The 127773-nt window shown below is 43.2% G+C and overlaps 5 protein-coding genes and 2 non-coding genes across 16 annotated transcripts; 6 read left to right on the top strand and 1 right to left on the bottom strand.

The window, feature by feature from the left end:
- Positions 1–11694: 11694 nt before the first annotated feature.
- On the top strand, positions 11695–35050 carry LOC120049854 (regulator of nonsense transcripts 2-like). Of its 8 annotated transcripts, none has more exons than XM_038996317.1 (23): positions 11695–11781; positions 14036–14404; positions 14542–15321; positions 15502–15662; positions 15863–16051; positions 16144–16299; positions 16786–16889; positions 17049–17134; positions 17429–17537; positions 17694–17807; positions 18588–18704; positions 19253–19438; positions 20865–21068; positions 21614–21889; positions 22087–22270; positions 23933–24093; positions 24480–24584; positions 24654–24752; positions 24999–25172; positions 26111–26252; positions 32872–32992; positions 33953–34000; positions 34177–35050. In XM_038996317.1, the coding sequence occupies exons 2-22, from the start codon at positions 14037–14039 to the stop codon at positions 33957–33959; spliced, it is 3843 nt and encodes a 1280-aa protein (XP_038852245.1). In that variant the 5' UTR covers positions 11695–11781; position 14036; the 3' UTR covers positions 33960–34000; positions 34177–35050. The 8 variants fall into 8 exon arrangements, with proteins under 8 accessions (XP_038852245.1, XP_038852243.1, XP_038852248.1 ...); XM_038996315.1 differs by having other exon boundaries at positions 34174–35050; XM_038996320.1 differs by lacking the exon at positions 33953–34000 and having other exon boundaries at positions 16144–16287; positions 25002–25172; positions 34174–35050.
- Positions 35051–42100: 7050 nt separating this feature from the next.
- LOC120049324 (protein transport protein SEC31-like) lies at positions 42101–49289 on the bottom strand. The gene is made up of 4 exons (XM_038995573.1): positions 49101–49289; positions 47830–48058; positions 45800–46073; positions 42101–45492 (listed from the first exon to the last, which is right to left on the bottom strand). Exons 2-4 carry the CDS (start codon positions 47920–47922, stop codon positions 43796–43798), a joined length of 2064 nt encoding a protein of 687 aa, XP_038851501.1. The 5' UTR covers positions 47923–48058; positions 49101–49289; the 3' UTR covers positions 42101–43795.
- Positions 49290–70297: 21008 nt separating this feature from the next.
- Positions 70298–79465, top strand: LOC120049323 (serine-threonine kinase receptor-associated protein-like). The gene is made up of 9 exons (XM_038995572.1): positions 70298–70807; positions 71079–71214; positions 73050–73131; positions 73334–73406; positions 73492–73591; positions 73932–74069; positions 74534–74670; positions 76447–76596; positions 78740–79465. Exons 1-9 carry the CDS (start codon positions 70696–70698, stop codon positions 78805–78807), a joined length of 996 nt encoding a protein of 331 aa, XP_038851500.1. The 5' UTR covers positions 70298–70695; the 3' UTR covers positions 78808–79465.
- Positions 79466–79760: 295 nt separating this feature from the next.
- On the top strand, positions 79761–104225 carry LOC120049322 (lamina-associated polypeptide 2-like). The gene is made up of 6 exons (XM_038995571.1): positions 79761–80295; positions 95881–95998; positions 96210–96359; positions 96599–96708; positions 102766–102869; positions 103078–104225. Exons 1-6 carry the CDS (start codon positions 80065–80067, stop codon positions 103436–103438), a joined length of 1074 nt encoding a protein of 357 aa, XP_038851499.1. The 5' UTR covers positions 79761–80064; the 3' UTR covers positions 103439–104225.
- A 7166-nt stretch (positions 104226–111391) lies between these two features.
- Positions 111392–119035, top strand: LOC120049852 (phosphate carrier protein, mitochondrial-like). 3 transcript variants are annotated; one of them, XM_038996309.1, is made up of 8 exons: positions 111392–111473; positions 111886–112043; positions 113994–114124; positions 114595–114774; positions 115035–115216; positions 115894–116066; positions 118183–118293; positions 118842–119035. In XM_038996309.1, exons 2-8 carry the CDS (start codon positions 111902–111904, stop codon positions 119000–119002), a joined length of 1080 nt encoding a protein of 359 aa, XP_038852237.1. In that variant the 5' UTR covers positions 111392–111473; positions 111886–111901; the 3' UTR covers positions 119003–119035. The 3 variants fall into 3 exon arrangements, with proteins under 3 accessions (XP_038852237.1, XP_038852238.1, XP_038852239.1); XM_038996310.1 differs by lacking the exon at positions 113994–114124 and adding an exon at positions 113025–113149; XM_038996311.1 differs by lacking the exons at positions 111392–111473; positions 113994–114124 and having other exon boundaries at positions 111895–112043.
- On the top strand, positions 115464–115696 carry LOC120050182. Its single transcript, XR_005477183.1, has one exon. It is a non-coding gene; the product is annotated as a small nucleolar RNA SNORA53 (small nucleolar RNA).
- LOC120050183 lies at positions 118460–118642 on the top strand. Its single transcript, XR_005477184.1, has one exon. It is a non-coding gene; the product is annotated as a small nucleolar RNA SNORA53 (small nucleolar RNA).
- Positions 119036–127773: the final 8738 nt, after the last annotated feature.

The raw sequence follows: 127773 nt of genomic DNA, 5'->3' as shown, positions 1-127773 counted from the left end.
AAAGATATATGAATGAGTGATGGTACAGAACGGCATAGGCAAGATGCAGTAGATGGTATAGTGTACAGTCTATACATATGAGATGAGTAATGTAGGGTATGTAAACATAAAGTGGCATAGTTTAAAGTGGCTAGTGATACATGTATTACATAAAGATGGCAAGATGCAGTAGATGATATAGAGTACTGTATATACATATGAGATGAGTAATGTAGGGTATGTAAACATTATATTAAGTGGCATTGTTTAAAGTGGCTAGTGATACAATTTTTACATCAATTCCCATTATTAAAGTGGCTGGAGTTGAGTCAGTATGTTGGCAGCGGCCACTAAATGTTAGTGGTGGCTGTTTAACAGACTGATGGCCTTGAGATTGAAAAACAGCTTCTGTCTCTCGGTCCCTGCTTTGATGCACCTGTACTGACCTCGCCTTCTGGATAATAGCGGGGTGAACAGGCAGAGGCTCGGGTGGTTGTTGTCCTTGATGATCTTTATGGCCTTCCTGTGACATCGGGTGGTGTAGGTGTCCTGGAGGGCAGGTAGTTTGCCCCCGGTGATGCGTTGTGCAGACCTCACTACCCTCTGGAGAGCCTTCCGGTTGTGGGCGGAGCAGTTGCCGTACCAGGTGGTGATACAGCCCGACAGGATGCTCTCGATTGTGCATCTGTAGAAGTTTGTGAGTGCTTTTGGTGACAAGCCAAATTTCTTCAGCCTCCTGAGGTGCTGCTGCGCCTTCTTCACAACGCTGTCTGTGTGGGTGGACCAATTCAGTTTGTCCGTGATGTGTACACCGAGGAACTTAAAACTTTCCACCTTCTCCACTACTGTCCCGTCGATGTGGATAGGGGGGTGCTCCCTCTGCTGTTTCCTGAAGTCCACAATCATCTTTGTTTTGTTGACGTTGAGTGTGAGGTTATTTTCCTGACACCACACTCCGAGGGCCCTCACCTCCTCCCTGTAGGCCGTCTCGTCGTTGTTGGTAATCAAGCCTACCACTGTAGTGTCATCCGCAAACTTGATGATTGAGTTGGAGGCGTGCATGGCCACGCAGTCGTGGGTGAACAGGGAGTACAGGAGAGGGCTCAGAACGCACCCTTGTGGGGCCCCAGTGTTGAGGATCAGCGGGGTGGAGATGTTGTTACCTACCCTCACCACCTGGGGGCGGCCCGTCAGGAAGTCCAGGACCCAGTTGCACAGGGCGGGGTCGAGACCCAGGGTCTCGAGCTTGATGACGAGTTTGGAGGGTACTATGGTGTTAAATGCTGAGCTGTAGTCGATGAACAGCATTCTCACATAGGTATTCCTCTTGTCCAGATGGGTTAGGGCAGTGTGCAGTGTGGTTGCGATTGCGTTGTCTGTGGACCTATTGGGTCGGTAAGCAAATTGGAGTGGGTCTAGGGTGTCAGGTAGGGTGGAGGTGATATGGTCCTTGACTAGTCTCTCAAAGCACTTCATGATGACGGAAGTGAGTGCTACGGGGCGGTAGTCGTTTAGCTCAGTTACCTTAGCTTTCTTGGGAACAGGAACAATGGTGGCCCTCTTGAAGCATGTGGGAACAGCAGACTGGGATAAGGATTGATTGAATATGTCCATAAACACACCAGCCAGCTGGTCTGCGCATGCTCTGAGGACGCGGCTGGGAATGCCGTCTGGGCCTGCAGCCTTGCGAGGGTTAACACGTTTAAATGTTTTACTCACCTCGGCTGCAGTGAAGGAGAGCCCACAGGTTTTGGTAGCGGGCCGTGTCAGTGGCACTGTATTGTCCTCAAAGCGAGCAAGAAAGTTATTTAGTCTGTCTGGGAGCAAGACATCCTGGTCCGCGACGGGGCTGGTTTTCTTTTTGTAATCCGTGATTGACTGTAGACCCTGCCACATACCTCTTGTGTCTGAGCTGTTGAATTGCGACTCTACTTTGTCTCTATACTGACGCTTAGCTTGTTTGATTGCCTTGCGGAGGGAATAGCTACACTGTTTGTATTCGGTCATGTTTCCGGTCACCTTGCCCTGGTTAAAAGCAGTGGTTCGCGCTTTCAGTTTCACGCAAATGCTGCCATCAATCCACGGTTTCTGGTTTGGGAATGTTTTAATCGTTGCTGTGGGTACGACATCGTCAATGCACTTCCTAATGAACTCGCTCACCGAATCAGCGTATTCGTTAATGTTGTTGTTGGACGCAATGCGGAACATACCCCAATCCACGTGATCGAAGCAGTCTTGAAGCGTGGAATCAGATTGGTCGGACCAGCGTTGAACAGACCTGGGAGCTTGCTGTTTTAGTTTCTGTTTGTAGGCTGGAAGCAACAAAATGGAGTCGTGGTCAGCTTTTCCGAAAGGAGGGCGGGGGAGGGCCTTATATGCGTCGCGGAAGTAAGTATAACAATGATCCAAGGTTTTACCAGCCCTGGTAGCACAATCGATATGCTGATAGAATTTAGGGAGTTTTGTTTTCAGATTAGCCTTGTTAAAATCCCCAGCTACGATGAATGCAGCCTCAGGGTGTGTGGTTTCCAGTTTACATAAAGTCAGATAAAGTTCGTTCAGGGCCATCGATGTGTCTGCTTGGGGGGGAATATATACGGCTGTGATTATAATCGAAGAGAATTTCCTTGGTAGATAATGCGGTCGACATTTGATTGTGAGGAATTCTAAATCAGGTGAACAGAATGACTTGAGTTCCTGTATGTTGTTATGATCACACCACGTCTCGTTAATCATAAGGCATACACCCCCGCCCCTCTTCTTACCAGAAAGATATTTGTTTCTGTCGGCGCGATGCGTGAAGAAACCAGCTGGCTGCACCGACTCCGTTAGCGTCTCTCGATCATCCTCGACACGGATGAAATGAGTGTACAAGTGAAATGTATGCATTGTGTAGGACCAAACAGATTTTTCTGGCCTTCTCGAGACGACATCCACTGGTATCAGTTTGATGAAGTCCTTGAGATGATTCCACCCCCACAGCGTGTGACATCCCGCCACGTAGAGGTTGAGAGAGATGTGTGGGCCACTCTCAGGAAGAAAACCATGAATGAATGAATATGGTGCTCCTGAGAAGAAGGATGCTGACACTAGTGCTGTAGTTACAGCTGTTCTAGCATTCTAAATGCCCTTGGAAAATGTTCCTACAGTTTGATGACACGTTGAACTTTTCTGATGAAACCTGTTGAATGTTATTAATTACACTAATGCCTGATGTGTTTTATAGGTTTGATATTTACTGCAGTTTGGTTAATAAAACCCAGATTATTCTAAATATATCTAATGTCCTTATTACATGGTTGCATACAATGAAATGCAATGTTTTGGGGTAAATCTTGGAGGGATAGTAAACTAGTTTATATGGAAACCAATGTGTCTCTTCAACCCCGTTACAATATTAAACCCTGTCACCCTAGTCTCAACCCTGTCACATGACAATATTTGTTAAATAAAATGGAAAAGATGAAAAAATATGAATTTAATGTTTTCTGAGCTCAGTCTGAAATGTTAAAGACAATCCGAAGATTAGATTTATGTTAAAATTCTGAAATGATGAGACCACTGACACGTCAATTTCAGGGTTTAATACAGCAAAATTCTGAGATTTTACATAAATGTTATATTTATAATAATTGAATTGGTTTGGGGGACACATGAGCATTAGGTAAATGTTGATTTTATAACAAATATATTTTATAATCATATTCAGACAACTTCCATATTGTCTGTGATGGGGTTGAAGATAAATGGTGTCCATATCAGACAAAAATTGACAATATGCCTGAGGTGGGAAAATACACTGCTCAAAAAAATAAAGGGAACACTAAAATAACACATCCTAGATCTGAATGAATGAAATATTCTTATTAAATTCTTTTTTCTTTACATAGTTGAATGTGCTGACAACAAAATCACACAAAAATTATCAATGGAAATCAAATTTATCAACCCATGGAGGTCTGGATTTTGAGTCACACTCAAAATTAAAGTGGAAAACCACACTACAGGCTGATCCAACTTTGATGTAATGTCCTTAGAACAAGTCAAAATGAGGCTCAGTAGTGTGTGTGGCCTCCACGTGCCTGTATGACCTCCCTACAACGCCTGGGCATGCTCCTGATGAGGTGGCGGATGGTCTCCTGAGGGATCCCCTCCCAAACCTGGACTAAAGCATCCGCCAACTCCTGGACAGTCTGTGGTGGAACGTGGCGTTGGTGGATGGAGCGAGACATGATGTCCCAGATGTGCTCAATTGGATTCAGGTCTGGGGAACGGGCGGGCCAGTCCATAGCATCAATGCCTTCCTCTTGCAGGAACTGCTGACACACTCCAGCCACATGAGGTCTAGATTGTCTTGCATTAAGAGGAACCCAGGGCCAACCGCACCAGCATATGGTCTCACAAGGGGTCTGAGGATCTCATCTCGGTACCTAATGGCAGTCAGGCTACCTCTGGCGAGCACATGGAGGGCTGTGCGGCCCCCCAAAGAAATGCCACCCCACACCATGACTGACCCACCGCCAAACCGGTCATGCTGGAGGATGTTGCAGGCAGCAGAACGTTCTCCACGGCGTCTCCAGACTCTGTCACGTCTGTCACATGTGCGTGTGAACCTGCTTTCATCTGTGAAGAGCACAGGGCGCCAGTGGCGAATTTGCCAATCTTGGTGTTCTCTGGCAAATGCCAAACGTCCTGCACGGTGTTGGGCTGTAAGCACAACCCCCACCTGTGGACGTCGGGCCCTCATACCACCCTCATGGAGTCTGTTTCTGACCGTTTGAGCAGACACATGCACATTTGTGGCCTGCTGGAGGTCATTTTGCAGGGCTCTGGCAGTGCTCCTCCTTGCACAAAGGCGGAGGTAGCGGTCCTGCTGCTGGGTTGTTGCCCTCCTACGGCCTCCTCCACGTCTCCTGATGTACTGGCCTGTCTCCTGGTAGCGCCTCCATGCTCTGGACACTACGCTGACAGACACAGCAAACCTTCTTGCCACAGCTCGCATTGATGTGCCATCCTGGATGAGCTGCACTACCTGAGCCACTTGTGTGGGTTGTAGACTCTGTCTCATGCTACCACTAGAGTGAAAGCACCGCCAGCATTCAAAAGTGACCAAAACATCAGCCAGGAAGCATAGGAACTGAGAAGTGGTCTGTGGTCACCACCTGCAGAACCACTCCTTTATTGGGGGTGTCTTGCTAATTGCCTATAATTTCCACCTTTTGTCTATTCCATTTGCACAACAGCATGTGAAATTTATTGTCAATCAGTGTTGCTTCCTAAGTGGACAGTTTGATTTCACAGAAGTGTGATTGACTTGGAGTTACATTGTGTTGTTTAAGTGTTCCCTTTATTTTTTTGAGCAGTGTATGTTTTCTTGAAGGTTTAATATGTACTTAATGTTGTGGGGTGTTCAGAAAATGCATTTATTCTAGTAAAAAAATAATTTATATATTTTTAAATATTACCACAGCCCAAGAATGAGCCATATATCCAGAGAATTACAGATTTTTATGATAAAGTTTGATGACATAATTTTCCCACAAGGACCACCTCGCCACTTTCCCGTTCAAATGAGCACAGCACAACAAGGTGAGTCCAAAAATATATTGTATGTTGCTGCATAAATTATGTAATATGCCAGGGAGATAGTATTACCTTCTTAGCTACAGTATACATAAGTGTATATTGTGTAGTAAGCTGTTAGTTTCCATGTGGTCCCTTTCGTCCTCATAACTTGGCCTACTGTTCTGACTTGGTGGTGAACATGTAGCCTAAAGCCTGTTTTAGAGAAATGTAATAATTTAATATTGTAAGAGCTTTCATTGTCTGCTTATACAGTGGCAAGAAAAAGTATGTGAACCCTTTGGAATTACCTGAATTTCTGCAGAAATTTGTCATAAAATTCGATCTATTCTTCATCTTAGTAACAATAGACAAACACCGTGTGCTTAAACTAATAACACACAAATTATTGTATTTTTCTTGTCTATATTGAATACATCATTTAAACATTCACAGTGTAGGTTGGAAAAAGTATGTGAACCACTAGGCTAATGACTTTCCAAAAGCTAATTGGAGTCAGGAGTCAGCTAACCTGGAGTCCAATCAATGAGACGAGATTGGAGATGTTGGTTTGAGCTGCCCTGCCCTATAAAAAACACTCACAAAATTTGAGTTTGCTATTCACAAGAAGCATTGCCTGATGTGAACCATGCGTCGAACAGTCCATGGTAAGACAAATTGTCTATAAATGGAGAAAGTTCACCACTGTTGCTACTCTCCATAGGAGTGGCAGTCCTGAAAAGATGACTGCAAGAGCACAGTGCAGAATGCTCAATGAGGTTAAGAAGAATCCTAGTGTCAGCTAAAGACTTCCAAAAATCACTGGAACATGCTAACATCTCTGTTGACGAGTCTATGGTACATAAAACACGAAACAAGAATGGTGTTCATGGGAGGACACCACGGAAGAAGCCACTGCTGTCCAAAAAAACATTGCTGCACGTCTGAAGTTCGCAAAAGAGTACCTGGATGTTCCACAGCGCTTCTGGCAAAATATTCTGTGGACAGATTAAACTAAAGTTGAGTTGTTTGGAAGGAACACACAACACGATGTGTGGCGAGAAAAAAGGCACAGCACACCAACATCAGAACCTCATCCCAACTGTAAAGTATGGTGGAGGGAGCCTCATGGTTTGGGGCTGCTTTGCTGACTCAGGGCCTGGACAGCTTGCTATCATCGACAGAAAAATTAAAGTTTATCAAGACATTTTGCAGGAGAATGTAAGGCTATCTGTCCGCCAATTGAACCTCAACAGAAGTTGGGTGATGCAACAGGACAACGACCCAAAACACAGAAGTAAATCAACAACAGAATGGATTCAACAGAAGAAAATACACCTTCTGGAGTGGCCCAGTCAGAGTCCTGACCTCAACCTGATTTGAGATGCTGTGGCATGACCTCGAGAGCGGATCAAATCAAAGTTTATTTGTCACGTGCGCCGAATACAACCTTACAGTGAAATTCTTACTTACTGTAAGAACTAACCAATAGTGCAAAAAAGGTATTAGGTGAATAATAGGTAAGTAAAGAAATAAAACCACAGTAAAAAGACAGTGAAAAATAACAGTAGCAAGGCTATATACAGTCGTGGCCGAAAGTTTTGACAATGACACAAATATTAATTTCCACAAAGTCTGCTGCCTCAGTTTGTATGATGGCAATTTGCATATACTCCAGAATGTTATGAAAAGTGATCAGATGAATTGCAATTAATTGCAAAGTCCCTCTTTGCCATGCAAATGAACTGAACCCCCCAAAAACATTTCCACCGCATTTCAGCCCTGCCACAAAAGGACCAGCTGACATCATGTCAGTGATTCTCTCGTTAACACAGGTGTGAGTGTTGATGAGGACAAGGCTGGAGATCACTCTGTCAAGCTGATTGAGTTTGAATAACAGACTGGAAGCTTCAAAAGGAGGGTGATGCTTGGAATCATTGTTCTTCCTCTGTCAACATGGTTACCTGCAAGGAAACACGTGCCTTTATCATTGCTTTGCACAAAAAGGGCTTCACAGGCAAGGATATTGCTGCCAGTAAGATTGCACCTAAATCAACCATTTATCGGATCGTCAAGAACTTCAAGGAGAGCGGTTCAATTGTTGTGAAGAAGGCTTCAGGGCGCCCAAGAAAGTCCAGAAAGCGCCAGGACCGTCTCCTAAAGTTGATTCAGCTGCGGGATCGGGGCACCACCAGTACAGAGCTTGCTCAAGAATGACAGCAGGCAGGTGTGAGTGCATCTGCACGCACAGTGAGGCAAAGACTTTTGGAGGATGGCCTGGTGTCAAGAAGGGCAGCAAAGAAGCCACTTCTCTCCAGGAAAAACATCAAGTTTGGTGACGAACAATGCCTTTTCCAGCATGATGGAGCACCTTGCCATAAGGCAAAAGTGATAACTAAGTGGCTCAAGAGCCGGGTGGACAAACAAAAACCCACAAATTCTGATAAACTCCAAGCATTGATTATGCAAGAATGGGCTGCCATCAGTCAGGATGTGGCCCAGAAGTTAATTGACAGCATGCCAGGGCGGATTTCAGAGGTCTTGAAAAAGAAGGGTCAACACGGCAAATATTGACTCTTTGCATCAACTTCATGTAATTGTCAATAAAAGCATTTGACACTTATGAAATGCTTGTAATTATACTTCAGTGTTCCATAGTAACATCTGACAAAAATATCTAGACACTGAAGCACCAAACTTTGTGGAAATTAATATTTGTGTCACTCAAAACTTTTGGCCACGACTGTACAGTAGCGAGGCTATAAAAGTTGCGAGGCTACATGCCGACACCGGTTCGTCAGGCTGATTGAGGTAGTATGTACATGTAGATATGGTTAAAGCGACTATGCATATATGATGATCAGAGAGTAGCAGTAGCAGTAAAAGAGGGGTTGGCGGGTGGTGGGTGGCGGGACACAATGCAGATAGCCCGGTTAGCCAATGTGCGGGAGCACTGGTTGGTCGGCCCAATTGAGGTAGTATGTACATGAATGTATAGTTAAAGTGACTATGCATATATGATAAACAGAGAGTAGCAACAGCGTAAAAGAGCGGTTGGGGGGGGCACACAATACAAATAGTCCAGGTAACCATTTGATTACCTGTTCAGGAGTCTTATGGCTTGGGGGTAAAAACTGTTGAGAAACCTTTTTGTCCTAGACTTGGCACTCCGGTACCGCTTGCCATGCGATAAAAGAGAGAACAGTCTATGACTGGGGTGGCTGGGGTCTTTGACAATTTTTAGGGCCCTCCTCTGACACCACCTGGTGTAGGGGTCCTGGATGGCAGGCAGCTTAGCCCCAGTGATGTACTGGGCCATACGCACTACCCTCTGTAGTGCCTTTCGGTCGGAGGTCAAGCAATTGCCGTACGAGGCAGTGATGCAACCAGTCAGGATGCTCTCGATGTTGCAGCTGTAGAACCTTTTGAGGATCTCAGGACCCATGCCAAATCTTTTTAGTTTCCTGAGGGGGAATAGGCTTTGTCGTGCCCTCTTCACGACTGTCTTGGTGTGTTTGGACCATTCTAGTTTGTTGTTGATGTGGACACCAAGGAACTTGAAGCTCTCAACCTGCTCCACTACAGCCCCGTCGATGAGAATGGGGGCGTGCTCGGTACTCCTTTTCCTGTAATCCACAATCATCTCCTTAGTCTTGGTTACGTTGAGGGATAGGTTGTTATTCTGGCCCCACCCGGCCAGGTCTCTGACCTCCTCCCTATAGGCTGTCTCGTCGTTGATCAGGCCTACCAGTGTTGTGTCGTCTGCAAACTTAATGGTGTTGGAGTCGTGCCTTGCCATGCAGTCGTGGGTGAACAGGGAGTACAGGAAGGGACTGAGCACGCACCCCTGGGGAGCTCCAGTGTTGAGGATCAGCGTGGCAGATGTGTTGCTACCTACCCTCACCACCTGGGCGCGGCCCATCAGGAAGTCCAGGATCCAGTTGCAGAGGGAGGTGTTTAGTCCCAGGATCCTTAGCTTAGTGATGAGCATTGAGGGTACTATGGTGTTGAACGCTGAGCTGTAGTCAATGAATAGCATTCTCACGTGTTCCTTTTGTCCAGGTTGGAAAGTGTGGAGTGTGCAGTGCAATAGAGATTGCATCATCTGTGGATTTGTTTGGGCGGTATGCAAATTGGAGTGGGTCTAGGGTTTCTGGGATAATGGTGTTGATGTGAGCCATTACCAGCCTTTCAAAGCACTTCATGTCAGTGCTACAGGTCTGTAGTCATTTAGGCAGGTTGCATTTGTGTTCTTGGGCACAGGGACTATGGTGGTCTGCTTGAAACATGTTGGTATTACAGACTCAATCAGTGACATGTTAAAAATGTCAGTGAAGACACCTGCCAGTTGGTCAGCACATGCCCGGAGCACACGTCCTGGAAATCCGTCTAGCCCCGCAGCCTTGTGTATGTAGACCTGTTTAAAGGTCTTACGTCGGCTACGGATAGCGGAACAGCTGATGCTCTCATGCGAGCATAGAAGTGATTTAGCTAGTCTGGTAGGCTCATGTCACTGGACAGCTCGCGGCTGTGCTTCACTTGTAGTCTGTAATAGTTTGCAAGCCCTGCCACATAAAATGAACGTCGGAGCCTATGTAGTATGATTCAATCTTAGCCCTGTATTGACGCTTAGCCTGTTTGATGGTTCGTCGCAGGGCATATCGCATTATTTCTTGTAAGCTTCCGGGTTAGAGTCCCGCACCTTGAAAGTGGCAGCTCTACCCTTTAGCTCAGTGCGAATGGTGCCTGTAATCCATGGCTTCTGGTTGGGGTATGTACATACAGTCAGTTGGGGGGACGTCCTCGATCACGGTGTGTCAATAAAGACATGAAAACGTATAATTGTTTGTGTTATTAGTTTAAGCAGACTGTTTGTCTATTGTTGTGACAGATGAAGATCAGATCAAATTTTATGACCAAATTATGCAGAAATCCAGGTAATTCCAAAAGGTTCACTTACTTTGTCCTTGCCACTGTATGCCCTATTTATTTATCTTATGGTTCTGATTTGGTGTACAGGGAGAATACTGTAAGAACAGGCCATGTTCGCTGTACATTTAAAAATTGTCTGCACGTCATATTGACTATGTTCATTCTAGCTCGCTCATTAATGTCTTAATCAAAATTACTGATGCCCTCTTATCCACTCGTCATCCCCTTATGCCATAGTTTGTACATCTCAATTGTCAGTAGAAACAACATTCATTTAAGCAAGTGGCAGGTAGCCTAGTGGTTAGTGCATTGGGCCAGTAACCAAAAGGTTGGTGAATTGAATCCCTGAGCTGACAAGGTACAAATCTGTCATTCTGCCCCTGAACAAGGTATTTAACCCACTGTTCCTAGGCCGTCATTGTAAATACGTTTTTTTTTAACTGACTTGCCTAGTTAAAATAAAAATCTGGCGTCTCAACTATGTTTTTGTTAAAGGCAGTAAATTATGCTTTGTCCCACCAAGATTTACATGCTAAAATCCCCACTGTGGACCGGTAAAACAAATCCCCTGAAAGTTCTCTCCATAGAATTTGTTCTCTTATCAGTAATAGATGAGGGAAAACTAACAAAATAGAATGGAAACTTTTAGACTATTGAAACCATAATACATTTCTATAAATGTATATAATGGATAATAGGATAATGATTTAATATTTCGTACGATTAGTTATGTTTTCTATTATGCATGCAGACATCTGACAGTAAACGAAATATAAAACGTGATAACCGAATATTTATCAGTGAAGACTGTTAATTCTTTACCCACAGCGGTTAAGAGTGTTAGGACAATAACCGAAAGATCGCTGGTTTGAATCCCCGAGCTGACCAGGTGAAAAATCTGTAGATGTGCCCTTGAGCAAGGCACTTAACCATAATTGCTCCTGTACATCTGCTAAATGATTAATGTATTAATAATTGACTGGAACTCACTGCTACAACTGTTTCTCCAGCAGACACAACAGAGACCCACTCCCTAATGTAATCTGCAACATTGCCTGTCTGAATTAATGTACCATGAATACATAACTAAATTATATAATTGGTGTAGATCAATTTATCTACTGATAAAATACTACTATAATAAAGATTTTCGATCTGCTTATCGATTCAATAAACAAAGTAGATTAGACCCTACATTTCCTTTGAGGCAGATTGTTTGGTGCCTAATCCAAGGGGTCCTGTGCCGCACAAGGAAATCATTTTTACTTATTAACACAAGTCAGATGTTTATTTTGAGAGAAATCGAAGGTAATAATTTGGTTTTAGACTATATTCTATAATGAATGATATGTAATTATTACTAATATATGTTGACACTTATTTTTGGTTTATGCAGACGATTGACATCGACGATCTTAATGCTCGCGGGCTACCAAGGCGTTTGTTTACCTCTCGAGTCGAGACTCAAGCCGAAGCGGCCTAACAACAGTTAGCTAGCTAACGCGTTAGCAACGTAACTTTGGCTTAATGTGTGCCGTTTTGTCAACACTAGTGGTAACATTTTCACTTTATTTCATTGTTATAAAATAATTGCACATAGTAGTCGTACAAATGCTAAATTACGACGAACGGTTCTTACCTAACCGTTGTGTGTTAAGCAAGTTAGCATAGCATGAACTAGGCTATCTATACGTGCGTCGTAGGGAAGACAATGTCAACATAGCTAACGTTACCTAAACGGCACGATCACAACTGCAATTTAAGAGTAAAATAGACTCATAACGCACGTTGATAAACATGTAATTGGCGTGTAGTCAACTTGGAGGTTTTATGCATTTTATGACGTTACCTAGATATGGTAGATGGCGGAGATTATAAAAAATAACTAGCTAGCTAACGTTAACTGTTGAAATATTCGATCACTGACATTTCATCTTGTGACGCTTTCACCAACGGCTGGCTAAAACTTTTAGCAACTCGGCCAGTCACAAATCAAATCAAAGTTTGTCACGTGCGCCGAATACAACAGGTGTAGACTTTACAGTTTAATGCTTACTTACAGGCTCTAACCAACAGTGCTAGTACGGGTAATATTATGACTACTTGAACCGGGTTATGTAGACAAACAGTGCAATTAGTGTAACCAATGACAATAGTAAGGGGTGTGTCATAATGATTAAGTTAATTAAAATTAATTAGTGAAACTGTTAAGAAATAGTATATGGCATATTAAATATATTACGCTTTTATCATATAGAAACATAATGGAATATTGTACATCATATTAGCATGAACATACAATATTGTTTCATTCAATTTCACATAATTTTGTATTTCATTTTTATTACATGTAATCATTTGGTTCAACCTTAATATACACTGCTCAAAAAAATAAAGGGAACACTTAAACAACACAATGTAACTCCAAGTCAATCACACTTCTGTGAAATCAAACTGTCCACTTAGGAAGCAACACTGATTGACAATAAATTTCACATGCTGTTGTGCAAATGGAATAGACAAAAGGTGGCAATTATAGGCAATTAGCAAGACACCCCCAATAAAGGAGTGGTTCTGCAGGTGGTGACCACAGACCACTTCTCAGTTCCTATGCTTCCTGGCTGATGTTTTGGTCACTTTTGAATGCTGGCGGTGCTTTCACTCTAGTGGTAGCATGAGACGGAGTCTACAACCCACACAAGTGGCTCAGGTAGTGCAGCTCATCCAGGATGGCACATCAATGCGAGCTGTGGCAAGAAGGTTTGCTGTGTCTGTCAGCGTAGTGTCCAGAGCATGGAGGCGCTACCAGGAGACAGGCCAGTACATCAGGAGACGTGGAGGAGGCCGTAGGAGCGCAACAACCCAGAAGCAGGACCGCTACCACCGCCAGCATTCAAAAGTGACCAAAACATCAGCCAGGAAGCATAGGAACTGAGAAGTGGTCTGTGGTCACCACCTGCAGAACCACTCCTTTATTGGGGGTGTCTTGCTAATTGCCTATAATTTCCACCTTTTGTCTATTCCATTTGCACAACAGCATGTGAAATTTATTGTCAATCAGTGTTGCTTCCTAAGTGGACAGTTTGATTTCACAGAAGTGTGATTGACTTGGAGTTACATTGTGTTGTTTAAGTGTTCCCTTTATTTTTTTGAGCAGTGTATAATGAGCATCATCAACAGGGGGAACATATTAGGTGAACGCTAATAAACTGTAAAAATATTTTTTCAATTTATAAGACTTGTTCATAAAGGAAAACTTAGTTCATAAGAAGGTCCTGAGATCAAAGTAAATATTCAGACCACTAGGGTTCAATGCAAGTCAGTTAAGAACAAATTCTTATTTACAATGACGGCCTAGGAACAGTGGGTTAACTTCCTTGTTCAGGGGCAGAACAGCATATTTTTACCTTGTCAGCTCGGGGATTCGATCTAGCAACCTTTCGGTTACTGGCCCAACGCTCTAACCACTAGGCTACCAGGCGCCCAACGTTAATAACTAGGCTTGCCTAGCACTGATATATGTAACACTGATAATGTGAATGATTCAACTTTGTTTTTCTAGAATGCTTGCTGAGGGCAAGAGATCATTAAACATGGATGAGAAAGAGGTGAGCTCCTTTAGTAACAAGGAGAAAGACAGAGAGGGTGATAGACGGCCCGCCTCCTCCCGGGATAAAGTGAAGGATGAGGCAAAGATGAGTGGCAAGAAAGATATCGGTAAGGCCGCAGAGGAAAAGAGGAGGAGACTTGAGGAGGACAAAAGAAAGAAGGAAGAAAAGGAGCGGAAACGGAAAGAGGAGGAGAAACAGAAGGCAGAGGAGGAGCAGAGGAAGAAGGAGGAAGAGGAGAAGAAGCAGCAGGAGGAGGAGGAGAGGAAAGTTCAGGAGGAGGAGGCCAAGAGACAGCGTGAAGAGGAGGCAGCTCAACTCAAGTAAGAGCTCAGGGGAGGAACCACCATAATAATGTATCTACTGTAGGTGCTCTCAACATCATAAACTTTGTGTACGCTTAGTATTTGTGAATTCAGATAATTGCTAACTTGATTCTCCATCTTTCTTCCCACTCCAGGGAGAAGGAGGAGGGTCACCAGCTCCACCAGGAGGCCTGGGAGCGCCACCAGTGCCGGAAGGAGCTGCGCATCCGCAACCAGAATGCCCACGAGGGCCGTCCCGAGGAGACCTTCTTTAGCCGCCTTGACTCCAGCTTGAAGAAGAACACGGCCTTTGTCAAGAAGCTGCGCACGCTCACTGAGCAGCAGCGCGAAGCCCTTTCCAATGACTTCGGCTCGCTCAACCTCAGCAAGTACATCGGCGAGGCGGTGGGCTCGGTGGTGGAGGCCAAGCTGAAGATCTCTGATGTGGGCTGCGCCGTGCACCTGTGCTCCCTCTTTCACCAGCGCTACGCTGAATTCGCCCCACTGCTCCTCCAGGCCTGGAAGAGGCACTTTGAGGCGCGCAAGGAGGAGAAGGCGCCCAACGTGAGCAAGCTGCGCACCGACCTGCGCTTCATCGCGGAGCTTACCATCGTGGGCCTGTTTACGGACAAGGAGGGCCTTTCGCTCATCTACGAGCAGCTGAAGAGCATCATCGGGACAGACCGCGAGACACACACGCATGTGTCGGTGGTCATCAGCTTCTGTAAGCACTGCGGGGACGACATCGCGGGCCTGGTGCCTCGCAAAGTGAAGGCTGCCCGGGAGAAATTTGACCTGGCCTTCCCTCCCAGTGAGATCATCAATACGGAGAAGCAGCAGCCCTTCCAGAACCTTCTGAGGGAGTACTTCACCTCGCTCACCAAGCACCTGAAGAAGGACCACCGCGAGTTGCAGAACATCGAGAGGCAGAACAGGTGATGGGGCCTAGGCTTCCTGGAGAATTTTTTTAAACATGACCCATCTCACAACTTCTCCTGTACTATTGATTTCAGTGTATACTCCTGCCATAGTACATGACGCATAGCCATTTTGAGTAACATGCTAAATGTCTTTTAGTGTACATACTGACACCTCCATGTTTTTTCTTCCTCCAGGCGTATCCTCCACTCCAAAGGGGAGCTGAGTGAGGACAGACACAAGCAGTATGAGGAGTTTGCTACGTCCTACCAGAAGTTGCTGGCTAACACCCAGTCTCTGGCTGACTTTCTGGATGAGAACATGCCAGAACTTCCACTGGACAAGACTGTGCAGGAAGGTAAAGAGTAACAACCCTTGTATACTGTTTATTACCTTGTTATAGGAACAATATAAAGACTGTGCATTTTGTTGTAATTTTGGGTGATTTTTGTTATAAAGCCATATTGTTATCATGTTTTATTGCTGTTGGTTATATGTAGCCTACAGTCTTTGGTGTCTGTGTGTATCTAACCGTTTCCTCTCCTCTCTGTGTGATAGAGCACGGCCCTGGCATTGACATCTTCACCCCTGGGAAGCCCGGGGAGTATGACCTGGAGGGGGGCATCTGGGAGGACGAGGATGCCAGGAACTTCTACGAGAACATGGTGGACCTGAAGGCCTTCGTCCCTGCCATCCTGTTCAAAGATAACGAGAAGGGCAAGGACAAAGAGGAGGCTGCTGGTAAAGGTACAGCCGCATACACACTTGCACGCATGCACACACACACAGACTCACACTGTCTGAATGACCCTTCTCTTGTTGCTGTATCCTTTCCTCAGAGGCTAAAGATGCTGCGGCCACCACAGAGGAGTTGGAGCTGGAGCTCGAGGCTCTAGACATCGCTGATGACCCTCTGGAGCTGGATGGACCTGATGAGGCAGAGAACGAGGCAGAGCTTGCCAAAAAACTGTTGGACGAGCAAGGTAAAGATGAAGGTATTCTCTACCCACCAGCCTGCCAGCCACCAAGCAGCACACACCACCCAGCGCTTTGCACTGCCAGCTTTCCATTTTGACAATTACAACAAGAGGGCGGCAATAATCGAATATCTACAACCTCTGGATAGAGGAGGCATGTTGGTTATTGACATGGACAGTGTCTTGGTGTTTGTGTGTCTTTTCCAGGGCTCAAGTTAGGGTATGAGAGAGGTCAGGGAAACAGAGCTAGGGCCCACTCATGGGTGCTCAGGGCCAATCAAGTAAACAGAGGTGTGTTGCTGAGCATGTGGAAACCAGACAGTCATTCACAAGGTTTCTAATATTCCACATGTATCAACCCAATTCTTAGGTCTATACCTATGCTATGGCTTTGCTATTTCTGTTTATGTCGCTGAGTGACTCTTTAAGTTCGCTATGGAGATATTTGGTGCATGACTTTGTTGTATTCATGTTTGACTGTGTCCTCCCTGTTTCTGTGTGAAGAACAAGAGGATGAGGAGGCAAGCACCGGGTCCCACCTGAAGCTCATCGTGGACGCCTTCATCCAGCAGCTTCCCAACTGTGTCAACAGAGACCTCATAGACAAGGCAAGGAGAGAACACAACACACCTTTAGCATACCAGAAGGATGTATTCCATGCTTTACAATTTGAGTTTAGCCACAAAGGCAATGATTCATAGGGAATGTGGTACTAAGTACAGAGTTGTGCAGTGAATTAGTCTGACTGTGTGTGTGTTTGTTCACAGGCTGCCATGGATTTCTGCATGAACATGAACACCAAGTCAAACAGGAGGAAGCTGGTCCGGGCTCTCTTCACCGTTCCCAGACAAAGGTACCAGACTCACTATAAAGCAGATAGTTCATTTGAAAGGATTTGATCAGGAAGCTGGTGCAGACTCTCTTCACCGTTCCCTGACAAAGCACACGCGCACACACACACACACACACACGCAGATAGTTCATTTGGAAGGATTTGATCATGGATTGATTTGTGTGGGAAAGTTTTTTGTTGTTGTCCCTTTTACCCACTAGGTGGTGCGGTTGCTCATTTAATTTGAAATGGCATAAAGGAAGTCAATGGTACTTATACCATTGTAAAGCTCATGGTTGAGTTGTGTTCTTCCAGGTTGGATCTGCTGCCCTTTTACTCCCGTCTGGTGGCCACCCTTCACCCCTGCATGTCAGATGTGGCCGATGACCTGTGCTCCATACTCAAAGGAGACTTCAGGTTCCATGTAGGTCCCAAGACTTTACAACAACTATTAACACCTTCGTCTTTGTTGTGTCTTTCATACAGAACCACTGCCTCATTAAAATAGAACCTATACTGAAGGAAACAAACAGTTTTGAAGGAGATTTCAATACAGAATGCTTGCTGTGTTTCCTTGTAGATCCGGAAGAAGGACCAGATCAACATCGAAACAAAAAATAAAACTGTAAGGTTTATCGGGGAGCTGGCAAAGTTCAAGCTGTTCTCTAAAACGGACACTCTGCATTGTCTGAAGGTAGGGGATGCTTCTCTTTCACCAGGAAGCTGTGCAATCATTAGCTAGGTTTCCATCCAATTGGCGACAGATTTTCATACAACTATTCTAAAATCTGCACAAAAAAATACTATTTTCAAATATTCCCACAAGAGGTGTGTTTCCATCAAACTGATAAAATGCTGTGCGTGATTTTTAAAAATTAAGATTTTTTTTGGCCTTCATTTTTCATGTACTAAATAAAAAGCAGAAGTTCAATGTTTCCATTTCATTTTTGTCACCAAAACTGTTGCGATAAATAGGTAACTTGCCAAATCTGGTTTTGGCACATGCTCTCTAGACAACAGTTCGCTGATAAAGTGGACAGGGTAGGTTATAACTTATATGCTGAGATATGGATAAGAGCAATATCATTTGTATTTGATAATTGGCAGCCTTGCATCAATCATCATGTCACTAGCATTCAAATGACACCTTCAAAGCTCATCACCGTCCATCACTTAACCACCATGAAGTTCATCAGAACTTATTTCATCTGCCTATAAACTCTTAATACTTTTCCATGCCGTAGTGGTAGTACAACTTCATATCAAGCATTCCTCGTGACTCCAAGTTTACATCAACATGATGGTTTTATTATATCAATATTTGCGCATAAAGGAGTTTTCACATAATTCATTTTACCGACACAAAAGGATCCCACCATGTCGAACGAACAAATTGTTTGTCGACATTTATGAAATTGTACTGACACTTCCTGTTTCCAACACTTGACACTTTCCTGTGTGTGTTGCTCTACAGATGCTGCTGTCAGACTTCTCCCACCACCACATAGAGATGGCCTGCACCCTGCTGGAGACCAGTGGACGCTTCCTCTTCAGATCCCCCGACTCCCACCTCCGGACCAGCGTCCTTCTGGTACAAACACACACACGCACACACGGCAATGCACGCACGTACGTATACAGCACAGGAGGTTGGCGAACCTTAATTTGGGAGAACGGGCTCATGGTAATGACTGGAGCGGAATCAGTGGAATTTGTTTCAAAAAGATTGAACACATGGTTTCCAGGTGTTTTATGCCGTTCCATTTGCTCCGTTCCGGCTATTATTAGGAGCCGTTCTCCCCTCAGCGGCCTTACCACTAATGTACAAGCACACACACCTATCAAACACTGTACTGGAATTCCCCAAAGGTTTTGGAGTGCATCCAAAGTCCCGGAGAGAGACCTGTCTTGGCCTTCCTAACTGGTGCCAAAATCCAGGGTTCAATCTGATTCATAAAGCGCTATTAATCCAGCTTTATTGTGCCTAAATTGCATTTGGATGAGGTTATTCATGTCGCGTGCTGCCATATTTTCTAGGTTACGTTTAGCAAGATAATAAGAAAACACACCTTCTTGAGAGCTTTTAGTTGGGTTCTATATTGAATGGCTCACTTGTTTTTGTATACTTGCGTGTCTCAGGAGCAAATGATGCGTAAGAAGCAGGCGCAGCACCTGGATGCTCGCTACGTGACCATGGTGGAGAATGCCTACTACTACTGCAACCCCCCGCCCATGGAGAAGACTGTCAGGAAGAAGAGGCCCCCGCTGCAGGAGTACATCCGCAAACTGCTCTACAAGGACCTCTCCAAGGTCACCACGGAGAAGGTATGAAGATTTTACATTTGAGTCATTTAGCAGACGCTCGTATCCAGAGCAACTTACTGTTAGTGCATTCATCTTAAGATACAGTGAGCTCCAAAAGTATTGGGACAGTGACACGTTTGTTTGTTGTTTTGCCTTGGTACTCCAGCACTTTGCAGTTTAAATTATACTATGAGGTTAAAGTGCAGATTGTCAGCTTTAATTTGAAGGTATTGTGATCCATATCGGGTGAACCGTTTATGAAATTACATACATTTTTTTACATACATTTTTGTCCTTAGTCCCGGCATTTTAAGGGACCAAAGGTATTGGGTCAAATTCACTTATGTGTATTAAAATAGTAAAACGTATTTGGTCACATATTCCGAGCACGCAAAGACTTTACAAACTTGTTGGATGCATCTGCTGTGTTTCAGATAATTTTGTGCCCAATAGAAATGAATGGTACATAATGTATTGTGTCATTTTGGAGTCGCTTTTATTGTAAATATGAATAGAATGTGTTTCTAAACACTTCTACATTAATGTGGATGCTACATTGATGCTACGGATAATCCTGAATGAATCGTTATGAGTGAGAAAGTTGGAAGCACAAATGTCATAACCCCCATGACATGCTAACCTCTCACGATTACAGTAACAGTGGAGGTTAGTATTTTTGGGGGGGGTGGTATCATATTTAGGCCTCTGTAACTTTCACTGGAATGGTTTCGACACCTTGTAGAGTCCATGCCTTGACAAATTGAGGCTGTTTTGAAGGCTAAAGGGGAGCAACTCAATATTAGGAAGGTTTTACTAATATTTTGTACACTCATGCTACACACACATCACAACTGCTGCGACCAGACTCTTATTATACTGCTCTATTTATACCCTTCCCTCCTCCCCTTCCCCAGTACAAATGTAAATATTGAACTATAAATTGTGCCTTCCTGTATTATACTTATGCTAAAATGTCTTATTCTATTCTACTGCCATTTACTTTATGTTCGTATTCTTATCTTTTATTATTTCTTATTGTTGTTGCATTGTCGAGAAGGAACCTGCAAGTAAGCATTTAGTTGGACGGTGTATACCATGTGTATCCGGTACATATACGACTAATTCAACTTGAAGTCAGTAAGGGGGGAAAAGTCACGTGCAAGTGTTAGTTCACGAAAGGCTTTACATTTTATTTTTATGGTGCCTCATTTATACAGTCACTGGCTTATGCATATTCATCAAAACACTATAGAGAGATTTGAGGGGGGAAAAGGGTCATGACCCCCCCCCCCCAGATTATTCTGTAATTTCTTTAACATACCAAAAAACTAAACCACAACAGAAGTATCAAACACCTGCCGATTATCATCTTTTCTCTCCCTTCTCGTTCTCCGCTTCCTTGTCTCCCTCCTCTTCATCCCCTTCTCTCCTCCCTCCCCTACCCTAGGTGTTGAGGCAGATGCGTAAACTCCCCTGGCAGGACCCAGAGTCTAAAGGCTACCTGATCTGTTGCATGGTCAACATCTGGAACATCAAGTACAACAGCATCCACTGTGTGGCCAACCTGCTGGCCGGCCTTGTGGCCTACCAGGAGGACGTGGGCATCCACGTGGTGGATGGGGTCCTGGAGGACATCCGCCTGGGAATGGAGGTGAGCACCATGGGAGGGGGTGGGGAGGGCAAGGCAAGCCCAGGGTGGTGAGCTGTTTCTGGGATTGGAGGTGAGGATGAGGGAGGAGGAGCTGGTTGGAGTCAGGCCCAGATTCAAGAGTTCATTCCTGGATGTAAGGGCCATGTGAAGAGCCCTAGCAGGAGAGATTGATGGTACGTTTTTTATGACTTGAATGAGGGATTGTTGAGGCTACGTGTTGTATACCATGTGAACAGGCTGTCGAACTGCATGTTTCTGGTTCAGATATGTGGTTTGCGTGACACACAGTAACAAATTGAGTGATACATCTGAGGTTCATGTGGGTAAAATCTTCCTTGGGACTTCATATTTATGGTGTTTCTGAGCACAGATGCACTCAACTTCAACACCTCTCTGCCATTCCATCTCACCTGCTTTCTCTCTCCCTTTCTCCCCCATCTCTCCCTTTCCTCTCCATGTCTATCCATCTCACCCCCTTTTCTCCTCTATCTCCCTTTCTCCCCCCCCCCCCCCCATCGTCGCTCCTTCTCCCCTCTCCTTTGCAGGTGAACCAGCCCAAGTTCAACCAGCGTCGGATCAGCAGTGCCAAGTTTCTGGGGGAGCTCTACAACTACCGCATGGTGGAGTCAGCGGTCATCTTCCGCACCCTCTTCTCCTTCATCTCATTCGGGGTGAACCCGGACGGCAGCCCCAGCCCCCTGGACCCCCCCGAGCACCTGTTCCGCATCCGCATGGTCTGCACCCTGCTTGACACCTGCGGACAGTACTTTGACCGCGGCTCCAGCAAGAGGAAGCTGGACTGCTTCCTCATCTACTTCCAGGTCAGTCGGTATGAACGTTTAACCTCCCCTTCTTTCACTCCTCTCAGCCTCTCTCTCTCTCTCTCTCTCTCTCTCTCTCTCTCTCTCTCTCTCTCTCGCCTGAATGGTTTTGATACTGTTGTGACATAATGTCAATTACATTAATTCCTTACAAGACTGTCCCTAAATTCGGATGTGTTGTTGTCTGTCCTCTCCAGAGGTATATCTGGTGGAAGAAGAGTGTGGAGGTGTGGAGTGCGGAGCACCAGTTCCCCATCGACATTGACTACATGATCAGTGACACCCTGGAGCTCCTCCGGCCCAAGATGAAGCTCTGCATCTCCCTGGAAGACTCCACACGACAGGTCACCGAGTTGGAGAGGGAGTTCCTCGTTAAACTGGGTAAGAGACAGAGCGAAAGAGATTGACACACACACACACACACAGGAATGTATGCATAAGGGCACACGCACACGCACACTACAACAAGGTTGTTAAAGATCCTTGTCATACCTGAGTCCCCCACATGTTTATTGTGTGTGTGTGTGTGTGTGTGTGTGTGTGTGTGTGTGTGTGTGTGTGTGTGTGTGTGTGTGTGTGTGTGTGTGTGTGTGTGTGTGTGTGTGTGTGTGTGTGTGTGTGTGTGTGTGTGTGTGTGTGTGTGTGTGCCTGCAGGCCTCGGAAATGTGTTGCTGTAGCAGCTAGTTCCTCAGGTTGGCCCACTCCTGCTCTCTGTCCTCCCTGCTGAGCAACATTCCCCCCTGTGTAGGAGGTTGCTTCAGCTCCTGCCACTCTCTATCTTGTCAGACAGGTCAAATTCCCTCATAGTAACACACATACCTGGCCCTTTCACACACATACCACAAACACACAGCAGTCAGACCTGCCTGCACTGTAGACTGCCACTTAAAGCGCACACTCTTAAGTCTGCACAAACAAAAACATATTTACTCAAGTAAGTGTTCACTTCAGGGTTAAAGGGGAATATTAATAAATACCTGAGTCACATCCCAATGACACGATATGTCAATATATTGTCAAATATAACGTTGCCCTATTGCACCTGCTGTTCTAAAGTGGCACAATACCGAAAGTGTTTCTTTAGGTGAAACGCATTTGGTCACTATCTGATGGGGAGGAAAGTAAAGAGATGCACAGATATAGAGAAACAATCAAGAGACAGACAGGATGTAGATAATGAAATACCCTGTGGGACACAGAGGAGGAAGAGGGAAGCATTCATTTAGCAGGTGTGATGCATTCTGAGTCACAGAACAAGTAGTCCGCCGTATTAACCCAGGCACAGAACATTGTTTCAAGGTTTTCAAGGTGTTGACGTGGAATGCGAGAGAGCGCTTTTGGAAAAACCCTGTGCGTGTCTGTCCGTCTGTACTGTGAGTGTTCTGAGTGATTGATGAGGGTGATGTAAGCCACAGGCTGTACAGTGGCCTCATTGTTTCGCCATTCATCCTTTAACCAAGATAAGGCAACGGAGGCCTTCCTCTGCCTCTGCTGAACCCTCCCTTAACGAAGTTCTACTGCTTAGTAGCGTCTCTTAACTATGCGTCTATCTGCTCCTCTACTGCTCTCTGCTCATCAGGCTTCTGAAGTTATATTCATGGTCTCTCCAAGCTATGTGTTGAAGCACCTGTTTAGTTTCACAATGAATGTCGCTATGACTTGTATTTCTTGCAATGACTTGACTCTCCTGCAGTTCCAGCCCAACAAAGTGGTATGTTTCTAAATGGGCTTGTTGTTTGCGTTCGTCTGTCCTCACTCCTGGACATAGTTCAAGGAGTTTAGGATATAATCTGCGGTAAATGTCTATGCTTTGTGTCTGATTTGATTTCTTATGTAAAGAGCCAGGGAAAAGCCTGTTCAGAGCACGGAGCGATGGCTCACGAGAAGAGCTTTTTTACGAATGATTGTAATCAATGACTATGATGCAAATGGTTTAGCGTTTTCTCTCTCGAAGTCTCTTGCTTCAAGACTTCGCCTTGCAACCTGACGCTGCGCCATTCGAATGAAGGTGTGTGTGTGTGCGCGTATGTTTGTGTCCTGCAGGACTGGCCATGGATGGACAGAAGGACGGCCGGCCCTCCAGTGCCATGGGGAGTGAAGGCGAGGCTCTAGACGAGGATGATGACGATGACGACGAAGAGGGAGGGGCGGACACAGAGGAACAGTCTGGCAATGAGAGCGAGATGAACGAGCCAGAGGAAGAAGTGATTCTGTCAATCTTTAATTCATCCATTCACTCATTGCATGTCTAAGACACAAGTCTCTCATAATAGGTGGATACTAGATCTCTCACTCGTTCACTCATCTATCATCCATTCATTCATTCATTTGGCCCTCACCCCTAGTTTTGTAGGGGGGGGGGGGGGGGGGGGGGGGGTCGCAAACTGAGGACAGAAGCCCAGTCCTAAGCAAGATACTGTATAAGGAAGCGGGTCATCTTGTTGTGCTGCTAGATTGATGTGTTGACTCATCTCTTACCATGCCAGACCGACAACATAGCTCTCCAGGTTTAGTGCTTTGTTTTTCTACCTTACAGAAGCTAGCACACAATCACACCCCCCCCCATCTAAGAACCTGCTGTGTGTTCCAGGAAGGGTCTGAGAATGAGGAAGAGGAGCGGGAGGAAGAGGAGGAGGAGAACACTGACTATCTGACCGACTCCAACAAGGAGAACGAGACGGACGAGGAGAACAATGTAAGAAGATGGCAAGGAGAGGGAGAGAGGGAGAGAGGTTATTGTGTTGCTGACGGTCTTGTCCTGTAGGAGGTGACCATCCGTGGTGGCGGTCTGAAGCATGTGGCATGTGCTGAGGATGAGGACTTCATCCAGGCTCTGGACAAGATGATGCTGGAGAACCTGCAGGTACAGTATCTCTCCTATTCTCTCTAATCTGTGTGCCACAGTCACTATGTCCGTAGTACTGTACTACTTTTGTTAATAAACGGGTATTAACAGGAGTTGTGTGTGTGTGTGTGTGTGTGTGTGTGTGTGTGTGTGTGTGTGTGTGTGTGTGTGTGTGTGTGTGTGTGTGTGTGTGTGTGTGTGTGTGTGTGTGTGTGTGTGTGTGTGTGTGTGTGTGTGTGTGTGTGTGTGTGTGTGTGTGTGTAGCAGCGGAGCGGGGAGGCGGTGAAGGTGCACCAGTTGGACGTGGCCATCCCCCTGCAGCTGAAGAGCCAGCTGAAGAAAGGCCCTGGAGGACCCGTCTGCTCTGGAGAGGGAGACGCAGGCATCTCAGACACCATGCAGTTTGTCATGCTCACGCGCAAGGGCAACAAGCAGCAGGTACACACACACACACACACACACACACACACACACACACACACACACACACACACACACACACACACAGAGTATGGACACACACACATACAAACTTGTTGAAGTCTCCTTCGCTGTTAGTTCAGTCAGATCCCTCCACAGAATCAGCACTGTCAGACAGACCCAGCGATAATATTTACTCTGAGCTGTGTGTGTGTGTATTTAGGCCCAGTCCGCGGGTGGAATGAATGGTGGTGGGGTAGAGACGACAAGCTCTTTTACTGTTGTAGGTTCAGAGTGTGTACACATTCTCTGTCCAGAAAAATCAAGACGTTAAAGTAAAGCTCACTAAACTCAGTCCACTACACTTCCAGCAACTGCTTTTAAAGGACATTTACCAGATTATAAACACTATGTAAACATTGTGTTTTGACCAATTAACAGTACCGGCTATAGACGGTTTTTGTTGATGTAAAATGAAGCTATATAAATTGCTTAATGCATTATAGATGACGTGTCTCTAAACACACTAACCTCTCCTGTAGTGCGTTTCCTGAGGCGAGGATAAAGCGGTTCAGTGTGTGTCAGTAAGCGTCACAGCTTCTCTCTGTGACGTATCTGGACCTCTCCCTGTCAGACACATTCACTGCATTCCTCTGTCAGCTCCACACCATGGGAGTGGCCCTCCCTCACTTTCTCTGCTGCCTGGGCCTGGAAACACATTCGGGTTTTAGCACAGCCAGAGAGAAAAAACATCACGGGGCATGTTGTAAAAGGTTGAATAGTGAGCCAGGAGAGCATGTTTCTGCAGTGTGAATACTGAGCACTTGTCCCATTGTCTGCCTACAGCATGAGATGTAACTCTTGCTCCTTCTCAATGCTTCATGTGCCTGTTTGAGCTCTCCTAGCTGTAGTTAAAGTTCTTGAATGTGTCTCTGTTTTGTCTCTTTTGTTTCTAGTTTAAGATCCTGAACGTGCCTTTATCCTCCCACCTGGCTGCTAACCACTTCAACCAGCAGCAGGCAGAGCAGGAGGAGAGGATGAGGATGAAGAAGCTCACTCTGGACATCAACGAGAGACAGGAGCAAGAAGACTACCAAGGTATTAAATAGGGTGTTCCACTCACTCTGCCTAGAGTGGGTGAAAACGCGCTTCGGTGATAAAATGTAACTTCCTTATGTTATAAAATACATTTTACCAAGACAAATATGATTATTCATGTTCTGAATCATTCAGTGTGGTCTTTCGCTAACATATCATTAACTTTATATCCAAAATGTTGGATTTCATAACCTAATGCAGCCGATAAAAAACAAACAGTCACCACCAGACGGCCTCCGCCCAATACCCTGCCCTGAACCTTAGTCACTGTTACTAGCCGGCTACCACCGGTACTCTACCCTGCACCTTAGAGACTGCTGCCATATGTACATAGTCATTGAACACTGGTCACTTTTAATAATGTTTGCATACTGTTTTACCAACTTTATATGTACAGTGCATTCGAAAAGTGTTCAGACCCCTTTACTTTTTCGAAATTTTGTTACGTTACTGCCTTATTCTAAAATTGATGAGGGAAAAAACAATTTAATCCATCTACACACAGTACCCCAAAATGACAAAGCAAAAAAATATATACCACATTTACATAAGTATTCAGACCCTTTACTCAGTACTTTGTTGAAGCACCTTTGGCAGCGATTACAGCCTCAAGTTTTCTTGGGTATGACGCTACAAGCTTGGCACACCTGTATTTGGGGAGTTTCTCCCATTCTTCTCTGCAGATGCTCTCAAGCTCTGTCAGTCGCTGCACAGAGCTATTTTCAGGTCTCTCCAGAGATGTTCGATCAGGTTCAAGTCCGGGCTTTGGCTGGGCCCCTCAAGGACATTCAGAGACTTGTCCCGAAGCCACTCCTGCGTTGTCTTGGCTGTGTGCTTAGGGTCGTTTGTCCTGTTGGAAGGTGAACCTTCGCCCCAGTCTGAGGTGCTGAGCACTCTGGAGCAGGTTTTCACCAAGGATCTCTCTGTACTTTGCTATTTTCTACTTTCCCTCGATCCTGACTAGTCTCCCTGTCCCTGCCGCTGAAAAATATCCCCACATGCTGCCACCATCATGCTTCACCGTAGGGATGGTGCCAGGTTTCCTCCAGATGTAACGCTTGGCATTCAGGCCAAAGAGTTCAATCTTAGTTTCATCAGACCATAGAGTCTTATTTCTCATGGTCAGAGAGTTTTTAAGTGCCTTTTGGGAAACTCCAAGTGGGCTGTCATGTGTCTTTTATTGAGGAGTGGCTTCCGTCTGGCCACTCTACCATAAAGTCCAGATTGGTGGAGTGCTGCAAAAATGGTTGTTCTTCTGGAAGGTTCTCCCATCTCCACAAAGGAACTCTTGGTCACCTCCCTGACCAAGGCCCTTCTCTCCAGATTGCTCAGTTTGGCCGGGCGGCAAGCTCTAGGAAGAGTCTTGGTGGTCCCAAACTTCTTCCATTTAAGAATGATGGAGGCCACTGTGTTCTTGGGGACCTTCAAGGCTGTACCTATCCCCAGATCTGTGCGTTGACACAATCCTGTCTCGGAGCTCTACGGACAATTCCTTTGACCTCATGGCTTGGTTTTTGCTTTGCCATGCACTGTCAACTGTGGGACCTTATATAGACAGGTGTGTCCAAACTTTTGAATGGCACTGTATGTGTGTATATATATATATATTCTGACATTGCTTGTTCTGATATTTCTTCATCTCTTTACTTTTTACTTTATGCATTATGTGTGTGTTACTGCACTGTTGGAGCTAGAAATACAAGCATTTCGCTGCACCTGCAATAACATCTACAAATCTTGATTTGATTTGATTTGAATAAGCACCGTGCTCTGTTGACATAGCGACGCAGGTTTCTTGTAGCATCTTTTGAAGATTTGACATTTTGTGGCTGTCGTCTTTAAAGTTGTTTCTGCAGGTCGCAAAAAAAGCTAAATTAGCATGACACGAGCTGAATTAAATGTAAAAGGCTTTGAAAATAATAAACTTGGTATACGCTCAGTGCTCCGTTGACATTTCACAGAGATATGCTTGTTTTTGTGTGAGATCTTCTAACTGAAAAAGTGTTTAATATGACATGCGTATACTAAAATATGAAAATACTGTGTGTCATGTCTCAAAACCGATATCCATCTTACCTCTATTGTTTTATGTACTGCCGATTTCAAAGAAAGATGACGAGTTCAATCGGAAAGTGAGCCTGTCAGGTAGCAGTAGCCTTAATTCTTGCACAGAATCCTCCTAGCTGTCGCAATGCAATTATCCTGACTTTTACCTACTTTTCTTCTCGCGCTTCCATTGATTTAGTTCTGGCCATCCTACAAGAGTTAAAACTCCAATAAGTTTGTAACGGATTATGATAGACATGAGGTTTGGAAGAGACATGAGGTTTTCTTAGAGGAGTATCTACATATTTTATTTTATTTGGATCTCTTTTAGTCCCCATTTGGACTAATCTTCCAAGAGTCCTTTAACATTAAAATACAATTTATAATACGAACACATTTTCACATATAACACACTATTACAAACATACATAATATACTAACATAATGACCCAATAAATACTCAATCTAAAAAATATTGATTCTTCATCTACTATAGTCCCACAACATTTATATGTATTATATTTAAATCGTTTTAAAATAATGTTTACATTTATATATTGAACGTTTTCTAGTTTGCTCAGTTAATTTATTCAATTTCTTTATTGCTCTAAATCGAAATGTTCTTTTCTGTCTGGATAACGCATAGATGGTGGACAATCTATTCCTAGTATTTACGGAATGTCTGTCTCTTACCAACTGAATACCGTTGTGAATAGAACTTGGCCGTTTTAAATTATGTATATTATGAAATAAAATAAGCATGTTTTTTTTCAATTATCTTGTTGATTGATGACCAACCAAGAACACTGCGCATGACTGCAACAGAAGAACCATATCTCCACCTTAAAACAATCCTTGCTGCTTTGTTCTGTGCATTCTGCAGCCTCCTAACTTCACTTGATAATGCATTTCCCCAGACCACAGAACAGTAGTTCACCTGACTCTCAATTAATGCTTGTGTTATTTGCTGAATAATTTTTCCTGGTAAATATTTAGCTATCCTTCTGATTTATGCATGCTGTTTTAATATTTTTTTTTACATAGATTAGTTATTTGAGACGACCATGATAAGCAGTTGTCTAGCTGCACTCCCAATAGTTTGGTTTCTGCCACTTCTTCAATTTGTACTCCTCCCATACTTAATTGTATCCCATGCTGTTTTGGCCTTTTCCTAGTTGAACAGACCAACATAACTTTGGTTTTCTTGGTGTTTAAAACAAGTTTGTTTTGGCAAACCCACTCCCTGATATTCTCCAAATCTCCTTGTAAAGCCTGCTGTACCTGTTGAACCGATTGTCTTGCTACATAAATTGTAGTGTCATCTGAAAATATAGTAGCTTGAGTTTCAACTAAGGCATAGGGAAGGTCGTTGGTATATATTAAATAAAGAAGTGGCCCAAGGCAGCTTCCTTGCGGTATTCCACAGTTTAACACATGAGGGGAAGAAAATGAACCATTGATATAGGTGGACTGTTTCCTGTCAGTTAGATATGACTGTACCCAATTCAATGCTACCTCCTTAAAACCATAATGCATTAATTTTGTCAATTATTTCATGATCCACTAAATCAAATGTTGCACTGAAATCTAAAAATAGTACACCCACAAACTTGCCATTATCCATAGCATTGAGCCACTGGTCAGTAATGTAAACCAATGCAGTGGTAGTGGAATGGTTTTTGCGATAAGCATGCTGATTGGCTGTAATCAGATCATTCTTTTCCATGTACTCCCACATTTGTCTACTCACAATACCCTCCAATATCTTACTGAGTGTAGGGAGTAGGCTAATTGGTCGACTATTGGCGGGAGTAAGAGGTTCTTTGCAGTCTTTCGGAATAGGACAGTTTTGCATGCTTCCATACATTTGCAAACATCCCCTTTTCCAGTGACCAATTAAATATGTATCTCAGTGGAACTGCAATCTGGGGAGCAGCACAGCGAAGCAAATTTTTTTCCATAAGACCATAACCTGTAGATTTACCATCAGGTAATGACTTCAATAGGTTTAACACCTCCTCCACTGACACCGTTTGCAGACTAAAAGAGCAGATCTTGCTGCTCATAATATGATCATCAATCCATTGGACAATAGCTTGTTTGGAAGAATGTATGTTTACATTGTTGCTCAGTAATTTAATTTTCTTCGTAAAAAAAATCTGCAAAATGATTGGCAATATCAACTGGTTTTGTTATTATTCTCCCGTCAACCTCCACACTAGATGGGCATGATGAGATAGATGTACCAAGTAAGCCCTTAACTGTGTTCCATACCTTTTTAGAATCATTTTTACAATCAATAAAAGCATTGTTGTAAAATATATATATATATTTTTTTTGATTCAATTTAACTGCATAATTACGTAATGTTCTATAATTCTGTTCATCAATTTCTAATTTTGACTTGGCTGCTAAGACTTTTGCCATATTTCTTTGAGAAAAAGCCTCACCCAGTTCATCATCAATCCATGGAGATGGACGGGCACCAACTGTACTCTTTCTTATAGGGGCATGATGGTCCATTACCTCAGTGAGCAAATCAATAAAACATTCTGTAGCGTGATTTAAATCATCCTCTAGATAAATCAGCTCCCAGGGTACAGCAGCCAAATCATTTAGAAATAGCTCATGATTAAATGTTTTAAAATGTATTTTGACCACAATCAATTGGAACCTTGGTGTTCATGGTTATGGTCACAATATTATGGTCTGTCCAGCCCACTGGCATTGATCTGGCTTTTAAGCATTGCAATGGTATATTACAGAAAATCAGATCAATGCATGTGTCTGAACGATGACCCAACTTAATTGAAGATCTAGTAGTATCATTAACCATTTGTTTCAAACCACAGTTCTTGGCATATCTCATCAATTTTGTTCTATTCGAATTATAGTGATCCTTCCAATTTATATTAAAATCACCCAAGATAAATACATCTCTGTTGCTATCTGTGGCCTGGTCAAACTCAGTACATAAGTCATCCAGATAGGACACCTTAGAGCTAGGAGGTCTCTACACACATCCTACCAATATGGGTGCCTGGTGAGGCAGATGTACTTGAGCCCATACTGCCTCTATTTGACATACATTAAGGTCATCCCTCCTCTTAAAAGGTATATGATTCTGAATGTACAGTGCTACACCCCCACCATTCCTATTCCTGTCCCTTCTAAGTAGACTATATCCTTGAATGCTTATTTGCCCATCATTTACAGATGCATCTAAATGCGTTTCGGTCTAAGCCAAAATATGAATATTATTTATGTTGACCAAGGTAAAAACCTCATGTATTTTATTAGGAAGGCTACATACATTAACCTGAGCTATATGCAGCCCTTTCATTATCAAGTGGAGATCAATAGAGCATGTATTCGTTATAGTTGAAGTTGTCATGATACACTACAACACACAAACTCAGATTTGAACATTCAATTAAAATAGCCAGGGAGTTACTCTAGAGTCCTGATACAATTGCCCGTTGATATAAAGTTTATCCATCACCACGGAGACTCGTTGATTCAGGCAACGCTTTTCCTTCATGATGGGATATAGTTTTTTTCTCCTTTCATTGATCTCGGTGGGGAAGTGATCATTCATTCCAAAATCAGTATTTCGCCTTCTCTCCCCATGTTCTTCGTCATTTTCTTTTGCTTAAATTTGTCAAAACGTGCAATAATAGCCCGTGGCCTATTTCCAGAGGCCTTACCTATTCTATGGACTCTGGAGAAAGTGGCATTACGCACAACATCAGTGGGCAGTTTTAGTTGAGTTGACATAAAGTCTCGGACTGTGTCCTCACAGCCTCTGCTGTTATCATTCTCCAGGTATCCCTGAGAATATTAGATTGTTCCACATTGATCGACACTGTACGTCAAGCAAGGTTTCTTTAAGTTGTTTGTTCTCTGCACCACCTCCACCTTGCTATGAATAGAGTCTACAGTACCTTTCAACGCCGTGTTCTCTTTCCTTAGATCATCAATCTGACGTTGGCTGAATTCTAGACTAGCACATAATGCATTGATGTCCTCTCGTAATATATCCAAGATATCAAGTTTGGCAAGCCTTTCATTGATGGATTTTAACAAGTCAACATCCATATCAGTAAACCTCTCCCCACTCGCCACACGCGCCCTCTTACTAGGGGATGGTTTGGTTCCATCGTTGATACCTATTGGCCAACCTGGTTTTGGTTTGTTTTGTTGATTGGGTTGGTTGTCCTTACCAATGCTTGAATCCTCCGAAACCAGCGACATGTTTCTTTTACACATTACTTTACTCGTTTGTCAAAAGATGCATCTTTGATTGGACACCCTTTATTATACAGTACTGATAAGAAGAGGGACAGATGGAGAATGAGGCATGCATTAGGAAAAGAAATGGGGAGGGTTTTTTGAGAGATGACGAGAGAAAGCAGCAGGAGTACTACCACAATTCAACATGCCTACATTTTGTTGGTTTGTGTAGCGTTGTTTTAACATTGTTGGTTTGTGTTGCATTTGTTTCTGTAGCGTTGTCTTAAAATCGCTTGGTTTGTGTAGCATTGTGTTAACCTTCTTGGTTTTTGCTATGTAGAAATGATGGCGTCTCTGGCCCAGCGGCCCGCTCCGGCCAACACAAACCGGGAGCGGCGCCCGCGCTACCAACACCCCAAAGGGGCACCCAACGCCGACCTCATCTTCAAGACCGGAGGAAGGTGAGACTCGCTCCTCAACTTACCTACCCACTACACACACACACCACCAGGGCCTGGAATCAACAGCAGACCACCAGCCAAATGCTGGTAGAAAGTCTGAGTGACTGGTGAACTTTCTTTAATGCAGCAGTCACAGTGGCTGGGACAGTGGTGGAATGAAAAGTTTGTTTTGTGTCCTAATCACCACCACACCTAAATACAAGCACACATAGCCTGTATTCACTGCGGGGGGAATAGGGTTGGCATGAGAATGGGATCCTGTCAAAGGACGTGGTGTTAGTCAACTCACTGACTCTCCCTCCTTGTTCTCTGCACCTGAACAGAAAGCAGGAAACAAAGCAGGAGAGAAATGAAAGGCACGAAAAGCGTGACAGACAAGAAAGGCAAGAGAAACACGAGAGAAACAACAGATATGAGGGCCAGGAGGCTAGGGCCCGCCAGCTCAGTCGGACACGCTACTGACAGACTGCATTCTGCACTCAGGCCCTGCTTATGTTAAAACCGGAAAGGGTTCATGTCTCCCAACTGTCAAACAATATTTTGTTTTGACTATTCTGATCAGATACAGACTTGTCCCCCTTTATTTTTGCACTGTTAAAGAAAATATATCTGTTCTGCTTTGCAGGCACTAAAGTGCATTTTCATATTATTCTTCCTTAAAAGCTGTGAAGATTCCTTTCTATTTTTGGAAATAAAGATTGCCCTAACTTTCTATTTTCATCAGAACAGAAATAGCTTGTGGTTCTTTGTCCTTTCCTCATATTTGTCTTGGAAAAGTGACAAAATAATTCAGAAAGGAGATATTTAGATCCACGTCAACATAACGCATCATATTCATGCCTAACATACATTTGACAGATGCTTACATGATACTGATGGCAAAGTACACAATTATGTTTTTGATGAATAACACAACTTTATTTTGGATTGTCACTCACAATTACATTTTCTCACGAACAGACGCTAGACCATTGCAACCTATGGCTGGAAGGAGATGCAGTAATGATGGTACTGAAGGAGTGAATGGGGACGGATATTGGGGCAGGAGGTTGAGGGAAGGATGGGTGGGGAAAAGGTGGTGGATCTTGGATGGATGTTTTGGGGATTTGAGGATGGGATAAATACTCCAGTGAGTGTTCTGGAAGACAGCTACTACAGTAAAGCCCTGCTCTGTCCCCTAGGAGATGCTGATTGGAGTCTGGCCGAGGGAGCAAGCAAATGAGAGAGCAAGACAGGGCGAGCGGACCATCGGTCTCGCCTGAGCAGGGAGTGAGTCCGCCAGCCGCCCACTGACGCAAGCGCAGACCCCCACACCTAACCCCGCCGCCGGAGGAAGAGAAGGAGAAAGGGCATCAACGAGGGGTGGGGAAGAGGGGGGCACCCCCTTCACCCGGCTAAGGCGTTCCAGAGAACACCCCTTCCTTTCTGTGCGTCGCCCGGGACGACACCAGCACAGCAGCACAAACACCCACCCCGCCTGCACAAAAGAACGAATCAAAGATGAATGAAAGAACGATCGACCAGCTGACGGACGTATGTACGGACAGACATGGACGCAGACAAACAGACGCACGTACAGCTGGGCTGCAGGAGAAGGGACTACAGTCGTCTTCTCTTCACTCCCGTGCAGGATGAGGATATGGTGTACAAGGGCTCACAAGAGGAGGAGAATACAAGAGGAGGACAATGGACAGAATGTGTCAAAGAAAAGGGGACGGGTGAGGGTGTAACATCTTTGGAGATGGACTGTGCTTCTCTTACTGGGAACAGATCTGTTGTTCAGTCTTTTTTTCTCTTTATCTAGCTAAATCACACACTGTTCAAAGGCAGCTAGATGGAGGAGGAGGAGGAGAGGGAGCACAGATGGGGTCACGACTACTAAATGACTCGATAAACAAGGGAACAAGGAGGACAGGATGATGTACAGAAAGGCGTGGTTGCTTGTGTGAGCAAGGGTTACAGATGTAGGATCTTCATTTGAGTCAGTTTGCTACAGCAGGACAATAATTCTGCAGCAACAGGAAATGTGAATTATTATAATTAACGGATAATTTTTGGTTGATACATTTTTGTAAAGTTGAAATAAAAAACTTCAGAAGCCTTTTTTAACCTCATACACTACAAGTTTTAAAATGTCCTGCATTGCAGGAAAGTTGTCCTGCATTGCAGGAAAGTAAATTATCATGGAGCAGGGTGATCAAATTAAGATCCTACATCTGTACCATAGAGATGGTTTGCTCCTCCTAACCCTGTTGGAAGTGGAACACCTTGTCACGGTGACGACCCTGACCCCGAGGCGGGTACGAGACCAGTGTTAACTGACCAGCGTTTCATCATCAGAAATAAAAAATAAAATATAAGTGATGAATATAATACATATTCTTTATTTTTTCAGCATTTTTGCTTTCTAGATGTTTCCTTTATTTTCATGAAAAATCTATACTTTTTTGGGGTGAAATACAGTTTGTTGTTTTGGAAATTGTGTGATGTATTGTAGTCTTTGACAAATGGATAAGATACTTATCTGTGCCCCTAGCCTCCTGAGTCATACTCAGTGATGATCATTTCTGTTTGATTATTTCTGTCTGTTGAATATATAGATAGATAATCTGTACTGTACTGCATGGGCTTTTCTGCACCAGCTCTGTAAGCCAATTTCTGCCTGTGTTTCAGTAAAAGTATCAGTTTGTGACTCACTCCTCTGGCTTGACTTCTTTACTGTGTCCATGATCTGTGTCCCACCCAGGGTTGGGTAGGTTACTTTCTAAATACAGTTACTAGTCACCTGTCAAATTGTTATCAGTAATGTAACTTTTGGATTACCCAAACTCAGTAACGTAATCTGATTACATTTAGTTACTTTTAGATGTATTTCCCCTTAAGAGGCATTAGAAGAATACAAAATGTATGTTAACAATTGAACCACATTTATTGCAGGATAAATAAATGTTAACGTTTACATAGGTGGCGATATATGGATGTTACATTTTACTTTATGAGTTGGTTATGTAGGCTTCTTCTAACCCATCGCTTTCTACTACATATAATAAAATGATTAAATGATATATTTACATTAAAAAACACAGTCTATCAGAATTCCAGTCATTCCAATAAATGTTATACCCATTAATCTTCAAGAATAGGACTTGGAAATATATAAGTATAGATTAGCCAAATTGTTTTACCTGAGCATAACCCCAAAACTAAGGACTTATTAGTCAGCCCTACCCTGTTGTTTAGTTTGTTGTCATGGAGGACTGATTGGTCTCTTTGATTCGAGCTAAAAAATAAATAATGTGCTCATGGAATGGCATGCTTTGAGCACTACAGAAAAGTGCTTTACATGTGAAAAATGAATGCCATATGCTGCATTTGCTATAGACCTATTGTTACACTTTTTGTTGGCGACACTTTGATATCTTGATAATATGCAGCTGTTTAAAGGGCAAATCCACAGATGAAACTGCCTTCTAAGCAGAGTTACAAAGAAAAAGTCATATCTCAGACTGGCCTAGAACTCTGCCTAGAATGCCAGCATCCCGAAGTCGCCTCTTCACTGTTGATGTTGAGACTGGTGTTTTGTGGGTACTATTTAATGAAGCTGCCAGTTGAGGACTTGTGAGGCGTCTGTTTCTCAAACTAGACACTCTAAAGTACTTGTCCTCTTGCTCAGTTGTGCATCGCAACCTCCCACTCTTTCTATTCTGGTTAGAGCCAGTTTGCGCTGTTCTGTGAAGGGAATAGTACACAGCGTCGTATGAGATCTTCAGTTTCTTGGCAATTTCTCGCATGGAACCGCATTCATTTCTCAGAACAAGAATAGACTGACGAGTTTCAGAAGAAAGGTCTTTGTTTCTGGCCATTTTGAGCCTGTAATCGAACCCACAAATTCTGATGCTCCAGATACTCAACTAGTCGAAAGAAGGCCAGTTTAAATGCTTATTTAATCAGAACAACAGTTTTCAGCTGTGCTAACATAATTGCAAAATAGTTTTCTAATGATCAATTAGCCTTTTTAAAATGATAAACTTGGATTAGCTAACACAACGTGCCACAGGAGTGATGGTTGCTGATAATGGGCCTCTGTACGTCTATGTAGATATTCCACAAAAAAATCAGCCGTTTCCAGCTACAATAGTGATTTACAACATTAACAATGCCTACACTCTATTTCTGATCAATGTGATGTTATTTTAAATGGACAAAAAATGTGCTTTTCTTTCAAAAACAAGGACATTTCGAAGTGACCCCAAACTTTTGAACGGTAGTGTATAAATACAGTTGAAGTCGGAAGTTTACATACACTTAGGTTGGAGTCATTAAAACTAGTTTTGGCAAGTCGGTTAGGACATCTACTTTATGCATGACACAAGTAATTTTTCTAAATATTGTTTACAGACAGATTATTTCACTTATAATTCACTGTATCACAATTCCAGTCGGTCAGAAGTTTACATACACTAAGTTGACTGTGCCTTTAAACAGCTTGAAAATTATGTCATGGCTTTTGAAGCTTCTGATAGGCTAATTGACATCATTTGAGTCAATTGGAGGTGTACCTGTGGATGTATTTCAAGGCCTACCTTCAAACGCAGTGCCTCTTTGCTTGACATCATGGGAAAATCAAAAGAAATCAGCCAAGACCTCAGAAAAAAGATTGTAGACCTCCACAAGTCTGGTTCATCCTTGGGAGCAATTTCCAAACACCTGAAGGTACCACTTTCATCTGTACAAACAATAGTACGCAAGTATAAACACCATGGGACCACGCAGCCGTCATACCGCTCAGGAAGGAGATGCGTTCTGTCTCCTAGAGATGAACGTACTTTGGTGTGAAAAGTGCAAATCAATCCCAGAACAACAGCAAAGGACCTTGTGAAGATGCTGGAGGAAACAGGTACAAAAGTATCTACACTGCTCAAAAAAATAAAGGGAACACTAAAATAACACATCCTAGATCTGAATGAATGAAATATTCTTATTAAATTCTTTTTTCTTTACATAGTTGAATGTGCTGACAACAAAATCACACAAAAATTATCAATGGAAATCAAATTTATCAACCCATGGAGGTCTGGATTTGGAGTCACACTCAAAATTAAAGTGGAAAACCACACTACAGGCTGATCCAACTTTGATGTAATGTCCTTAAAACAAGTCAAAATGAGGCTCAGTAGTGTGTGTGGCCTCCACGTGCATGTATGACCTCCCTACAACGCCTGGGCATGCTCCTGATGAGGTGGCGGATGGTCTCCTGAGGGATCCCCTCCCAAACCTGGACTAAAGCATCCGCCAACTCCTGGACAGTCTGTGGTGCAACGTGGCATTGGTGGATGGAGCGAGACATGATGTCCCAGATGTGCTCAATTGGATTCAGGTCTGGGGAACGGGCGGGCCAGTCCATAGCATCAATGCCTTCCTCTTGCAGGAACTGCTGACACACTCCAGCCACATGAGGTCTAGCATTGTCTTGCATTAGGAGGAACCCAGGGCCAACCGCACCAGCATATGGTCTCACAAGGGGTCTGAGGATCTCATCTCGGTACCTAATGGCAGTCAGGCTACCTCTGGCGAGCACATGGAGGGCTGTGCGGCCCCCCAAAGAAATGCCACCCCACACCATGACTGACCCACCGCCAAACCGGTCATGCTGGAGGATGTTGCAGGCAGCAGAACGTTCTCCACGGCGTCTCCAGACTCTGTCACGTCTGTCACATGTGCTCAGTGTGAACCTGCTTTCATCTGTGAAGAGCACAGGGCGCCAGTGGCGAATTTGCCAATCTTGGTGTTCTCTGGCAAATGCCAAACGTCCTGCACGGTGTTGGGCTGTAAGCACAACCCCCACCTGTGGACGTCGGGCCCTCATACCACTCTCATGGAGTCTGTTTCTGACCGTTTGAGCAGACACATGCACATTTGTGGCCTGCTGGAGGTCATTTTGCAGGGCTCAGGCAGTGCTCTTCCTGCTCCTCCTTGCACAAAGGCGGAGGTAGCGGTCCTGCTGCTGGGTTGTTGCCCTCCTACGGCCTCCTCCACGTCTCCTGATGTACTGGCCTGTCTCCTGGTAGCGCCTCCATGCTCTGGACACTACGCTGACAGACACAGCAAACCTTCTTGCCACAGCTCGCATTGATGTGTCATCCTGGATGAGCTGCACTACCTGAGCCACTTGTGTGGGTTGTAGACTCCGTCTCATGCTACCACTAGAGTGAAAGCACCGCCAGCATTCAAAAGTGACCAAAACATCAGCCAGGAAGCATAGGAACTGAGAGGTGGTCTGTGGTCACCACCTGCAGAACCACTCCTTTATTGGGGGTGTCTTGCTAATTGCCTATAATTTCCACCTGTTGTCTATTCCATTTGCACAACAGCATGTGAAATTTATTGTCAATCAGTGTTGCTTCCTAAGTGGACAGTTTGATTTCACAGAAGTGTGATTGACTTGGAGTTACATTGTGTTGTTTAAGTGTTCCCTTTATTTTGAGCAGTGTATATCCATAGTAAAACGAGTCCGATATCGACATAACCTGAAAGGCCGCTCAGCAAGGAAGAAGCCACTGCTCTAAAACCGGCATAAAAAAGCCAGACTACGGTTTGCAACTGCACATGGGTCAAATATCGTACTTTTTGGAGAAATGTCCTCTGATCTGATCAAACAAAAATAGAACTGTTTGGCCCTAATAACCATCGTTATGTTTGGAGGAAAAAGGGGGATGCTTGCAAGCCGAAGAACACCATCCCAACCGTGAAGCACGGGGGTGGCAGTATCATGTTGTGGGGGTGCTTTGCTGCAGGAGGGACTGGTGCACTTCACAAAATAGATGGCACCATGAGGATGGAAAATGATGTGGATATATTGAAGCAACATCTCAAGACATAATTCAGAAAGGTAAAGCTTGGTCGCAAATGGATGTTCCAAATGGACAATGACCCCAAACATACTTCCAAAGTTGTGGCAAAATGGCTTAAGGACAACAAAGTCAAGGTATTGGAGTGGCCATCACAAAGCCTTGACCTCAATCCTATAGAAAATATGTGGGCAGAACTGAAAAAGTGTGTACGAGCAAGGAGGCCTACAAACCTGACTCAGTTACGCCAGCTCTGTCAGGAGGAATGGGACACAATTCACCCAACTTATTGTGGGAAGCTTGTGGAAGGCTACCCGAAACGTTTGACCCAAGTTAAACAATTTAAAGGCAATGTTACCAAATACTAATTGAGTGTATGTAAACTTCTGACCCACTGGGAATGTGATGAAAGAAATTAAAGCTGAAATAAATCGTTCTCTCTACTATTATTCTGAGATTTCACATTCTTGCAATAAAGTTGTGATCCTAACTGACCTAAAGACAGGGATTTTTTACAAGGATTAAATGTCAGAAATTGTGTAAACTTCCGACTTCAACTGTATATGTGCCTTTTTTCAATGCTGATTGGAATGTCATTGAGAAAACGTAGAAGTGTCAAAGATTTTTTTTTGCAAACCTCTCTGAATTTAAAAGTAATCCTCGAAGTAAGCATTCGTTTTTCAAAAAGTATCTGAAATCTCATTACAATATTTTTGCTGGTAACGTAATGGATTACAGTTACCGTTTTTTGTAGTCCCTTACATGGTCCCACTTATATGGCTTGGAGCCTTTGCTCCTCCATTGATGTACCTTTGTGTGTATTGGAGGGAGTGCAAGACTATATTAGTGCATCAGTGAGAAAGAGGTTGTATGACAGAGGGAGTGTGTGTGTTTGTTAGAGGGCACTCTTAGAGGGTTTTCTGCTGGCTCTAATTACAGACCCAAAACATGTGTATTTCCTCACTTTCTGCCTGAGTACCTCCCCTCAACACACACACACACACACACACACACACACACACACACACACACACACACACACACACACACACACATTACCAAACCACAGCTTTAGTTGCCCTCGCTCACACTCCCAAAGAAGCCAATGCCCCAGATCTTCTTGGTCACACACACTCAGATACACACTTAGACCAATGCCCCACAAAGGGAAAGAAAGGCTCTCTGTTGGGGCTGGGAAAAGTGGTCCGACTCTGCAGTGTAGACAGCATACCATGTGAAACTGGGAGCTGCCGTCCACCTAGCAGAGAGAGTACACAGTGGGCTACAGCTCTCCAGGAAATATTCTGTATGTAAGAGAAAGCATCTCAATAGCCTTCCAATTTTCCTCTGTCGTCAGATCTGAAAAAGGGAAAGCTTAAAACAATATTGAGGAAGATTTATGGGAATTTGACTCTCCAATTATTTCATCGTAGCGGCAGAAAGGAGACAAGGAACTTTGGAATCATGACCTTCATGGATGGACAGTCAAAAAGGTAATAGAATGGGGTTTTAGAATGTAGGCTGAGGTGAGTTGATGCATGCATGGAAAGCGTGTCTGTTTACTGTTCCATTAAAACCATGGTGAATTATTTCCCAGGGAAGGTCAATCATTATAAACCAAATCCTGAGATTCTACTCATCCATAACATTCCATAGTAAATGCCCTGCGAAGAATAACAAACTATGGATAGGATAAGTCATGTATATTAGTCTCTTTATTAAGTGACACAGATGTACATTAAACATTGTGTACAATATGACAATGGGCAAAACATATAAAAGGCGCTGTTGTACCATACCAGCAACTTTAGTTGACAATTTGTAAATGTTAATTGAATGTCAAATAAAGATGTTGTCCGTGAGGCTTTTTTGTTTCTCGCTCTGGGTCTGCAAACTACAGGCATATTTCCCCACTGTGTGTTTGTGTGTATTAGATACTTCAAGAGTTACTGTAGATTTACTACAAAACCGGAGTCAAGATATTAATAGTTAAATATGTTTCACTCACACAACCACAATAATGTGTGCATGGTGTAACACAGGATCCTTCATGAGTTACTGTAGATGAACTACAAAACCGGAGTCTGACTTTTTTCATTAAATAAAACTTTAAAATGGACAAACATGTTTCACGCAGACACACCCGCGCACACACACCCGCGCACACACACACACACCCACGCACACACACACACACACACACACACACACACACACACACACACACACACACACACACACACACACACACACACACACACACACACACAGGGTTATGTACCAATATAGCTGCAGTCCAGAGAGAAACAAGAGGCATCAGTTATGATGACAGTTAAATTACATATTGCAAATGCAAGTGCAGCATACATGAACAAAAGAAATGGTCCTTGTGAGTATTTCTGGATTCTGTGGCTTCAGTGTTTGTGTTTTGGGCATTACAAGCCCTTGCCAGTCCTCACTAAGTACATTTCTTCCCCCTCAAAGTAGTAAAAGTCTACATTTCAAACCACATTTAGTGGTTTTGTGTGGGAGGCATGTCCATGGAGTAAAAATACCCTTTAGCCAGCGGTGTAGTGACATATCACTCCTTTCCTAAAAACTCAAGCCTGTGCTCTTTTCTGTAACTTACATTCACAAAAATTTCATATGAGGAGATAAACACATGGGGTCACTTCAGAACTTCCAATAATGTTATATCCTTAGAGCTGAGCATATGAGGTACATGAATGTAAACTATGTTTAATTGCTGCTTAGTTTGCTTGGTATGTCAATCAATCGTTACATTTATAAGCTTTGCTCTTGCCTGAAGGAATGTAGCCCCTTCCAAGTGACCTGTCTTTAACATACCATAAGGCAGCAGTGGAAATCAATGGGTGCATAAATACCTATATAGTAAAATAGAATCAATATGCATGAGTAGGATGGTTACCGTCCTCAAAAGGGAATATAGGTACATTCTAATAGATCAGTGAGTGAAGTTAATTCAACCTTTATTCTACCAGCAAAGTGCTTCAAACTCTGTCCTCGTTCATGCTCATAAGAGCTGTACTCTCATAATCATTCCCTGGACAACAACAACGCTCAAATCGGTTAACAAAATAACATGTTGTGAGGCTCTTCAGTTCTCAGGTTACTTCAATGTCAGTTTATAATGATTCAAGTTCACTTTATCAGTACCAGCAGTACCAGCCTCAAACTGAGCAGTAATCAATATAGTGTCATATAAAGTAAATGTAATTTTTGGAGGGTATATAAATCCATCTTTGGAGAGTGAGAGCATGTAAGGATTCTCACTGGTAGCCGAGTATGTGACATCAGAAGGAGGCAAAGGGAGTAAAACGTCTGTCTCTGCCAAATGTGCCAATGCCAAAAGACATTCGGCTGTCTGCGTTCCCCTTTGCACAGGTCTGTTTTTTGTCTGTTTTGGCCCAGAGACAAAATAGAGGTACATGTATACTGTGAAGTAGCGGAAAAACTATGTCTTGGTTCAGAGGCAATGTAAAACATTGAGTAGGATTACAGTTAAATAGAGCACAATAAAGAGACGGACCTTTGATGCATATAACAGCTCCGTGGGAGTGTGGGAGTTGTTGGGTGAATGTATTTGTGGGTATGAGTGCATGTGAACGTATGTGTTCGACGAATGCTTGTGTATACATGTGCGCGTGTGTGTATCTGGAAAAAAAAACGTACGCGTGCTCATTCGTCAACTAGGCCATGTGGCGCGTCGGACTCGTTTGTCAGCATTCATTGGCTCAGAACCTGGTGTGCCGGGTTTCAACCAGGATCCTGTTTCATTCCACAGTAATGTAGGTATCTTCTCCTGCCACACCTCACATCCTTTCAGAGAAAAAAAACGTCGGAGTCATTAGTTACGTCTGTCCACCTGGCATCGGAATGGAGGTTATGCAGAGGAGACAATGAAAGAAGGAAGACAGAGGTGGCGATCCCAGAGTTAGAAAGTGTCTTTCAGCAGTCCCAGTTTCCGGAGCGCATCTCTGCGCGACTCATCCGTCGCTCCCCGTCCAGAGAACTGCACAGTGATCCCTTGGGAGCGGAAGGACGGCTTGGAGACGGCGGACTTCGGCCGGGGCTCCGGGGGAGACGCCACCATCCTGTTGGAGCTAGGGGGAGTGCTGTAGCGGAAAGGTCTGGGGGCTTGAGAAGGCACTGGGGATGAAGCTTTGCTGGGGGACCTCACTAGAGTGTGTGCGAGGATGTCAGGGGTGGTAATGGGGGAGGGTGTGGTGTGGGATGGGGTGACCATTCTGGTCTTCCCCCCGTAGCTGTTGACCTCGTAGGGCATGGTTTCTACTTTGGTTGGGATGGAGGTGGAGGTTGGTGGAGGCATCACTCTGGCTGGGGTGGAGTTGAAAACTGGGGGAGGCATCACTCTGGCTGGGGTGAAGTTGGAGGTTGGGGGAGGCATCACTCTGGCTGGGGTGGGGGTGGAGACAGGGGGAGGCATCACTCTGGCTGGGGTGAAGTTGGAGGCTGGGGGAGGCATCACTCTGGCTGAGGTGAAGTTGGAGGCTGGGGGAGGCATCACTCTGGCTGAGGTGGATGCTGGGGGAGGTATGGCCCTGTTCTGGATGTCTGGTTGTGGTGGATCAGCCCTGGTTGTGGTAACAGGAGCAGGTTTCATTACCTTAGTCTTACCCCCGTAAGGGTTGAAGTCACTGTGAGAGGTCACTGGGTGGGCCTTACTACCATGGCTACTGGTGGAGGGAGCAGCAGCAGCAGCCTTCGAGGGGTTCACCACGATGGTCTTCCCGCCGTAGCTGTTAAAGTCCTTGGACGAGACTTCGGGCGGGGGAGAAGCAAGCTTGTTGTCATGGATACTGGCGTGAGAGCTGTTGGTGTTGACCGTTACTGGTGGCAAGGGGCTTGCCTGTCTGGCCACGCCTGGTTTACTCACGGGTGTCAGTGTAGGGGTAGGTGTAGGAACGGGTGTAGGGGTGGCAACCGGAATTGGGGCAGCAGCGGGTTTGGTGTTTGTGCTGCTATTGGGGGTGATTATAAGAGAGAAATCCCCTGACGGGGAGCGGTTTCGGCTCAAGCCCAGTTTGGACAGTGCCTCCATCCGGGACTTATTTGGAGTGGGATCCCTGAAAGACACACTGCGGGTGGGAAGGTTTACCTGGACCTTCTGCAGCCCATGGAGTTCCTCTGCCTCCACAGGGTGGGACGTCCCTGATAGGTTAGCCAGCATCTGAGACTTCCTGTCCTGGAGGTTCACACTGGCCAGCGAATCGCTGTGGTGCTGGTTGCTGCCCATTATCATGCTGATGTTGACGGGGTAATGGTTGGGCTTGGCTGAGGTGGTCGGGCCCTGTTTGATTGGATAATCTGGGGAGGTGGGTGGTCTCTCTATGTTCTCTAAATCAAGGTTCCTATGGTGGTTGGACAGGAGGGAGGAGGAGAGGATGTTGGTGTTCCCCCCGCTCCCCTGGTGCTCGGCAATCTTCTGGCCGATGACGACGGGGGTGGGGACGGAGCCTACAGGCTGGTACAGGGCGTGGCCATAGGGGGCATGGTCTTTTCCAGGAAGGGGCAGGTTGCACTCTGTAGGGAAGTTTTCCATCACCTCGCGCCTCGGTTTGTTATCAAAATGCCTCTCAGGGTTGTTCATTACCATATTCTGGGTGAAATCTGCAAAAAGAAAGTTTGAGATGTAAACTCATCAGTTCTCTATACGTTCTGTATCTTCAAAAGACAAGGTCAATGGCAAGTCTATATCTTCAAAAAACCATTGGGTCAATGGCAAGTCTGAATCATATTTCTTGTAGAATGACTACACAGTGCAAATGTCAATGCTGAGTAATCCGTCATTCTGATGACAGTGATAAAGTCTGATCTCATTTGACTGTAGTAATTCTAATGATCAAAGGGACTGGTAATCGTAATCAAATGTAAACAGTACTGTTCAGGGTGGAGCAAGTAGTGTACTGTGCTGTACCTGGCATGGAAGACTTGAACGGTGCCTGTATGGGGTTGACTAGATCAGGCTGTGCTGGGCGAACCAGGTCTATGATGTCCTGGTCCTTGGTGCTGGTGGGTCTGTCCAAGGCTGAGCGGGGTGGTACGGGGCTGGGGGCGGATGCTAGGATGGGGGGTCCTGGTCCATCAAGCTCATCTACTGCTGGGGCAGTCAGAAGGGAGTCGATGGTCTCCTCAAAGAACAGGATACAATCCTGCTCCTCCTGGCTTAAGAACTGAAGCGTCTTATCCTCCTGTAGGGGGCGACACAGAGCACAGGGCAACACAACACACATGAGTTACTTGGATGGGAAGAACCGGCTACAGGGACACACTAGTAGATCATCAAAAACGTAGGTTAAAGGTGCTCTTTGGTTAAGGGGTAATTGGTCATACATGAGTTACTGTTATACAATAATGCATCTTCTATACCATCTCAGGTCCAGTGTATGGAATATACTTCCTGTTGCCCAAAAAAGGTATGTAAAGGATGTAAACAAACACAGATCCTGTTGGTTTAGCCTTTCCCCTCATACTCGAAAGGACTACACCCACTACACCGAATGTTGATCTGCCGTTCGTCTGGCGTTGGTGGACATCTGACTGCCAACATTTTTGCACAATTCTTAACTGAGAGACCCTGTGTCCCAATCCATCCAGCTGCCTGCCATCTCTCGTATGTTTTTGTATGCGTATGAGCGACGGTGAGAACACAGGGCTGCTTGTTCGTGCTCTCCCACCTCCCAACGTTCTAAATCCCCCCCACAACCTAGCTCAGAAACCTGGAGGGAGGAGCCTACACCCTCTAGCCCCTCCTACAGGGAGACCTCACTGCCTACATGTTACATCACTACCTGTCCCTCTGTACAGAGCACATGCAGCCACAGAACACAACGGGCATAGGGTATCCAATGATAGGGCTGCTTTGACGGCTGCAGGATGACACTGACTACAGCTTTTCCACTGCTCTCTAGGTTCTGTTTCACTCAAGATAATGCGCTGAATCAAAGGGCAACATGGTTAGATTGTTTAAAATGAACAATTTTTCCTGGGTTTCTGAAAAAGGCATTAGGTCAACAGAATGCACAATCCAGCTAGAGACTAGCTATATATACTGTAGATCCCCCATAAAACAACGTGTCATCTAAATACACACATGTAGGGAGTAGACACACAAACCCAGGAAAGCGCACACAGACACAAATACCTGGCTGACCATGGCCCATTTTTATTGCAACAAGAAAGTAAAAAACAGATGCACCCATACACCTTTCATTGACAATTACCACCACTGTCAATCAGTGACAAACAAAATATTTTTGTTTGCTGCTTCTGGTTACGACCCTGTGCCTGTGATTACTAGGGTAACAGGTTACCATAGCAGCAGGATGCCATCTCGTTGCTAGGCATCACTGTAGGGATGGAGAGATTTTTTACCAGAGGTAAATATTTACCACAACACAGACCTGTTCTATTCAGCCACACATACACACACCAACCATACACACACATGTACGCACACACCCATGTGCACACTCACACACACGCACCAACACACACGCACGCACACACATACCTGCAGACAAACTCAGTTGAAACCAAACACAAAGACCACTGACTTTTGTTGTGTGATGCAGGACCTACAAAACTGCACCTTAACCGGTTTCCCGTAGTCTCCGTGGTGTGTGTGTGTGTGTGTGTGTGTGTGTCATCCCTGAGGCATGCAACAGGATGTAGTGGTTAATCCTGTGTAATTTCTCAGTGACAGTATGACAGAGGGGGGCATGGAGACAGACTTTGCTGTATAAACAGCACAGTCAGGTTTTTTTTAAAGTCACACAATGAAAAGCACCTGCTCTCAAACAGGAACAGGTGAATTCTTCAATGCCATGCCCCCCTAACATGGGTGCATAAATTGTGAACAAAGGGAGAAATATTTCGATTTTTTATATTTGAGATACTAAGAGAATAAACCATTAACTGAAAGGGTTTCATACAAGTTATACTCACAAATGGTCTACTGCGGGAGTTTCTATTAGCGACATCATGGCCCCCGTTGACCCCGAAATGGAGGTTCGGATTGGCCTGCACTCGGACGTCCATGGTTATCGGGTCAAATGCCAGGCGACTCGTGGGTATCTCATGAAGGGTCAGTGGTTTCCGAACAGTCCTTGGAGAGAAAGTCCGCGAACGTGTCTGCTCTCACTCTGAATAATCTTTGAATCTCCTCAAACACAGTCTAGAAACAAATAGAGAGAGGAGGAACGGCTTAAAGGAAAGGAGGCCAGCTCAAACAATAACACAGTAGTAATTGTACAGTATAAGACTACTTCCCTGATAGCCTGAACTAAGACTGTACAGTAATAGAATGAATGTAATAATACAGTGGTGTTTTGGTTTACTTTAAAATCAATATCATGTTGACTGTCTCAATACTCTCAGGGGAGACAGCTGGTGAGAACAGAACACTCCCCCACAGCTCCCCTGGGAAAATGTCTCCCTCATTCCTTCCCACCCCAAACACTTATTCAGTGTCAATCTATATCATGTAAATACCAAACTCTCAACACAACGTTTGAACTCCAAGCTGACACTGACTCAACCATCTCAGCTGAAGTGAAGTATCAAAGTCATTTTGCAACAGGTTGTCATGTTTGCCACTGCTGGTCGCCTCAGGTCGGGGGGAAACACATCCCCAAGTCATAGTCAAGAACAAGGTGCACCTTGTTCAGTAGGTCCCTAGACTAGTGCGTCCTTGTCGTCTGTGATAGTTATTACGCTCTCTATAGCAGGTAGTTATTCCAATATACCTATTACATATAGTCACGTTTTTTTCCACCAGTCACTCCGTGGGTAGTCATGGCACAGAATCACTGGTACAGAGCTCATAAACTGATAGACGAGTTATTCTGGATCAGGTATGTTAGCGACGAGCAAACAGGCTCCACCAGACAAGCCCTCCTTGTTTAGGACCTTCAAATACACCTACATTGGACGCTCAAAGCTGTTGAGTGATTTGTCAAGGTGACTGCTTTGACACATTCCATTCTCGCCACTGGTTTCGATGTAGCCTATGAATTTGGTCATGATCAAATAAAACCTAAAATGAAGATATTTTGCAGTGGGACTCTGGAACTTCATATTCCCAGTCCCAGTATTTTCTATGCAAATATTCTACCCAGTGAGTCCAAAATAGGTTTCCATAGACACAGGGTATGGGAGACACATTTACATTGAACGTACTTTACTTAACTTTCTTAAAAATTGAGAGATGCACTTACCTTTATAATAATCTTAAAATAACCATAGGCTACAGAGAAAACTATCAAAATGTCCCAAAACTCCACTCTGTATACAGGGATGGATTAACAAACTCTTCCCTTTCGTAGAACAAAAACATAAAATCGTCAGCTTTGTTCTCAAAGTTCTCTTCCCTCCCGTCTCCTCGCGGAACAGGCGTGCTTGGCGAACTCCCCGTGCATAATGTGGCAGGTCTCCTGTTCCAGTGGAGCGTCAAGCGCACAGGACTCCACCCAATACAGCAGCTGAGCAGTAAACTGGAGCTTTCATTCAAGTGCTGGAGACTGCCCACTGACTCATAGAAATGATTAAGAGCGCCTTTCTTCTTAAGCAACCTTGAACTTAACGCATGCACTAACGTGTCACATCTGTAAGGTTCTGCAAACCTTTTGCTACAGACCCTATTGCCTTAATAATTATGAGCTAATATCATGCACGAAATGTAATTAATAATACTGTTTAGCCTACAAATTCCGTGTAGCAGCTTTTGCGCTGCCCTGATTGGGACCAACATTTAACAAACCAGACTCTCTAGACTAGAGTTTCATTAGTTTCAGCTTTGGCACAAATGAGGTTGGCACCCAATGCACGACATACCCTGGCCTTGTTAATAACATTTCATTCATAGGCAGGCATGTCTGTTATTTTCATGAATCATTGAGCATCTCTTGTTTTCCCAGCCTAATGAATGACATAATTATTGGAATTCCAAAATCACCATAGCCACACCAAAATTAAAATCCAAGACAATTGGAGGATTGTTATGTAATTTGGTTTACCTGCCAACATTGTGTTTAATTTGAGGACATGTATTTTTTTTGTCATGACTCGGAAGTCTTTGGCCGCAGTTTTTGCTGCTGGCGTTACACTATTCGCCACCCATAATCGAAAGAGGGTTCGTCTTTGTAGCTGTGCCATAATGGCTTCCGTGACCGCATAGCAGCACCATTCAGCGCTATCGCCATTTTAAAGTAACATTTATTCTTATTTTGTGTTTGAAAAAGCGTAAAGCTAATATCGGTGATTTAACGCCACCTGCAGTGCTGGAGCACCCAGTGGCGATCCTCAGAACCTCAGAAAAAACCTCAGAAAATAAATTGTAGACCTCCACAAGTCTGGTTCATCCTTGGGAGCAATTTCCAAATGCCTGAAGGTACCACATTCATCTGTACAAACAATAGTACGCAAGTATAAACACCATGGGACCACGCAGCCGTCCTACCGCTCAGGAAGGAGATGCGTTCTGTCTCCTAGAGATGAACGTGCTTTGGTGCGAAAAGTGCAAATCAATCCCAGAACAACAGCAAAGGACCTTGTGAAGATGCTGGAGGAAACAGGTACAAAAGTATCTATATCCACAGTAAAAATGAGTCCTATATCGACATAACCTGAAAGGCCGCTCAGCAAGGAAGAAGCCACTGCTCCAAAACCGACATAAAAAAGCCAGACTACGGTTTGCAACTGCACATGGGGACAAAGATTGTACTTTTTGGAGAAATGTCCTCTGGTCTGATCAAACAAATATAGAACAGTTTGGCCCTAATGACCATCGTTATGTTTGGAGGAAAAAGGGGGAGGCTTGCAAGCCGAAGAACACCGTCCCAACTGTGAAGCACGGGGGTGGCAGCATCATTTTGTGGGCTTTGCTGACTGGTGCACTTCACAAAATAGATGGCATCATGAGGAAGGACAATTATGTGGATATATTGAAGCAACACCTCAAGACTTGGTCGCAAATGGGTTTTCCAAATGGACAATGACCACAAGCATACTTCCAAAGTTGTGGCAAAATGGCTTAAGGACAACAAAGTCAAGGTATTGGAGTGCCCATCACAAAGCCCTGACCTCAATCCCATTTGTGGGCAGAACTGAAAAAGCGTGTGCGAGCAAGGAGGCCTACAAACCTGACTCAGTTACACCAGCTCTGTCAGGAGGAATAGGCCAAAGTTCACCCAACTTATTGTGGGAAGCTTGTGGAAGGCTACCCAAAACGTTTGACCCAAGTTAAACAATTTAAAGGCAATGTTACCAAATACTAATTGAGTGTATGTAAACTTCTGACCCACTGGGAATGTGATGAAAGAAATAAAAGCTGAAATAAATCATTCTCTCTACTATTATTCTGACATTTCACATTCTTAAAATAAAGTGGTGATCCTAACTGACCTAAAACAGGGAATATTTACTAGGATTTAATGTCAGGAATTGTGAAAAACTGAGTTTAAATGTATTTGGCTAAGGTGTATGTGAACTTTCGACTTCAACTGTATATACAGTACCAGTCAAAAGTTTGGACACACCTACTCATTCAGGGGTTTTTCCTCATTTTTACTATTTTCTACATTGTAGAACAATAGTGAAGACATCAAAACTATGAAATACACATATGGAATCATGCAGTAACCAAAAAGTGTAAAACAAATCAAAATATATTTTAAATTGGAGATTCTTCAAAGTAGCCACCCTTTGCCTTGATGACAGCTTTGCACAATCTTGGCATTCTCTCAACCAGCTTCACCAGGAATTCAGAATGCAGAATCATCCAACTCAGAATTCCAGTTCGGGAACTCGGGCCTCTTTCTAGAGCTCTGACCTGAAGATCACTGACATCATGATTCAACCTTGTTTTTTCCCCCCAGAGTTACCAGTTGTTTTGAAAGCACCATAAATCCTGAGAATGCCAGACTTTGATGACAAGGTTTGCCCACAAGAAGGACCACCGCGCCACCTTCCTGTTCAATTGAGCACAGCACAACGGTGAGTCCTAAAATGTCTTGCATGCTGCTGCATAAATTATGTAATATTCCAGGGAGATATCTATACCGTAGCTAAGAAAGTATTGCTAAGTGTATGTTGTGTAGTAAGCTGTTAGTAGCCCATGTGCCTGACCCTAACAATTTTAGTCCCTTTCCCACCTCATAATTTAGCCTACTGTTCTGACTTCGTAGTGCATGCACAATATTTACATGCTAAAATCGCCACTGATCCCCGCCATCTAGCAGTGGTGTAAAAAGTATTCAAATCTCATACTTGAGTAAAATTAAAAGATACCTTAATAGAAAATGACTCAAGGTAAAGTGAAAGTCACCCAGTAAAATACTACTTGAGTAAAAATCTAAAAGTATTTGGTTTTAAATATACTTAAGTATCAAAAGTAAAAGTACATATCATTTAAAATTCCTTGTATTAAGCAAATCAGATGGCACAATTTTCTTGTTTTTTAAATTTATTTTTGGATACTCAGACATCATTTACAAACACAGTATTGTGTTTAGTGAGTCTGCCAGATCAGAGGCAGTAGTGATGACCAGGGATGTTCTCTTGAAGTGTGCGAATTGGACACTTTCCTGTCCTGCTAAGCATTTAAAGTGTAACGAGTACTTTTGGGTGTCAGGGAAAATGTATGGAGTAAAATGTACCACATTTTCTTTAGGAATGTAATGAAGTAAAAGTAAAAGTTGTCAAAATATAAATAGTAAAGTGAAATACAAATACCCCAAAAAACTACTTAAGTAGTACCTCAAAGTATTTTTACTTAAGTACTTTACACCACTGCCATCTAGTGGCCTCAACAAATGAATGCATTTTCTTCAAAACATGTTGGGTTTATGGACTGCCAGTGGCGATTTTAGCATGTCAATATTGGTGATACATGCCAGCAAAGCCACTACACAACACTAAACATTACATGAATTGCACTATAACGGTGACAAACGGTGAACACAAACTGTTAGGTCCTACATAAAGCTGTCCCAACAGCAGAGCTTTCTTTTCAGCACCATGGAGTGAATCCTTACCACCGCTACGACTGGCTATCAGCCTTTTCTAGCAGCGAAATAGTTAATTCAGCCTCATTTACTGCCATTTTAAAAACCATATCTGATATGGCTGACTTGTTTAAACAAATGTGGTGTCTACTGACAATTGAGATGTACAAACTATGGCATAAGAGAACGATGAGCGGATAAGAGGCAATCCGTCATTTCGATTAAGACCTTAATGAGCGAGCTAAAACGGTCGTAGTTGTCAATAGGTGTATTGGAGGCGAAGTCAGGTGCAGGAGAGCAGAGTATAATAAACAGGCGCAATTTTATTATAGTTCCAAACATGAGCATTACATAAAACAAACGCGCTCAAAAAAAAACGGAACATAAAAGTAAAGCGCCTAAACTAACACCACATAACATGAAAACAATTACACACAAAACATGATGGGAAACAGAGGGTTAAATACACGTAGCTTGATTGGGAAATGAAAACCAGGTGTGTATGGAAACAAGACAGGACAAATGGATATATGAAAAATGGAGCGGCGATGGCTAGAAAGCCGGTGACGTCGATCGCCGAACGCCGCCCAAACAAGGAGAGGAGGCGACTTCGGCCGAAGTCGTGACAGTAGTCGTGACAGTAGTCGTGACAGTAGTCAATATAACTATTTGTTCAGCGCCAGAATTCAGAACATGGGCCGTTCTTACAGTATTCTCCCTGTACAGAAAGTGAGAAACATTGGATGAATAAAGGGGGCATATAAGCAGACAATGAAATCTCTTACAATATTCGATGATGACATTTCTCTAAAACAGGCCATAGGCTACATGTTCACCACCAAGTCAGAACAGTAGGCTAAATTATGGGGAAAGGGACCACATTTTTAGTGTGAGGCACATGGGCTACTAACAGCTTACTACACAACTTAGCTACAGTATGCATATTTCCCTGGCATATTACATAATTTATGCAGCAGTATACAAGACATTTTTCATACTCACCATTGTGCTGTGCTCACTTGAACAGGAAGGTGGCTCGGCGGTCCTTCTTATGGGCACATTTTTTCATGAAACTTTGTCATCAAAGTCTGGCATTCTCTGGATTTATGGTGCTTTCAAAACAACTGGGAACTTTTAAAAAACAAGGTTGAATCATGATGACGTCAGTGATCTTCAGGTCGGAGCTCTAGAAAGAGGCCCGAGTTCCCGACTTGAATTCCGAGTTGTATGACCGTTCAAAACGTATAGTTCTCAGTTGTCTTGAACTCAATGAAGTCTGAGATTTACCAGTTTTGAGTTTCCAGTTGTTTTGAACGCGGCAGAAGTCATGCTGAATTGACAGCATGGTCAATGTATTCAACCTTTTCTGGCCCATGGTGTTGCATGTGAATGTTTGTCCTTTTAACCTTGGAAAAGAGACCCTTAAACCCAGACTTGGACCACACACCCTTTCCACCAAATAGCAGGAAAATAAAATAATTTATCTTCATATGACAAGGATTTGCCAGTAGATTGTCAACGTGATACATGAAGATGACTGCTTGTCTAGCTTGCTAGCTAAGATTTTGAAAGAATGATGTTGACATGATCAGTCCAATCAACGCTACGGTAGATAAAACGTGATTTGACATAATTTTATCTGTGGCCAATGACGAGCCTTCTTGGATTTGCACTTCTTATGTAAATATATGGCAGCACCCAAGGGGGCTTGAACTTCCTAGCTGTCCCTGTAGATTGTGATGTGACGTAGTGTCCCCGTGAGTGACAGAACACTGAGCCAATCACGGCGCAACTAGAGAAGATTACCAACTCCTACGCTCTGTATTTTCCACTGCCCGCCCCTCCACCACAGAAAGCACTGAGCTAGGCTGAAACACCTGCATTTTGGAGCTGCCTTACTCAAGAAAGCAAAAAAAGTTTGTATGAGGCTTTATTAATTAACAACATTTATTTTTACATTGTTTGCAAACTGATATGTGACACGTATTAATGCCAAAATAACATGTAAAACAGGCAACAACAAAAATTATATATATATAAAACAGGTGGGGCTGTGCCCCATCTTCCCTGAATGACGGGTCGCCGTTGCCAGTGATATAGCTTAAAGCCACTTACAAACCATAGGCAGCCCAATTTCAAGAAGGGGATAATGATCTGATCATTGGCTGATTGCTCCCAACCCATAATAATCCCTACCCAGTTGACTACTTTGTCCATGATGAAAACAAGATATATCCTTCTAGAGCCCTCGTTCTACCTCTATGTCGCCACCTGAAAGACACTCAAGAAGCCATCAATGGCAATGTCCATGCTAAAACTGTTTTTATTCATTCAGAGCATTGAACTAATAAATAACTTAAGACAAGATGGCCGACTGTTATTTTCAACGTAATATACTCACATTTGACGTCATCATGTCATCCAGAAGCATGACAGACAGTGGATGAATATAAAATGTTAAAGGGATAGTTCACCCAAATCACACACTGGTTTCCTTACCCTGTAAGCAGTCTACGGACAAGGTGGGTCCATACTTGCAAACATTTGAAGAAGTTTAAGTTTAAAGTTTTTCATTCTCAAAATTCTCATCAGCCAATTAAAATCGTTGACGTAGTTGCAGGTGATAAAACGTTACATGTTAGCTGTTCCCATTGCATAACCTGGAACATTTTGCCCTATGCTAACCTGACCAGGTGGCAGTGATTATTTCCTGTAACAAATTCTGCATCCACCAATTACAAATGTTGATGTAGTTGGACATGATAAAACACATTTCCATGAGAGCGTCCCATAACAGAAGTCAAATGGCACCATCTGATAATTAAATATACTAAAACACACATGAGATTTCAATTGGATAAATAGCCCACAGTGTGGCGAGCCTGACTGCTGGTAATTTTGCCGTTTGCGGCAAGTTTGAATTCAATCAATCAATCAAATGTATTTATAAAGCCCCTTTTACATCAGCAGATGTCTCAAAGTGCTATACATAAACCCAGCCTAAAACCCCAAACAGCAAGCAACGCAGATGTAGAAGCACGGTGGCTAGAAAAAACTCCCTAGAAAGGCAGGAACCTAGGAAGAAACCTAGAGAGGAACCAGGCTCTGTGGTGTGGCGAGTTCTCTTCTGGCTGTGCCGGGTGGAGATTATAAGAGTACATGGCCATTTAAGGCCAGATTGTTCTTCAAGATGTTCAAATGTTCATAGATGACCAGCAGGGTCAAATAATAATCACAGTGGTTGTAGAGGGTGCAACAGATCAGTAAATCAGGAGTAAATGTCAGTTGGCTTTTCATAGCCGATCATTCAGAGGTCGAGACAGCAGGTGCGGTACAGAGAGAGAGAGAGAGAGTCGAAAGCAGCAGGTCCGGGACAAGGTACCGGTGAACAGTTCAGGGTTCCCTAGCCGCAGGCAGAACAGTTGAAACTGGAGCAACAGCACGGCCAGGTGGACTGGGGACAGCCATGAGTCATCAGGCCAGGTAGTCCTGAGGCATGATCCTAGGGCTCAGGTCCTCCGGAAGGGGAGGGAGAATTGGAGGGAGCATACTTAAATTCACACAGGACACCAGATGAGACAGGATAATTACACCAGATATAACAGACTGACCCTAGCACCCCGGCACATACACTATTGCAGCATAGATACTGGAGACTGAGACAGGGGTGGGTTGGGGGACACTGTGGCCCTGTGGCCCTTGGCCCTGTACCCCCAGGCAGGATATAACCCCACCATAACCCCACCAACTTTGCCAAAGCACAGCCCCCACACCACTAGAGGGATATCAACAGACCAACTTACTATCCTGAGACAAGGCTGAGTATAGCCTAGGATGATCTCCTCCAGTGCACAAGCCCGAGGCAGTTAAAAAAAAATAGTCTGTGACTCAACCCACTCAACCCCTCCTAGAGACGGCATGGAAGAGCACTAGTAAGTCAGTGACTCAGCCCCTGAGAATCCCAGTGGAGAGAGGGGAGCCGGCCAGGCAGAGACAGCAAGGGCAGTTCGTCGCTCCAGTGCCTTGCCGTTCACCTTCGCACCCCTGGGCCAGACTACACTCAATCATAGGACCTACTGAAGAGATGAGTCTTCAGTAAAGACTCAGAGTCTGCGTCTCTCACATGGATAGGCAGATCATTCCATAAAAAATTAGCTCAACGGGAGAAAGCCCTGCCTCCAGCTGTTTGCTTAGAAATTCTAGGGACAACAGATACGTAGGAGCAAGCCCATGTAATGCTTTGTAGGTTAGTAGTAAAACCTTGAAATCAGCCCTAGCCTTAACAGAAAGCCAATGTAGAGAGGCTAGCACTGGAGTAATATGATCCAATTTTTTGGTTCTAGTCAGGAATCAAGCAGCCGAGTTAAGCACTAACTGAAGTTTATTTAGTGCATTATCCGGGTAGCCGGAGAGTAGAGCATTGCAGTAGACTAGTCTAGAAGTGACAAAAGCAAAAGCATTTTTGGACAAAAAGTTTCAGATTTTTGCAATGTTACGAAGACGGGAAAAAGCTGTCTTTGAAATATTCTTGATATGTTCGTCCAAAGAGAGATCAGGGTCCAGAGCAACGCCGAGGTCCTGAGGACCTTCAGTTTTATTTGAGACTGTACAACCATCAAGATTAATTGTCAGATTCAACAGCAGATCTCTTTGTTTCTTGGGACCTAGAAACTAGCATCTCTGTTTTGCCCGAGTTTAAAAGTAAAATATTTTCTGCCATTAACTTCCTTATGTCTGAAACACAGGCTCCCAGGGTAGGCACTTTTGGGGCTTCACCATGTTTCATCGAAATGTACAGCTGTGTGTTGTCCGCATAGCAGTGAAAGTTGACATTATGTTTCCGAATGACATCACCAAGAGGTAAAATATATAGTGAAAACAATAGTGGTCCTAAAACGGAGCCTTGAGGAACACCAAAATGTACAGTTGATTTGTCAGAGGACAAACCATCCACAGAGACAAACTGATATCTTTCTGAAAGATAAGATCTAAACCAGGCCAGAACTTGTCCGTGTAGACCAATTAGGGTTTCCAATCTCTCCAAACAAATGTGGTGATCGATGGTATCAAAAGCAGCACTAAGGTCTAGGAGCATGAGGTGTAGAGCCTCGGTCTGACGCCATTAAAAGGTCATTCACCACCTTCACAAGTGCAGTCTCAGTGCTATGATGGGGTCTAAAACCAGACTGAAGTGTTTCATATACATTGTTTGTTTTCAGGAAGGCAGTGAGTTGCTGCACAACAGCTTTTTCAATTTTTTTTGAGAGGAATGGGATATTCGATATAGGCCGATAGTTTTTTATATTTTCTGGGTCAAGGTTTGGCTTTTTCAAGAGAGGCTTTATTACTGCCACTTTTAGGGTGTTTGGTACACATCCGGTGGATAAGGAGCCACTTATTATGTTCAACATAGGAGGGCCAAGCACAGGAAGTAGCTCTTTCAGTAGTTTAGTTGGAATAGGGTCCAGTATGCAGCTTGACGGTTTAGAGGCCATGACTATTTTCATGAATGTGTCAAGAGATACAGAATTTTAAAAACTTGAGTGTCTCCATGTATCCTAGGTCCTGGCAGTTCTGTGCAGACTCAGGACAATTGAGCTTCGGAAAGATATGCAGATTCAAAGTGGAGTCCATAATTTGCTTTCTAATGATCATGATCTTTTCATCGAAGAAGTTCATGAATTTATCACTGCTGAAGTGAAAGATATCCTCTCTTGTTGAATGCTGCTTTTTAGTTAGCTTTGCAACAGTATCAAATATACATTTGGGATTGTTCTTAGCCTCATTTAACATAGTAAATTCATCAGGCTTGAGCCATGTTCCAGTCAGGCCAATCACATCAAGATTATGATCAGTGATTAGTTCATTGAGTATGACTGCCTTGGAAGTGAGGGATCTAACATTAAGTAACCCTATTTTGAGATATCACAATCTCTTTCAATAATGACAGGCCTTTATTCCAGTGAGATTGCTAAGGCGAACACCGCCATGTTTTGTTTTGCTCAACCTAGATCGAGGCACAGACACTGTCTCAATGGGGATAGCTGAGCTGACTACACTGACTGTGCTAGTGGCAGACTCAACTAAACTGGCAGGCTGGCTAAAAGCCTGCTGCCTGGCCTGCACCCTCTCTCATTGTGGAGCTAGAGGAGTTAGAGCCCTGTCTATGTTCATAGATAAGATGAGAGCACCCCTCCAGCTAGGATGGAGTCCGTCACTCCTCAGCAGACCAGACTTGGTCCTGTTTGTGGGTGAGTCCCAGAAAGAGGGCCAATTATCTACAAATTCTATCATCTTTTGGGAGGGACAGAAAACAGTTTTCAACCAGCGATTGAGTTGTGAGACTGCTGTAGAGCTCATCACTCCCCCTAACTGGGATGGGGCCAGAGACAATTACTCGATGCCTACATCTTTCTAGCTGATTTACACGTTGAAGCTATGTTGCGTTTGGTGACCTCTGACTGTTTCATTCTAACTTCTTGGTGCCGACGTGGATAACAATATCACTACACTTGCCAGTTCTAGCCTTAGCCAACACCATCGTCAGATTAGCCTTTTTGTCAGTAGCCCTGCCCCCTGGTAAACAGTGTATGATCGCTGTATGATTATTTTTACGTGTAATATTGCGGGTAATGGAGTCGCCAATGACTAGGGTTTTCAATTTGTCAGAGCTAATGGTGGGAGGCTTCGGCGGCTCAAACCCCGTAACGGGTGGAGGAGAGACCTGGGAAGGCTTGGCCTCTGGCCGACTCATTGCTTAATGGGGAGAACCGGTTGAAAGTTTCTGTCGGCTGAATAAACGACAAGGTTGAGTACGCCGACAGCATTTCTTTCCAGAAACCTTGAGAAAATTGTCCGGCTGAGGGGACTGTGCGGGGGGACATTTATACTACTATCTATACTTACTGGTAGCACAGACGCTGTTTCATCCTTTCCTACACTTAAAATTGCCCTTGCCTAACGATTGCATCTGAAGCTGTGCTTGCAACACGGCTTCCTCACAATAAGGCGATAGTTCTCCTGTATATTATGAGTACAGCGACTGCAATTAGATGGCATAGTGTTAATGTTACTAAACTCAGCAAAAAAAGAAACGTCCCTTTTTCAGGAGCCTGTCTTTCAAAGATAATTCGTAAAAATCCAAATAACTTCACAGATCTTCATTGTAAAGGGTTTAAACACTGTTTCCCATGCTTGTTCAATGAACCATAAACAATTAATGAACATGCACCTGTGGAACGGTCATTAAGACACTAACAGCTTACAGACGGTAGGCAATTAAGGTCACAATTATGAAAACTTAGGACACTATATAGGCCTTTCTACTGACTCTGAAAAACACCAAAAGAAAGATGCCCAGGGTCCCTGCTCATCTGCGCGAACGTGCCTTAGGCATGCTGCATGGAAGCATGAGGACTGCAGATGTGGCCAGGGCAATAAATTGCAATGTCCGTACTGTGAGATGCCTAAGACAGCGCTACAGGGAGATAGGACGGACAGCTGATCGTCCTCGCAGTGGCAGACCACGTGTAACAACACCTGCACAGGATCGGTACATCCGAACATCACGGGACAGGTACAGGATGCGGGACAGGTACAGGATGGCAACAACTGCCCGAGTTACACCAGGAATACACAATCCCTCCATCAGTGTCTTGATGTCTTGATAAGCTCCTTTCCTGAGGACGGCTCACCTCTCACAGTTCTGGGTGACTTTAACCTCCCCACGTCTACCTTTGACTCATTCCTCTCTGCCTCCTTCTTTCCACTCCTCTCCTCTTTTGACCTCACCCTCTCACCTTCCCCCCCTACTCACAAGGCAGGCAATACGCTTGACCTCATCTTTACTAGATGCTGTTCTTCCACTAACCTCATTGCAACTCCCCTCCAAGTCTCCGACCACTACCTTGTATCCTTTTCCCTCTCGCTCTCATCCAACACTTCCCACACTGCCCCTACTCGGATGGTATCGCGCCGTCCCAACCTTCGCTCTCTCTCCCCCGCTACTCTCTCCTCTTCCATCCTATCATCTCTTCCCTCTGCTCAAACCTTCTCCAACCTATCTCCTGATTCTGCCTCCTCAACCCTCCTCTCCTCCCTTTCTGCATCCTTTAACTCTCTATGTCCCCTATCCTCCAGGCCGGCTCGGTCCTCCCCTCCTGCTCCGTGGCTCGACGACTCATTGCGAGCTCACAGAACAGGGCTCCGGGCAGCCGAGCGGAAATGGAGGAAAACTCGCCTCCCTGCGGACCTGGCATCCTTTCACTCCCTCCTCTCTACATTTTCCTCTTCTGTCTCTGCTGCTAAAGCCACTTTCTACCACTCTAAATTCCAAGCATCTGCCTCTAACCCTAGGAAGCTCTTTGCCACCTTCTCCTCCCTCCTGAATCCTCCTCCCCTCCCCCCCCTCCTCCCTCTCTGCAGATGACTTCGTCAACCATTTTGAAAAGAAGGTCGACGACATCCGATCCTCGTTTGCTAAGTCAAACGACACAGCTGGTTCTGCTCACACTGCCCTACCCTGTGCTCTGACCTCTTTCTCCCCTCTCTCTCCAGATGAAATCTCGCGTCTTGTGACGGCCGGCCGCCCAACAACCTGCCCGCTTGACCCTATCCCCTCCTCTCTTCTCCAGACCATTTCCGGAGACCTTCTCCCTTACCTCACCTCGCTCATCAACTCATCCTTGACCGCTGGCTACGTCCCTTCCGTCTTCAAGAGAGCGAGAGTTGCACCCCTTCTGAAAAAACCTACACTCGATCCCTCCGATGTCAACAACTACAGACCAGTATCCCTTCTTTCTTTTCTCTCCAAAACTCTCGAACGTGCCGTCCTTGGCCAGCTCTCCTGCTATCTCTCTCAGAATGACCTTCTTGATCCAAATCAGTCAGGTTTCAAGACTAGTCATTCAACTGAGACTGCTCTTCTCTGTATCACGGAGGCGCTCCGCACTGCTAAAGCTAACTCTCTCTCCTCTGCTCTCATCCTCCTAGACCTATCGGCTGCCTTCGATACTGTGAACCATCAGATCCTCCTCTCCACCCTCTCCGAGTTGGGCATCTCCGGCGCGGCCCACGCTTGGATTGCGTCCTACCTGACAGGTGGCGTGGCGAGAATCTGTCTCCTCACCACGTGCTCTCACCACTGGTGTCCCCCAGGGCTCTGTTCTAGGCCCTCTCCTATTCTCGCTATACACCAAGTCACTTGGCTCTGTCATAACCTCACATGGTCTCTCCTATCATTGCTATGCAGACGACACACAATTAATCTTCTCCTTTCCCCCTTCTGATGACCAGGTGGCGAATCGCATCTCTGCATGTCTGGCAGACATATCAGTGTGGATGACGGATCACCACCTCAAGCTGAACCTCGGCAAGACGGAGCTGCTCTTCCTCCCGGGGAAGGACTGCCCGTTCCATGATCTCGCCATCACGGTTGACAACTCCATTGTGTCCTCCTCCCAGAGCGCGAAGAACCTTGGCGTGATCCTGGACAACACCCTGTCGTTCTCAACTAACATCAAGGCGGTGGCCCGTTCCTGTAGGTTCATGCTCTACAACATCCGCAGAGTACGACCCTGCCTCACACAGGAAGCGGCGCAGGTCCTAATCCAGGCACTTGTCATCTCCCGTCTGGATTACTGCAACTCGCTGTTGGCTGGGCTCCCTGCATGTGCCATTAAACCCCTACAACTCATCCAGAACGCCGCAGCCCGTCTGGTGTTCAACCTTCCCAAGTTCTCTCACGTCACCCCGCTCCTCCGCTCTCTCCACTGGCTTCCAGTTGAAGCTCGCATCCGCTACAAGACCATGGTGCTTGCCTACGGAGCTGTGAGGGGAACGGCACCTCAGTACCTTCAGGCTCTGATCAGGCCCTACACCCAAACAAGGGCACTGCGTTCATCCACCTCTGGCCTGCTCGCCTCCCTACCACTGAGGAAGTACAGTTCCCGCTCAGCCCAGTCAAAACTGTTCGCTGCTCTGGCACCCCAATGGTGGAACAAACTCCCTCACGACGCCAGGACAGCGGAGTCAATCACCACCTTCCGGAGACACCTGAAACCCCACCTCTTTAAGGAATACCTAGGATAGGATAAAGTTATCCTTCTGACCCCCCCCCCCCCTTAAAAGATCTAGATGCACTATTGTAAAGTGGCTGTTCCACTGGATGTCATAAGGTGAATGCACCAATTTGTAAGTCGCTCTGGATAAGAGCGTCTGCTAAATGACTTAAATGTAAATGTAAATCAGTGCTCAGACTGTCTGTAATAGACTGAGAGAGGCTGGACTGAGGGCTTGTAGGCCTGTTGTAAGGCAGGTCCTCACCAGACATCACCGGCAACAACTTCGCCTATGGGCACAAACCCACACCGTCGCTGGACCAGACAAGACTGACAAAAAGTGCTCTTCACTGACGAGTCGGGGTTTTGTCTCACCAGGGGTGATGGTCGGATTCGCGTTTAACGTCGAAGGAATGAGCGTTACACCAAGGCCTGTACTCTGGAGCGGGATCGATTTGGAGGTGGAGGGTCCGTCATGGTCTGAGGCGGTGTGTCACAGCATCATCGGACTGAGCTTGTTGTCATTGCAGGCAATCTCAATGTTGTGCGTTACAGGGAAGACATTCTCCTCCCTCATGTAGTACTCTTCCTGCAGGCTCATCCTAACATGACCCTCCAGCATGACAATGCCACAAGCCATACTGCTCGTTCTGTGCGTGATTTCCTGCAAGACAGGAATGTCAGTGTTCTGCCATGGCCAGCAAAGAGCCCGGATCTCAATCCCATTGAGCACGTCTGGGACCTGTTGGATCGGAGGGTGAGGGCTAGGGCCATTCCCCCCAGAAATGTCCGGGAGCTTGCAGGTGCCTTGGTGGAAGAGTGGGGTAACATCTCACAGCAAGAACTGGCAAATCTGGTGCAGTCCATGAGGAGATGCACTGCAGTACTTAATGCAGCTGGTGACCACACCAGATACTGACTGTTACTTTTGATTTTGACCCCCCCCCCCTTTGTTCAGGAACACATTTATTCAATTTCTGTTAGTCACATGTCTGTGGAACTTGTTCAGTTTATGTCTCAGTTGTTGAATCTTGTTATGTTCATACTAATATTTACACATGTTAAGTTTGCTGAAAATAAACACAGTTAACAGTGAGAGGATGTTTCTTTTTTTGCTGAGTTTACTTGAATGAAAAAAGTAGAGCAAGGAAAAGACGTTGGTAAAATTTTATAAAAGTAAAAACAATTTGGCAGCTAGCCAAGTAGCAACAAACAGCATAACAGCACTGAGACAAGTCCGGAAGTTGAGATGTAAGTTTTTCCTTTGAAATGTGTTTGTGTGTTGCTAAGGGAAATTCAGCCAACATATTTAAAATTAAGACTAAAATAGCCTACATGTATCTTTCTTATAGTACTGCATCTTTCTTCAGCCTTGTAGACAATCACACTGCTGGCTATTAATCAAGTTTATTAGGCATACATACAGTTTCCAATTTTTTTAAAGTTACAACCTTATTCCCCCCAAAAATGTCCTCATCAATCTACACAAAATAACCCATAATGACAAAGCAAAAACAGTTTTTTTTAGAATTTTTGGCAAATGTATAAAAAATTTAAAACTGATTAGTATTCAGACCTTTTGCTATGAGACTCGAAATTGAGCTCAGGTTCATCCTGTTTCTATTAATCATCCTTGAGATGTTTCTACAACTTGATTGGAGTCCACCTGTGGTAAATTCAATTGATTGGACATGATATGGAAAGGCACACACCTGTGTATATAAGGTCCCACATCTGACAGTGCATGTGAGAGCAAAAACCAAGACATGAGGCTGAAGGAATTGTCCGTAGAGCGCCGAGACAGCATTGTGTCGAGGCACAGATCTGGGGAAAGGTGCCAAAAAAATGTCTGCAACGTTGAATGTCCCCAAGAACAAGGCCACCCGGCCAAACTGAGCAATCGTGGGAGAAGGGCCTTGCTCAGGGAGGTGACCAAGAACCTGGTGGTCACTCTGAAAGAGCTCCTGAGTTCCTCTGTGGAGATGGGAGAACCTTCTAGAAGGACAACCATCTCTGCAGCACTCCATCAATCAGCCCTTTATTGTAGAGTGGCCAGACGGAAGCAACTCCTCAGTAAAAGGCACATGACAGCCCACTTGGAGTTTGCCAAAAGGCACCTAAAGGACTCTCAGACCATGAGAAACAAGATTCTCTGGTCTGATGAAACCAAGATCGATCTCTTTGGCCTGAATGCCAAGCGTCAAGTCTGGAGGAAACTGGCACCATCCGTAAGGTAAAGCATGGTGGTGGCAGGAGACTAGTCAGGATCGAGGGAAAGATGAACGGAGCAAAGTACAGAGAGATCCTTGATGAAAACCTGCTCCAGAGCACTCAGGACCTCAGACTGGGAGCGAAGGTTCACCTTCCAACAGGACAACGATCCTAAGTACACAGCCAAGACAATACGGGAGTGGCTTTGGGACAAGTCTCTGAATGTCCTTGAGTGTCCTATGCATTAAAATCATCCACTTTGTCACATATGTGTTATTTGAATCGAGCATTGACGACCAGCAGCGAACAGTTTTTTCCTTCAAGAGATACTTTGGGATTTTGGTAATGAGTAATGGTAATGCCCTTTAACTGCTTGCAGTTTGAAGGAAGTTGTTAACTAGCGCTAGCGCAATCCTGAAGTATCCCTTTAACAACAAAGCTTGACATGAGGGGGCCTCAAACCTTTTAAGGAGAAAAAGTCTAAACGTAAACTTTTTTTGTATGTTCTCGGTATGTTAGTTTCCCTGGCACCATTTCCACATGGTAACGTTTTAGCATTTGTCGCACAAATCCCATCCAAGTCATGGGACCAATATTAGCATTTCTTTACGCATCATGTCCAAATCATCCAAAACTATATCAAATGTATTGTGAAGCTCAACAGTCACTTATAGATGATTTGAACATGATGCACAAACAATTATAATATTGGTCTCATGACTTGAATGGGAAAGCATGTCATACTTTGTCCATAGACTGGTTACAGGGAAGGAAACCCAATATGATATTTAGTAATTTGTGTGAATTATCCCCTTAATAGCTTTGGCTGTGAGGGATGAAAAAATAAATTGGCATCTGCAACAATTATTTGAATAATTCAATGGGTGTTTTGTGCACAAAGGTGATGATTAAAGTGTCTTATTAGGAATTTTCAAATTTGACTTCTCCATGTCTCTGGGAATTGTCTTCCTGGGCCGGACTATAGTTAAACTGCAATCCTGAAAGTGTCCTCAACGCCAGCAAGACAAAGAGGCTGATTGGGAACTACAGGAAATGGAGGGGCGAGCATGCCCCCATCCACATTCTTTGGAGCTACAGTGGAGAGGGTCGAGAGCTTAATGTTCTTCGGTGTCCACATCACTAAGGAATGAATATGGTCCACACACACCCACCCAGTTGTGAAGAGGGCACGACAGCGCCTCTTCCCCCTCAGGAGGCTGAAAAGATTTGGCATGGGCCCTCAGATCCTCAAAAGGTCCTACAGCTGCACCATTGAGAGCACCGTGACTGCCTGCATCACCGCTTGGTACGGCAACTGCAAGGCACCCAACTGCAAAGCTCTACAGAGGGTGATGAGTACAGCCCAGTACATCACTGGGGCCAAGTTCCATGCAATCCTGGACCTCTATAACAGGCGATGTCAGATGAAGGCCAAATAAATTGCCAAAGCCATATGTTCTCTCTACCACCACATGGCAAGCGGTACCAGTGCACCAAGTCTGAAAACAACAGGACCATGAACAGCTTATACTACCAAGCCGTAAGACTTCTAAACAAGACTGCTAAATAGCTAATCAAATGGCTACCCGGACTGCCTGCACTGACCCTTTTTGCACTAACTCTCTTGTACACACTAGACTACCCAAACACTGACACACTTACACCCCAACACACACACACACGCTTACTGACGCCACACACACACTCACACACACACATTTTCACACTCACCACATATGCTGCGGCTACTGTCTTATCTATCCTGTTGCCTAGTCACCTTACTTCTACCTATATGTACATAGCTACCTCAATTAACTTGTACCCTTGCTCATCGACTTGGTACTGGTACTCCCTGTATATACCCATGTTATTTGTACTCATTATTCGCTGTGTATTTATTCCTCGTGTCACTATTTCTATTTAAAAAAATATATAATCTTTAACTCTGCATTATTAGAAAAGGACCCGTAAGTAAGTATTTCACTGTTAGTCTACACCTGTTGTTTACGAAGCATGTGACAAATGAAATTAGATTTTATTTGTCCTCTGGGTACAGTGGAAAGCAGTGGTGTAAAGTACTTGAGTAGAAATACTTGAAAGTACTACTTAAGTACTTTTTTAGGGCACAGTGGAAAGCAGTGGTGTAAAGTACTTGAGTAAAAATACTTGAAAGCACTACTTAAGTAGTTTTTTAGGGTATCTGTACTTTACGATTTATATTTTTGACTACTTTTACTTTTACTTCACTACATTCCTAAACAAAAGTATGTACTTTTTACTCCATTCATTTTCCCTGACACCCAAAAGTACTGGTTACATTTTGAATGCTTAGCAGGAGAAGAAACTGGTCACACACTTATCAAGGGAACATACCTGGTCATCCCTACTGCCTCTGATCTGACGGACTCACTAAACACATGATGTCTGAGTGTTGGAGCATGCCCCTGGCTATCTGTAAATGTACTTAATATAAGGAATGAGAAATTATTTATATTTTTTCTTTTACTTTTGATACTTAAGTATATTTAAAACCAAATACTTGAACTTTTACTCAAGTAGTGTCACGTTCCTGACCTTGTTTTCCTTTTGTATAGTTGTGTTTAGTGGGTCAGGACGTGAGCTGGGTGGGCAGTCTGTGTTGTTTGTTCTATGTTAAGTGTCAGGTTTAATTGACCTTGTATGGCTCTCAATCAGAGGCAGGTGTTTTATGTTTTCCTCTGATTGAGAACCATATATAGGTAGGTTGTTTCACATTGTTTGTTGTGGGTGGTTGTCTTCCGTGTTTGTGTCTGTGCACCACACGGGACTGTTTCGTTTGTTCGTTCGTTTGTGTAGTCTGTACCTGTTCATGCGTTCTTCGTGTATATGTAAGTTCTCTAGTTCAGGTCTGTCTACGTTCGTTTTGTTGTTTTGTATTTTCCGAGTGTTTTCCGTATTCATTTTTTCCTTAATAAATATTCATCATGTCATATAACAACGCTGCGCTTTGGTCCAATCCCTACTCCTCCTCTTCGGAGGAGAACGACCGTTACAAGTAGTATTTTACTGGGTGACTTGAATAATTTTCTATTAAGGTACAGTTGAAGTCGGAAGTTTACATATACTTAGCTTGGAGTCATTAACTTGTTTTTCAACCACTCCACAAATTTCTTGTTAACAAACTATAGTTTTGGCAAGTCGGTTAGGAGGACATCTACTTTGTGCATGACACAAGTAATTTTTCCAACAATTGTTTACAGACAGATTATTTCACTTATAATTCACTGTATCACAATTCCAGTGGGTCAGAAGTTTACGTACGCTGAGTTGACTGTGTCTTTAAACAGCTTGGACAATTCCAGAAAATGATGTCATGGCTTTAGAAGCTTCTGATTGGCTAATTTACATAATTTGAGTCAATTGGAGGTGTACCTGTGGATGTATTTCAAGGTCTACCTTCAAACTCAGTGCCTCTTTGCTTGACATCATGGGACAATCAAAAGAAATCAGCCAAGACCTCTGGAAAAAAAGATTGTAGACCTCCACAAGTCTGGTTCATCCTTGGGAGCAATTTCCAAATGCCTGAATGTAGCACATTTATCTTAACAAACAATAGTACGTATAAACACCATGGGACCACGCAGCCGTCATATCGCTCAGGAAGGAGATGTGTTCTGTCTCCTAGAGATGAACGTACTTTGGTGCGAAAAGTGCAAATCAATCCCAGAACAACAGCAAAGGATCTTGTGAAGATGCTGGAGGAAACAGGTACAAAAGTATCTATATCCACAGTAAAACGAGTCCTATATCGACATAACTTGAAAGGCCGCTCAGCAAGGAAGAAGCCACTGCTCCAAAACCGACATAAAAAAGCCAGACTACGGTTTGCAACTGCACATGGGGACAAAGATCGTACTTTTTGGAGAAATGTCCTCTGGTCTGATCAAACAAAAATAGAACTGTTTGGCCATAATGACCACCGTTATGTTTGGAGGAAAAAGGGGGAGGTTTGCAAGCCGACGAACACCATCCCAACCGTGAAGTACTGGGGTGGCAGCATCATGTTGTGGGGGTGCTTTGCTGCAGGAGGGACTGATGCACTTTACAAAATAGATGGCATCATGAGGTTGGAAAATTTACGTGGATATATTGAAGAAACATCTCAAGACATCAGTCAGGAAGTTAAAGCTTGGTCGCAAATGGGTCTTCCAAATGGACAATGACCCCAAGCATACTTCCAAAGTTGTGGCAAAATGGCTTAAGGACAACAAAGCCAAGGTATTGGAGTGGCCATCACAAAGCCCTGACCTCAATCCCATAGAAAATTTGTGCGCATAACTGAAAAAGCGTGTGCGAGCAAGGAGGCCTACAAACCTGACTCAGTTACACCAGCTCTGTCAGGAGGAATGGGACAAAATTTACCCAATTTATTGTGGGAAGCTTGTGGAAGGCTACCCAAAACGTTTGACCCAAGTTAAACAATTTAAAGGCAATGCTACCAATGTGTGTGATGAACTGGGAATGTGATGAAAGAAATAAAAGCTGAAATAAATCATTCTCTCTACTATTATTCTGACATTTCACATTCTTAAAATAAAGTGGTGATCCTAACTGACCTAAAACAGGGAATTTTTACATGGATTAAATGTCAGGAATTGTGAAAAACAGAGTTAAAATGTAGTTGGCTAAGTTGTATGTAAACTTCCGACATCAACTGTATCTTTACTTTTATTCAATTGGGTATTTTTTCCACCACGGGTGGAAAGTGTGCTTCTAGACCAGAACCCTGGTGGCCTTAATCCAGAGCCTTCGTTCTACCTCTGTTTCATGTACAATCTGTGTGCAAAACCATCTAAGGCAAGCCTACATGTTATTTTCAACACCATAAAGCTCTAAGAGCTTTCTTTGCACAAATTGTACCCATCACACGCCTGATGCTCTAAATTTCCACAGGTCCCCCCAAAAGTTCTGTAAATTGTACAATATTATCATATTCAATGTAGCACATTAAAATAAGAGTCTTGATGATAGATTATTTCATTGTACCACCAATGATCTTGAGTCTTGACCATTAATTTAGATCTGGGACTTTTATTTAGAAAAGACTTCAGCTTTCATGATACCGGAAGTATTTCTATATTTACAATGTTTTTTTTAAATACCTAAGGTCGCTAACTGCACGTTGCTAGTTAGTTGCAATATTGTAGCTATTAGCGCGCTATTTCCTAGCTGGGAGAGAAGCCCTTTGCCTTCACAGAAACATCAACATCTTCGCTTAATTCCTTCTCTTTTTTTCATAACATCTAGTTAACGGTGGTTGCGTTATCCTCAAATTATCTAGAATCGTTGGCTAGCTAATGTTTGTCAAGCTAACTTTGGTACCATTGGAAGCTAACGTTAGGCTATTCAGCACTAGCCAGAGTTTTAGCAATCTCATTCCATACATTAGCTAGCCAGTTACAAGCTGGCATTTATATTCACTAACTAGCTCCAAACTTTTGGCGATTTTATTTTGCATTTTGTATTGTTTACTAGCTCGTCAGTCTGAAACAAAGGAGAGCATGGCAATGAGACAGACACCACTCACCTGCTCTGGCCACACAAGACCTGTGGTGGATCTAGCCTTCAGTGGCATCACCCCATACGGGTATTTTCTCATCAGTGCCTGCAAAGGTAAGATATATTTTCTAGATACGGTCCTTGTTTAAGTAGATAACCATAGATCATTGTTTAGAAAATATTGAATGTAAAGTAGAGGTTAACAAAGTTATATTACCCCTTTTTCTCAGGTGGGAGTCAGAATAGAGAGGGGAATTTAATCATATATTTAGGAAATTATCATCATAGACTTTTTCAGTTATGTATGTGCTACAGTTGCAGGTACTGTAGTTGTCTAAAGCCACTTGTGAATGTACTAACCACTTATGATTGTTCCTTCTTGTAGATGGCAAACCCATGTTGCGCCAGGGAGACACAGGGGACTGGATCGGAACGTTCCTGGGTCACAAGGGTGCTGTCTGGGGGGCCACTCTAAATAATGAAGCCACCAAGGCAGCCACTGCTGCTGCAGATTTCACTGCGTATGTATTTAGGCCTACAACATAGCCTGGCCATGACAATGTTATGACAACAATATAGAGAGCAATGGTAATTGTTTATTTTTGTAGGCTCTAATGGAGGCTATTCCTTGATCATGACTCTCAGTTCCATTACACATAAGAGTCATTGGACGAAGGCGTTTTGTTAAGAGCAGCATGCTCAATCTGAACATTAACACGCGTCGCTTGCAGTACAGTTTTGGAAGAATAAGGACCTTTCATATCAGCGAGAAATAATTTTCAAAATACAGAAGGTTAAATTGATACACCTTGATAGGGTTAGTGTTGCCACACGGCCATATTACAGCACTTGCTTATGGGAAACCGATGGAAGACAAGCAGCGACCAACTGTACTAATTGGCTATCTAGCATTCTCCGAACACCTGTGTATAAGATTAACTCTCCAGTCGTGTGCGCCGCTTATGGCTGAAAACTGTAGGGAGAAGGCAGAATGCTGACTAGAGTTTGAGGGCTATAATGGAGGCTAACTTCGCTATGGCTCGTTGGCCAATGCCTATGGGGAAATTAATGTTTTTAGGGGGATTAACTCCGAAAATAAGGTCTGTCGTAAACAAGGGCTTAGGAGATCTTATGCGTTTTGTTCTATGAGATAATTCGGAACTATTTATGTAATCAAAACAAGTAAAAAGCTAACCATATGTAATGTAAAAGATAAAAAACCTATTATTTATTTAACCTTTATTTCACTGGGCAAGTCAGTTAAGAATAAATTCTTATTTACAATGACGGCCTACCCTGGCCAAACCCTAACCTGGAAGACGCTGGGCCAATTGTGCGCCGCCCTATGGGACTCACAATCACGGCCGGTTGTGATAGAGCCTGGAAAGAGATGTGGTTACAGCCTGGAGCAAAACAATATACCATTCTTGTGTTTTTGTTTGAGCTGGTAGCTTACAAAGCTCACTGGCTTTTTGTCAGACTAGTATAGCGTAATTTTGCGACTAATGTTGTTGTTCCATATCTCTGAAAGTGAGTGACTTGTTGGCAACTGACTTATTTTGAGCACATAGGCTTCATAATTCATAAAGGTCATGTTAACTGACTGATATTATCTCATAGAACAAAACATATAAGATCTCCTAAGCCTGTGTTAAACTCAGACCTTATTTTTGGCGTATATCCCAAAACACCATTATTTTCCCCATTAATTTCACCCATAGGAATGGTGAATGAACCATAGGTAGAAATCCAACTAATTTCTGATTTTTAGGACTACAAGCTGGCGGGCTCTATAAGAGTTGGCTACGGCACATACAGTATAGAACCAGGCTATAACCCTTTACTGTACTTCAGAACAGAATGAGTGGAAAGTCTTCAATTATTCATATTGTTCAATGGGAGATCGCCAAGATTTCTGACATTAGCTTATTACTCTCCTAGCCTGGGTGCTAGTCTGTCTGCTTTAGCCAACACCTTTGTCATTTCAACAACAGGGTTGGTGACACCAAAAGAATGTCTGGCAAGTGGTAATTAGGCTACTGTATTATTTTTCTTGGCTGATGTAGCCTGGTGGGTAGGAGCGTTGGGTCAGTAACTGAAAGGTTGCTGGATTGAATCCCCGAGCTGACAAGGTAAAAAAAATCTGTTGCTCTGCCCCTGAGCAAGGCAGTTAACTAACTGTTCCCTGGTCGCCAATGACATGGATGTTAAGGCAGCCCCCCGTACCTCTCTTGATTCAGAAGGGTTGGGTTAAATACGGAAGACACATTTCAGTTGAATGCATTCAGTTGTACAACTGACGAGGTATCCCCCTTTCCCTTTTTATACTGATGATGACTTTCTCTTTGCTCTTCAGGAAGGTGTGGGATGCCGTGACTGGAGATGAGGTCCTCACGCTGGCACACAAGCACATTGTCAAGTCAGTCAATTTTACTCAGGTACTACAGTTACTTGGAATTGATATGGGTTTTACTGTACGTATCAAATGTATGAGATTGAGGACTTAAATTCTCTCTGTCATGACAGTGTAAACCTGTTTACATGTCTCGCATATCTTTTTTGTTCTGGGGACTTTCTTATAGGACTTTCATATATTGGATATTTCAGTCAACCTCTTCCCCCTCCATTTCTCTCTGACAGGATAGCAGTTGTCTGTTAACAGGAGGGAATGATAAGATAATACGCATCTACGACCTCAACAAACCGGAAGCAGGTTTGTACCAATGCAAGCCCTCGTTTAATTTTTTGTGTCAACGTTTGGTTGTGTCGAGATATGTATTGTGTTTTGTTTTCCTCAGAACCGCAAGAGATTACAGGGCACACATCTGCCATAAAGAAAGCCCTGTGGTGTAAGAACGACACACAGATTCTCTCTGCCGCTGATGACAAAACCGTACGGTCAGTGCTCTTTGATCTACCTGGTTCGACATTTGTCATGGATATTATTATGATGGCAAAAGGCTGATAGGATGACCACACACCTTATATACTATCGGGAACATTTGGAAGCTTTTGCAGTCATTTTCCCTTGCGGCAAAAAGTCTCTGCACACTATGAACACAGGAGAGCAGTGTGTGATTATCAACATTGAAAAGTCATAAACATACTATGGTCATAAGTCTGGCCATCACTCTCAGATTTTTTCTGTCATTTCTTGATGACTTTTCAATCAATAAAGTACTGTATCTATTGATCTAAAATATGTGTTTCTATATATGCTCTATATTCCCTTATGTAGACTGTGGGACAGGAATTCCACTGAGGTTGTGAAGCAGCTCTCCTTCGACATGTCAGTCAGCAGCATGGAGTACATACCTGACGGAGAGGTTTTGGTCATCACCTATGGAAAGACCATCGCGTTCTACAATGCCCTCAGGTACAATACACAAAACTCAGGCATTGCCCTCAGGCATAGCTCGAGGTAGACGTTGTCACTAACCACACATCTAGGATAAGATTTTCCCACCACCAAACCTAGCCTAAACCATTAGGGGACTGATAAAATATCTGACCCTGTATCATAGGTTAGGGACTACTTCTACCTACTCCTCAGGGGCAGTCATAGCATACAGTATATGACATCCATTATAGTTTGATTTATCTTATATTTGATTGTAATTGGTCCCGTGTGGCTCAGTTGGTAGAGCATGGCGCTTGCAACGCCAGGGTTGTGGGTTCATTTCCCACGGGGGGACCAGGATGAATATGTATGAACTTTCCAATTTGTAAGTCGCTCTGGATAAGAGCGTCTGCTAAATGACTTAAATGTAAATGTAAATGTAATTGCTAGTGCTAAAGCTGTGTGTGTTTACTTACTGACTTGTGTTTCTCACTACCTAGCCTTGACATGATCAAGACTGTGGATGCCCCTGCCTCCATTCACTCTGCCTCGCTGCATCCAGATAAGGAGTTCTTTGTTGCCGGGGGAGATGACTTCAAGCTCTACAAATTTGACTACGGCACCAAGGAGGAGTTGGGTAAGCAGCAGCTTAAACTACAAAAAAATTATAATAAAATCCCACCAATTTACAGTGCATTTGGCAAGTATTCAGACCCCTTGACTTTCCCCATATTTTGTAACGTTACAGCCTTATTCTAAAATCGATGATATTCCCCCCCCCCCCCCCCCCCCCCCCCCCCCCCCCCCCCCCCCCCCCCCCCCATCAATCTGCACACCATACCCCATAATGACAAAGCAAAAACAGGTTTTACATTTTTTTTTTTTTTTTTTTTTTACAAATGTATAAAAGGAAATAATACATTTACATAAGTATACCCTTTACTCAGTACTTTGTTGAAGCACCTTTGGCAGTGATTACAGCCTAGAGTCTTCTTGGGTATGACGCTACATGCTTAGCACACCTGTATTTGGGGAGTTTTTCCCATTCTTCTCTGCAGATCCTCTGAGGAGCTCTGTCAGGTTGGATGGGGAGCGTCGCTGCACAGCTATTTTCATGTCTCCAGAGATGTTCGATCGGGTTCAAGTCCGGGCTCTGGCTGGGCCACTCAAGGACATTGAGACTTGTCCCAAAGCCACGCCTGCATTGTATTGGCTGTGTGCTTAGGGTTGTTGTCCTGTTGTATGGTGAACCTTCGGCTCAGTCTGAGATCCTAAGTGCTCTGGAGCAGGTTTTTTGTTAAAGGATCTCTCTGTACTTTGCTCCGTTCAACTTTCCCTCGATCCTGACTAGTCTCCCAGTCCCTGCAGCTGAGAAACATCCCCACAGCATGATGCTGCCACCACCATGCTTCACCGTAGGGATGGTGCCAAGTTTTCTCCAGATGTGATTCTTGGCATTCAGGCCAAAGAGTTCAATCTTGGCTTCATCAGACCAGAGAATCTTGTTTCTCATGGTCTGCTAGTCCTTTAGGTGCCTTTTTGCAAACCCCAAGTGGGCTGTCATGTGCCTTTTATTGAGGAGTGGCTTCCGTCTGGCCACTCTACCATAAAGGGCTGATTGGTGGAGTGCTGCAGAGATGGTTGTCAATCTGGAAGGTTCTGCCATCTCCACAGAGAACCTCTGGAGCTCTGTCAGAGTGACCATCAGGTTTTTGGTCACATCCCTGACCAAGGCCAGCTCTATGAAGAGTCTTGGTGGTTCCAAACTTCTTCCATTTAAGAATGATGGAGGCCACTGTATTCTTTGGGACTTTCAATGCTACAGACTCTATGGATAATTCCTTCAACATCATGGCTTGGTTTTTGCTCTGACATGCACTGTCAACTGTGGGATCTTATATAAACAGGTGTGTATCTTTCCAAATCATGTCCAATCAATTGAATTTACCACAGGTGGATTCCAATCAAGTTGTATAAACATCTCATGGATGATCAATGGAAACAGGATGTACCTGAGCTCAATTTCGAGTCTCATAGCAAAGGGTCTTAATACTTAAGTTAAAAAAAGTATGTTTTTTAAAATAAATTTGCTAAATGTTCTAAAAAACTGTTTTTGCTTTGTCAGTATGGGGTATTGCATGTAGATTGATTGAGAAAAAAATACGTCATCCATTTTAGAATAAGGTTGTAACGTAACAAAATGTGGAAAAAGTCAAGGGGTCTGAATACTTTCCGAATGCACTGTATATAAGAAAATGCTCACTCAATCCTAACCAACTCACTGACATCGACCGTATACTGTTGGACATAAGTGGCTCCCTCACATGTATGGCTTTATAACCTGTGTGTGGACATGTTTAGGGTTAGGGTCATGTTTAACACTGCTGTGGCTCTCTTTCCGCTCCTCCTGTAGAGTCATACAAGGGCCACTTTGGGCCAGTCCACTGCGTGCGGTTCAGTCCAGACGGGGAGCTGTATGCCAGTGGCTCTGAGGATGGTACGCTCCGGCTGTGGCAGACTGCGGTCGGCAAAACCTATGGCCTGTGGAAGTGTGTCCTTCCTGGTGAGTTTTCATGCTTAATGCCAAATAATTAATAGGGGTTCCTAGGAGCTTTATCTGAAATGACTGGGTAGGTATAAGCAATATGGCATGGTATTGGCAAGGTGATGACCGGTGCCTGGTTTCCTCCAGATGTGGCGCTTTGCGTTCAGGCCAAATCTTGGTTTTATCAGTCCAGAGAATCTTGTTTCTCATGTTCTGAGAGTCCTTTAGGTGCCTTTGGAAAACTCCAAGTGGGCTGTCATGTGCCTTTTACTGAGGAGTGGCTTCCGTCTGGCCACTACCATAAAGGGCTGATTGGTGGAGTGCTGCAGAGATGGTTGTCCTTCTGGAAGGTTCTCTCATCTCCACAGAGGAGCTCTGTCAGAGTGACCATCGGGTTCTTGGTAACATCCCTGACCAAGGCCCTTCTCCCCCGATTGCTTGATATGGCTGGGCAGCCAGCTCTAGGAAGAGTCTTGGTGGTTCCAAACTTCTTCCGTTTAAGAATAATGGAGGCCACTTTGTTCTTGGGGACCTTCAATGCTGCAGAAATGTTTTGTTACCCTTCCCCAGATCTGTGCCTCGACACAATCCTGTCTTGGAGCTCTACAGACAATCCTTCGACCTCATTGCTTGTTTTTGCTCTGAAATGCACTGTCAACTGTGGGATCTTATATAGACAGGTGTGTGTGCCTTTCTAAATCATTTCCAATCACTTGAATTTACCACAGGTGGTCTCCAAGTTGTAGAAACAGCTCAAGGATGATCAATGGAAACAGGATGCAGCTCAATTTCGAGTCTCATAGCAAAGGGTCTGAATACTTATGTAAATCAGGTATTTCTGCCTCCCGAGTGGTGCAGTGGTCTAAGGCACTGCATCGCAGTGCTAGCTGTGCCACTAGAGATTCTGGGCTCGAGTCCAGGCTCTGTCGCAACCGGGAAACCAATGGGGCGGCGCACAATTGGCCCAGCATCGTCCGGGTTAGGGGAGGGTTTGGCCGGCAGGCATGTCCTTGTCCTATCGCGCACTAGCTACTCCTGTGGCGGGTCGGGCACAGTGCATGCTGACACGGTCGCCAGGTCCTCTGACACATACAGTGGGGAGAACAAGTATTGGATACACTGCCGATTTTCCTACTTACAAAGCATGTAGAGGTCTGTAATTTTTATCATAGGTACACTTCAACTAAAACAAAAATCCAGAAAATCACATGGTATGATTTTTAAGTAATTAATTTGCATTTTATTGCATGACATAAGTATTTGATACATCAGAAAAGCAGAACTTAATATTTGGTACAGAAACCTTTGTTTGCAATTACAGAGATCATACGTTTCCTGTAGTTCTTGACCAGGTTTGCACACACTGCAGCAGGGATTTTGGCCCACTCCTCCATACAGACCTTCTCCAGATCCTTCAGGTTTCGGGGCTGTCGCTGGGCAATACGGACTTTCAGCTCCCTCCAAATATTTTCTATTGGGTTCAGGTCTGGAGACTGGCTAGGCCACTCCAGGACCTTGAGATGCTTCTTACGGAGCCACTCCTTAGTTGCCCTGGCTGTGTGTTTCGGGTCGTTGTCATGCTGGAAGAGCCAGCCACGACCCATCTTCAATGCTCTTACTGAGGGAAGGAGGTTGTTGGCCAAGATCTCGCGATACATTTCCCCATCCATCCTCCCCTCAATACGGTGCAGTCGTCCTGTCCCCTTTGCAGAAAAGCATCCCCAAAGAATGATGTTTCCACCTCCATGCTTCACGGTTGGGATGGTGTTCTTGGGGTTGTACTCTTATTTAATCAATTTTAGAATAAGGCTGTAAGCAGGGGTGGGTAACTCCAGTCCTCAAAGGCCTGATTGGTGTCACACTTTTTCTCCATCCCTAGCAAACACAGCTGAATAATCACATTGCATTCTAAACTGAAGATCATGATTAGGTGATTATTGGAGTCAGGTGTGTTAGCTGGGGCAAAATTGTGACACCAATCAGGCCCTCGGACTGGAATTGCCCACCCCTGTACGTAACAAAATGTGGAAAAAGTCAATGGGTCTGAATACTTTCCGAATGCACCATATCTTATCGGAAGGGGTACTGACTTCGTTAAGACGCTTAAAACCGAAATGGAATCAATCATGCAAATGTCATTGAGTGTTATTTTCCTCAACAGAGGAGCTGGTGTCCGAGAACTCTGACACAATATACTGCACTCCTGCTGCTCCTGAGATCAAGGCCTGAGATGGGGGAGGAGATGAAATAAAGGAGAGCAGAAGGAGGTGAGGAGAAGAGCAGGGTGTTCCAGTCTCTTCAGAACACCAAGCCCCAGCAAGGACCCGAGCCACTCCTCTTCACCAGGATCTGATCTGGAGTTGAGCTCCCGATTTACACACATGTTCAGGCAGACCCAACACACACATGTACACACACAAAATGGGTTCTAGTGGTAATTAGAAGAACACACACACACACAGAGATTGGGCTCCAGAGGAAAGTAGTAGACCTGTGAGCATCAGGCTCATCGCTGCCTGCTTTCTCTCTGATCAGCTCAGTCTGTCCCCCCTGATCTGTTTGTCTGTTCAACACTGTGACCCCATGAGCAATTTTTGTTTTAAATGTATTGACTTCAGGGGCAAATTGGTTCTCTGGGATTTCTTTTCCATTTTACAATAAGGGAATACACACATAGTTACATGGGGAGGGAAACTGATGCTATCTTTGAGAAATTATGTTAATTTTCTCAAAGAAATTATCTTATTCCCGTAAAAGTGGTGTTTTGTCCATAGGTGTACCGTTCTAACAGGCCAGAGAGTAAAATTACTTAAGTTGTTTGCTTTGTATTTTTGTCCTTGGTTGCAACTTTGCAGTTATGTAATTAAATAAAGAGATACATCATACATACATTCATTTTTTTAATGCACAAAACAAAGCTTTTTGTGGCAGCAAGACAAATTCTTATATAAATTAAAGGATAGTGCTTTGCAGTGTATTGTCAAATGGTTTGACTCACATACGTTTAAAATGTAAATAGAGGGAAAATAGAAATATATATTTATTTCGGTAGCTCATGAACGCCTAAACTGGGCACGTACTCTCTACCAATGGCAAAGCCCGATGTTACTGCTCTTGTCCAATAGTGTCTGCTTTCACAGGGCAGTGGTTCCATTCTCACCGCGTTTGTTCCTTCAATGTTGGCAGAGGGCCGGTGTCCTAGCAGATATTGGTATAATAGCCCAAGCACTTCAAAGGGGGAGGTTTGTCTTGTGTTTAGCGCTTTCACTTATTAATTCTACTGTCAATGAGAGTTCTACAAAAGAGGAACCAAAACGAGTAAGCTAATATGCTAAGATTGTAACTGGAAGCATCAAGTTTGCGTACACGGGTAGTTTTACAGATTTAATCCAACAAGAGGCGCTAGTTAGCCAGTTAGCTAACATAGCCAGCTAAATACTTCATTTTGTTGTTACCGAGGCGGAGTTGCTTTTCATAGCGAGCAACATGCCGGAATATCTGGAGGACCCATCTGTTCTCACCAAAGATAAACTCAAAAGCGAGCTTTTGGCCAACAATGTTGCTCTCCCAACCGGAGACCAGCGAAAGGACGTTTATGTGCAGCTGTATCTGAAAAACTTGACCGTGCAGAACAATAAGATCCTATCTACAGACGCCTTCTCCAGCGACGAGGAGTTGCCTGTCCCGGTAGTGTCAAACAAAAGTCGCTCGGGCAGGGTGAGTTGTTTTAAGATTTATTTCCCGCGCGCGAATATAGTATTTGTAACAATGTTTCCAGTGTGAATGTTACAAGTAAATGTAGGAAAGATGTTATTGTTTTTGTAGGGTGTTTTAATCTCCCATTTTTTTTAAAACAGATGTGATTTGGTATTCTAGGTAATTACATTTTAGGTAAAATTGTTTTAAATGCATAAAATTCAAATATCGATATTTTTAATTACAGCGTGTTCCATCTTGTTTAAATATAAAAACGAACACATTTTAGATGTATTGTATTACAAATCAGTTTAAAGTTTCCCGCTTAAAATATTTGCCACTGCTGAATGCACCCTTATGGAAACCCATTCTCGCCACTCGTGTTTTGTGTGTAAATATCCATACTACTTGAAATGTCGATATATGTAAATAAACATGTCCGTACTAAACCGAAATTGAGATATGTAAATCAAGGTTCGAGATACTAACTCGAAATTTAGATAGTAGAACATAGAGTTCCTTCAGAAAGTATTCATACCCCTTGATTTATAAAACATTTGTTGTTGCAGCCTAAATTCAAAATTTATGAAATTGATTTCTCTCACACCCATCTACACAATACCCCATAATGACAGTGAAAACAGTTTTACAAATGTATTCAATTAAATACAGAAATCAAATTTACATAACTATTCACACCGCTGATCCATGTAAGAATGCCCTTTTGGTAGCGATTACAGCTGTGAGTTTTTCTGGCTAAGTCTCCAAGAGCTTTGCACACCTGGATTGTACAATATTTGCACATTATTTTTGAAATTCTTCAAGCTCTTTCAAGTTGGATGTTGATCATTGCTAGACAGACATTTTCAAGTCTTGCCATAGATTTTCAAGTAGATTTAAGTAAAAACTATTTCGGCTACTCAATGTCATCTTGGTAAGCAACTCATTGTATGTTTGACCTTGTGTTTTAAAGGCGCTGCATGGTCAATCTGACGTCTGCGTTGGCTGTACAGCATTTACGTTGATACAGCCTCTGCAGAAGTTAGGGCATTCATAGTTCTTGCGCTTCGCAAGCAGTGCAGAGCTGTGAGTTTGTTTCTCCAGGACCTCCTGCCCCCACGTATCGTCAACCAATCGTGTCAATGCGGAGCAATAAGGAGCCCTCCACATTGTTACAAAATTTGGGAACCGCACAGCAATGCGGTACTGATCTCAATTTGGCCTCTGCATGCTTTTGGAAGCTCCGCAATTGCGTCACACCCTCCATATGGAGCCTCCAACCACATTTTTGGATCAAGCTAAGTTGGCATTTAGGCTATTGTCCAGCTGAAAGGTGAATTTGTCTCCCAGTGTCTGTTGGAAAGTAGACTGAACCAGGTTTTCCTCTAGAATTTTGCCTGTGCTTAGCTCTATTATGTTTTTTTTGTTAATCCTAAAAAGAACTCTCTAGTTCTTGCCGACGATAAGCATACCCATAACATTATGCAGCCACCACTATGCTTGAAAATATGAAGTGGTACTCAGTGATGTTGGATTTTCCCCAAACATAACACTTTCTATTCAGGACATAGTTCATTTCTTTGTCACATTTTTATGCAGTTTTACTTTAGTCACTTATTGCAAACAGGATGCATGTTCATGAATATTTTTATTCTGTACGAATTTTTATTCTGTATGAATATTTTTATTCTGTCATTTAGGTTAGTATTGTGAAATAACTACAATGTAGTTGATCCATCCTCAGTTTTCTCCAATCACAGCCATTCAACTGTTTTAAAGTCACCATTGACCTCAAGGTGAAATCCCTGAGCAGTTTCCTTCCTCCGGCAATTTAGTTAGGAAAGACGCCTGTACCGTTGTAGTGACTGTGTGTATTGATACACCATCCACATTTTAATTAATAAATTCATGCTCAAATGTCTGCTTCTTTTATTGATACCCATCTACCAATAGGTGCCTTTTTGTGAAGCTTTGCCACCCTCCTTGTGGTTGAATCTGTGTTTGAAATTGACTACTCGTCTGAGGAAACATACAGATAATTGCATGTGTGGAGTACAGAGAGGTAGTCATAAAACATTTTTTTAACGCTATTATTGCACAGTCCATGTGACTTGTCAAGTGCTTTTACTCATGAACTTAAGGCTTGCCATAACAAAGGGGTTTAATACTTATTGACTCAAGACCTTTCAGCTTTTCATTTTTTATTAATTTGTAAAAATGTCTAAACTATTTCACTTTGACAGTATGGGTATTGTGCGGAGGCCAGTGACGCATCTCAATTTAATCAATTTTAAATTCAGGCTCTAACACAACAATGTGGAAAAAGGCAAGGGCTGTGAAAACTTTCTGAAGACACTGTACCTGTCAATGTAATGTAGGACTAGATTGGCAGTTTTTAAAAACTCAACTCTACAGTGTTTTGTCAAGTATCAAGGTAACAGCTGTCACCTTCATGTCTAACAGTCTGGGTGTTTTTCCTCATCCACCAAGCCCCCCTTTCTTCTTTGGGGAAGTTGTGGGGTGGCTTTAATGAACTGATATGTGTGAAGCATTTGTGAAAAACAGCTGTTCTTAGACTCTTATGGTTAGTGTACTGCATAGTAGGCCTACACAATTGGAATGCATTGTATGCGTGCTTTAAATAAAAATGTATTCAGGTGGGTACACCTTGTTGCCCTGCATCAGTTGTGAATGACAGAATGAAAAGAACAGCTTGCTGTCACAACTTCTGTAGTTCACACTAGTCTTTGTACATTGAGGTAAGGTTAAGGTCACCTCACCTGTATTTGCTCAGTTTTAGGGAGGGAACCATGGACATTTATTGAGAGGTGTGGACAGTGAGAATATCAATCACTTGTCTTCTGCCCACAAAAACACTGAAACTAGATGATTCCGATTGTTTGTTTAATAGTCACATGTTGCAGGTACAGTGCAGGTGTGATTGCAGGGTACAGTGAAAATCTTAGGCTTTGAGCTCCAACATGCAGGACTAGTGAAATAAAATAATTAAAATGGTAATAAAAACAATAGAAAAAGCACTATAGATGTAACTGTGGCAGTAATGAATGAATGAATAAATATATGTCCATTGGGGTGGAGGCAGAGTAAAGAATGTTGAGGGGGTGGGGTGGAGTGACCATGCGGTTAAACCATTTCATCTTCTCTGAGTTGTGTATACAGAGGAATTTGAAGTTATTTAACGTCTCCACGCGGCCCGTTGATGAGGATGGGGCCTTGTCCAGCCTGGTTCCCGCTGAAGTCCACAATCGGCTCCTTTGTTTTGCTAACATTGAGGGAGAGGTTGTTTACCTGGCACCACGCCATCAGAGTGCCTACCTCCTCCCTGTACGCTGTGTTGTTGGTGATCAGGCCTACTACTGACATGTCTTGACTACTGACATGTCACCCGTCCTCCCGGGTGGCGCAGTGGTCTAGGGCACTGCATCGCAGTGCTAGCTGCGCCACCAGAGTCTCTGGGTTCGCGCCCAGGCTGGGCTGGGTTCGCGCCCAGGCTCTGTCGCAGCCGGCCGCAACCGGGAGGTCCGTGGGGCGACGCACAATTGGCATAGCGTCGTCCGGGTTAGGGAGGGTTTGGCCGGTAGGGATATCCTTGTCTCAGTATGTAAAAATGTAATTAAAATGTATAAAAATGTATGCACTCTACTGTAAGTCGCTCTGGATAAGAGCGTCTGCTAAATGACTAAAATGTAAAATGTAAAATGAGTTGGAACTGTGTGAGGCCACGCAGTCATGGGTATACAGATAATACAGGAGGGGACTGAGGATGCACCCTTGTGGGGCCCCTGTATTGAGGATCAGTCGAGGAGGTAATGTTGCCTACCTTCACCACTTGGGGGCGGCCCATCAGGAAGTCCAGGACCCAGTTGCATAGGGAGGAGTTCAGACCCAGGGCTGTGTAATGAGCTTATAGGGCACAATCCACGGGAAGCTAGAAGTTAAATCAAATTATATTTGAACTTACTGTCCCGGTGGGCAGGACAGTTGTTCATTGTGAGGGGTGGAATTTGAGACTAAAGACAACAGACCCACGTTTGGAAAGTCTGTTTAATAATACGTTATTTTAGTAATGTCTTATTCTCCCCGTCATAATGACCAACCATCCTGCCCCATGGCACAGTAAGTTTACATTTTATTTAACTTCCCTCTGACTGTTTTTGTGCAACCCAATAAGCTAGGAAGCAACAATGGTGTATTCAAATACACACGCATTGCTAAAAGCAGCTAGTGTCACAAGTGGTGGAATCCATAGAAGGGATGGAGCTGGAACGGATAAGTTTTGTTATGTTAGGGGAAAAGCCTAGGTATGCAGAGAAGAGGAAAGGAACTTCAAGGAGTTTTGAGTGTGCTGGAAATGGCATTAAAGAATAGGTAATGGAATTGAAGGAAATCGAGGCTCCTGGTGTGGAGGATAGGGCTATTTTCCTATTGTGTTTCTCTATTGAGGAAATACTTTCTGTGGAAGTCTGCATGCATTCCCCTATCACTGAACAGATGTTTGGTTAACTGTGTGTGTAGGCTAGTACTTTTTCATTAAATTTAAATGCTATCGTAGCAGTGCTCTTCCTGATGTTTTCAAATAGTCACCTGACTCCCAAGCATGTCTGTCTGTGATTTATAGTTTACCATGAAGCGTTTGAGGCAGTCATCCACTGGCACACTCAGAACTTTAAACACATTTTCACTCATAATAGCTATCAAAATAAACCGTTTGGGATAAAAGTGAAGTACTGTTTTTCTCCTAAGGTTTAGTTCAACTAAGGTTGAGTGGTTTATTGTAATTTGGAGTGTTTTTTTCTTCTTTTTTTTTCTTTTTTTTCTCTCCATACAGCGGTCATCATGAGCACCACAGATATGAAAACTATGTCTGCCAAAACCATCCATAACGGTGGTTAGCCATATGCACATCATAATTCACAACCTAGCAGTTTGTTATAGTTTACCCCTAAAGTCACATAACATAGTCAGTTTCAATATTACTTGGCCAAGCCATGATTTCTGTCTGAATAGAAACAACAACTTAGTCAGACTGAGAGCATTATGGAAATCTAGGCGATCACGCGACTGAACTATGTTAATCCATATTTTTTTGCAATGCATTGATGCAATCTTCATTTAAACCTCTAGTGTATTAACCTTCTGCAAGTAGCCTAGCGCAAAACTTAAAGCACAGGGATTGTCTGGGCCTTGGGGCTAGCCATGAGCTCAGTGTCTTGATATCACTTTTAAAGTGTGTGGTCAGAGAGCGGACGATAACTGAGGGAACAAACTGGAAGTCGGGAATTTTTCCCTTCCTTGGAACTCTGTGATTATGTAATGTGCTCAGCTAGGCTGAGATCCAGCTCCAACTTTACTGAGGCCAACAGTAAGGAGTCTAATATAGGCTAGTGGGAGACTGATAGCTGCTAAATCCCCCTCTGTGTCTGTCTGGGATTATTTCCCTCTCTCTTTACTACTCCCACCTAGGGTTGCACATTTTATGGAATATTCAGAGATGGAAACAATGTGGGAATTAATGGAAATATATGCAAATTAATATTAATACTGTTTAAATGTAGATTATTTTCTTTTGCATTACATATATTTACCATATCATATGGAGACAGAAACATAAACCTTTTACCTCATAAGTAGACATAATTGCAAATGATTAAATCCTTCCAAAAAAATAAATAATGTAGAAACGAATTGAACTTTAAATGAGTTAACTCTTCACATGGGGTGGTTTCACTGAACAACAAAAGAAAGGGAATGTTGAATGATCCATCGCATCTCCCAGAAATGTTTTCAACATACATCTGTAAAATTATAGTCTAGAAACTTAGGCTTCGGTTGTCTTCCTCTCAGGCTTCCATGTCTTCTCCCTGGACCTCCTCAATGTCCACCTCTTGAACATCAGACTCTGAGGCCTCATCTTCACTGTCACTTTCCAACGCTGTTGAGGATGGCTTGTTGTCAGGCTCAAAAAGCCTCAAATTTGCCCAGGTGGCCACCAATTTTTCAACCCTTGTATTGGTCAGCCTGTTGTGTGCTTTGGTGTGTGTTCCCAAACAAGGACCATTTGCGCTCTGAGACGGCCGATGTTGGTGGGATTTGGAGGATGATGGAGGCAACAGGGGAAAGAGCCTCAGATCCACAAAGTCCCTTCCAACAGGTGGGTGATGAGATATGTTGGCACAACTGCCAAATTGCATCTCCATCCCAAAGCCCTTGCTTGGAAGTGTACTTTGCCAGACTGCCAAGAACCTTGCCCATGGTAGTGATGACACCATAGGCCTTGTTGATCTCATACTTGGGGTCCAACATGGATGCTGCGGCATGTATGGGCTTCAGGCAGAATTCTTCACACTTTTTGATGTATTTCAGAACAGCAGTTTCCTCTGCATGGCGCAACAGTGAAGTGGGCAGGGCAGGGCAGTACGGATTTCTTCTCTTACATCTGCAAGCAAAGTCTGAACATCAGACAGGATGGCATTGTCTCGCTCAATCCGTGCAATGGCTACTGCTATAGGTTTCAGGCTGCTTACCACTCTCTCCCAAAATACTTAATCCAGAAGGATCCTCTTGATGGGGCTGTCCATATCGGCAGACTGTGATATGGCCATTTCTTGGAGAGACTCCCTCCCCTCCAGGAGACTGTTAAACATGATGACAACACCACCCCAACGGGTGTTGCTGGGCAGCTTCAATGTGGTGCTCTTATTCTTCTCACTTTGCTTGGTGAGGTAGAGTGCTGCTATAACTCTATGACGCTTCACATACCTAACCATTTCCTTGGTTGTCTTGTAGAGTGTATCCATTGTTTTCAGTGCCATGATGTCCTTGAGGAGCAGATTCAATGCATGAGCAGCACAGCCAATGTGAGGGTAGGACTCCTCCACGTTAGACCAAGCAGCCATCATGTTCGCAGCATTGTCTATCACCAGTGCACATACCTTCTGTGGTCCAAAGTCATTGCCTTCAGCTCATTTGCAATGTAGAGACCGGTGTGTCTGTTGTCCCTTGTGTCTGTGCTCTTGTAGAATACTGGTTGAGGGGTGGAGATGATGTAGTTAATTATTCCTTGCCCACAAACTTGACCACCCATCAGAGGATTGCAATACAGTCTGTTTTCTCTATGATTTGCTTGACCTTGACACTTGAACTCTGTTGAACTCTGCATCCAGCAAATGAGTAGAGAAAGCATGTCTGGTTGGAGTGGTGTATGCTGAGCAAAGAACATTCAGAGATCTCTTCCCACACACATTTCCTGTGAGCATCAGAGGTGAACCAGTTGCATACACAGCTCAGGCAAGACATTCCTCAGCATTTCTCTGACTACGTTCCTCCATTGAGTTCAGGAGGACCGTAAGCTGTTGTTATCGATAAGGTGTCTGATTCATCATTTTCACCTCGAATAGAAGTAGAGGGGCTTTTGTCAGAGGTTGCTTGTTGTAAGTGCTGAGGGAACTTTATGCACTTGGCCAGATGATTGTGCATCTTTGGTGCATTCTTCACATATGATTTGGCACAGTATTTGCAAATGTACACAGCTTCTCCTTCTATATTAGCTGCAGTGAAATGTCTCCACACATCAGATAGTGCCCGTGGCATTTTCCTGTAAAGATTAGGAAAAAATTAGTTTAAAAAACCCATACAATTCCATGTACAGATAAATTAAGCCGTTAGATTGAACAACTTCTTTGTAAGATAAATGTAAAAATATATATATTTTTTTCTCACTTTTATGTAACCAGGTAGGCTAGTTGAGAACAAGTTCTCATTTACAACTGCGACCTGGCCAATATAAAGCAAAGCAGTGCGACACAAACAACAACAGAGTTACACATGGAATGAACAAACATACAGTCAATAATACAATAGAGAAAAAAAGTATATATACAGTGTGTGCAAATGAGGTAGGATAAGGGAGGTAAGGCAATAAATAGGCCATAGTGGCAAAATAATTACAATTTAGCAATTAAACACGAGTGATAGATGTGCAGAAGATAAATGTGCAAGTAGAGACACTGGGGTGCAAAGGAGCAAAAAAAAAATAACAGTATGGTGATGAGGTAGTTGGATGGGTTATTTACAGATGGGCTATGTGCAGTGATCTGTGAGCTGCTCAGACAGCTGGTGCTTAAAGTTAGTGAGGGAGATATGGGTCTCCAGCTTCAGTGATTTTTGCAATTCGTCCCAGTAGAAAACTGGAAGGAAAGGCGGCCATAGGAGGAATTGGCTTTGGGGGTGACCAGTGAATATACCTGCTGGAGCGCGTGCTACGGGTGGGTGCTGCTATGGTGACCAGTGAGCTGAGATAAGGCGGGGCTTTACCTAGCAAAGACTTATAGATGACCTGGAACCAGTGGGTTTGGCGACGAATATGAAACGAGGGCCAGCCAATGAGAGCATACAGGTCGCAGTGGTGGGTAGTATATGTGGCTTTGGTGACAAAACGGATGGCACTGTGATAGACTACATCCAATTTGCTGAGTAGAGTGTTGGAAGCTATTTTGTAAATGACATCGCCAAAGTCAAGGATCTGCAGGATAGTCAGTTTTACGAGGGTATGTTTGGCAGCATGAGCAAAGGATGCTTTGTTGCGAAATAGGAAGCCAATTCTAGATTTAATTTTGGATTGGAGATCCCTAATGTGAGTCTGGAAGGAGAGTTTACAGTCTAACCAGACACCTAGAATATGTGGACAACTACAAATACCTAAGTCAGAACCATCCAGAGGAGTGATGGCTGGGCGGGCGGGCATCGATCGGTTGAAGAGCATGCATTTAGTTTTACTTGCATTTAAGAGCAGTTGGAGGCACAGGAAGGAGTGTTGTATGGCATTGAAGCTCGTTTGGAGGTTTGTTAACACAGAAGGGCCAGAAGTATACAGAATGGTGTCGTCTGCGTAGAGGTGGATCAGAGAATCACCAGCAGCAAGAGCGACATCATAGATTTATACAGAGAAAAGAGTCGGCCCGAGAATTGAACCCTGTGGCACCCCCATAGAGACTGCCAGAGGTTCGGACAACAGGCCCTCCAATTTGACAAACTGAACTCAATCTGAGAAGTAGTTGGTGAACCAGGCGAGGCAGTCATTAGAGAAACCAAGGCTGTTGAGTCTGTCGATAAGAATACAGTGTTTGACAGAGTCGAAAGCCTTGGCCAGGTCGACGAATACAGCTGCACAGTATTGTCTCTTATCAATGGCGGTTATGATATTGTTTAGGACCTTGAGTGTGGCTGAGGTGCACCCATGACCAGCTCAGAAACCAGATTGCATAGCGGAGAAGGTACGGGGGGATTCGAAATGGTCGGTGATCTGTTTGTTAACTTGGCTTTTAAAGACCTTAGCAGGTTGGATAGATAAAGGTCTGTAGCAGTTTGGGTCTAGAGCGTCTCCCCCTTTGAAGAGGGGGATGACCGCGGCAGCTTTCCAATCTTTGGGATCTCAGACGATACGAGAGGTTGAACAGGATAGTAATAGAGGTTGCAACAATTTCGGCTGATAATTTAGAAAGAGAGGGTCCAGATTGTCTAGCCCTGCTGATTTGTAGGGGTCCAGATTTTGCAGCTCTTTCAGCACATCAGCTATTTGGGTGAAGGAGAAATGGGGGAGGCTTGACCGAGTTGCTGTGGGCGGTGCAGGGCTGTTGGTGGAAAACATGGCCGGCCGTAGAAAAATGCTTATTGAAGTTCTCAATTATTGTGGATTTATTGATTTATTGTGGTGTCATGACGTTGGCAGTGGGGGTAGGTTTATGACAGTCATAAATACCTCTTTCCCCCTTTTTCTCTCTCCCTACTATAACTGATGTGACATAAGAAAACCCCTTGGTTAACATAGAGATTCTGGGAACATCAGAAATTGGGGGGAAATGAACTATATTCTGGTAATCCGACCAACTGAACATATGCGGTGGTACTTAAGGTATATTATGTCAGTTCGGTTGCCCTCTGACACATTCTCATCAATGATAGAATGACATAAACTCTACTGTGGAAAGTCTAAACGTCAGAGGTATCGGATTCACATGGAATTGTTGTTTAATTCAAATGTTTGAATATGAAATTATTTGTGAAGAGATTAAATGTAATTTTAGCTTCCAAATGAGAGATTTGGATTTTCATAAATTTGGGCTTCTGCTCAACTAGGGGCCCGCCCCTGTGAAGAGACATGGGTTATAAACCTTTCAGACACACCCCTCTCCCTCCACTATAAAAGCCATTGACAAAAATATAACTTCCTGTTCCGGGGACACTAGGATGGCGATCCGGTGTCAGAATGGTTCAGATAATAACTACAGAACTAAGCCAACATCAACATGGACTTTGGTTGCAAATGGTATGAACTTTGAACTCGTATTCACTACAGAAGTGATACCGCCTAGCCGTTGAGTTAGCAACAGCCGCTACAAACGCAGGTTAGGAAGGACAGTCAGAGTATCCCGTCTACTACACACGACGCTACTCCAACGAATCCAGTGACCACCAGAGACATTCTTCAAAGGACAGAGGACTCGGGTTGGCAACACGGTCTTCCATCTACCACCAACCTACTGAAGCGCAGCTCAGAGTAAATATTTATTGCATTTTCCTTCTTCAAATGGGCGGTAATATAGAATGCATAAGATACTGTATTTACGATGGTACAGCTTCGCCTATGTTCCAGTCTCCCGCTCTTTCACTAAAATCCTGCCCCTTTTCTTTGTGTAACAAGCTGTCATATCTATTCCGCCCGCTAGGGACGTTTTTCTGTATGACGTAATTTGTGATCAAGTTATGATTTCATTGTGTATGTGTGATTCTGTGTGATTAGTTAGGTATTTAGTAAATAAATAATTAAACCCAATTTTGTATTGCTGATTCAACTTGTTAGCCAGGATTCTTGCAGATAACAAGGATTTACCACTTTCAGATGAGACTGAATAAAATGACGATTAAGGTGACTGCTATGGATGTAAAATATTACTAAATCTTTAAGAGTTTATTCGGAAGATAACAGCTCTATAAATATTCTTTCGTGGTGTCCCTCTCTAGTTAATTAATATTTACATGATTAGTTCAATCAGGTCATATTAATTACGGAGAAATTATTTTATAGAATAGCATGTCATAGCAATTAATCTGGCATAGTCAAAGACACGACAGTGGTGACAGTGTTTCCTAGCCTCGGTGCAGTGGGCAGCTGGGAGGAGTTGCTCTTATTCTCCATGGACTTTACAGTGAAACATGTATGGAAACAGGTGAATTAACACTCCTCGATTAGCAGGCTCAAGCAAGCTAAAACTCACATGATAGCAAAAACTAACTAGCAGAAATTAACAAATTAGAAATTATTTGAACACACTTTGCTGTAGGCTACTATTTACTAGTTAACAAAACATGTATGCCATATAAAATATTCACCCCACCCAGTATTGTAATCAAAATATACCAGAAAACATGTAGTCCTTGGCTCAGACAGTGGAGTAGTCTGGGCTCAATAGCATCTCATTAGTGTGCAAGATCTTGCGAATCAGCTGCACATGTGATGGAAGAGTGCACTGTGCATGAAGAGGGTTGCAATTCCGTTTTAATAGAGGATAGTTTAACTTACGGCTGAGATCCCGTTAACGGGATCGATATGACAACAGCCAGTGAAAGTGCAGGGCGCCAAATTCAAAACAACAGAAATCTCATAATTAAAATTCCTCGGACATATTTTACACCATTTTAAAGATACACTTCTTGTTAATCCCACCACAGTGTCCGATTTTCAAATAGGCTTTTTGGCGAAAGCACCACAAACGATTATGTTAGGTTAGAGCCAAGTCACAGAAAAACACAGCCATTTTTCCAGCGAAAGAGAGGAGTCACGAAAATCAGAAATAGAGATAGAATTAATCACTAACCTTTGATGATCTTCATCAGATGACACTCATAGGACTTCATGTTACACAATACATGTATGTTTTGTTCGATAAAGTTCATATTTAAATCTAAAAATCTTATTTTACATTGGCGTGTTATGTTCAGTAATGTTTTGCCTCCAAAACATCTGGTGATTTTGCAGAGAGCCACATCAATTTACAGAAATACTCATAAATATTGATAAAAGATACAAGTATTAAACATGGAACTTTAGATAAACTTCTCCTTAATGCAACCGCTGTGTCAGATTTCAAAAAAACTTTACGGAAAAAGCACACCATGCTATAATCTGAGTACAGCGCTCAGAGCCCAAATAAGCCATAAAGATATCCACCATTTTTTGGAGTCAACAGAAGTCAGAAATAGCATTATAAATATTCACTTACCTTTGATGATCTTCATCAGAATGCACTCCCAGGAATCTCAGTTCCACAATAAATGTTTGTTTTGTTCGATATAGTCCATCATTTATGTCCAAATACCTTCCTTTTGTTTGCGCGTTCAGTCCAGTAATCCACATTCATGACGCGCAGGTCAGACGAAAAGTCAAACAATTCCATTACAGTTCGTAGAAACATGTCAAACGATGTATAGAATCAATCTTTAGGATGTTTTTAACATAAATCTTCAATAATGTTTCAACCGGAGAATTCCTTTGTCTTCAGATATGCGATGGAATGCATGAGTATAACTTGTATTATCATCTACACTGGATGACACAGAGTATTTCTGTTGAAACGATGTGGCTATGCACTATCACTGGATGTTTTTGGAACTAGTGAATGTAACGCGCCAATGTAAACTCAGATTTTTTAATATAAATATGAACATTATCAAACAAAACATGCATGTATTGTGTAACATGAAGTCCTGTGAGTGTCATCTGATGAAGATCATCAAAGGTTAGTGATTAATTTTAGCTATATTTCTGCTTTTTGTGACTGCTATCTTTCGCTGGAAAAATGGCTGTGCTTATTGTGGTTTGGTGTGACCTAACATAATCGTTTGTAGTGCTTTCGCTGAAAAGCATATTTGAAATCGGACACTTTGGTGGGATTAACAACAAGATTACCTTTTAAAATGGTATAAGACACATGTATGTCTAAGGAATTTTAATTATGAGATTTCTGTTTTTTGAATTTGGCGCCCTGCACTTTCACAGGCTGTTGTCATATCATCCCGTTAGCGGGATTGCAGCCATAAGAAGTTAAATCATCACTGTTTGTTGAAGTAGGCGTATCGATTATATGCAACGCAGGACACGCTAGATAAACTAGTAATATCATCAACCATGTGTAGTTAACTAGTGATTATGCTAAGATTTATAAGATAAGTTTAATGCTAGCTAGCAACTTACCTTGGCTTCTTGCTGCATTCGCGTAACAGGCAGGCTCCTCGTGGAGTGCAATGAGAGGCAGGTAGTTAGAGCGTTGGACTAGTTAACTGTAAGGTTGCAAGATTGAATCCCGGAGCTGACAAGGTAAAAATCTGTCGTTCTGCCCCTGAACAAGGCAGTTAACCCACCGTTCCTAGGCCGTCATTGAAAATAAGAATGTGTTCTTAACTGACTTGCCTAGTTAAATAAAGGTGTAAAAATATATATTTAAAAGATACCGATGGCCGATCGGAATGGTCTGTAATTCCGAATAATCGGTCCACCTCTAGTAATGATCATGCTGTTTAATCAGCTTCTAATCTTGGCAAAGGAGACATGCTCAGTAACAGGGATGTAAACAAATGTGTGCACATGTTACACCCCTGAAAAAGGGGAGAAAGAATCACGAGATTGATAGGTTAATGTTTACTCATTGAGAACTTTTAGTGCAATGAGAAAAAGACCGCGAATTCTCCGTGAACTTGAGTGGAGACCAGAGCAATCGATCTCAGGCTCATAGATTAAGAGCATTTAGTAGATCACAGATTAACACTTTTACCCACGACAACATAAAGTAATCAACATAACGTTTACACATTCCTCTCACAATTCGTACCCTTTGTATGCTTGACGGATATTAACACAATTATATAAATGTTATCAATCCAACAACTAATACTGAATGCATGATCTTCTTAACCTTAGATGTTTTAAGATCCTCACATACTATGAATTTACTAATACTTTTTAATGTATAACAGGCTATTAGTATTTCCTTTAACCTGTCACACACACAATTTTTGCGAAATAAGCTTTTTTTGCGCATGGATTTATAAAAAACAACAAAGTACCTCATGAAACATGAGACCAACACTTTACATGTTGCGTTTAATATTTTTGTTCAGTGTCAAAAAATTCTTAAAAGAAAAATGTCTCACATTACACATTCAGTAATGACAGCATTTGCTTTCCAACCTATATTTTCGCGCAATTGTATTTTGACATTTGCGAAAGGCAAACTGGCAGCTGCAACCAACCATTGACATATAGATGGCAGTTCCCATTCAAGTCAAGACTAGCAGCCATTGCTAGTGTACCCATGAGTTTTTAACAGTCAAACCCTTTCTATGGATTATATGTCTATGCCCACAACGCAACAAGCTGTTCCATAGATGGAAGGAAAAGGGTGCTTGTGCATTGATAAGCACACCAAAGATGGCATTAACGATAAGTAATAAAATAAAAAATGCTTCGTAGTATACCGCTCTGTTTGATCTCTGGTTGTTTGTTTACCACCTTTTTGATGGTTGAGTAGTTCAGCCAGCGTGTAGCATGCACAACACAATGTGGAGAATATTGTTGTGTTGGTTACCTCAATGTCTAGACGAGGAAATCCCTTCGTCCTCAGGACAAGGCGGACACACTACATTGGTAGAGGCAATTGCGTGTGTAATGTACACTGAGTGTACAAAACATTTTAAGAACACCTTCCCAATATTGGGTTGCCCTCTGAACAGCCTCAATTTGTTGGCCCATGTTGACTCCAATTCTTCCCACCTTTGGGTGGTGGACCATTTCTTGACACAAACTGTTGAGCTTGAAAAACCCAGCAGCGTTGCAGTTCTTGACACAAACCGGTACGCATGGCACCTACCACCATACCCTGTTCAAAGGCACTCAAATCGTTTGTCTTGCATTCGTTAACCTTTCTCCTCCCATTCATCAACACTGATTTTGAAGTGGATTTAACAAGTGACATCAATAAGGGATCATAGCTTTCACCTTATCTTTCTGTCATGGAAAGAGCAGGTGTCCTTAATGTTTTGTACATTGTGTGTATGATCCATGACTTGCATTAGGCAAACATCTTTCTGATGAATCATCTGAGCGGAGACTTGTTTATTTACGAGCGGTGTTTATCAATCTCACGATGGTTCAGGTCAGGAGATGGCGTTAAACTAGCTCTGCTGATAATTAGTGTGTGATTTAGAAACCTTTTTACTGGGTTTAACATCTGTGGTGTTGCTTGCGAAAGCAGCCCAGGGAGCGAGCCCTCTCTCGCTCTCTCTCTCGCTACAAAGAGGTGTTATCTGTGGATTTCAAATGTTAAACCCTGTAATGTTCAGTAGCAGAAAAGGGATTGCAGCACAAATTTAATCAAACCTTTTATTTGAAGTGCATTAAAATAACTCAAAGAAATATAATTACTAGAACAGGCATTCCCATTCAAGTCATGGTTCTGTGATTGGTGGTAGGCTAATTCTGTGACTAGATCTCAACACTTTACACCAATCTGACCTCTGATCCCTCTTTCACAGAAAGCCACGAGGAAAACAGACAAGCCTCGGCCAGAGGACCTGGATGTGACTGAGCTGACTAGTGAGGGCCTGAAGGATGAGCTACTCAAGTATGGAATCAACGTCGGACCCATCGTGGGTGAGTCAGTCAGTAAGAGTTGGGAATTCAGGGAATTAAGAGTTGTATTGAATTTATTTTAATAATGGACATTGCAACAATAATCTTCATTCATTTATTAATGAAGTTGTGTTGAATTCATTTGAATAATGTCTGAACTTTTGGCAGCCTCCACCCATAAGATGGATTCATAAAGTTCTATTGAATTTATTTGAATGTCTTGTCATGGCAGCCTCAACCCGTAAGCTGTATGAGAGAAGGCTCCAGAAGCTGTTGGACCAGGGTCCTCCTGAGACCGTGGCTTTACCGGTGGTCATCACTCAGGTAGACGGCAACCACAACGGCAACTCTGACTCGGACTGCTACAGCGACAAGGAAGAAGGTAAGAAACGGAACACTCAGTCATCCTCTTTATTAGACCAGGTTTATTACAGATTCAAATCAGATTCATCTTGGCAGTTGACCCATTAGATTACACATTAGATCTTTTTTTCGGAGATGCCAACTTTCAAACCAAATTGGCCCTCTGGGATAATACGAATCATGGATTGATTGGTTGGTCAATAGACTGACTGACAGAGCATGACATTGCTGGACATTTTTTGGTGTGTATGTGTTTAGAGGTAACAACCGAACCAGAGCCTGTCCCAGTCCCCGTGGTGGAGAGACCTGTCAGAAGCAGAGGGAAGACCCCAGTCACCACCAGGACCCGCAGCAGCCAGCACAACCGGGTAAGTCCCTCTTTATTTTATTATCTTTATTTAATCAGTGGACAAAAGCACATCCTCACCCTAGGTCAACCTCATGGTTTTACATTCCTTCAAATCTCACAATACAGAATGTGTTAAAATCTGAGTTAAATAGCATGCATATCTCAAGTTGTGATTTGGCCCCAAGTGCTACACATTTGGCAATGATTAGTAGTCCCATTAGAGGCTATAGGATGTGCAGCGGCACAGCTGGGGTCGATTAAACCGGTCTCTAAGAAATGATTTGAGAGAGATGAAGTGTGTCCTTTATGAGACGCCTATAGGGTTGTGAATCACGTGTGTGTGGAAAACAAAGCACCAAATGTCTGTCTGAAGGACCCTCTCTGTGTCTGTCTGTCTGCTGGGAGTTAGTGCAGCAGGCTTTGATTTCAGGACCGGCCACATGACTTGGATTAGCTTGTTTTTTTCTTTGCCACTGGGTGCCTCTAGTCCACTATTATCGCTCTCTCTATCCCTGTTTCATTCTTTCCTCGCAAGAACATACTTAAAGCCCCTGCTTATTATTTTTACTTTTTTTGCAAATCCTTTTCTTTGGGGTTTAAAAAAATATTTTTAAGCCGTTTTACTTTTCTCCTCCTCTTTTCCTGATACTTTGGGAGGTGTTGGTGACATCTGGTGTCGAAATCCTGAACGTCCCAGATGGTAACCTATTCAACTGAAGCTGCCTGTCATGTGGATATTGTAACCACATTAAAGGGATAGTTTGAGATTTATCTACCTCAAGTTAGCTGTTCCTGTGCGTTTCCAGTCATGGGCTAACTCTAGTTAGCGTTGTCTCGCACCTCTAACTTCCTTCATACTGGAAGTATAGACATCAGAATGGTATCCCAGAGTTCATCTGACTCTGGGCAAGTCGATGGGCTTCATTGGCAAAATCTCGAACTGTCCCTTTAAAAGCAACTTTACTCACTGAAGTTGGCTTTGTAAGGTGTGTTCGCGAAGAGGTGGAAGGTCGGGTGTTCTGAGAAATGTGTGTGTTTAGATCTATGCTCCGGAGGAGGAGGAGGATGATGATCTTGAGGAAGAGCATCCTGTGTTGAACATAAAGAGACCATTGAGGAGATCATCTCATAGAGTCGACAAGATGGTCCCTGCAAGCGATGATACTGTAATATACACTGAGCCTATCCATCTCCTTGGGTTTGTGGTGCACTGGAGAAGTGTTTAGCTTGATAATCACCTTTTTTTGTGGATAGTGTTAGTCATGTTATATATTTAAGGTTTATTTGAAATTGTACACATTTGTAGCTAAAAGCTGAATTGCAGCATACATCGGCCTAAATAAGTAAAAATTAGATGTAGTATACAATTAGTTAGGACAGACATAGGCTGTCTTAATTCACTGGGTTCTCTACATCCACTATTTAATATTATATGTTTGGATTTATTTGGGAAGCTACTTTTGTGTGGATGGGTGTGTCCTCCCTTTCACCACATCACCTGGTGCCACTGTCTTCCTCAGCTATAGTGAACAATGAACACTACACAGGTGGCAGGTCTCACCTTAAGCCTAGATGCATGATTGCCTCAATTATTACGCAGCTTCCTCATCATTCTCCTCGTCCTGCTCCAGGATGTCTCTGCGCTATCAGCTGGTGAGGTAGTTCTTCCACCTCCAAGAGAGGCAAAGACCAAGGCACCTCTGCTTCTGGTGGGTTTGTGATCAATAGACATGGGTTTGTGATGTCCTGAGTAAACTTTCCAATGATTCATTAGTCAGTCTTCCCTCTAACTTCCTTTCGCCTCTCTCTCCCCCATCTGTCATGTTCCAGGAAGTCCTGAAGGAACCTAAGCCTATATTGGCAGAGAAGCCAAGCTCTAAGTCCACTCCCTTACTGCATGGCCTAGCCCATGCCCAGTCCACTAGGACTATCCATCAGGTTGTCCTAACAGCCAGGGCCGAGTCTCCATCACCCAGACTGACTCGGGTACCTGTGAGGTTCACTGTGGTTACTTGTCACTCACTGTCACTATGAATGGTTATTGTGTTCATGGCACAGGTTGATATTGGAAGTTGTTTAATGGGTGTACATAGCTAATGGTCACGTATTCACAGTGGTGTCTCTTAGTCATAGTAAGATATGTGGGACTGTGCCATTTTGCATATTTTTTTTCTTATTGCTGAACCTTAATGTTGAGAGTCACTCACCCACCCACCTGACGTTTTGGCTATTTAGTCTAGTACTCTAAAGTCTTTACTGTGTCTTACCATCAGTCTGTCCCTGACCGAGCCTTCCCCCTGAATGTGAATGCTGCTGCGCTCTGGTTCCCCAAAGCCAAACCCAGCGGCCCCCCAGTCAAGACCCCCAGCCACGGTGTCCCTGAGGGCCACATAGGTCTGGAGACCCCCCACTCCCTCACTCCCTTGCAGACCTGTAGGAAGGTGCTTTCCTTGCCCCTTTCACGTATTCACTCACTGGGAGATAGAAATAGCCTTTTGGTCAGTCACTGGGAACTAGAAATTATTTGTTCCATTTTAACGTATACATTTGTGTGTGAGCATACTTTTCTAACTTTGTTGGTTTTGATGTGCGACTTAACGTTAACAATGTAGACACAAGATGATTTAATTATATGTTCGGGAGAGCCTGCTTCTTCAGAATTGGGACGTCTGTTCCACGATGGAATGGGTTCAAGTGAGGTGTGGCATTAGATTGAGTTTATTGAGGCTCTAACAGTGCAGGTCAAAATACATTAAAAAAATATGTCAAATAAAAAGAAGTGAATGATAAATGTGGATAATAATAATAATAATAAATACACATTTACAACTGTAGCAATGATAAATGACCGCTGGGTGGTGGGGGGCAGGGGGAGAGTCCGTTTGGGAATGTCAATAGGGACCACAGGGGCTCTCGAGTGGCGCAGTTGTCTAAGGCACTGCATCTCAGTGCTAGAAGCGTCACTACAGACCCTGGTTCCATTCCAGGCTGTATCACAACCGGCCGTGATTGGGAGTCCCATAGGGCTGCGCACAATTGGGCCAGCGTCATCCGGGTTAGGGTTTGGCTGGGGTAGGATGTCATTGTAAATAATAATTTGTTCTTAAGTGACTTACCTAGTTAAATAAAAAAGCAGCAGGGGGGTGAAGTGAATGGAACTGCAATAAAAAAAAAAATATATACATATTTATGCTGTAACATTTGTAAATGTCCATTGGGGGTGGGGGCAGGGTAAATGTTTGTCGGGGGGGTTTAGGAAGTGGGGATTTTATCTTCTTGGCCTTCCTGCCACACCTGGTATTGTAGGTGTCCTGGAGGGCAGGCAGATGGCGGAAGTAGGGTGTCCAATCAAAAACACATTTTTGCCAACAGGTAAATTAATGTTAATTGTGTAGATACTATAGTCCAAACCTCATGTCTCTATCATAATCCGTTTAAAGGTTATTGCCGTTTTTTACCTTTGTAAGATGGCCGAAATTACGGTGACTAAATCAATGGAGGTTAGACAAAAAGTGGCAAAAACCTGGAAAATAGCATCATCTTTCTTCTCGAATCCGAAGGACATAAAACAATATAGAGGTTAGATGTTTATCGATTTTGAGACACGACACAAGATTTCTCACAAAAACAAGCATGTCTCTAGAAATGCTTTTTATTTTCAAAGCTTTTTACATTTAATTTAGCCCATTCCTGCTAATTTAGCTTTTTGCGATTTGCAGAAACATGCTTGCAGACTACCACCACAACATGTCAAATCCTCAAATGTTCCTGCGAGAAAGCGGCACCGCTCTGTCAAGAGTTCGGTGCTTATCGGATGTATTAGGTTACGAAATCCAACTTTTTGGATATAATGTTCAAGACCCCACGGAATGATTCAGATCATGTATAATCTTATTTGTCTTGGTAAAATGTATTTAATAAAATAAGGGAAGTGAAAGTTCATCAACAAACCGTGTTTTCACCTACTCTGGGCAGATTTGGTGGACACCCAGAGGAAGCCAGATGAGATGTGGTAAGAGAGACAGCAGAAATCAAAAAGGAAGAGAGGAAATAGGGGGGAACTGGTGGTAAAGGAACTACGGAAGGTATGCTCACTGCTCCCTTCTATAGTTCTAGCTAGTCTCTAGTCTCCCTATTAAACTGGATGAGCTACATGTCAATGTTTCGTTCCAATGGGCATACCTTGACGCCAGCCTGATTTGGTTTACTGAGCATGGTTGGATGATTTAAACGATTTCGGGATGGGTTCGGAACAATACATACCATGTGTAAAACGGCGAGTGCAGCACAAAGCCAAACATCTCGACTGTTTCAATGCAGTGGACAAGTTTGACCTCTGGTGTAAGAAGACCTTCCTGGGGAAAAAATTCTGCCACAAAAACCAAAGACCTTTTCATCCACTTCTCAAATCAATTCTTGTTTGTTTCTTGTGTGTGTGTTGTTTATCTAATCCGAAAGCCACAACTGTTCTTTCCCCTCTGGAGGAAATAAAGCCATTCTCTTGTATTCTAGCTGTGCTGTGAGGAGGATGGTGGTCTTCCTCTCACTCTGACTACTAAAGCTCCCAGTCATGAGCTAAACTCCCTACTCAATACAGCTCTTTTAGAGGTTTGTGACATCTCTCGTGTGCTATAGTACTTGGGACATCTCTGTATCGAGTGTTTTTGTCTGATTTTTGGATCTGTTCACAATTTGCTCAATATTCTGATCACTGGCTATTTGTTTTGGTCTCACTCTCTTGCCGTCAGTCTCTCTCCTGGGTCTGTATGGATATCAACCAACCTCTTCTATAACTGATATTTCTCATCCATATCTGTGGTCATCTCAGGAACCTGCACCAAGTGTCCATGCTCCAGTAGGACAGAGCATAAGACCCCTGAAACAATGGCCTCTGGTGGGTATATGATCTTAATCACACTGTCCTTAGGATACACACTACTGTAATATTGCTCACTGGATTTTAAATGCACCTGTGTAAGTGATGGTCAGATTCTTCTAGTATAGGATACTGATCCAGTGTGTTACTTACCCTATCCCTGTTAAAGGGGGTACCACAGGAAGTCCGCCCGCTCCTAGTAGCCAGCCCTTCCCCACTACCTCGTTTGTCTGGAAGTGACCCCTTTGCCTCCTTCACCGTCAGGCCTGTAAGCTACGTCTCACACACCCCCTCATCTCCATCCCTGAAGGAACAACTGGAATCCCTACCATCTCTCTCTGCCAAGTTTGACACGCTGTCCAATCGCTTTACTCGGGTATACAGTTTAAAGTATTTTGTCCTATAGTTGTCCTCAAGAGTTCTGTTCTCCTCACAATGGTTTGTTGTGGTGGCACCTGGAATTTGGAACTTAATTGTGTTGTTGGGGAGTGAAAGTGATCACACTGTTTTTTGTCAGACATGGTATAGTTGTAAACATATGGGGGATGATTATGAATGGGGCTACTGTAGTGTGTGTGTGTGTGTGTGTGTGTGTGTGTGTGTGTGGTGTACAGCTGCATGAAAGATTGAAAGATGTGAGGGGAGGGAAAGAAGACTAACCCCAATACCCCCCCCGTCTCACTCTTACTAACACGCACTCACCTCTCTTTGACCAGCAGGATCAGCGTAAGTCTAAAAATGATCTCAAACCTAAGTGGAAACAGCAGAAAAACATCCCCTTGCTCTCCTCTGTGACCCCAGTGAGGGGGCAGGACAGTGTCTCCTCGAGTATCTCTAAGGAGCCATGGGTACGAAAGTAATTCACTGCTATGCCTTATGCATGTATTACCTAGGGTCTGTGCTGGTTTGTTTGTCAAGGTGGTATTATTCACAAGACAAGGTAATGGTGTTTGTCACAATCCTTGGGTTTACTGGTGGTTTGGTCACATGGGCATAGGACTGCAACAGGGCCATCTAGTGGTCTTTAGGAGTACACCCTCTAGCCTATCCCAAAAATAATACCCCTCTAGCCCTTATGTGAAGGTGGCGGTTTTGGCATTGACTTGGTAACGCGCAAATGGAAAAATGTCTCGTCCTCACCTTAATCGCTCCGTGTTGGCCTCAACGTCTAAGGAATGTGTACTAAAATATGTGTTGCAGGTGGAGAAGATAGCAGCTGGTGAGCAGACACCCAACAGGGTGGATGAGAAGGATGTCCTCAAGGAGATGTTCCCCTACGAGACCAACACTCCAACAGGAATCAAGTAAGACATACGCCTTATTCTATTGGCATACATTAACAACTTTAATAAATCCTTGCTATATCTGGCAGACTCCCACCCAGTCTTGTCATTCCTGTAAAGCAGTGTCCTGTAACTAATTTAAGAGTTTGATCATAATACTTGCCTGATGGCAACTCATGTGTGGAATGTCACAATGAATCTCAACTTTCTTCCTCTCTCATCCTTCTAGCGCCACCTGTCGACGGCCCATCCGAGGGGCAGCCGGCAGGCCCCTAAAGTCTGGTGACCTGTGGACAGATGAGACCCTCCTGCGCTCCTCTCACTCTTCCTACACAGAGAGCCGCACCGCCACCGTCCACAGAGTCACCACCCTGCCCCCCTCTACCAGGCAGGCAACGTCAGTGGCACCCCCTGCTGGAAAGGCCATAGCACCACCCCATGGCCTGCCTGTCTGGCTGAAGCTGCTGCTCCTCGGCATTGTAGCTGGCTTCATATTCTTCATCTACCAGACCATGGAGACCAACGCTATGGCCCCCTTCGGAGGGTCCTCAGATTCCACGCAGACCAGTGGCCATGAGGTCCGCAAGTGAAGCCTGGATGACAGTGCTCTGGCAGCATAATGTTACTGCCACCACTTTCACCGTTCCTCGCTTCCTTGGCATTCTTGTTTTGTTTTGTTTTTTCTGTTTCCGTCACTTATAATTGGTTAAATGGTTTGGTACAGGAGCCTAATCTGTATCGGTGCCTCCTGGAGACGACAATGTCCAAAATGATATATTGAATGTTGAAGATGACCACTTCTCATTCTAAAATGACAATACTGTCTTCTGTTTGTTTCAGTCCGTCCTTTCCCCATCTTTGAGGCTGAGAGAAAGCCAGTCGCACCAATAATCTACAGATCACGTACATACACCGAAACAGTGGCTTCCAAATTATGTGAACTTGCTTTATATGGTCTATGTTTTTGTTTTATATCTCTGCATGGTGTAATCGTGTGATTGCATTTGCCGGAGTCTGTGAAAGAGAATTGCCTGTGTGCGTGTCTGTGTTTCACACGGTTTGCTTTTGTAATGCTGTCACTATAATCTAATGCAGTTAGATGTAATCTAATGCAGTTATTAGCAAAAACAGTCAGGCAAAGACTGAAGGAATTTCAACCAATTGTAAACAGCTATTTCTTGATCGAACCAACTATACAGCGGGTATGTGTGAGAGACAGGGATTCTTAAAACTCATGCACACATATAGCTCTTATGCTGTTTTTTTGTCTTTTTTTTAATTGAAATTGTCTGTGGAGCCTAATTAGTAATGTATGTATTCATTGTAATAAATCATGTAATATCCTCTCAATAAAACTGTTGTAATATGTAAGGATAATATGTCTATTGAGGATTTAAACGTTTTTTTTAACTAAACTTGAAACAATAATAATGTGATTTTAAAGCACCATACAAAAAACCCAAGGACACTTTACAGCAAAGAGTAAAAACAAAACGAATATTAGCTGTGAACAGCAATGAACAGGGTTCCCAGCGTGACAGAAAGGAAACAAGATCGGTTGGATTATAAAGCAAGCACTCTGTTTCTACATGATAATCTTCCTTTATGTGCAATAAGGGAAAGGGTGGGGTACCAGTCAGTTGTACAACTGAATGCCTTCAAATGAAATGTCTTCCGCATTTAACCCAACCCCTCTGAATCAGTGAAAGTATTACCAAGTTTATCTCTGAATGACGCAAGTGAAGTTTAGTCTAGTGCTGTAGGTTGGTTATCTTTGAGTGCAGCAGGTAGTCATTCTTTATCATTAATAATGTATTGTTTATATGCCAATTCTGGGGTCAATTTGACTAATGGTTTATGTTAAGGTAAGTTAAATATTTTCAGCGTTTAATGTAAATATTTGTTTGTGTAAATGATTTAAGTCTGTTGGTACACTCCACATTAGTGTTCCAAAATGCATCAATACACTCGGCTGTAATACGTTGACTGCGCAACCGGCAGGACTTCCGGTTTCTACATTTCCAAAAATACAATATCCACATTTCACTATGTTCAGACCACATACTAGGGCAACAATATGTGATTATACAGATCTACTAATAATATTTCACATTGTGTGTCTGCATAATTGAAATCTAACATTCATTTGCATTAGACCAAGTCCACTTGATCAATAGTATTGCTCTAGTATCCTATGGCGCCACTAGTGCCACCAATTGGTCTGGTGCAGCCGTCTAAGGTTGCAATGACTTTATATTCGCACAGCTTCTAAGGGATGTATACATGAGGTTTACATACCAAATTTCATTGCCCCATGTCCATCGGTTTAGTTCTTCTAGCCCTGGTGTGATATGCCATCTAGTGCTGTAGCGTGACCGACTATGAATGCCGCAACTAATTCGACTGATGTAGTGAGTCTAAATACAAAATCGGGAGGGAATCTGACGTATGGTTCATGAGAAAAAGATGATTGCAGATTTTGAGCATTAGCGTTACATATGCACAGAATGATTCGTTTCCTTTTTTTTTTAGATATTAATACCAAATTCGGTGTGGGTCATCTCATTTTTGGGACGTCCGTGATAATGATGACAAGTTTCAGATTAAGTCAATTGACAGTGGTTTAAATGGACACGTAAAATCTGTGATTTGTCAATAACTCTGCCACCTTTTTACCAATCCCTTAGCTTTACTCAAACCATGTACCATGGGCTTACATTCCAAATTTGGTGTCATTTGGTCCTGTGGTTCATAAGAAGAAACATAGGAGCAAGAATGTTTTGCATATTAGCGTATCCGCTGGTATAGTGTGGCCATCTTTGAATGCATCAATGTTATTTTCTCAAACTGTTTAGGGACTATTGTGATGAGTCGAAAGACCACATTTGGAGTGAATCTGCCTTTTAGTCCATGAGAAGAAGATTTTGTTTGATTACTTAGTGTCACATAGTCAAAGTTAATTATTAATAGATTCCTTTTTTATAAGATATCAATGCCAAACGTAACATGGTTCATCATGGTAATGTCTTTGATGACCCTAAAAAGTTTGACGTTGACAGGCCATTATCAATAGCCATCTCTTAACCAGTCTCTTAAGTGGGCCTACATACCGAATTTGGGGTTATTTGGACTGGAATTTTGTGTTATATGGTTCAAAGGTTTTCAAAAAATGTCCAAGATGTAGGAGAATATATCCTGGCGGACCTTATGGGTCTTTGAGGTAAATTTGTTCAGTATGAAGAAAACACATACATACAAAGTTTTAAGTCTCTAGGTCAAACGGGGCGGTGGATATGAGGGTCTAAGTGAGACTGCTAATTTGAAATTAAAATATAAATAAAAGCTACTTATTTTAAGCTAGGGCTAAACTCTGGTGGTGCCAGAATAACAACCTATCCCTCAACGTAACCAAGACCAAGGAGATGATTGTGGACTACAGGAAAAGGAGCACCGAGCACGCCCCCATTCTCATCGACGGGGCTGTAGTGGAGCATGTTGAGAGCTTCAAGTTCCTTGGTGTCCACATCACCAACAAACTAGAATGGTCCAAACACACCAACACAGTCGTGAAGAGGGCACGACAAAGCCTATTCCCCCTCAGGAAACTAAAAAGATTTGGCATGGGTCCTGAGATCCTCAAAAGGTTCTACAGCTGCAACATCGAGAGCATCCTGACCGGTTGCATCACTGCCTGGTATGGCAATTGCTCGGCCTCCGACCGCAAGGCACTACAGAGTGTAGTGCGTACGGCCCAGTACATCACTTGGGCAAAGCTGCCTGCCAGGACCTCTACAGGAAGGTCTTTAGACCACGACCTCTACAGGAAGAGGTTCAGGACCTCTACAGGAAGAGGAAGGCCCTAAAAATTGTCAAAGACCCCAGCCACCCCAGTCATAGACTGTTCTCTCTACTACTGCATGGCAAGCGATACCGGAGTGCCAAGTCTAGGACAAAAAGTATTCTCAAAAGTTTTTACCCCCAAGCCATAAGACTCCTGAACAGGTAATCAAATGGCTACCTGGACTATTTGCATTGTGTGCCCCCCCCAACCCCTCTTTTACGCTGCTGCTACTCTCTGTTTATCATATATGCATAGTCACTTTAACTATACATTCATGTACATATGTACATACTACCTCAATTGGCCCAACCAACCAGTGCTCCTGCACATTGGCTAACCGGGATATCTGCATTGTGTCCCACCACCCGCCAACCCTTTTTACGCTACTGCTACTCTCTGTTCATCATATATGCCTAGTCACTTTAACCATATCTACATGTACATACGACCTCAATCAGCCTGACTAACCGGTGTCTGTATGTAGCCTCGCTACTTTTATAGCCTCGCTACTGTTTTTCACTGTCTTTTTACTGTTGTTTTTATTTCTTTACTTAGCTATTGTTCACCTAATACCTTTTTTTCACTACTGGTTAGAGCCTGTAAGTAAGCATTTCACTGTAAGGTCTACTACACCTGTTGTATTCGGCGCACATGACAAATAAACTTTGATTTGATTTGAACTGAGGGGAAAGCCAGACTGAACAGGTGGAATTTTTGTCTGCTTTTGAAGGTGGTGATGGAGTCAGAGTTGTGGGTTGCTTTGGGGAAGAGAGTTCCAGAATTTGGGTGCAACGGTACTGAATGCCCAGTCCCCCATTCTTGTTTTAGGGATGGTGAGTAGTCCTGAGTCAGGGGAGTGGAGATAGTGGGAAGGCGTGTGTGTATGGAGGAGGTCGGAGAGGTATGAGGGGCAAGGGTATGGAGGGCCTTGTAGGTGAGGACTAAGATCTTGTAGGTAATGCAGAATTTGACTGGGAGCCAGGGAAGGTGGCGCAAAGTGGGGGTGATGTGTTCTGAGGGTCTGGTGTGTGAGAGGACCCTGGCAGCGGAGTTCTGGACGTACTAGAACCGCAGTAGTCCAGACTAGTGGTCTTCACGGGTCCACCCAACCTGAAATTCTCACTTTTTCCTTGGGTCCAGGTCGGGTCCTGTTTGATTGTCATCGGGTCTGGGGTCTACAGTGCATTCGGAAGGTATTCAGACCCCTTGACTTTTTCCACATTTTGTTACGTTACAGCCTTATTCTAAAATGTATTAAATGAATGTTTCTCCTCATCAATCTACACACAATACCCCATAATGACAAAGCAAAAACAGAAATACCTTATAAACAAAAGTATTCAGACCCTTTAATATGAGACTCAAAATTGAGCTCAGTGGCATCCTGTTTCCATTGATCATCCTTGAGATGTTTCTACAACTTGATTGGAGTCCACCTGTGGTAAATTCAATTGATTGGACATGATTTGGAAAGGCGGACACCTGTCTATATAAGGTCCCACAGTTGACAGTGCATGTCAGAGCAAAAACCAAGCCATGAGGTCGAAGGAATTGTTCGTAGAGCTCTGAGACAGGATTGTGTCGAGACACAGGTCTGTGGAAGGGTACCAAAACATTTCTGCAGCATTGAAGGTTCCCAAGAACACAGAGACCTCCATCATTCTTAAATGGAAGTAGTTTGAAACCACCAAGACTCTTCCAAAAGCTGGCCACCCGGCCAAACTGAGCAATCGTGGGAGAAGGGCCTTGATCAGGGAGATGACCAAGAACCCGATGGTCACTCTGACAGAGCTCCAGAGTGGAGATGGGAGAACCTTCCAGAAGGACAACCATCTCTGCAGCACTCCACCAATCTGGCCTTTAGGGTAGAGTGGCCAGATGGATGCCCCTCCTCAGTAAAAGGCACATGACAGACCGCTTGGAGTTTGCCAAAAGGCACCTAAAGGACTCTCAGACCATGAGAAACAAGATTCTCTGGTCTGATGAAACCAAGATTGAACTCTTTGGCCTGAATGCCAAGCGTCACGTCTGGAGGAAACGTGGCACCATCCGTAAAGTGAAGCATGGTGGTGGCAGCATCATGCTGTGGGAATGTTTTTCAGCGGCAGGGACTGGGAAACTAGTCAGGATTGAGGGAAGGATGAACAGAGCCAAGTACAGAGAGATCCTTGATGAAAACCTGCAAAGGTTCCACTTCCAACAGGACAACGACCCTAAGTACACAGCCGAGACAATGTAAGAGTGGCTTCGGGACAAGTCTCTGAATGTCCTTGAATGGCCCAGCGACAGCCCGGACTTGAACCCGACCAAACATCCCTGGAGAGACTTGAAAATAGCTGTACAGCGACGCTCTCCATCCAACCTGACAGAGCTTGAGAGGATCTGCAGAGAAGAATGGGAGAAACTCCCCAAATACAGGTGTGCCAAGCTTGTAGCGTCGTATCCAAGAAAACTTGAGGCTGTAATCGCTGCCAAAGGTGCTTCAACAAAGTATTGAGTAAATGGTCGGAATACTTATGTAAATGTGATATTTCCATTTTTGTTTTTTTACATTTGCAAAAATTTCTTAACCTGTTTTTGCTTTGTCATTATGGGGTATTGTGTGTAGATTGATTGGGGGAAAAAACTATTTGATCCATTTTAGAATAAGGCTATAACGTTTTTTTTGTGTTTTTTTTAAGTCAAAGGGTCTGAAAACATTCCAAATACACTGTATGTAACCACAGCTCTGCATAGCCTGTAAGATATGCATTTTACACCAATAAGATTAATTTATATATAAAGGTCTGTTTGTCGTCGGGTCCATTCGTGTTCGGGTTTGATTTTTCTCGGGTCCGTTCAGGTCCGGGTCCCCCTTTAAAACAATTATCAGGTCCATTTGGGTCCAACGTTTTGGACCCGAGAAGACCTATAGTCCAGACATGATGTAACAAGTGATGGTGGAAGAAGGCGGATTTGGTGATGTATTTTATGTGGGGCTCAAAGGAGAGAGTGGGACACAAGTTTCTGACCGCAGATGGAAGAGCCCTTGATGGACATTATGAGGTCTCCTACTTTCTTGAGGAGAGCTTTGGGAGCCACCAGTATGATCTGTTTTATTACTGTTGAGTTTGAGTAGATTGGATATCATCCAGTTCTCATATCTGTGATATTTGATCAGAGACAGGGGAGAGAGATGAAAGGTGGGTTTGGTGTGGATGTAAATCTGGGTGTTATCCACATAGCAGTGGATGTTGAGACCATAGCGGCGGGTGATCTGGCTCAGGGGAAGCATGTAGATAATGAAAGTCAGAGGTTCGAGGACGGAGCCTTGAGGCACTCCTTGGACCAGCCTTTCCAAAATAGCTACAGTATTTTTCTTACAGCAGTACCTTCTAGCTGCAGAGGGGGAGCTGAGCCTGCCCTTACAAAAAAAGATTGTAGTTTTGAAACTGCAGTAAAAGTGCAGAATCTGCAGTCGACTTGTATTTTGGACGGAGTAATTGCAGAATAACTGCAGTGTACTGCACTGTAACTGCAGTTACACTGCAAAATTACTGCGGTAAAAAACACTTCTTTTGGATGCAGTATTTGCAACATATTGCAGTTATAATGGACTCTAACTGCAGTTATACTTCAGTGTACTGCAGTTATACTGCACTCTGACAGCAGACTTTTTTTGTAAGGGTGTCAATGAAAAAATACAGGCTCCACTGAATACCATCTACTTAGCCCAGAGTGGAAATCAGGAATAGTTTCACCTATTGCACTCATATAGGACCCTGATGCTAATTGTAACTTCACCCAGACACCTACAAACAGTCAGCCAGAAGCAGGATTGAGCTTCCTACTGACTGACCATTGCCAAAGGATTGTTAAATATAGGTTGTAGTAGAGGCATGAAGGCATTTTCTGTGGTTTCTGCTCTCTGATTTGATATTTATTAAACTGGTCCAATCATTCAGAGGTCCACTTGATAAGAGCTTCACATGTTACTCGGGAACTAGGACATTCTGACATTTCTGACTTAACTGGTTGAACGTGACATGTCTATAACTACAACCTTAGCAAGTTGGAAATGTCAGAGTTTCCTAGTTCCGACTAGCACGTGAATGCCGCAAAAGTCAAGACTGCCCTGACACTGATGACCTGCAGGGATGAAGCCTGTCCTGCTCTACAGGCCTAGATTAATACAATGGACAAGAATAGACTGCCAAGGCATAGTAATCTACTTACTCAGACCTCTCTCTCTCTCTCTGTATCACTCTCTCTCTGCCCCCTCTCCCGCTCCCTCTCAATTCAATTCAAAGGACTTTATTTGCCTTCGGAAACATATGTTTACATACCTCTCTCTCTCCCCCTCACTTCCTCGTCTTTACCTGACGCACACACAGCACTCCATCATGTATCAACTAAAGTGGCAGAAATACAAATGTAAAACCCAGCAAAAATCATTTTAACCGTTTCTGAACACAAGAAAGCAACAAGCACAGCAAATGTGTTTAGTCTTCCATGTGGTTGGTGGCACTGTCACTTCTAAAACTCAATTTAAAGAGATTTCTAGCATTGTATTTCTATGATGGCACTGAAGGCCTAGGAAAGTCCTATTTCGTGATTGGACCCCGCATTTTGATTGATCGAACTGTCATTCCGTATATCGTCCCTGATAGGACGGGACGCAGAAGGACTATCCCAATTTTCCCCGTGACGTCAGGGAAGGACAAAATGATTTATCGCGAGGTCGTTTGGCCCCTGTGACCGCCGGTTGAAGTAGAGTGGAGGCTCCATTTTTAGACACGGAGAGAGTGAGTGCAGTACTACGAAATATCTAACATAACAATTCGATTTCACAATGTTAGAGTAGAATAGATTCTGAAGGCTTGTCTTTACTGTAATGTTTAGAATGTTTTATGTTGCTAGTTTGTCTTGCGCAACCGTTCCACCTTGGGAAAGCTAGCTAATCAGCTAGTAGTGAGCAAGCTAACATACTTTAGCTAACTAGAGGAATAGCTAGCTCACACCAACAATAACATGATCTAATACTGTTTGCCTTTCCATTCAATGTTGTCTGGATGTCAAATTATAGCTACATCCCCATGTGACATTCGAACCCCCTTCCTAGGCTGTTGTCAGTGTAAGCTGAGCTGTTTTACTGTTGATCGTGTTTCTATAGCAAGGTAGTGAGCTAGCTTGCTAACATTCGCTTTCATTCTACAGACCGGTTTTGGACACCATGTATCCGACCACACTAACGCAGTTGTCCCGGGCTAATCCCTTCAACGCCCCGCTATTCTCCCTCCAAGAAATCGAGGAGCCCAAACAGAGCCTCCCCGCAAATGGACAGAGCCGCAACCTCGCTGCCGCAGCAATTGCTGGTAAACCAAGGTTCTGCATGCTAACAAGTAACGTTACGGTTAGCAAGTAACGTTAGCTAACTAGCGAGCAATTACGCAGTCAACTGAATCAATGATGAGACGAGATACCGATTTTATTCAACATGTCTTTTAATATATACGACTTGTGTTCGTCAAACGTTCACAGCTATCTAGCCACTGTCATCAAATGTGTAATGTCAAAGACGGGCCTTGTCTATGGAGGACACTGAAGGGCAGATGTAAACTTTGAAATATGCCGCAGGTATTTGAACTGAATTCATGACCCCCCCCCCCCCAATCGCTGTTCAAAACTAAGGTGAGAGGCCACTGACTCAAACGTGCAAAGTAGAAGTTAGGTCAATGTCTGTATTGCTTTCTAGCACACCAACCAGCTAATGATATGCGTCTGACCCCTAGACGGGGGCATTGCATTTGTTCTCAATTCGGATACATTTGAAATGCTATCCTTTTTGTAACGTAAAGCATGGCCTTCAGCAACCCCTGTTATATTATGACCATTGCAATATTATTGCTGTTTTTCATTGTTTGCTTAAATTTTTCTATTTTTTGTTTTTATGGCTTAGTTCTTATGGTGACATTAGCTATTATTGAACCACCATGTTTGGGTCAGGCTTTTGGTTAGTTTTAGAGCTTGCTGGCCGGTGTCCTTTTTTATAGCCTAAATACTGTGTGCTGGTTGGTTGATTAGTTATATAGCTAGTCTTCTCTGCTGTTACAGGGCCTGTTGCACAACAGTCTGCCCTCACAGGGAGTAAATGTTCTATGTGTGCATGGCTCTATGCACCTGTGATATAGGCCTATGCAGACTACATAGGACAGGATACACACAATTAAACTCCACTTGAATTTGGCCTTTAGCCTAGTGAAGATGCAGTTTGCTCTTACTTATTACCACTTTTCTAATGAACAACATCAACACCAAGTTCCCATTTTGAAAGTATTGCCTGCCTCTTTCTTCAGAGGGAGACAGCTGTGAGTTCGGCTCACGGAAGTATTTACTCCTCTGTGGGTTTGGTGGCATCATCAGCTGTGGCACCACACACGCAGCCCTAGTGCCCCTCGATCTGGTCAAATGCAGAATGCAGGTCTGTCTATCCCTGTGGCCTGGAGCCACTTAAAACCCAACACGCTGTGTGTTTGTTGTCTGAAATGCAATTTGCATGGGAGAATGGATGTATCAAGCAGCCCGGTTTTGTGCAGTCGTGGTGGAATCTTTGTCATTGTTGTTCCTCATGTTTTATCCCACTTGATCACCTGATTTTTGTTTTCGAATAACCTACATTGCATGGTAAGTGTATGATTCACAATCACCAGTGTTCCTGTAATTGTTTAATGAACCTCCCTGCCTGCTACATTCCCCTTCCCAATCCAAAGCTAAAGGACTTGTAGGTCACTGAAAGGTTGGGAGTGACAATGGGAAAATATGTTCAGAATGTTCACCCTGCTATTTATAACATGATCAAAGTGCAGCTATGCGTTGCTAGAATGTAGCCTATAGCTTTATAAGTAGGTTCAAAAGCCCAAGTAATTTACACCTCAATGGAATTATTCCCAGCTTAAAAATGACTAAAGTATAAACGCTTAATATATTTATGTAAGCGATATGTATTACTTTAACTAACTATGCAGCTGATGCTTCAACATATTTATTTTTTTGGTAAAAGTTCAAATTCAGGAAGTTTACTGTAAACTGATTCAAATTCAAAAATGTGATCATAGACAAGCATTGAGATAAATTGGAATGTCAGTTTACTTCCTGAATTTATAAAGGAATTGATCTAAACCCTGATTCACAAGTGTTTGAAATTTGATCTGGCTCATTCCCTGGTGTGTTCTAATGTAATGGTGGCATGTTTGTTAGTGATTATTGTCCTGTGTTGCGTGTGTTGTGACTGCATGTTGGGCACGTATTGTTGTTTTTTGCTGCAGACTCTGCAGATGTGAGCTGTGAGTTTGGCTCAACAAAATACTATGCCCTTTGTGGGTTTGGGGGTATCCTGAGCTGCGGCCTCACACACACAGCTGTTGTACCCCTCGACCTTGTCAAGTGCCGCATCCAGGTTTGTGGTACCCCCTGTAGCTGTCTGCTGTGTGAAGGCCTCCATAGCTCCTGTAAGAAAAGGTGCCCAATCCCAAATCTACACCTAAGAAGTTAGTTTCAACTTTATTGTCCCAGAGGGATTGTTCAACAATTGTGGCCTTAAAATCCGTCAAGACCGTGCAGTCCCAAATGTACCCTTAAGTCCTATGCACTTGAATAGATGAGGAAAAATTTGGGCGGAAAACTTGATTTGGGATTGGGCGGAAGATTCCTGTAGATTAGCAGACATCAGATAAATCACTAGCTATAAGTAGTAATGTTCATCTGGATAACCCCCTAGTTCACAACCTGAAACCTAGCTAGTATTTTTTATTTTTTCATGAACATGGCCTAGAAACCTTAGATAAAATTACCTTGATTTCAGCCCATAGGGCTCTACGCCCATTGTTCCTTTGACTCTCTACTAATTGATTGTTTTTTCTTCCTTAGGTGGACCCTGACAAGTACAAGAGCATTGGCAAAGGCTTCTCCCTCACATTGAAGGAGGATGGAGCCCGAGGGCTGGCTAAGGGTTGGGCCCCTACCTTCATCGGCTACTCCATGCAGGGTCTCTGCAAGTTTGGCTTCTATGAGATGTTCAAGATCTTCTACAGTGACATGCTTGGACAGGTCAGTCAGGGGTCGGAACCAATGTGGGGAGAAACCAACACTGTTGGATTCCCGTGTTTACAGTGTTTTAAAGGAACAGTTCACCCACCAAAAGTAATTAATTGCGTGCTAATTAGCAGGCGCTTTTATCCAATTACAGTACAGTGAGCACTTACATTTCTTGTGTTTATATGTAATCCCTGTGGCACTTTAAACATATGGCATTGGTTTTGCTAGACCACACAGGACCCCAGCTGACTTCGCCCCCTCTCATCTAACAGGAGAACACGTACCTGTGGAGGACATCCCTGTACCTGGCTTCGTCTGCCAGTGCAGAGTTCTTTGCTGACATTGCCCTGGCCCCCATGGAGGCTTGCAAAGTGCGTATCCAGACCTGCCCCGGCTACGCCAACAACCTCAGACAGTGTGCTCCCAAGATGTTTGCAGAGGAGGGAGTATGGGCGTGAGTAGATATTGTGTTTGTGCTGTTATTAGGTTTTTGCATTTGTTTTGGAGGATGTATAACCTGTAAAGGTATTCCATCCTTCTCAGGGACAGCTATGAGGTGTATGCTTTTGTTCCTACACTAGGTGAACAAACCTGCTTCAACTTGTGGCCTTTATTAGATTGTATGTTTCATGGCTGGTATGGAACATAAGCCTGCAAAAGTCATTCTTGCTCCCAATAGCTGATTTGAGAGGTTACCACCAAACACGCTCCTTAGATCCACCTCTGGAGGGCACTCCTGTGCTGATGCTGTTGTCTGAGTGCTGCAGCTCCAGCCTGGAGGCCCTCAGCAGCTTTTTGGCTGTACAGTTGGAGGTGCTTGAGTCATTGGCGTGTGAGAGCAGTCTACCTGCCTCCCAGCACCCCTGCTGCACTGGCAACCCTCAGTTCCACTGATGGGACCCTACCAGTAGAGCTATGCTGGGGGATGGACAAACCCATAGGCCCTAATGGTATTTTCCAGGTTTGCGCCTTGATAGTCTAACGTAGTTTGTTCTCATCTCCTTTACACTCTTGTATGGGGAAAATTGATTGCTGAAAGTCGGTGCCTTGTTAGTGACGACCATATTGCTTTCACCTATGGTTTCTGATCAGAGAGACGAGAACTCTGATCTGTATGTATGGAACTCTCAGGTTCTACAAGGGTGTGGTTCCCTTGTGGATGCGGCAGATCCCCTACACCATGATGAAGTTTGCCTGCTTTGAGAGGACCGTGGAGCTGCTCTACAAACACGTGGTGCCCAAACCACGTGCTGACTGCACCAAGGGCGAACAGCTGATTGTCACCTTCACTGCCGGCTACATCGGTGAGTAGTAGTACTACAGGAAATAGGATGAAGGTGGGTCTAGGAGCTCACCTTGAGTCATGTTTGTGTTGTCCTCGTAATAACTAAGGTACATATTATCTCGACTAACCGATGCCCCCACACTTTGACTCTACCGGTACCCCCCTGTATATAGCCTCGCTATTGTTATTTTACTGCTGCTCTAAGTATTTGTTACTTTTTATTTCTTATTCTTTTTAAACTACATTGTTGGTTAGTGTTTGTAGGTAAGCATTTAACTAAGGTCTACACCTGTTGTATTTGGCGCATGTGACAAATACAATTTGGTTAGGATTTGGGGAAGCGTAATATGAACCTAGATCTGTGACCAATGGCAACTACTTACCCAGAGAGACCTGGGTCGTATTCATTAGTACACACTAGAGGTCGACCGATTATGATTTTCAACACCGATACCGATTATTGGAGGACTAAAAAAGCCGATGCCGATTTAATAAATAAATAAATACATTTATTGTTTGTAATAATGACAATTACAACAATACTGAATGAACACTTATTTTAACTTAATATAATACATCAATAAAATCAATTTAGCCTTAAATAAATAATGAAACCTGTTCAATTTGGTTTAAATAATGCAAAAACAAAGTGCAATATGTGCCATGTAAGAAAGCTAACGTTTAAGTTCCTTGCTCAGAACATGAGAACATATGAAAGCTGGTGATTCCTTTTAACTTGAGTCTTCAATATTCCCAGGTAAGAAGTTTTAGGTTAGTTATTATAGGACTATTTCTCTCTCTACCATTTGTATTTCATATACCTTTGACTATTGGATGTTCTTATAGGCACTTTAGTATTGCCAGTGTAACAGTATAGCTTCCGTCCCTCTCCTCGCTCCTACCTGGATTCGAACCAGGAACACAACGACAACAGCCACCCTCGAAGCAGCGTTAACCATCGCTCCACAAAAGCCGCAGCCTTTGCAGAGCAAGGGGAACAACCACTCCAAGTCTCAGAGCGAGTGACGTTTAAAACGCTATTAGCACGCACCCCGCTAACTAGCTAGCCATTTCACATCGGTTACACGAGCCTAATCTCGGGAGTTGATAGGCTTGAAGTCATAAACAGCTGCTGGAAAATGCACGAAAGCGCTGTTTGAATGAATGTTTACGAGCCTGCTGGTGCCTACGATCGCTCAGACTGCTCTATCAAATCATAGACTTAGTTATAACATAATAACACACAGAAATACGAGCCTTAGGTCATTAATATGGTCGAATCTGGAAACTATCATTTCGAAAACAAGACGTTTATTATTTCAGTGAAATACGGAACCGTCCGTATTTTATCTAACGGGTAGCATCCATCAGTCTAAATATTCCTGTTACATTGCACAACCTTCAATGTTATGTCATAATTACGTATAATTCTGGCAAATTAGGCGGCCCAAACTGTTGCATATACACTGACTCTGCGTGCAATGAACGCAAGAGAAGTGACACAATTTCACCTGGTTAATATTGCCTGCTAACCTGGATTTCTTTTAGCTAAATATGCAGGTTTAAAAATGTATACTTCTGTGTATTGATTTTAAGAAAGGCATTGATGTTTATGGTTAGGTACACATTGGAGCAACGATACGCACTGCATCGATTATATGCAACGCAGGACACGCTAGATAAATATATAATATCATCAATCATGTGTAGTTAACTATTTGTTTTTTATAAGATAAGTTTAATGCTAGCTAGCAACTTACCTTGGCTTACTGCATTCGCGTAACAGGCAGTCTCCTCGTGGAGTGCAATGTAATCAGGTGGTTAGAGCGTTAGACTTGTTAACTGTAAGGTTGCAAGATTGAATCCCCCGAGCTGACAAGGTAAAAATCTGTCGTTCTGCCCCTGAACGAGGCAGTTAACCCACCGTTCCTAGGCCGTCATTGAAAATAAGAATGTGTTCTTAACTGACTTGCCTAGAAGTGTTACTTATTGGACATGTACAGGTAGTTGTCCCTCTCTGTTTCAATCAGTTTTCTTCCATTTGGTGACGGACAAAGACTACCCTGGCTTCTGTTTGATGGTATATAGTGGTCCTATATAGGAGTGTGTGCTGATGATTTGTCTGTCCCCTGCAGCTGGTGTGTTCTGTGCCATCGTGTCCCACCCAGCGGACTCAGTGGTGTCTGTACTGAACAAGGAGAGTGGCAGCACCGCCGTCCAAGTGCTCAAGAAGCTGGGACCTAAAGGTGAGTGGACAACCGTAGGGCTTGTCTCATTTAGGAAACACATCCTTCCTCAAAGTTATCACTGGTGTGATTTGGTACCTCAGGGTACTTTATCCAATCAAACCCTCTCAGGTTACTGGGTGAGAATAGGTGGGTCTAAATAAATATTTAATGGCCCAATTCTAACAACACGCTCCTTAGATCCAACTCTGGAGGGTGCTCCTGTGTGCTGGTGCTGTTGTCTCTCTGAGTGCTGCAGCTCCAGCCTGGAGGCCCTCAGCAGCTTTCTGGCTGTACAATTGGAGGTGCTTGAGTCATTGGTGTGTGAGAGCAGTCTACCTGTCCCCCAGCCAGGCTGGGGGTGGTTAACACTTGTTTTAGTCCCTTTGGATAGAGTCCTGTAACATTCAATGTTAAGTCATTCTACTGAATACAGACTTTTTAAATCTTGCATGTATGACTGTCCAATATTGAGTGTTTGGCCCACTCAAAGAAACAAAAAAGCAGATGTAATTTATTTATACACTTCTAGCAAACACCTCCCTTCTCCCATTCTCTCCCCCTTTAAGGTGTTTGGAAGGGCCTGGTTGCCCGTATCATCATGATCGGTACTCTGACCGCTCTGCAGTGGTTCATCTACGACTCCGTGAAGGTCTACTTCCGCCTGCCCCGTCCCCCTCCCCCCGAGATGCCAGAGTCCCTCAAGAAGAAGCTGGGGCTCACTGAGTAAAAAAAAAAAAAAACATCTCCAGGACCCCCTCTCGACTCACACCTCACCCCCCTGGCTGCAGCACACAGCTCTGTTTTCTATATTTATGTTCCTAAAGCAGCTCCTCTTCTCCAGGCCCAGGGCTGTTCCTCCCATGTATATTTTAGAGAGAGACCGGAAGGAAGGGATCCATGTTTGTCCCCCCTCTGCACTGAGGTACAGGAGAATATACGTACTGTAGAAACATGGTCTGGTTTTATCGAATCATGTCATTAGTAATGTGGAAATTATATAAAAATTAAAATGTTTCCCTCTAAAACATGTCCGGTTGTTTTAATTTTTTTAAGTTTTAAGTTTTCCACTGAAAATAAAATAATTTTGGTATTGGGGTTAAGTGGTATATTGGTATGCTATACATTTTAAGCTGCCTCCCTTCCAGCATTGGGGATCACCCCCCCCCCCCCCCCCCCCCCTGTCGATTTCTATGGTCACAAGTGCTGTTCGTGACACAAACTGTACACACCACTCTTGCTGCTAGTGAGAATTTTGCTGGTTTAAAGCTTCCTTAAATTCTACACATTTTGTCATAGGGTTTAAAGAAAAATGTTGCAGTTTTAAATAACATTTTCATGCAATTATATACATGTCCATGTGGTTTGAGTAACTAAAAATGTACAACTATCTATGGGCAAAAAAAACAAACTTTAGCTGACATGGTCTAGTTGATCTGGACATTTCTGACAAGTTATAAATAGCTTTCTACGGTATGCAATGACTGACACTTACAAGAGGAACTGATGCTGCACTAACCAACGGAGAAATTGCACCTTGTGCATTCCTATACAACTTTCAGGAGTTCCTTTCAAAAAATAGATAAAAAATGTAACCTTGTAAATCTCTTTAGGACAAGGTGACTTATCAGTATATTCGCCTGTATTTACCCCTCAAAAATGAGATGCTAATGTGGCAATCATAAAGTACTACAAATGCCACGATGATCTGGACGAGACTGGCGAATCAAGGCAAAGGTAAGAATCTCTGGATTTACTGTTAGCTAAGTGTAGTAATTTATTGTCTACATTCCTTTCCTCCTTCCTTTAAATTAACAATTCTGTATACTGTCTTGTGCAAGTTCTAAGTTGACACAATAACTGTTGGCAAAGGTGTCATCTAGAGATGACTTGCAGGAATTTGTAGTCTTGCATGATGTCTACTTTGATGCTGATTAGGATTTTGGGATCAGAGTAAATAAAGCTGAATAGTTTGCTAAAAGTCACATTGTCCGGGAGAGATTTACATGGTTTTGAAAATATCTCACCATTGTAAGCCTACATGAAACATCAGCCCTTATTGAGTGTTTCTAAAAGTGTTTCCCTTTGGGAAAAATGATTGGTGGAAAAACAATTGGAACCATTTCCCTGTTTTACTGCTAGGTTTTGTGGATATGACACCCTCTGTGGAGCTCGATACCCATAGAAATAGAAACGGGTGCAGGATTGGTTTCTGTTCTCTAAAACACTAGAGGGCGCTATATACCATGTACAGCCTGTGTCTGAACAATACATATTAATATTGATTGCATTTGTATTACTTTGTGATATATAAAAAAAAATATGTATTTGGTGATACTCATATCTGATGACTGTCCCTGGAAAGAGGATGACCCCATTTATTAAAAATGCATCCTGTCAGAACATCAAAATTGCCTGCGTCATTCTGCTTTGTAAAATGGAGGTGTGAGCATTGATATTATGTGATTTGGGTGCAGGGCTAGGAGGTGAGCAGAACTACCTGAGGCTCGGGGGTATCTAATGGACTAGTATATCAAGCATGCGTCACATCAACAGCCTCCCAATGTTAATCGGACCGCATTGTGTTCAGTAACCATGTCATTATAATCCATTTGGCTGCTTTTAATAATGGGTTTTTCACATTTCCGTTCCCTGAAAGCGGCAGACAGAATGGAAGCGATGTTTCCAGGAAAATAGATGTGTTCTCGTACCTGGAGCTCAGGTCTGCGGAATGTTGAGGTTGAGGGGGGTCATGGGAAATGGATTCCCATTTCTTTGTGACCCCTTGGTGACCTCTACATAATGTGGTAACCATTGAGTGCTTTCAAATAGTAATGACTCAGATGTACGCTACTGCTGTTAGAAAAAAACATATTTTAAAAAGGGATGTTGGTGAGCATGGAAGATATTCCTAAAATGTGTAAGATTCTGAAATTGCTCTACAGATATTGATATCATGGTATGATTAATTCAGTCAGTAATTTAGTAATTTCTTAACTATTACTTGTGGTGTTATGTAGCCTAATGCATCATATGTATACACTTTTCCTTTCATCAATTAGTACTTGTAATGTACTTCCCAGGACTAACTACCACCTCAAGCAAGTTAACATTCCAGAGATGCTCAGTACTGCTATAGATAACTATCCTTTTAAGTTATATTAGTCATATGTACCAGATACACAATAAATAAAATATAGGAACAAAGTAATGGCTCAGTAAAATAAAATAAACAACATTTCCTCAAGTTAACATCGTTCTGGGGTGTAAACTCTAAAAGGATAGCTGCTGAGGGGACAAGCTCGGTTTGCTATTTTTACCCTGGTCCCTAATATATCTATGTGGACTACTGAGGTGACGACAGCTGCAGCCCATCAGTGGCAGTTCTCCCAATCCCCAGAGAGACAGGCCTGCCAATGTTTTTCCACTTCTATCTTCAATGTTATTTTAGTACTACAACTGAAGATGAAACTGAAGACCCAATGCGGAACTGAAGACTACTATAGTTGAGAGAAGTCCTGAAAAGCTTCAAAAGGTAGTACTATGGAAACACAAGATATTGGAAATAGTCTGAGCCTGCCCTGGTGATATTTGAACTATTTTATATCAGGCACTTATTGCAGTCTCTTCATTATTTGATTGCACCACAGTGGATTGCACCCACAGCACAGGAAACAGTTAATATGAATATCCTTCCTCCTCTGTGTGTGCGCATGTGTGAATGTTTGTGCTGTCATGCAGAAGTGTGTGTGTGTCCACTCCATTGTGTCTCTGCCCTTGTGTTGGTTTTGTGGAGGTCACTCTGAAACAGTAGCCAGTGTTCCTATGTCACGAGCTGGGCCGAGTTAGGGGGTGGGCTGCGCCTGAGTCTTGTGTATCCGAAATGGTACCTCTATAACTTATGTAGTGAACAACCTCCGGCCAACCTCATGGGCCTCTGTCATGTGTAGGATAAAGCAGTAGCTAACTTACTATGTGGGAAACGTGAGGTAAAACTCATGCATCATGTGACTAGTGTTTCTCATTGATCATGGCACTTGATGATATAGTTGTGTGAAACACATTCAGGGATTGTGGCCAAGATAGAGGTCAGTTATCCAGTGTGTGAATGCAAAATAATTGTCCTTCATTACATTGAAAACATCTATATTTACCATACACAGTCAAACTAAAGGAAATTGAATCTGGTTACCGTGCCATCTATTGTGTTTTGAAGGTTAAGTTTTGACTCATGTGTCCTTTAATAGAAGGAACAATGGCTATCATTGGGCAGATTGGATTATGCTGAGCCCTGGGGCACCGGTCTATGGCCGGTTACGTGAACAGGCAAAAGCGGTGAGGGAGGAGCGCCCTTCTCAAATCTAACAGTAATCTGCGCAGCATGGTGCATCGTCCGAAAGCATTCATCTATTTTCTGAAAAAATATGTTAGACTTTTCATTGGGAAGGCAGATAAAGCATTTTTAACATACAGAGGTTGGCCTTTTCTGTCATATGACCCGTTCCCATCAAATTCATACCACATATTTTAGGGGATAAATTGAAACCGAATCTCAAGTGCTTCACATTACAACAAGCTTTGCTACCGCTCATGACCTTGTTAATGGTGGGACAGGACTGTGTGTCATTGTGCCCTGTAGTCACATGTATCCACCGTGTGTGTGATGATAAGGACATCTGACAGGGAGAGAGGGAGTGAGAGAGAAGAGGTGGGAGAGAGGGAGACGTAAAGATAGAGACGAGGGAGGTGGGAGGGAGACAAAAAAAGACAGACAGAGAGAGAGGAATAGAGAGCGAGAGGGAGAGAGCTTGCTGCACCACATTAAACGCCCCCTGCTTGCATGTTCACCAAACAATGCCCTTGTTGCAGCTGACTGGATGTCCTTAACAGGATCAGTGTCCTCTCACCTCATTGGCTGAGAAAGTAGGTGTGACTTAAACCCCATTGGGTGCTGCGGCTTCATGTGTGAGATCCATAGGATTGCAGCAACATCAGGAAAGGAGGGAGGGAGAATAGCCATCTAATACAGTATGTGATACATGAGTTTACTCCTCTGTTAAATTAATCTATTGGAGGACAGTGGAATAGACATAGCAGAGTGGAATGGAACACAGTGAAATGGAACACCAAAACCTTAGGCTAGTACAGTGGAAATGTAGTAGAATTACCATAGGTCTATGTTAAAACCTCTACAGGATCGGTGCTCCCCCCCGCGGGACGGTTGAGCTAACGTGCGCTAATGTGATTAGCATGACGTTGTAAGTAACAAGAACATTTCCCAGGTCTTATATGGGCAGAAAGCTTAAATTCTTGTTAATATAACTGCACTGTCCAATTTACAGTAGCTATTACAGTGAAAAAAAGACCATGCTATTGTTTGAGAAGACTGCACAACAACAAAAAACTTTTATCACAGCAACTGGTTTGATACGTTCACTTCTGAAGGTAAATAATGTACTTACATTCAGTAATCTTGCTCTGATTTGTCATCCTGAGGGTTCCAGAGATAAAATGTAGCATAGTTTTGTTTGATAAAATCCATTTTTATATTCAAATGTAGGAACTTGGTCCTACAGTTTGAACACCTGCTGTGTCTGCCCCCCCCCCCCCCCCCCCCGCCATCTAGATGTGTGAAGGTTAGTGTCTATACTGTAGGGAAGCTAATTATCCATCATTTATGACATTCCTGGGAGTGTGTAAGCTATTTTTTTTATTACCATATCATTTTTTTAATGTTCTCTATAGTTATGTACTTGAAAATATATGAATTGACCAATTTGGCACATTTGGGCAGACTTGATACAACATTTTGAACAGTAATGCAATGGTTCATTGGATCAATCTAAAACTTTGCACATACACTGCTACCATCTAGTGGCCAAAATCTAAATTGCACCTATACTCTTAAGTGATATAATGGCCTTTCTATTGCATTTCAAAGATGATGGAACACAAAAATAAATAGAAAACGCATGTTTTTTTCTTTGTATTATCTTTTCCCAGATCTAATGTGCTATATTATCCTACATTAATTTCACATTTCCACAAACTTCAAAGTATTTCCTTTCAAATGGTATCAAGAATATGCATATCCTTGCTAAAGGTCCTGAGCTACAGGCAGTTAGATGTGGGTATGTCATTTTAAGCAAAAATTGGGGGGAAAAGGGTCCGATCCTTAAACATCAACGTAAAAATGCGCAACATGATTTAAATAAATGTTTTCCTCCACCTACATAATCTTTCCAAAAACTGGGAAAACTAAAACATGACAAAGGGGAGGACAAACAATGTAGCACTGAGCCAAAGTAAACATCCTAGCGGCAGGGCGATGTCTGTACAGGAGACAGGCAGTGTCTATCGTCTGTCCACTGTCTGGTTTTATTGACATCATCACCCCTCTCTCTCCAGTTGACCGAGTGACTGTTGGACCTGTTGCAGTAGTTACAATAAGAGACCCTTAGACCCTTGTAATATTACATCATCGTACTATACCCTTTACACATCACACTGCGAGGAAATGACACAGGTTGACTGTATGTCACTGTAAAAAAGTTTGTAACCTGGCTGCCTTAACATTTTTAAGTACAATTTGGATTTCGTGTTGAGTTAACCCAATCTAAAGTTACTTCAACCTAGTAAAGTAAGTGGAACTGACAAGTTGGATTTAATAACTTGTTGAGTGAACTTGATACTTTTAGTCAAATCAATGTGCTCCAACTGATGTTTTTAGTTGTCCTAACAAAGCTATTCAAGTTGTTTTGACAAATTACCAAGTGGAGAGGACAAGTATTTGATAGTCAAAACAACTAAAGGTTATGTTTTTCTAACTTACTAACGTTTGTAACTTGGCTGCCTTCAAATGTCAAGTTGTGTCAACTTCCTATACAGTTGAAACAACTACTTAGAAAATGACACATTTCAGTGCTGACTAAATCTTTAGAATGATTTAATAGAGATTTCAAATAGGAACATTACGCTCCCATCTGTCTCTTGCTCAGATGTGAGTTTTTTCGCCAGTTTCAAAACTGTCAGTGCACTCTATAATGTCAACCAACAGACCACTTTACCTACAACAACATTCTCAATAACGGTTACATAAATGTTTTACTTGTTACTTTTTAGATGTGGTTGTTTAAAACATCAGTTGAAGTCATCTGAACCTGACATTTTAAGTCGACACTACTGTTATGTTGCTTCAGTTGATTTGACTGATTGGTTGAGAATTTCTAAGTTGAGTGAACAACTAGTTATTAACTTATGAAATCATATTAAATCAGCTAAGACAATTTGATATATTATAGTTGACTTTACATTTTTTGTCAACACAATTGTTATGTTGCTTCAGTTGATTTGCCTTCATGGTTGTATATTTCTAAGTTGAGTAAACACATTGTTTTTTACAGTTGAAGTCAACTCAACAAAATTGTATTTTGACTTGGCTAGATAAAATAAGTCCTTTTGACGTTATCTCTATCTTTTTTTATTTTTACATATGTGTCAACTTCATTAATCCACAAAATGTTGATTTTAGAAAATAATGTATGAAAGTGACGTATCCTTTTCCACTAAGTAGCCTTGTAGTTTTTAAATTTTGTAGGCTTTTTGAATGGTATTCAATGGGCAAAAACATCATAAAGGGCATCTGGTATTCATCTACAAACATGAATATACAGTAGCTAGAAAAAGTATGTGAACCCTTTGGAATTATGTGGATTTCTGCATAAATTGGTCATAAAATTTAATCTGATCTTCATCTCACAACAATAGACAAACACAGTCTGCTTATACTAACAACACACAAACAATACATTTTTATGTCTTTATTGAACACACTGTGTAAACATTTACAGTGTAGGGTGGGAAAAGTATGTGAACCCTTGAATTTAATAATGGTGTTGACTCTCCTTTAATAAACTCAACCAAACATTTTCTGTAGTTGCGGATCAGACCTACACAACGGTCAGGAGGAATTTTGGAGTCTGGTGTAAACCGCTCTCGAGGTCATGCCACAGCATCTCAAATCAGGTTGAGGTCAGGACTCTGACTGGACCACTCCAGAAGGTGTATTTTCTTCTGTTGAATCCATTCTGTTGTTGATTTACTTCTGTGTTTTGGGTCGTTGTCCTGTTGCATCATTCAACTTCTGTTGAGCTTCAATTGGCAGACAGATAGCCTTACATTCTCCTGCAAAATGTCTTGATAAACTTGGGAATTCTTTTTTCCCATCGATGATAGCAAGCTGTCCAGGCCATGAGACAGCAAAGCAGCCCCAAACCATGATGCTCCCTCCACCATACTTTACAGTTGGGATATGAGGTTTTGATGTTGGTGTGCTGTACCTTTTTTTTCTCCATACATAGTGTTGTGTGTTCCTTCCAAACAACTCAACTTTAGTTGAATCTGTCCACAGAATATTTTGTCAGAAGCGCTGTGGAACATCGAGGTGCTCTTTAGCGAAATTCAGACGTGCAGCAATGTCTTTTTTGGACAGCAGTAGCTTCTTCCGTGGTGTCCTCCCATGAACACCATTCTTGTTTAGTGTTTTACGTATCATAGACTCGTCAACAGAGATGTTAGCATGTTCCAGAGATTTCTGTAAGTCTTTATCTGACACGCTAGGATTCGTCTTAACCTCATTGAGCATTCTGCACTGTGCTCTTGCAGTCATCTTTGCAGGATGGCCACTCCTAGGGAGAGTAGCAACAGTGCTGAACTTTCTCCATTTATAGACAATTTGTCTTACCGTGGACTGATGAACATCAAGGCTTGTAGAGATACTTTTGTAACCCTTTCCAGCTTTATGCAAGTCAACAATTCTTAATCTTAGGTCTTTTGATATCTCTTTTGTTTGAGGCACGGTTCACATCAGGCAATACTTCTTAAGAATTGCAAACTCACATTTTGTGAGAATTTTTTTATAGGGCAGGGCAGCTCTACCCAACATCTCCAATCTCATCTCATTGATTGGAGTCCAGGTTAGCTGACTCCTGACTCCAATTAGCTTTTGGAAAAGTCATTAGCCTAGTGGTCCGCATACTTTTTCCAACCTACGCTGTGAATGTTTAAATTATGTATTCAATATAGACAAGAAAAATACAATCATTTGTGTGTTATTAGTTTAAGCACAATGTCTATTGTTGTGACTAAGATGAAGATCAGATCAAATTGTATGACTAATTTATGCAGAAAGCCAAGTAATTCCAAAGGGTTCTCATACTTTTTCTTGCCACTGTACAGTACCAGTCAAATGTTTGAACACACCTACTCATTCAAGGGTTTTTCTTTATTTTTTACTATTTTCTACATTGTAGAATAATAGTTAAGACATCAAAACTATGAAATAACACACATGGAATCATGTAGTAACCAAAACAGTGTTAAATAAATCAAAATAAATATATTCTTCAAAGTAGCCACCCTTTGCCTTGATGACAGCTTTGCACACTCTTGGCATTCTCTCAACCAGCTTGATGAGGAATGCTTTTCCAACAGTCTTGAAGG

This window comes from Salvelinus namaycush, chromosome 6, assembly GCF_016432855.1.
Source record: "Salvelinus namaycush isolate Seneca chromosome 6, SaNama_1.0, whole genome shotgun sequence".
NCBI lineage: Eukaryota > Metazoa > Chordata > Actinopteri > Salmoniformes > Salmonidae > Salvelinus > Salvelinus namaycush.
This window is presented reverse-complemented; position numbering and strand designations above follow the sequence as displayed.

What these genes read in the sequence shown, in the direction of transcription:
- LOC120049854 (XM_038996313.1), top strand. Translation starts at nt 14,037, where the DNA reads ATGCTTGCTGAGGGCAAGAGATCATTAAACATGGATGAGAAAGAGGTG. An exon ending in AAGGAGACTTCAGGTTCCAT is followed by an intron (nt 17,538 to 17,693) that starts GTAGGTCCCAAG and finishes GTTTCCTTGTAG; the next exon opens with ATCCGGAAGAAGGACCAGAT. An exon ending in GGAGCAAGAAGACTACCAAG is followed by an intron (nt 26,253 to 32,871) that starts GTATTAAATAGG and finishes TTTGCTATGTAG; the next exon opens with AAATGATGGCGTCTCTGGCC.
- LOC120049323 (XM_038995572.1), top strand. Translation starts at nt 70,696, where the DNA reads ATGGCAATGAGACAGACACCACTCACCTGCTCTGGCCACACAAGACCT. An exon ending in GCTGCTGCAGATTTCACTGC is followed by an intron (nt 71,215 to 73,049) that starts GTATGTATTTAG and finishes TTTGCTCTTCAG; the next exon opens with GAAGGTGTGGGATGCCGTGA. An exon ending in GCGTTCTACAATGCCCTCAG is followed by an intron (nt 74,070 to 74,533) that starts GTACAATACACA and finishes CTCACTACCTAG; the next exon opens with CCTTGACATGATCAAGACTG.
- LOC120049324 (XM_038995573.1), bottom strand. Translation starts at nt 47,922, where the DNA reads ATGGACGTCCGAGTGCAGGCCAATCCGAACCTCCATTTCGGGGTCAAC. An exon ending in ACTCCCGCAGTAGACCATTT is followed by an intron (nt 46,074 to 47,829) that starts GTGAGTATAACT and finishes CGCCCCCTACAG; the next exon opens with GAGGATAAGACGCTTCAGTT. An exon ending in GTTCAAGTCTTCCATGCCAG is followed by an intron (nt 45,493 to 45,799) that starts GTACAGCACAGT and finishes TTCTTTTTGCAG; the next exon opens with ATTTCACCCAGAATATGGTA.
- LOC120049322 (XM_038995571.1), top strand. Translation starts at nt 80,065, where the DNA reads ATGCCGGAATATCTGGAGGACCCATCTGTTCTCACCAAAGATAAACTC. An exon ending in CAACGTCGGACCCATCGTGG is followed by an intron (nt 95,999 to 96,209) that starts GTGAGTCAGTCA and finishes TTGTCATGGCAG; the next exon opens with CCTCAACCCGTAAGCTGTAT. An exon ending in GCAGCAGCCAGCACAACCGG is followed by an intron (nt 96,709 to 102,765) that starts GTAAGTCCCTCT and finishes TATGTGTTGCAG; the next exon opens with GTGGAGAAGATAGCAGCTGG.
- LOC120049852 (XM_038996309.1), top strand. Translation starts at nt 111,902, where the DNA reads ATGTATCCGACCACACTAACGCAGTTGTCCCGGGCTAATCCCTTCAAC. An exon ending in TTGTCAAGTGCCGCATCCAG is followed by an intron (nt 114,125 to 114,594) that starts GTTTGTGGTACC and finishes TTTCTTCCTTAG; the next exon opens with GTGGACCCTGACAAGTACAA. An exon ending in CTTCACTGCCGGCTACATCG is followed by an intron (nt 116,067 to 118,182) that starts GTGAGTAGTAGT and finishes TGTCCCCTGCAG; the next exon opens with CTGGTGTGTTCTGTGCCATC.